The 144,179-nt window shown below is 37.8% G+C and overlaps 6 protein-coding genes, 2 long non-coding RNA genes and 2 pseudogenes across 11 annotated transcripts; 6 read left to right on the top strand and 4 right to left on the bottom strand.

Annotated features, from left to right (window-relative positions):
• Positions 1 to 33,379: 33,379 nt before the first annotated feature.
• Positions 33,380 to 46,743, top strand: LOC143583195 (uncharacterized; annotated as a pseudogene). The gene is made up of 11 exons (XR_013144125.1): positions 33,380 to 33,620; positions 34,520 to 34,748; positions 34,909 to 35,056; positions 35,554 to 35,661; positions 35,957 to 36,114; positions 36,607 to 36,772; positions 36,877 to 37,013; positions 37,585 to 38,262; positions 44,109 to 44,221; positions 44,289 to 44,544; positions 45,486 to 46,743. The product of XR_013144125.1 is annotated as an uncharacterized LOC143583195 (transcript).
• Positions 45,832 to 46,805, bottom strand: LOC143576915 (pathogenesis-related thaumatin-like protein 3.5 pseudogene; annotated as a pseudogene).
• A 7,047-nt stretch (positions 46,806 to 53,852) lies between these two features.
• On the top strand, positions 53,853 to 56,428 carry LOC143580472 (uncharacterized). The gene has a single exon (XM_077063508.1). It carries the CDS (start codon positions 53,862 to 53,864, stop codon positions 56,079 to 56,081), a length of 2,220 nt encoding a protein of 739 aa, XP_076919623.1. The 5' UTR covers positions 53,853 to 53,861; the 3' UTR covers positions 56,082 to 56,428.
• Positions 56,429 to 58,068: 1,640 nt separating this feature from the next.
• Positions 58,069 to 85,498, bottom strand: LOC143583098 (protein RETICULATA-RELATED 1, chloroplastic-like). The gene is made up of 8 exons (XM_077065523.1): positions 85,018 to 85,498; positions 80,752 to 80,916; positions 71,211 to 71,303; positions 71,021 to 71,133; positions 70,800 to 70,901; positions 70,406 to 70,711; positions 58,715 to 58,879; positions 58,069 to 58,636 (listed from the first exon to the last, which is right to left on the bottom strand). The coding sequence occupies exons 1-8, from the start codon at positions 85,342 to 85,344 to the stop codon at positions 58,351 to 58,353; spliced, it is 1,557 nt and encodes a 518-aa protein (XP_076921638.1). The 5' UTR covers positions 85,345 to 85,498; the 3' UTR covers positions 58,069 to 58,350.
• A 3,701-nt stretch (positions 85,499 to 89,199) lies between these two features.
• On the top strand, positions 89,200 to 92,641 carry LOC143576812 (uncharacterized). Its single transcript, XM_077060855.1, has 5 exons — positions 89,200 to 89,701; positions 90,113 to 90,194; positions 90,297 to 90,398; positions 92,125 to 92,278; positions 92,369 to 92,641. The coding sequence occupies exons 3-5, from the start codon at positions 90,373 to 90,375 to the stop codon at positions 92,639 to 92,641; spliced, it is 453 nt and encodes a 150-aa protein (XP_076916970.1). The 5' UTR covers positions 89,200 to 89,701; positions 90,113 to 90,194; positions 90,297 to 90,372.
• A 150-nt stretch (positions 92,642 to 92,791) lies between these two features.
• LOC143580408 (uncharacterized) lies at positions 92,792 to 93,440 on the top strand. The gene is made up of 3 exons (XR_013143655.1): positions 92,792 to 92,869; positions 92,941 to 93,068; positions 93,176 to 93,440. It is a non-coding gene; the product is annotated as an uncharacterized LOC143580408 (long non-coding RNA).
• A 175-nt stretch (positions 93,441 to 93,615) lies between these two features.
• On the top strand, positions 93,616 to 94,995 carry LOC143582966 (uncharacterized). 2 transcript variants are annotated; one of them, XR_013144076.1, is made up of 5 exons: positions 93,616 to 93,788; positions 93,896 to 94,019; positions 94,120 to 94,306; positions 94,426 to 94,497; positions 94,585 to 94,995. XR_013144076.1 is itself a non-coding variant. In XM_077065462.1 (4 exons), exons 1-3 carry the CDS (start codon positions 93,667 to 93,669, stop codon positions 94,294 to 94,296), a joined length of 423 nt encoding a protein of 140 aa, XP_076921577.1. In that variant the 5' UTR covers positions 93,616 to 93,666; the 3' UTR covers positions 94,297 to 94,306; positions 94,426 to 94,995. The 2 variants fall into 2 exon arrangements, 1 of the variants encoding a protein (XP_076921577.1); XM_077065462.1 differs by having other exon boundaries at positions 94,426 to 94,995.
• A 27,610-nt stretch (positions 94,996 to 122,605) lies between these two features.
• LOC143580340 (uncharacterized) lies at positions 122,606 to 123,498 on the top strand. The gene is made up of 3 exons (XR_013143635.1): positions 122,606 to 122,653; positions 122,848 to 123,003; positions 123,429 to 123,498. It is a non-coding gene; the product is annotated as an uncharacterized LOC143580340 (long non-coding RNA).
• A 6,636-nt stretch (positions 123,499 to 130,134) lies between these two features.
• LOC143580186 (uncharacterized) lies at positions 130,135 to 134,498 on the bottom strand. 2 transcript variants are annotated; one of them, XM_077063355.1, is made up of 5 exons: positions 134,240 to 134,498; positions 134,040 to 134,149; positions 133,338 to 133,703; positions 132,207 to 132,732; positions 130,135 to 130,696 (listed from the first exon to the last, which is right to left on the bottom strand). In XM_077063355.1, exons 1-5 carry the CDS (start codon positions 134,466 to 134,468, stop codon positions 130,623 to 130,625), a joined length of 1,305 nt encoding a protein of 434 aa, XP_076919470.1. In that variant the 5' UTR covers positions 134,469 to 134,498; the 3' UTR covers positions 130,135 to 130,622. The 2 variants fall into 2 exon arrangements, with proteins under 2 accessions (XP_076919470.1, XP_076919421.1); XM_077063306.1 differs by having other exon boundaries at positions 130,137 to 130,699.
• An 891-nt stretch (positions 134,499 to 135,389) lies between these two features.
• LOC143580093 (transmembrane emp24 domain-containing protein p24delta3-like) lies at positions 135,390 to 137,116 on the bottom strand. Its single transcript, XM_077063238.1, has 5 exons — positions 136,938 to 137,116; positions 136,514 to 136,528; positions 135,875 to 136,085; positions 135,606 to 135,682; positions 135,390 to 135,501 (listed from the first exon to the last, which is right to left on the bottom strand). Exons 1-5 carry the CDS (start codon positions 137,114 to 137,116, stop codon positions 135,390 to 135,392), a joined length of 594 nt encoding a protein of 197 aa, XP_076919353.1.
• Positions 137,117 to 144,179: the final 7,063 nt, after the last annotated feature.

The raw sequence follows: 144,179 nt of genomic DNA, 5'->3' as shown, positions 1-144,179 counted from the left end.
ACGGTTTATTGCAGTGGCGGATTCAGAAACTTTGCTCAGTGGGGGGGGGGGGGGGGAATCGGTAAAAGTACTGTATATTGTCCTCTTTTACAAAGAAAATGGGGCTAAAACGTCGCTTTTTATATCGATCTTTCTTTCTTTCTGGAAAGTCACAACCATGAAGGAAAATTTTCTAAATCAGCAAAACAAAATTTGAAGAAGGTGCTTTCGTTTCACAAGCCTTTCCATAGCACCAAATATAGAACCCATACGTTGATTTTGAAAGACTCTTTGATAAAATAGGCTTTTAAATTAGCTTTTAGGAGGAAAGAGTAGAGGACTTTTGTGGCTAATGAATAAAACTCAAGGGGGATCTTTAATATTAGATCTACTTTTGCAAGAAATATACACATAAACTCATGAAATATACATAGAAACTTAGGGGGTGTTTGGTAGAGGGATTTGATTGGGGAGAAATGGAATTAGAAATATTTCTTTTGTTTGTTTTCCACTTTTCATTTCTATTTCTCTTTCTATTTCTCTAAAACTAGAGAATTCCATTTCTCTTTAAAACAAAGAGAAATCCATTTCTCAGCAGCCTCCTCATAGCATGTCACCACCCCGTCTCCGGCCACCACCCCGTCTCCGGCCACCACCTCGTCTCCAAGTCTGCAACCGCCACCTCGTCTCCAAGTCTGCAACCACCACCCCGTCTCCGCCGTTCGCAGTGGTGAAAACAGAGATGGTAACCGGTTGTAGGTTGCAGGTGGTACGGGTGAACGGAGATTAGGGTTTCAAGTAGTGGTTCGTGGTAGGTTAGGGTTTTCAGATGGTCGGGTGATTGTGGTCGCAGGTGGGTGACAGTGGTGGTGGAAATCGACGGTGGTCGCAGGTGGCTTCTGATTATCATCATCATCATCGCCACCAGAACCACCACCACAAAATCTCCAAAGAGGCAGTGATGACAGATCTGAGCCTCCTTTTTCTATATCTTATGTTCCAAAAATTTGAATCTTTTTAATTTCTTGTGTACTGTGGTTGAAGAAGGGGATTTGGTGGCGGCAGCCGGTGGTGGTTGGCTGTGGTTGAAGAAAGGGCTGTGGAGGTGGTGCTGGTGGTGTGGGGCTGTGGTGGTGGGGCTGTGGTGGTGGGGCTGGTGGTGGTGGGGCTGCGGTGGTGAGTGGTGTCAGGTTGGGTGGAGGTGGGGTTGGGTATGGTAGAGTTCTCTGTTTATTTTCTCGTGTACCAAACAAGAGAAATGATTCTCATTCTCCATACCAATTCTCTTTCTCTACAATTTCATTTCCATTTCTATTTTCTCTCCTTTTCCATTCTCTGTACCAAACACCCCTAGAGGTTAAGTGGGGGCTAATACCCCCTGACAATAAAGTCAATCCGCTACTGGTTTATTGCTTGTCTGAATATCAAGAAAGAATCATTGGCATAATCACTTAGCACGTGCCTATAACGCTTGAATAAATGTTTTTAAATAAAAATTGATGTGTGTATTAACCTGTTTTCTATTTTAAATCTTTGACTCTCATTTACTCCTTCAAGTCACCAAAAAAAGGAGGGAAGCATGCCTGGTACCGCTAACTCTCTTCTTATGCATTCGTCATCTCCTTTGCCTCAGGTATACACGCATATTGTTTATCATCTCCATCTAAAAATGTGTGCAATACATGTTTCTCATTATGTGAAGACCCAAGCCCTGGTGCGGAAGCGTGAATAGTCGGTTTTAACGGTGTGGAGCTCGGATCTAGGGTTAGGATCGAATCTCACTCGTATTCACTCTTGAAAGATGTTTGGACGGATGAGGTGTATTGGGAGAGAGCCTGATTTGATTAACAATCAATAATATGATGAACAATTGTAATCAAAACACAAAAGATAAAACTGGTAGTATGATAATATTAGTCGAATGATTCTCATAAAGATGAACCACTCATACATACATACATTCATACATACAATCGATTAAGAAATATCAGCCGCCACTAGGAGAGCTCATCCTGGAGGCGGAGACTCTCTCAAAGGGATAAAACCCTAAATCTCACACATACACAATACACTCACTCATCCTAGACAAATGAATAAAAACATCTATTTATACTAGTCTAGCATGACTTGGTCTTCAGGCCATCCACCCTTGGTTGAGACCAAATAATATATTTTTCACTCACAGATTAATTCGATGTGTCGGTCTAAAACATAAGTTCCAACAATCTCCCCCTTAGACCGATGCCATCGAATTTCTTCCATGATCACCTCATAACTCGTTGTCTTCAAATCAAGTGTGGGTGAAGCAATCTTGATCATCCTTATCAAGATTGTAAAAATCTGAAAATAAACATATTCATATGTTGGTTGACACTAAAAGTGATTAAATCCTTAAGCTTGGTCAACACTTGTTCTTGTAAAGCTTTTGATGAATTCGTGAAATTGGATGAGGTTTGAATTCCATAAGCTTGTTGATGATTGGAGAAAAATTACCAAAATACCCCTGGTATATATCTTTCGTAGAGAACATCTTGGTCAAACGGTCAACGGTACCAAAAATCTCAAAAGTTTCTTCAAAACTTTGAAATATTTCACAAACTCTGTTTCCTAGCACACGGTGTGCTTGGGATCACTTTCCTAGCACAAAGTGTGCTTGGGAGCATTTTCCTAGCACAGAGTGTGCTGGGAGCTCTTTCCTAGCACAAAGTGTACTCGGAAGCACTTTCCTAGCACAAAGTGTACCCGGAAAGCAAAACACTTGTGATTTTTCAATTTTCAACTAGCACAAAGTGTACTCGGAAGCACTTTCCTAGCACAAAGTGTACCCGAAAAGCAAAACACTTGTGATTTTTCAATTTTTCCACTAGCACAAAGTGTACTCGGAAGCACTTTCCTAGCACAAAGTGTGCCCGAAAATCAAAAGTGTGCTCGGATTACTTAGTGCTCTGAAACAAAAGTGTGCTCGGACTACTTAGTGCCTTTTCTTTTTCCACCAAACATGCTCGGAAGCAAAAGTATGCTGGGGAGCAAGGGTGTGCTCGACACAAACTTGAGTTTTCTCTTCACAAGCATAATTGTTCAAGACAAAACAAAGTATGCTCGAAAAAGAGTCTGCTCGAATAAATAACAAAGTGTGCTCGAGACTTAAAGAAGATAGTTTTCTTGAGAAGACAAAGGATATGCTCTGGGTTTCACAAAGTGTGCTCGAATTTGATGTGCTCGATATAAAATGTGCTCGAAATAACCTGTGCTTGAGCCAAACAAAGATGTGCTTGGGCAAAACACCTCCTGTGCTCGAAGCAACACTTAGTCCTTTTCCATACCCGAGTTCAGTCTTATATGATCATAGTATGCTCGAGACACCAAAACTTCATTTCTGCATAATCAGTTACTGATTTGCCCTTGCAGAACCTGCTTGAATATTCACTTTGCATCTGCTGCAACAAACCATAATGATATTGCCTCTAGTACATGTTCATTTCTGACTTGTACATTCTCCATACCAGTTTGTACCAGTGGCAATGTTTGTCTACCAAATCATGTATAGTTCGAGCAGCACAAATAACATAAACAACAACGAGCACACATAAACCCTAATTTTCAGATCTGGAAACAGGTATCATAATCTGAAATTAATCATTGTAGCAATATCCACACTATCTCGAAATCAAAGAAACCTATCTTCATATCATAATCAACCTTTTCAGATCTGGAAATCATCAAATGAACAGTGTTGCCCCAAAACGAGCCAAATAACACTGTTACATCAGATCTGGACCGTTCTGACCAAATATACATAAAATTGATGTTGGACCTCCAAACGAGTCATCAACCCAAACATCAATCCACACACTTTTCTCCAAATCATCAAATAATTTCAAAACCCCTAAAAATAATTTCAACGAACTTCATCGTTTAACGTCCATGGTGGATTCAAGAGCGAAATGAATCTGTTCAGCGGTTAGTCTGAACGATTCGGTAACCCCGCTCTGATACCAATTGTGAACACCCAAGCCCCGATGCGGAAGCGTGAATAGTCGGTTTTAACGGTGTGGAGCTCGGATCTAGGGTTAGGATCGAATCTCACTCGTATTCACTCTTGAAAGATGTTTGGACGGATGAGGTGTATTGGGAGAGAGCCTGATTTGATTAACAATCAATAATATGATGAACAATTGTAATCAAAACACAAAAGATAAAACTGGTAGTATGATAATATTAGTCGAATGATTCTCATAAAGATGAACCACTCATACATACATACATACATTCATACATACAATCGATTAAAAAATATCAGCCGCCACTAGGAGAGCTCATCCTAGAGGCGGAGACTCTCTCAAAGGGATAAAACCCTAAATCTCACACATACACAATACACTCACTCATCCTAGACAAATGAATAAAAACATCTATTTATACTAGTCTAGCATAACTTGGTCTTCAAGCCATCCACCCTTGGTTGAGACCAAATAATATATTTTCACCCACAGATTAATTCGATGCGTCGGTCTAAAACATAAGTTCCAACACAATATGAATCATAAATCATTTTATATGCTAACTTCTCCAGCTTTCTTTCCTTCCCTCTTTATTTTCTCTCTTTTCTTTCTTCTTTCTTTCTTCCTTTTCTTTTTCTTCCTTTTTTCTTCCTTTTTTCTTTCGTCTTTCTTTTACGTGAGCTGATGATCCATTATTATTATAATTATTACTACTATTATTATTATTATTACTTTCTTGTTGTGATGCGCCTAACGTTATTATTATTATTGTACTTATAATATCATAATTACCATTTCTAATATTTACACCACCACACTCAACCAAAATCTAGCTCGTTTTGGATAAAGTTCGAACATTTATCGAATTTAAAACCCTGTTTGGCTAGATCTAGAAACGTCAAACGAACCGAACTTACTAACGAGTTGAATAAGTTCATATTTTAACGTCAACTTCATATTTTTATTAACCCTAAGATCCCGATCTAAGGTTCTATCAATTTTCATGGAGAACCAATATCAATGAACGATCTTTAAATGACGTGTACCTTAAACAAATCGAGTCTTGGTTTAGATTTTGCTCGAGTTAAGTTTAATGATCTCTTGTTATTATAGATAATAAACAAACTTGATCTTTCTTTGACATGGTTCGAAATTATGAAGATGGATGGGTGGTTTAGAGAGTGTTTGGCTTAAGTGTGTGTTTTTGAGTGTGCAGGCTATGGTGTTGAGATGGATGTAAATGGAAAGGATTAGGGTTTAAGGGGTATTTATACTCCCTTAAGCCCATGGACCTTAGACTCATCTTTCTTTTTTAGTCTATAATTAATTCCACCTTTAAACCCTACTTAACATTCCATCTTTATTATTTTATTATTTCTTCAACTAACTCAATTAATTCTTCCGACGTAAATAATATATAAATATTATTCATGGAAATTTCGGGATGTTACAATTAAAGACATTGTTTATAAAGTTGTAAAGAATTTAGAGTATTCACCTTTATTATGATATGTGCTTCTTACTATTACCATCCTAATGATTATAAGACGGGTTGCTATGGGGCAACTTCAGGGCTAAAGGCGAACTCCGTTGCGCGCTCAACACCACCAAAGGGCGCCCTCGGAGGTGAGGCGCGGTGTTGCCCGGCGTTCCAACGGTCGACGCATTTGGGATGGTTTTGGTACCCCCTTCAACGGCTATAAAAAAATCACACAAGATTATATATATATAAATATATATCATTCACTCAATCACTACAAACTTAAACATATCCTACACCTCTTCAAAACTTATATAATTTTCTCCAAAAAAATGTTTTCCGAATCATCTTCGACACCCGACTACTACCCCGATGCCGATGTTATTTCAGACTCGGATTCAAGGGATGAAGTGATATTTAGTGCTATTCTAGATGCAACCCAAGTCTTAGTCGAGCATTGCGAAAGCTCACAACCACGAATAAGACATCATCTTCAACGGGATCGTGTAGGTGCTCACGAATGGTTGATGAAAGATTATTTTTCGTCGGAAACGACTTTCGATTTAGAACGATTCCGGCGCCATTTTCGGATGAGTCACCAATTTTTTTATGAATAGTTGGTGATTTAGAACGCGATTATGCGTTTTTTCAACAACGGGATGACACGAGAGGTAGACCAGGTTTTTCTCCATTACAAAAATGCATGGCGGCGATTCGTTAACTCGCGTACGGGACTGCGAGCGACGCCATGGAAGATTATTTACAAATGTAGGAGACGGTGGCTCGTGAAGCCCTTTACACGTTCTGGTAATGTGAGTATCATTATCAATTTAAATATGTATTTATAAATCCTCTTATTTTAAATGCAAAATTTATACTGACCTTAAAAATTTAATATTAGGTATTCCTCAACTATATCATAAAATATATTTGAGGATGCCGACTCAAACCGACATACAGAAAATATACGAGGTGCGTGAAAAGAGACACTGTTCTCCGGGGATGCTTGATATTCTTGATTGTACACATTGGATTGGGAAGCATGCCCAGTTGCTTGGCAATGTCAATATCATCGGGGTGATCATGATGGACCAACAATTATCCTTGAGGCTGTTGCATCATTTGATCTTTGGATATAACATACATTTTTTGGGATGCCCGGTGCAAACAATGATATAGTTGTGATACATGCGTCTCCTATTTTTTACTGTCTCGTAAACAGAGTTGGACCCGACACCTCATTTTCCATGAATGGTGTCAACTACGAATACAGATATTATTTCGTCGATGGCATTTATCCGGATTGGGCCACGTTGGTTCATAGCTTTACGTGCCCGACTGATAATAAACGAAAATATTACAAGAAAAAACACGAGTCGGCTAGAAATGGACATCAAAAGGGCATTCGGGGTATTAAAGAAGCGTTGGTCTATGGTTAGACATCCGGCTCGTATTCAGCAAATGGATAAGTCAATAAATGTAATGTACACTTGTATTATCTTGCAAAATATTGTTAGGTATTAAACAAAGTCGGTACAACGATTACAATACACGACCATGATATATATAGAGAACAAGTAGGTTAAATGACTTAGGGACCAAGAAAACGTCAAATGGGTCATCCTCCATAATTAAACGGGTCGCCCCCTTTTGTCTTCATATTGTCAGCCAATGAACCCGGCCCAAAGGCCTTCACCAATCCTAACAATCTCCCACTTGAAGGCCTTGCGATAAACTCTAGCCCTCCATTCAAGTACAAAGCAACCCAGTCATCAGTACTATCAATAATCTTTATTAACAAGTCTTCCAAGCTTCCAGTTCCCATAAACAAGCTAAGACTTACCACCTAGTTGCAGCAACCCCCTTCAACATCAAGTACTAGAAGGGCCAGTTGAAGCTCCACCGAGCCCCAACTCATCAGTCGAAACTGATCCGTCCTCTAACTCAACTAATACGCACGATCCACCAGATCCAGAGATAACCCGAGAACCACTACCACTCTCCTCTTTCAGCAAGAGTTCCCTATGAGAGATTTTATCAATCGGAATAACGGTCTTCAAAACCCAACGTTGTTTTGTAACTGTTCCCAGAACACAACCCGCTCTCCCACTGTCACCAAACCCCTGACCTGCTCTAGACCTCCGACCCCGCTCAGCATGAATCACCTTGGCACCAGGCTCCACTCTTGCAAATTGAACCTTATTTTACCCCTTCGTCTCAGCGAACCCGACTTTGTTTTGAGGGACGGTCATACTTCCCTCAGTAGGCACTTGTACCATGTATAATGAACCATACTTGTTTCCACGAGCAAGAACCAGACTACCTTTAGTTACCTTCCATTTACCTCCACCAAACTTTACTTCCATGCCTAGTTCATCCAGTTGACTAACATAGATAAGCCTTCTCTTCAACGATGGAATAACCCTAACATTCTTCAAGTTCCAAACGGTTCCCAATGGAGTTACCAAATTAACATCCCCTATGCCCGTAACATTAATAACATCACCATTAGCAATACGTACCTTCCCAAAGTTACCAACCTTAGATTCACCATCGTCTCCCTCTGTGCGTAGCATGAAACGAAGAACCAGAATCCATGACCCAAGAGTCCACCATGCTATCCACACTACAAAATAATGCCTCGTCATCACTGACGCTGTTATTAACCTGTTCAGCAGTGTTCACCTCAGCAGCCTTTCCCTGTAATCTGTTTGGACAATCACTCTTAACATGCCCAACTTCATTACACCTCCAGCACTTCACATTCTTCCGAGCTCTAGACAAACTCCTCCCCCGACTCCCACTGCTCTTGTTATTTCCCTTCCTCTGCCAGCATAAAACATACCAGAAGATGATCCTCCACTCGTGCTTTTCCGGCGAACGTCTTCACCCAACATAATGTCTCGGACCCCCTCAAATGTCAAACCATCGGCCCCCACAGAACTAGTAATGGCCATTACAGTTCCAGACCAACTCTCAGGCAAAGAAGATAACAATATAATAGCTTGAGTCTCATTATCCAACTTCATGCCCACAGAAGCTAACCTTGACATGATCGAGTTGAAATCGTTAATGTGACCCGTGACTGAACTTCCCTCTTGCATCCTTGTCATAATCAATTCCCTCGTCAAAAACAACTTATTGGCTGCAGACGGTTTTTCATACAGATTTGACAGAGCCGTCATCATACCACAATCCGTGGTTTCTTTCATAATATTAAATGCAACGCTCCTCGTCAAAGCCAATGTAATTTTACCTCTAGCCTTCTTGTCCTTTGAGTTCCAAATTGCATCTTCGGCTTTATCCATTTTATCGGGCTTTTCCTCCAATACCATATCCAAATCATGTTCACCAAGTAACGTCTCTATTTGCATTTTCCACCATGCAAAATTAGTCTCGTCAAACTTGTCGATTCGAATCTTCCCGTCTTCAGACATCGCAAACGAGAAAACAGAGAAAAAACCAATAAACAAAACTCTAACCCAAGACCCGAAACCTTTCTTTCACCCCGAAACTCCTTTCAACAAATACCAGAACCACACAATCAAAGCAAACCCGAATAACAATACCCGAACAATAACCCGATACTTAAATCACCCAAACCAAAACAAACAAACCCTAACAAATAGAACTTTAATCAGAAAACGAGAACGAATACACCTGTCTCTTGTCTCTCCTGATGTTGGTTGAAAAAAGGATGTTGCTGAGAACGATTCACTGTGGTGAACAAGCGTCGATACTCGAATAAATGAAATCACCTTGACAATGATGGCGTAATTCCGCGGCAGATTCAAGCGGCAAATTCAAGGTTTGTTAAAACCCTAAAAGCAAGAGACAAAACATACGGCTTCTGTGTTTCTTTCTTGATCATGCGCCACACAGGCCACCCACACAAACAAATAAAACCTAATTTATTTGTGTAAGGCTGCCTCTTTTTTTCTTACTTCCTGGCCACGATAAAGTCAAAAGCACAAAACAAACCCTTTTGACCAGTAAATTAATTTACCTTGAACTCCTTGGAAAACGTGCCACGCCAAGAAAAAAAAGAATTTGCAAGGGTTACGATACTGGAAGACTCGAGTATAGCAATTTGTCAAGACGAGTACCACGATGGGCCGGAGTCGATGACAACACCAAACGAAGATGAGAAATTTGCTAATTTATTAAGAACACGTAAAAAGGAAACGTATTCCAGTCTTCGATCGGATTTGGTTGAACATATTTGGAGAAACAAACAAGAAAACGGTGGCGACGTCTACGACTAAAAATAGTTGATATTTTTAGGTACATGTTTTTAAGTTTAATTTAGTTTGTATTTATTATTAGTGTATTTAATAAAGTTGTTGGTTTTTTGGTTTTATAAAAAAAATTAAAGGGTCTTCGAAGCCCCCTCACCATAGAAGGGCATCTTTGGGGTGGGGCTTTGAAACTCCAGTGCCCACGTGATGCTGATGTGAAACTTGGTTAAAATGAAGTAATACAATAACCCAGTTTTTTGTTTATTCTCGTTTGTTTATTAAATAAACCTACTTCGTGCTGAATGAACGGTTTTGTTCACTGGTCGCTTGGTTTGTTTATTATGCCTTGGTAAGTTTTAATATTTTTGGCTGAATTTTGTGGTAATATTAGTTTTATGTTTGTTTGTGAAGGGACGAGACTGATGACTATTATTTCAATCAAGTTCATGATGCATATCGGGGCACTCTTGATGAAGATGTAATCTTAACTCTTAGTAAACATTTCGATAATCTTGGTTTGATGGAGCGGACTTTGTTCCCACACTTGTTTATTATTTTTTGTGGTGCTTTTCTTTGTTGACATCAGACTTTAGCAAGAGTTTAGCAGTTGATCATGTAGCGGGCCGTTCCCGTAACTTATTTGACCGAGTGACCGACAAAGATGTTTTATATGTTCAGGTGGTTCAACATTTTGTTTGATTTTGTAACTTCAAATGGAGGATTTTAAAGTAAACCTTTAGCTTTAAGTTGATATTTTTGTGTTATACATCATACATATCATATCAACAGAACTACACAACATGAGAAACTAAGTTGTGCTATTATTAGTTATTACTAAACCTTTATATAATTGTGTTTGCAGTAATTTTTAGAGCTCTATGCACAGGTAATTGAGGTTCCGGAATAATTTTCGGATAAAGATGCATGAACTTATTTTAGGTTGGTGTACCGTTGATTCATACGGCCCCGAGTGTATCTTTCATGGAAATCGCATAGATATTGTTAAAACATTAACATGCTTTAGGCTGGTGTTTTTGGTGAATTTTATGGTTTGATGATTAGTGATTTTGTTATAAAACTAGTATTAGAATTTGTACAGTTGGTGTTATCCTGACTGGTATCATTTAGGCTATTATCGAAATTCCAATAATCAGTGAGTTTGTAGAAAGGAAATGTTTCAAATTTGAACATTATGCTTATACATAGTTGAGTAGTCTAAGTCCACCATCTTTTGTTCCGAGAAGTTTTTTATATTTTTTAATGTCACCGACGTCTTTTAGATATAAAGTGACCAAAACTCTATTGGTGATATTAAATCAAGGCTAAATGATTTTGATGTCAGTGAGTGTGCTTTCCGTTTTTATTTATGCAATTTTTTTAGCCTTTTTATGTAATACGATCCAACCATTTGTTCAATGTATTATTCCTTTTCATTTGGTTCTTGTTCCTTGGGGCATTCTCATTTCTGGTTCTTTAGTAAAAACATATTTTTTTTAATAATAAAGTGGACCTGTCGTTATTTCAGAATGTAACGATTCCGACGAAACCAGGTATACCCTAACCGATGGACGTTAGTTACGTCATATGTAATGTCGGGTACATGAGTTACCATGGTAATTATACGAGAATACATGGTTCACTGTATGGATTGTACGTGAATATATAATTCATCGTATTGAATATGCGATCAATCTATCGATAGTTATTGAAACCCGAACGAATCTAGGGTTCAATTATAGACGAGATATATGATATGTAGTGATTTTACGAAGCATTAATGCTTCGGGATAAGTAAAGTACGGCACAGAAAAAGAATTTCGATTTAATGTACGTCGGTACGTTAAACGAAACCTTTAATACCAAACCGAGCAAGAGACGATCGATCAAGCCGAAAAAGATGCGCGATAATTAATAATATGATGTTTCAAGTTAATAAATGTCATGGTTTAAGTTTTTAAAGTTTTAAATCGGTTTTATATAAATTTCATTTTTAAGCCGAAAAAACGACCGTTTTAGCCTCGTTTTAAGCCAAATTAGACATTTAACCGAAAAACGAACTGAACCAGATTATCCAAAACATTATCCAGATTTCGGAAATCGGAATATGTGGCTAGAAATGAAGAGGTGGGTCCCACCCCACCCCTCCCTTTAGTCCGATCGGACCACTCACCCACAAAACACATTTCATTTTCTTTTTTTACAAACACAATCCAACAAACCTTTAATTCTCTCAAGATCTTGAATCAAAAACCGACAATTCTAGCAAGAAAAACCGAGGTAAAATCGTGTTATTTACGTGTTCATATTCGTTTCTTGAGTGTTCTTGCAAGAAGAGGAGGTTTCCAAGTGAAAAAGGGTGAAAACCCGAGATGGAAACCGATTCTTGCATGATCAAGTGATGTATACGGGTTATACAAGGGATCTTGGTCCAAGAAAGGAGTTAAACGAATCAAAAACGAATTTTTACGGTTAAATCTTTGTTTTAGTATCATAACCGTAACCATGAAAGAAATGGCTTGATCGTGAGTGTAACTTGCTTGGTATTGTGGTATGTTGATTGTAGGCTCTGTATTTAGTGGTAGATAAGGCGGAAAGACGAGTTTGTGGCTCGTAGTGGCAGAAAACGAAAGGTATATTCGGTTATGTTCGGTTTTGGGAAATTTGGACAGATTGTTGATGCTTTAGAGTTAGGTCATGAAATTTTACAGAGGTGTTAAAAACATGAAAATATGAGTTCTGTAAATTTTTGGTAATTTTTGGATAAAGGATGAATATTTGATGAATTTAATGCTCGGTTTTGGCCAAAAATGGTGAAAAATAGTTAAATATCATGAAAAATTCTGGAAAAATGCAGATAAGCTTTTCATATCATGTATAAGTCACACACAAAATTTGAGGTCAATTGGAGAAGCCTAAGTAGGCTTTTCGGTTAAACGAGTTCTAGGGATTTCTAGCTCGGTTTTGGTAAAAAGGGGATGTAAAAGAAGATTTTGGTTCTGGAAAAATTACAGGGGACTATGTGGATGGCAGGGGACATCCAGGAAAAATTTGGGATTTTTCTAAGATCGTTTGGTATTTACGACATATTTAGGGTTTAAATGGTGTTTAAAAAATAGATAAATAAATTTTAAATATAAGAATTAATTCTGGAAATATTTTTATAAAATTCCCCACTGTTAAAAAGTGATTTGGGCAAAATTTCAAGATCCGAGAGTAAACGGATAATTAATCATACTAATTATCAAACTTTTAAAGTTAAAACGCGTAAACCGGTAAAGTTCGCATAAGCGAGCTGACTGGTGTATAAAAACCTTAAAAATGGACTATTTTCATATAATTGAGTTAAACAAGTAAAAATGAATCATCCGAAAATAATTCGGATGATTTGGGTATTTTTAACCGATTTAACAGTTTCCGGTACGCCAAAGACGGAAACGGGTCCCGAGGTCAATCGGGGCGTCTAAACCGAGTACTAATTTCACCACTTTAATTAAATTATCAGTCAACAACTATTTTCGGGTCGTGTGTGACCAAACTCATTTTTGAAACATAAAACGGATATTCGTGCTAGGCACGCAAAACGAGAAAACGACTAATAGAAATTGTGACTATGGAACTCTAAACGACATCACAATCTGAGTCCGGAGAAGTATTTCTGGGTTAACATTGCCCCCGGAACAGGTACAGTACTGGGTTAACAGTGTCCCCAGATGTACCGATTGATAAGGTTAAAGATTATATAAACAATAATTGTATAATAACGATCGTAGGGATCATATTACAGATTGGACATATTAATTGATAATGATTGTTGTTACCTGCTTGCATGTGCTAAGGTGAGTTTCACGAGCCCCTTTTTACTGAAATGTTTTTTAAATATTTTCCCGGGGCGAAAGCATGTTTCTATCAAAATGATTAAGTACATGCTGAACGCATGGAAATGAATGTATTTATATAATGTTTATTGTACGGGAATCGTACGGTAATGTATTAAAATGGTAATTGTTTGAGTTGTTAATATTGTAAGGTCCCGCAACAGTGTTCTGGGTTAACAGTGTCCCCAGAGGTTATTGGAAGTTTCTGGGTTAACAGTGTCCCCAGAGGTTAGTGGAAGTGTTCTGGGTTAACAGTGTTCCCAGAGGTTATTGGAAGTTCTGGGTTAACAGTGTCCCCAGAGGTTATTAAATGTATTTATGGGTTAACAGTGTCCCCAGATAATATTATATTATGATATGGATTTATCATGGTTTACTAAAATTGTGAAACTCACCAACTATTCGTAGTTGACCCGTTTTCTCACATGCTTTTCAGGTACAGCTAAGATAAAGTGATTGATTACGTGCTAAGTGCTTGATGTGTGTAAGATTTGCGTGCTGGATGTTAAGATACATTATAATAAATAGAATTTTGTATCGTATTGTATGATGTGTGTATCACCTAGACGAAAATGAAATACAAGTTAATGAAATTTGAAGTATATTAATACATTCAGTTTTCTTTATAAACAATGTGGTTGATATCAGAGGTGTCTGTCGCATCCCGTTTACGTTTCCGCTGCGGTCTCGGGGTGTTACAGAACTTGGTATCAGAGCCATTGGTTATAAAAGAATTAGGATGTGTTTAAAAGATACCTAAAATATAACCAGAAGCTCAAGTATTATAGGATCTGAATATCAACTAATAATATATAGTGACGAGAGCTGGATGAACTTGGATAGACAAGTGAGTTATTATGGTCCGGAACATAATAACAGACTTGTCCGCACGAGGGAATTCAGGAGAAGTCACGGGGTACGTTAATAGGTAAAAATGGCAACATATGTGTAAAGTATATAATATTATTTATACGTGCTAATGTGTATATATATATGTACATATCGTGTGGGTACATCTATTGAGAAATGGGACCCGGATAAGGAACCGGGGAAGGAAATAATAAAAAGTACCAACGATGCTGAAATTTCTAGAGCATCGGTTGATGATAAGTCTGACTTAGTGGGCCATAGTTATGATAGTACCAAGTTAGATCTCCCGTTTGACATTAACCAGAAACATCTAGTAACCATCCCTCCCAACTGAAATTGATGAATTCCTTACCCTGCCAACACCGGTACCGTATATTCTAATAACCCCAGATGTTCACCTGAACCGTCGACCCTCACGTACGGACGGATCCGTACCTGAACCCATTCTTATTCCATTAAGGTAAATAAATAAATAAAATAATAGTAATAATAAATTTGATAATAAATCAGCAAATAAAAATAATATATAGAAATATATATGTATTTCTCACTCTCAAACATATGAGTCATACCACCTCCAGATCGAGAATTACCGATTTCAACGAACCTAGAACGCCTGAGGACATTGACTGAGCAAGTGATAGAGATTCCCATAATAGTAATTAATAATATTTGAAGGCAACCCATGTTGCGCGATTACCTTGAACCTTGCAACTCCCTATGTTATCCTTACATCCGTTAGATGTTTACACCCATGTATGCTCGAATAGAATGATTACCTATACACAAAGAAGTGTTGGAATCATTATAGCATAGTTGGTTGTTTGTTCGTAGGAAGTATACCGTGTATGCCGGATATACAAATAGACACGGATATTATAACTCCGTGGTACGTAATCATTTGGTGCTCACGGTGAGCATGTATCGGTTATGCTGACATGAAGACGGATAGTGAAATCAAGCATATTAAACATTGATCTTTGTTGAGAAGATCTATATGTCAGATGGTGACAAAGGTTATGAACCATATTTAGACGTTAACCGACGTCAGGTTAAGTCTATATGTTATTATATTTGTGGGACATATATACTAGATGCCGGTATGTGTAATATATATGATAATATTTGGTGTGTATGTGTACCTGTTGTTATGATTGAGCTGGTAACGAGTTATATGGTGAGATTAGTATTGATTACTGCGTACGGGATGAGTACGGCAGAATGACATAAAAAGAGTAACTCCAATGATGGAGATTGATATGATTCAGTTGATTGCTCAAAGATAGCAGATGATGATACCGAATGTTGTACCACAGATCACTGCTAGTGTTGATGCAAATGTGACCGCAGACTTATAGATCGAGCAATCACATGATTATGAATATTTCAATTCCTAGTGTTATTACTAAGAGTGATAATGTCCCACCGGATACTATTGTGACTACAAGTATTAGTTATAAACTAAACATGAATAGTAGTCGTAATGAATTAGATCCGGTATGAAGGATATGTTGTTGTTTGTGGTAAGGAAATCATTAATAGTTACTGATGGTAAAGGGAGGAATAGATTAGCGAGTGGATAGAAAAGGTCGAAATGGTTAAGGATATTGGTAAGAGTCAAAAACATTGTGTAGTGAAATATGCTACAGGTATGTTAGTAGATTATGTTGTGTCGTGATGGAACACGATGGTACAAAATTATAGTTAGAAAATTTTTACTCAGATGATATGGTCAGAATTTAAAATTCTTGTGCTAGAGCACTTTTATTCGAGTAATTGAGTTCAGAGTTGGAAACTGAGCTATGGAAGATAGAAATGTTGTGTGCTGATCACTTAGAACACGCTAATCGTTTGAAGGAATTGTCATGTCTGATAACATGGCTAATTACTCCTGAAACTAAGCGAAGTGAGCGCTATATCGGGGACTAACTCCATCGATAATGAGTATAGTCAATCCTGTAAAACATACAACCTGCGGAAGGGTTGTGTCACAAGCCAGCATTGATATATTTGACTCTATGGAAGCGGACTGGAAGGACGTTAGGTGAGACGTCGAGTGTTGAAGAAGAGAAATGATAAAGGTATAGTGCAAGATGGGCTTATGAATAAGAAGAAGAATGTCGAGTGATAGTAGGCCACAGGTGTAGTAAAGATGGACGTAATGCCCCAATTGTAGAACCAATTGAAGCCATGTGAACCGGCGACCCCAACCCATTCGTGTACAACCACTCCGAACCCAACAGCTTCAATAACCATCCATCCAAAGAAATCAAAGGATGCCAAACAGTGGTACTTGCTATGAATGCGGCAATACAGAACGTTTCAAGAGAAATTGCCCAAGGTTGAACCAAGGTGTCGTTGGAAGACGAACCTCATGACAAGCATCAACCTCTGATCAAGCAAGGAGCCGTACTTATGGGAGTAATTCGAATGAAGCACGTCATGATCCCAAGGTGGTATTAAGTATGTTGTAATTTCAAATCAATAGGCACCAGTGATATTTTTACGGTCGTCGATAGTAGTTAATTCCTGTTAATCTCCTGCCCTTTGGAAAGATACCGATTAGTGAAACTATAGAACCCTGTACTGTAGAATCGCTAACGGTAAATCCCTAATGGTTAACTAAATTGTTCGGAATTGCCCTATTATTCTGAATGATTAATCCTTCCTTATCGACCTACGACCAGTAAAGTTAAGAAGTTTGACGTAACAGCTAACATGGATTGGCTAACTCAACATAAAGCTGAAATCAAATATGAAAAGAAGATGATTAGAAGCTCTCCTTCGGACGATGAAGCGATTAGATACAGAGAAAAGTGTATGGTATTATGTTACCACTCTAATCTCATCTTGAGGTGTTATAATATTTACGACAAGAAGACGTGGTATACTTAACAAACGCGATTGCCAAAGTATTTAAAAGAAAACATATAGAAGATATCCCAACGATACGCGAATTCCACAAGTTTTCCCAGAAAAACTTCCTGGATTACCGCCAACCCGACAGGTCGAATTCAGAATCGATTTAATGCCTCAAGCTGGCCCTGTTGCTAAAGCACCCTACCGACTTACACCGTCTGAAATGTAAGAATTGTTGGATAAGATTTTATACGACCTAGTTAGTCACCATGGGGTGCACCAGTTTTAATTGGGAAATGAAGGACGGAAGCGTTAGGTATGTGTTGATTAGGGAGAATTGAATAAAGTGACGATCAAGAATAGGTATTCACTTCTTCGAAGTAAATGATCTGTTTAACCAACTGCAAAGGGGGATTTATCTTTAGAAAATTGATCTTATATATAGTTATCACCAAATGAAAAATCCAAGAGGAGGACGTTGCAGCAACAGCGTTGCGGACTCGCTACGGCCATTATGAATTCTTATTCATGCCGTTCGGTAAATGCGCAGGCAGTATTCATGGAACTCATGAATCGAGTCTGTAAACCTTACTTTGACAAATTCGTCATAGCATTCATTGATGATATTTTGATATATTCGCAACGTAAAGAAGAGCACGAACGACGACTAAGGAAAATTGTGGAAGTGTTAAAACAAGAAGAGCTATACGCGAAGTTTTCAAAATGTGATTTTGAATAAAGAAGGCATAATCCCTTGGTCATGTTGTAAAGCAGCAAAGATTTCACAAAGATCCAAATAAGATAGAAACCATTAAAATTGTGCCAAGCGCCGAATTTAAGTCTCCCCGATGGAGACGATGGTTTTGTCGCGTATTGCGACGAATCGCGTAAAGGGTTAGGATGCGTGTTGACGCAGTATATGAAGGTTAAAGCCTATGCTTCCCAACAGTTAAAAGTACACGAGTAAAATTACACTACTCACGACTTAGAACTGGGAGCGGGTATCTACACACTTAAAATGTGGAGACATTGTCTCTACGATACGAAGTGCACCATTTTCACCGATCATAAAAGTTTGCAGCACATATTTGATCAGAAGGAACTGAATATGAGGCAACGAAGATGGGTCGAGTTGTTAAGCGATTATGACTGTGACATCCGTTATCACCCTGGCAAGGCTAACGTCGTAGCCGATGCCTTGAGTAAGAAAGATCGGGTTAAGCCGTTGCGAGTGCGAGTGTTGGGGATGATAGTCCAGTCGAACCTTCGAACCTGATTCGAGTCGCTCCACGTGAGGCGTTGAAAGAGGAACAATTGGAAAAGAAGGAATCTTACGGCAATGAGGAGAATTTCGAACAGCGCGTGGACTAAATTCTCTACTTCAAAAATCGGGTTTGGATCCCGACCCTCCATGACCTTAGTGAATTAATCCTGGACGAAGCGCATAGATCGAAATATTCCATACATCCCGGATCGGATTGGACTATTGATGTTACGAATATCGGAAAGTATTTTGTTAATGACCGAGAGTGGAGAAAAATATGGTTACGTATGTTGGTGAAAATTTAAGCTATGCAAGAGATAAGGCTGCATACCGAAAACCCTTGGGAACGCCACAACGACAGAAAATTCGCCAATGATAGTGGGAATAAATTACATTGGATTTCGGGACGCAAATCCCCAAGATATATCAAGGGCATGAGGAAAATTGGGTAATCGCGGATCGATTAACCAATCCTCGCATTTCATTCCAATCTATGACGATTACCACAATGAATTCTCGCCCAAATTCCTGATAGTGAAATGGTATCTCGTCGTGGAGTACCATTTTCAATGATATCAGATCGAAATAGTCATCCTACTCCCAATATTGGAAGACGGGGAAGGAAACATCGAGAGCTTGAAGCTTTCTATGGGTAAAGTGATTATCACCAATTTGTTAAATCGAAAATGGGCGTCACTCAAGCCATAATATTTGGATTGATTCGAGAATCAACCAACCGGATTTATAATATTTAAAATAAGTTGAAAGTAGCGCGAGATTGGCAAAGGATTTATGCCAACATTCATAGGAAACCGTTGTCACTGGAAAGAGGTGACAAGGCATTTTTAAGGCGTCACCTTAGAGAGGTGATATGAGGTTTGGTAAAACCGAATATAGCCCTTAATATATTGGACCTCATGAGACTATCTCCATGATAGATCATTTAGTTTATCGATCAAAGTACTCCAGGGACTAAGTACTATACATGATGTTTTGCCATGTATACGGATTAAAAAGTACCTAAACGATGAGGCAACGAAAGTACTAATAATGGAAGTACTCATAGAAGACATATTTGATATCATAAATAATTCCGTTGAGATAGTAGACGGGAAAACTGAACAGTTTGGATATACCAAGCTTTATTAATTAAGATTAAGTGGAATTCACAGCGAGGACCAGATTATACTTGGTAACACGAGGGTGAATTCTGAAGGAAAAACCCCCACCTTTCTCTCGATGGGGGATAGAGGGCGTGTAAAATTTCGAGGACGAAATTTCTTAACGGGGGAGAATGTAACGATTCCGACGAAACCAGGTATACCCTAACCGATGGACGTTAGTTACGTCATATGTAATGTCGGGTACATGAGTTACCATGGTAATTATACGAGAATACATGGTTCACTGTATGGATTGTACGTGAATATATAATTCATCGTATTGAATATGCGATCAATCTATCGATAGTTATTGAAACCCGAACGAATCTAGGGTTCAATTATAGACGAGATATATGATATGTAGTGATTTTACGAAGCATTAATGCTTCGGGATAAGTAAAGTACGACACAGAAAAAGAATTTCGATTTAATGTACGTCGGTACGTTAAACGAAACCTTTAATACCAAACCGAGCAAGAGACGATCGATCAAGCCGAAAAAAATGCGCGATAATTAATAATATGATGTTTCAAGTTAATAAATGTCATGGTTTAAGTTTTTAAAGTTTTAAATCGGTTTTATATAAATTTCATTTTTAAGCCGAAAAAACGACCGTTTTAGCCTCGTTTTAAGCCAAATTAGACATTTAACCGAAAAACGAACTGAACCAGATTATCCAAAACATTATCCAGATTTCGGAAATCGGAATATGTGGCTAGAAATGAAGAGGTGGGTCCCACCCCACCCCTCCCTTTAGTCCGATCGGACCACTCACCCACAAAACACATTTCATTTTCTTTTTTTACAAACACAATCCAACAAACCTTTAATTCTCTCAAGATCTTGAATCAAAAACCGACAATTCTAGCAAGAAAAACCGAGGTAAAATCGTGTTATTTACGTGTTCATATTCGTTTCTTGAGTGTTCTTGCAAGAAAAGGATGTTTCCAAGTGAAAAAGGGTGAAAACCCGAGATGGAAACCGATTCTTGCATGATCAAGTGATGTATACGGGTTATACAAGTGATCTTGGTCCAAGAAAGGAGTTAAACGAATCAAAAACGAATTTTTACGGTTAAATCTTTGTTTTAGTATCATAACCGTAACCATGAAAGAAATGGCTTGATCGTGAGTGTAACTTGCTTGGTATTGTGGTATGTTGATTGTAGGCTCTGTATTTAGTGGTAGATAAGGCGGAAAGACGAGTTTGTGGCTCGTAGTGGCAGAAAACGAAAGGTATATTCGGTTATGTTCGGTTTTGGGAAATTTGGACAGATTGTTGATGCTTTAGAGTTAGGTCATGAAATTTTACAGAGGTGTTAAACACATGAAAATATGAGTTCTGTGAATTTTTGGTAATTTTTGGATAAAGGATGAATATTTGATGAATTTAATGCTCGGTTTTGGCCAAAAATGGTGAAAAATAGTTAAATATCATGAAAAATTCTGGAAAATTGCAGATAAGCTTTTCATATCATGTATAAGTTACACACAAAATTTGAGATCAATTGGAGAAGCCTAAGTAGGCTTTTCGGTTAAACGAGTTTAGGGATTTCTAGCTCGGTTTTGGTAAAAAGGGGATGTAAAAGAAGATTTTGGTTCTGGAAAAATTACAGGGGACTATGTGGATGGCAGGGGACATCCAGGAAAAATTTGGGATTTTCTAAGATCGTTTGGTATTTACGACATATTTAGGGTTTAAATGGTGTTTAAAAAATAGATAAATAAATTTTAAATATAAGAATTAATTCTGGAAATATTTTTATAAAATTCCCCACTGTTAAAAAGTGATTTGGGCAAAATTTCAAGATCCGAGAGTAAACGTATAATTAATCATACTAATTATCAAACTTTTAAAGTTAAAACGCGTAAACCGGTAAAGTTCGCATAAGCGAGCTGACTGGTGTATAAAAACCTTAAAAATGGACTATTTTCATATAATTGAGTTAAACAAGTAAAAATGAATCATCCGAAAATAATTCGGATGATTTGGGTATTTTTAACCGATTTAACAGTTTCCGGTACGCCAAAGACGGAAACGGGTCCCGAGGTCAATCGGGGCGTCTAAACCGAGTACTAATTTCACCACTTTAATTAAATTATCAGTCAACAACTATTTTCGGGTCGTGTGTGACCAAACTCATTTTTGAAACATAAAACGGATATTCGTGCTAGGCACGCAAAACGAGAAAACGACTAATAGAAATTGTGACCATGGAACTCTAAACGACATCACAATCTGAGTCCGGAGAAGTATTTCTGGGTTAACATTGCCCCCGGAACAGGTACAGTACTGGGTTAACAGTGTCCCCAGATGTACCGATTGATAAGGTTAAAGATTATATAAACAATAATTGTATAATAACGATCGTAGGGATCATATTACAGATTGGACGTGTTAATTGATAATGATTGTTGTTACATGCTTGCATGTGCTAAGGTGAGTTTCACGAGCCCCTTTTTACTGAAATGTTTTAAATATTTTCCCGGGGCGGAAAGCATGTTTCTATCAAAATGATTAAGTACATGCTGAACGCATGGAAATGAATGTATTTATATAATGTTTATTGTACGGGAATCGTACGGTAATGTATTAAAATGGTAATTGTTTGAGTTGTTAATATTGTAAGGTCCCGCAACAGTGTTCTGGGTTAACAGTGTCCCCAGAGGTTATTGGAAGTTTCTGGGTTAACAGTGTCCCCAGAGGTTAGTGGAAGTGTTCTGGGTTAATAGTGTTCCCAGAGGTTATTGGAAGTTCTGGGTTAACAGTGTCCCCAGAGGTTATTAAATGTATTTATGGGTTAACAGTGTCCCCAGATAATATTATATTATGATATGGATTTATCATGGTTTACTAAAATTGTGAAACTCACCAACTATTTGTAGTTGACCCGTTTTCTCACATGCTTTTCAGGTACAGCTAAGATAAAGTGATTGATTACGTGCTAAGTGCTTGATGTGTGTAAGATTTGCGTGCTGGATGTTAAGATACATTATAATAAATAGAATTTTGTATCGTATTGTATGATGTGTGTATCACCTAGACGGAAATGAAATACAAGTTAATGAAATTTGAAGTATATTAATGCATTCAGTTTTCTTTATAAACAATGTGGTTGATATCAGAGGTGTCTGTCGCATCCCGTTTACGTTTCCGCTGCGGTCTCGGGGTGTTACACAGAAGCTTTCTAAATCGAATACCGGTACATTACATGTACTGTATCAAACTGATACCGACCTAACACTTTCGGTACTGTCACTCGTCTTTCATGCTTTCGTTTTCAGTACTAGTCGGTAATAGTCTTTTTCAGCACGTTCAATGATACTGATACTGACCGGCACCGCACTGATAATCGATATGATATTCGGTTTATGCTTTAACCTATCTTTTCTGTTGCGATACTTTTTGGTACGATACCAGTATGGTACGCATGTTATCCCTACTCCAAATGACCTTTAGGATTGGTGGTGGTAAAAAAACGTTACTAATTTGTGCTTTGAGTACCAAACTTTAGGTTCAACATGGTTTAGCCGACCCATATGTTAATGTCATTGTTAAATTTTAGTACCCACATATAAAAGAAAGAACATAAAGTGGACAAAACCACGAATAAATTGTTGTTAATCAACAAAGATAATGTAATTTGTATGTTCCCTGATTATTAAGAATTACAATGAAACCCAAGTCCAATTAGAATATCTAAAACCTGAAACGTTTGGAACGGGTAGTAGTGTAATACTCATCTCGTTAGGTAATGAGACAGGTTTCGGATTATTTTTGAAATTTTTCACCGGTTTAGGACGGGTAAGGGATTTGTAATATGTTTGATTACTCGATAACCAAGCCATATTTACCCGCTTATATACCTTAGTAATCCGACATATAGTATACATTAAAAACTATTATTTAAATGAAACTTACCATTTAGTGGGTTACGACGGAAAAAAAAAATCTTTAACAGATTTAAAACTAACTTGCTCATTTGTTAAGAAATTTCATTTTAGGCCGAATGTAACTTTTTTTTCCTAAACGTTGAATGTTTATAGGACCAAATCATTTTTTAAGAAAGTACTAGCAAAATCACAATTTATTTTTAATGAAATTAGGTAAGATTTGTACAAATTTACATAGTGGACACATTAATCATATCCACACTCACCTTATTAATATGGTCCATAAAGAACAATATTGTAAAAGCCGCCAGAACGGCCTTGGAATCGTACTCGGAATCGGAGGAGGTTTTGAAGTGCGTTTACATAACTCAACCTTGGAATCGGTCAACTCGGTCATAAAATCAATCAACTTCCTGTAGAATCGGTAACCCGGGGTGGAATTTGCCTACTCGAAAATTGGTCAACTCGGCACGAAAACGGTCAACTCGGCCTTGGAATCAGTCAACTTGGAACCACCTACATGAATCCTTTTGATTTATATTAATGTAAAATTATAATATTTCACATATATAAAATCTCCCTAAAATTAAAATTATAATTGTTCACCATATCTGAGTATTCCCCCACCTAAGACGAGTACTTGCAACTCCTCTGTCAACCAACATGGGTGTGCTTAGCGACTTTTGCAAACTTGATAAAAAATTATAAAGTTAAAAATATTTTGTATTTGATCCTAAATCCATATGTGTGTGTGTGTGGCTTAAATATATAAACGAAACCTTTAAAAACTCTCTGGTTGCTCACTACATCATCTCAAGCCACTATTTTGTTTTATTTGTAAATGGAGGTTTCTCATGCATTTGACCCGAATTCACGAATATGAGTCTCACCAAACCCGGATAACCCTTAAACGAGTTATAACACCTCATTAAATTAAATATTAATCTCACCAAATATATGATATGAAAATCTTATAAAATAGGATATACCAATAATTAATATTCGCTTTTTTTAAAATACTATTTATAATTAAGAAACAATTTTATAGTAAAATTAATAAGCGGTAGATACATTTTAAACTGGGTTATATCTCATTTACTTATAAAACTATTTTATCATCAAATCCTAAATATATTATTAACTTTTGTACGATAAATAAAATTAAAATCCAAAAATATATATAAATATTAGAAATGAATAATATTTAACAATCCCAAAATATGGAAGATAAAAGCTAGTGTGTATATATAAAATTAATTATTAACAAAAGTAGTATGTATTCACCTTAAAAATATGGTTTATAAAGAAATTTGCACCTATAAAATTGATAGGATATTATGGTTTTATTTTTTTAGCATCTCTTATAGGGAAGAAAAATAATAAACTTAAAGCTTATCGTATCATTTATTTATATTACTTTTTTTTCACAAAAGTATAGTTTTTGTTTTTTATATATAACTAGCATCGCTAAACCTTTTCGTATATAATATCTTATCTTAATCTTAAATATTAAATATTAGATCTTAAATATATATAAACGAAACCTTTCTAAATTATTTCAAGCCATCAAATTGCTTTATTTATAAATGATGGTTTCTCGTGCATTTGGTTTGAATTCACGTGTATGGATTTTACAAACCCAGATAGCCTTTAAAAGGGTTATAACATCTTATTATATTAAAAATTAATCTAATCAAATATTTGATATGAAAATCCTATAAAATATGGATATACTAAAAATCAATATCCATTTTTTTAAAAGATATTTTTTAATTAATAAACAATTTTATAGTAAAAACAAAAAAAACACGGGTCACGAGTCTCACCATACCCAGATAGTTTTTAAATCGGGTTATAACATTTCATTTATTTGTGAAACTCTTTCATTATCAAATCCTAAGTATATTATTAATTTCCTTACAATAAATAAAATTAAAATTCTAAAAAATATATAAATATTAGAAACAACTAATGTGAAACAATCCCGTAATATAGGGGATAAATGCTAATATAATATAATTGTAATTATTAGCTTTCCAAACTAACTGATTTTTCACATGCCAGTTTTTTTTAAAAAAATAAGGAAACTTAATTTGAACATTTATAAAGATTAGCGAATAAAGCCGAACTACCCAGGGCAACTCAATTACAAAAGGCGGTCTCATTAGCCCGGGATCACAGACACCGTTGAATAGTCTACGTCCACCATTTTGTGTTCCAAGGAAAACTCACCGCCCAAAATCCTAGTGCGATAAAATCTGGTAAAAATCATATTCAGACTTAAGATCTTGCGACCTTGCTCATTGGCTTTAAATAATTTAAAATGGTAACGATGTTGAAGAATTAAGTTATCAAAGTGGTCGTTTATTTTAGGGTGCAAGTAAATCAGAAAAAATAAAAAATATATATATATAAAAGAAAAAAAAGTTAATATTTGCTAAAAGAAAAGGACAAAATAAAACGTCACACAATTCACACATGTCTCACTTTCTCTCCTTTTAAAAAGAAGTTGTTATACACACCACATTTTCATTCTCTCTCTCTCTCTCTCTAAAACATATACAATGTATTCCATTTTCTCTCATATAGCCACTAGTCTTCTAGTTCTCATAATCGGCAACACCGCCCAGTCTCCATTGACACCATCGTTGTTGTCACACCCCGACCAAAGGCGGCGGAACATGCTGGGGTGCAACGATTGCTCATAAGCGCATGACACTATTTAAAGTGACAATATTTAACAAACTCATTTCATTTCACAACATCGAATGTCACATAACAATATTCATAAGATAAATACAACAAAATATAGCAAATCAAATATTGTTCATTTTTACTAATATCCTAAAGGTATTTGTGACGTTTTCTTCAAGCTCCATAATCAACTTAGATGCAAACCTGTAACATTTCATAACAAAAAGTTTATCAGCAGAAAGGTTGGTGAGCAATTCATAAGTTTGAGCATATAAGTATATGGTAAGAAAAAGCCACAATCTTGTATACGAAACCATAAATAAAAGCAATAATTTGGATAAATAGATATCGATAACACATTAGCGACACCTAGCTATAAGGGAATGCCAAATAGTCTAAGATTTTATAGTTATCGTTAATTGCATTACGTTAACGACACCTTGCTATAAAGGTATGCCAAATAGTCTAGGATTTATAGATCAACCAACCAAAAGCGGTAAACACGTAAACACATGAACATGTAGCATAGAACACTAAATCGAGCATTTATTTAAGTAAAGTATACAATAACGTTTGTGTTTTAAGACCCAAGTATAAAACATTTAGTTTAGATAAGTATGAAATGTCACCCCCAAAACAAAATATGAAAAACGGGGTATGAAAGTACTCACGTTCAAGTAATAAACTTAAAAGATGCTAATTTGGAGATTTGCCGGAACGATGAGTTTAACGAACAAAGCCTAGATAAAGAAAGTCTTGGATTAAAAGGTTGTCTTGAGATCTTTAAATAAAATAATTATTGAAAAATGTAAACAATTAAAGTTCAAGGTTTAAAATGTAACAATTTTAGAATTTATAATAATAACCCTTTAAAATGTAAGTTTATTCGAAACCGGGTTAAAGTATCTAACCTTAATATTTACTCAACCTACGTTAAGTAATAAGGTGGGTAAAATGCAAGAATGCAAGTCCCTTTGGGATAAAGATACTAAAACGGGTTTTTAACGAGTGTTCGGGTTATTGGTTCGGGTCTTGATAATTGGTCAAACCCCAAAGTCAACTTTCCAAAATAATGAATGTTATGAGATAACTTAATAAAACTTAATAAGACTTAACCAAGTATGTAGTTCTATTGTTTTAGAACTAACAACGCACGTTAAGCGAGTGTTAGGTTTTGTCGGTCCAAACTTTGTTATTAGATCAAGTTGGATCCAACGTTTTCAAGTACTTAAGAAAATAATTATAATAAATTTGTAAACTATTTTTAAAGAAATATACAAATCTTGATAGCTAAAAACACACTTTTGTGTCTTAAGCGAGTGAAAATCGGTTTGGTTCGGTTTCCATCTCACAATAAATTCATAGATGGTTTCCACATGCCAAAATATTAAAGAACTTATATAATAATGTACAAATGAAAATACTTAAGTTTTACAACCAAAAAGTTAACAAGAAAGACTTTAAACAAAAGTTCGGTTTACGGTCTTGAGCTATTTACGGTTAAACCGAAGCATAGACTCTTAGATCCCATAACCATGGAACTTGTAAATGTGACAAACAAAATAAAATGAGCAGAAGTTAAGCAAGATTAATATGTATAAACAAGTTTTATATATATATATATATATATATATATATATATATATATATATATATATATATATATATCAAGGACTCGAAAGTCCTCCAAGAAGCCTTGCCTTACAAGGTCTGAAACCTCACCGACCGGAATCGGAGAAGTAACTACCAAAGGTAACAAGGGGTATTGTATTATATATATGTTGTACCACCATAATCAAGTATTAATAAGATTGCATAAGCTAATTAGAATAAAAGATTAAACTCATTTTGACTTTTGAAAGTCAAACCTTCAAGAACACTCAGAAAACAACCTTAAGATCTTTGTATTTGAGAGAGAATTTGGAGATGTAGCAGGGGAAAATAAAAGGAAATGGGGGTGTATATATAGGGTAATGTTGGTGGTCAAATATGGGTGTGAAACACAAGAGTTTGCATGCAAAAAGGATCAAAACAAAGCATAAAACAACAAACAAACGGGCTGCTGATCTGCAGCCCGTCACGCTACGCGACCCCCATGTGCATCCCCCATCGCGTGGCGCGATGGGGTTGAATATCAGATTTTCCAAAACTTTGAAAAATGGCAGAAACGGCCCCCGAAGTTCGTTTTAAGTGATTTTTACGCATTTTATGGACCGAAAAGGATGTTTCAAGACCCAACAAGTGTAAAACAATATTTTAACATAAAATCTATCATTTTGATTATAACATAAGCTTCGGTTTACAAAATGGGTCGGTTTACATAGTAAAACAAATCCAAAAGTGACCCGAAATCGATCATTTATACAATCGGATTCAGGATCCCACCTAACCAGCCACAAGTGTTTTGGCGCGCATATCTCTATGAAAAAGAAAACGGTTAAGGGTTACGGTTGCGGAAACCAGAGAAAGTCAGGAACCATCGGTTACCTTTTGAATCAAAGTAGCTACGAGCGGAGTATTATGGCTACATGGGGAGAAACAAAGCTTTTAGACAGCTTTGCTTCCTCGTCGCTTCTTTCTAGCGACCATCTTCTCAAGTGGGTGGCTTGGTAACTAAGCTAGCCCCCTTCTAATCCATTCATTTCTGCAAGCAGGGAGGATCCATAGTTAAGCCCCCTCATATTCGGGGTCGGGTGGCCTTGCCCCATAAGCACCCAGCCTTCTTTTTGCTCTTCCTTCGGGTTGCCTCCACGAACACGGCAATAATGATTTTGATGGTCTTTTCTTTCTACAAGAACTTTTCTTAATTCCCTTTTCAAGCCTAAGATAACACACCCAGTACCTATTACCTATGGTTAGGCAACGGTTGGAAACCACTAGAACCGAACCAAAACTGGAAAGGAACCGTAACCGAAAATTATTGAAATATAGAACTGAAACCGGACCTTGTTATATTAAACTTGTTCAGTTCCAGAACTGCTAAAGTCGGTTTTATCCAAGACCTGGTTAGTAATTAATGTTTTAGGTTGTAGATATGATATGAAATTGATAATTTATTAAGTGTATTTGATGTTTTTGTAGCTTGTTCAAACAAGTGGGTTGTATGTAATAATTTGCTGATGCTTTAGGTAGTGTTTTTTTGAATAACAGTTTCTCATTAATGATTTAGATTGTGTATATGATTTGGAATTTGATGATTAACTTATTGTTTTTAATGTTTTTGTTTGTTGTTATTGATTGCGTACTATGTAGTCTTTGTATCTTCTAAAAACTTTTAATGTGATTAATTGAAACTTGTTATAACATAGTCTAATTAGACTAGCTTAATGTTGTTTAGCCTTGATTTGTTTTACCAATATTATTGATGTTATAAGATGATCTTTATGTTTGTGTGTTTTATATAATAGATTCGTACGCTATGAAATTTGATTTGCAAATTTTTTGATTGCGAGTTGTTTATTCTCATTTTATGAATAGCTATGTTCCAACAAAGTTCAATGTGAATATGGTGTTGCAAGTTACAATTATTTGTGTTCTTACTTTAGTTTGCTTTGTTTTAGTGAAATTTAGGTATAGCGAAAAAGCGGATGCATTTATGATGGAGTGGGCATTTTTTCATCTTGGTTGGTTATTATGGCCTTGCTTCCTAAAGAATCTTCTGACATTTTCTTACAAATTTCTGCTATGGTAGTTTCTGGTGGCTGTTTGGTATCCTATTATAGACGAGTGAAAGCCAAGGGCTTTGTTGCAAGGGCTACTTCAGAAAATTGGTCAGATAAAATGTTGAGAACATGTTTAAAGACTATTGGTGTGACTATTTTCACCATCATTGGAAATAATCTTCTTATTATTAAAATAGCATCTACACATGTTACTTTGTATTCGATGGCTGCCTTTATATCTTTACAACAAACGGCTTTGTAGTCCGCTGAATCAATTTATGCAAAATATGCAGTGTGTTTTGGCTGTTTTGTTCAGATTTCATTGGCTCTCACGACCCTAATTACTGACAAGTTTCCCTCTTCAGGCCACTTATGTGGAATCTTGGTTATATCAAGTATTGTTGGTGTTTTGGTTGTGTTTTATACAATTGAATTTACATCATGTCACAAGATGTTAAAGCCATTTCAGAGGCTGAAACAAGTGGTTTAAGGATTGGCTTTTCATACTACAAAACAGAAACATGCCACGTATGAAACAGTAACATGTCTAGTATAGAAGGTTAAAATTAAAGAGCGGTTATATGATTTTTGTAAGTACGAATAGTTTATAAGTGATGTTATCTGATATTTGTTTCTTATCATGTAACGCGATTGGTTGTTGAATTGAACACGGTTAAAATTTTTGGCTATATGGTTTTTGCTGTTACTCTATGTCACACCCCAACCTAAGGCGGAAATGTCGGGGTGTGAGCTGATTGCTCACAACTCTCAAGGTACTATCAGGAAATATTTTAAACGGTAATATCTATTAATCAAATTCAAATAATTCAACAAGTTTCAAATAAACAAAGTACAAATTCCATAAATAAAACAAGTAAAACAAAATCCAAATTTAAATATTGTATCTTCTTTTCTAGCATGCAATCCTAAGTTTTTTCAAATAAATCCTGATAATCATATTATACGGTGACCTGCATATGCATTAAAAATACAATAATTTTGTCAACACTAGGTTGAGTGAGTAAAACACCATATAAGTGAATATAACTGTATTAAGTGAGATAAACAATTTAACCAAATGAGTAAGTAAATATGTTGTCGGTAAGCACGATGCCAAATGAACTGGGCGATGGCTAAATAAGTTGTCGGTAAGCACGATGCTTGATGAACTGAACGATGGCTACTACGACAGTCGTATGATCATACTATTATGAGATTATGACGGACCTCTCCGAAATGTATTCAAATAAAGTATATAAGCATATAACACGTTAGACATAAATTGTTAAATACACATGACTAACAGTTGCAAGTTGAATATTAAATGATAATAAAATATCTAGAAACGCATATGTCCACAAAACAAGAAAATTGAGTTAAAAGAGGGGAGTGTGATACTCACCTCGATGATTAAGCAAGTAAACCGAGAGAATGATTAAACGAGTAAAGTTAACGCGATGAGTGATCTGACCCAAACAGACCTGAGACTTACACATAAGAATATAGAGTCAAAACCGAGAACATAGCTGTTAGAATCAATCCAAATGGATGTATAGAACTCCGATTATGAGATTTTCAGCAAATAAGCGAGCTGCATCTGACCAGAATCCGAACAGCCAACCGGGAGTCGAAATTTGGTCAGTACACACAAAATTAAAAAAAAAACAAAAATGTTTTATGGACTGAAAACTAATTTTAACTAGAAGATAGAGAAATCAAATTGTCAATCTTGTTGACTATTTTGCCCTTAAACATGTCGGAGTCCAATTGACGTAAATCCCCTCAATCATAGAAATTGATTTAGGGCTTTTGTAAAAGAGAGAAAACCTACAATATTGAAGAAGAAAACTTACCAAAACGAGGATTGGAACTAAGAGAAACTCATGGTCAACGAGATATTGAAGCTTGAAAGTCAACAACGGCTTGAAGAACTTGATTAATCTTGAAGAAACCGACAATGGAGAAGATATTTTGGGGGATAGGGGAGGATGGCTGGACTTCATTAGTTTTTAGGGTTTGGAGGTGTGTTATTTATTAAATATCGAGTGTTATAATGCATTTATGAAGAAATCCACTCGATTAGGAAACAAAATAAGCTATAAATGATAAAATCTGGTATAATAACTAACTAAATTCGGTTTGGACAGCAAGAAAACGAATTAGGATGATTTACAACATTAATTTACATATCTTGGAGTTTAAGTTTCGTTAATTTAGTCAAAAATAGAAACTAGTCCATGTACTTATCCAACTGCGATTTTTAGCCGTTTTAAGCGATTGTTTAATGAGTTTGAACGTTATATGAATATAAAATAAGTCTAACAAAGTTAAATACTAATAAATATAAGATTTTAATAATTTGAAAGATCCGAAATATATTCCTGAGTCGGGTAAACGAATACGAATTCAAATACGAAAAACCCGAGTTGTCACACTCTATTTGTCTTTCATTTTTTTATTATTTTTTGTTTGTATTTTTTGATAGTTATTGTGAATGTGGCTTAAAATTCTAGTGATTTTGTATTGTTCGATACTCTTTTTTTACTTTTGATCTTCTTATGTCTAATCTAAACTTGTATTTTGAACTGTGTTGACCCTTAAGCAACCATTTTTGCATTGATTTTGATTTATTTACCTTATATTTTTAAGTTTTTGTAAAGCTTTTACTATGACTATTGTCTACAATAGATAGAGGAGATTAGAAGAGCTTTTACTATAGACTATTGGCTACAATAGTTGGGACCTTATAATATGTAATAACTTTTTTTGATTTAATATGACTTTGTATGATATTGAATGTTGATGATGTACCTTTGTATGGTATAATTTATTTGACCTAATGACTGACCCGACCCATTCTGACCCAAAAACTTTGACGCCGGAAAAGATTCCAAACCCATAGAATAAAAATTTGGCTCCGTCACTGTTAATAAGTGTTACATTCGGTAGATTATTCTTCTAGTTTGTTATGTTCTATCCAATGAGATATTATACCTAATAAGAAGTGTTTGTTTTAGACGTGAAGGTCGTGGATTAGACCAAAACTCCACAATTAGCAAATATAATAGATAAGTTACCCTTTATTACATTTTTAAACAAAGTGTAAGCATTGATTCGACAACTTGCCTCTCAGAGCCTAACTTATACAATATCTAGTCTCTTTCTTTTTCTTGTCATTTTAAGTAACATGCACTCTTGATTAAAGAAAAAAGTGACACTTTGTTTCAACATAAGTAGTTTTTGAAGAATATTGAACAACAAATTAGGTGGGTAAATGCTATCCATGTGAGGAAAGGGAAAAAAGACCCGACCCGTTTCAGAAATGGGTAGTAGATTATGGATCAATCATATAGGAAATTAAAAAAAAAAAAAAGCAAGTTTTCTTCTCTCTGCTGAAGAAATCAAAGGCTTGATTGTTGAACAGTAAAGTTTCAATTTTTAATAATAAAATGCAATCAAATAATTTCCCAAAACCTCTGTTACCCTTTTCCTTAACCCCAAAACACCAACACCAAGCTTTCTGTAAGATTGTTTCATGTGCCAACAATAATAATTCTTCATCTTCAGCAAATAAACATGGGTTTAAGCTTCTGGGTCACTCTCTTGGTGATAACAAATCAAGAATAAATGATTTTGATGGCAGTGAGTATATTTATGTAATTCAATTCAACTTATTGTTCCTGTTGAGCTGCTTCTTGTTTCTTGTTATTAGGATTTTGCTTGTAAATTGAAATTATTCATCACAGGGAATTTGGGGCATAGTAAGTTCAGGCTCTTTTAGTAATATTTTAATACATTTGAGTTGCCCTTATTGATCTTGATCAGAAGCCTTATCTGGATAATTTCAGTTTTGTAAAAATCCGACCTTTAGCTTCAATTCAGGGCTGTTCAAAAAGTATGTGGCTCGCTTGAAGCTCCCTCGTAAATAGCTCGAACATAAACGATCCTGATCGTCTCGGCTGGGCTCGTTGGCTCATCTTTTTTAATCCTAATTTTTAATATATAGTAATAAGTAATAACAATAGTCTACCAAAATAAGAAAAAAATATAATAATACATATATTATGCCACTCGAGCTTTAAAACATTTTACAAAAATAAAACGTATGATGTTATAAATTCTCTAGTTATAAATTTTATATAAATTGTTGTTATAAATTATATTTTTGTCATTTATATATCAATATGTGTAATAAAAATTAACGAGCCCGAATCGAGCTTTAAACGAGCCAAGCTCGAGCTTGATTTTTCAGCTCGATAAAGTTAACGAGCCAAGCTCGAGCCTGCTCAGTTCGAGCTTGAGCCCGAGGTCGCCCTGGTTCTATTTGGTTTAGCTTCAATATGTGGTCCCAAGTGTTATTGTGATTGTTAAGTTTTAGGACCCTTTTGTAAAATTAAGGCCATAACATGGAGTAACCATGAGTAAATTGTTGTTAATCAACCAAAAGATAATCTAATTTGTAGGTTCCCTAAAACTTTTGAATGTATTTGATATAATAAACTTATGCACATACATGGTTGGATGTTTGTATGTTGTTAAAGGTTCGGTGCAAGATGCATTAAACATTTGGGTATCGAAAACGACAAACTTTTTGAATGAAGTGGCTTCTCCACTTGTCAAGAATGTTCACGATAAAAATCACACAATGGGAAATGCGTATGAGCTCGGTGACATGGACGAGTTCTTCATGGCGGAGCAGACTATTGATGGTCGAACGCCTGGTGGCGATCTTTCATTGGCCACTATTGTTTCCATTGAGCAGTTTAGCAGGTGAGCATAAGGTTCTATTCATTAGTATCGATTTCAAAACATTTAAATTAAATTTAATTATGAATAAAGAGTGTTAGTGACTCAACTCCACTTGACCGACCCGCTTTGAAAACAAAAGCCAATGAAAAGTTTCTAACTTTCTGTAGTGCTGAATATGCAGGATGAATGGGTTGACTGGGAAGAAAATGCAAAGAATCTTTAAAGCACTCGTTCCTGCACACGTGTCTAATGATGCCCGTAATTTGGTGGAATATTGTTGCTTTAGGTTCTTGTCTAGAGATAGTTCTGAAATTCATCCTTCCCTTAAGGTTTGTGGGTCCATTTGTTATGTTTCATAATTCAAGTTTTTACGGTCTTTTATGTATTAACACATGTAGAAGTGGCAATTTCAACTCGTTTACATAAAGATGGGTTGATTTTGCTAATGTTTTGTCAGGTCAAACAGGTTAAGCTAAAACTTTGACTAAATGAAATAGGCCAAGTGTATCCAATGTATAAAACTTCCTAAATCACTTTATTAAGAAAGGCACAAATGGTGCATGGATTTTGGGGTCCGTTTGACTAAATTCATTATTTATAACAATTAGAATTTTCTTGTAACTGTTGTAAAAATTGACATTATATGTCAATATTTGTAGCACATGCAACCATTTGAAAGATTTTGGTATTCAATTTGCTACATAATCAATGTCAGTTTTTTATTCCAAAAGCCAACTGTTTGACCACAAAAAAAAAAAAAAAAAAACATGCACCTCTCTTTATGCATTTGGATCATCTATGACTATAATGTTTGTTATTTTGATAGGAGCCGGCATTTCAAAGACTTGTATTTGTAACAATGCTTGCATGGGAGAATCCATACACTAACGAAAAGGAATCCAGGGGTACAATTGGAGAGAAAGCTTCATTTCAGGTTCATTTTTCTGTATGTAATCATCCCTATTGTTCTCCACTAATTATCTTACTTTTCATTCTATAATTAGAGTGAATATATATACATGTTCTTTGTGAAAAGGTGAACTAAAAAATGTGTTTTTTTTACTTTGGTGCCCGTTTTGACCCATGCTTAAAATGGTCCGGTTTGGCCTGATATTTGTTAGGTGCATATTTTGACCTCTGCTTCTCTTCATGTATTAACATTCTGTATATCAAAAGGAGGGTGTCACAAATTATGCCTTGTAAATAATTTATTGTTTTCTTTATTGAAGAGAAAGCTTGTTGGAGAAGAGGCCTTTGTCCGAATTGCCCCTGCTATCTCGGGCCTAGCAGATTGGCCAACGGTACATAACCTTTTCAAAGCTCTTTCTGGTGGTCAGAAAAGCATCTCCTTCCAAGTATGGTCCAAATATATTGATGAACTTCTCAAGTAAGCTTCTCATTAACCGTGTTTCTTATTATTGGTTAAATGACTAACTGCCCCTCAACTATTACAAAAGAAGGTCATTGATATCCATAGGCAAAGCAGTAACTTTGGACTAAAACTTTTTAAAACTGAAAATGCTGTTTATTTCATGTAAAGGTGGCAATTTTAACATCATATGTATGAAACGGGTCAAATCGGGTTGCATTTGTTTGATAACGGATCAAATTAGTTGAAAGGGCATGCATTCAAATTTCATGCTTCAACATCTCAAAACGTTTTATCTAAAGAAAATTATATTGTTACATAGTTTTTGCAGTCATCTAATAAAACTAACTATTTACGATATTCAAAAAGATTGGATGAAAAAATGTTGGGTCGCTACCCGTTTCACCACCTCTTTTTTAAGAAGTCAGTTACTACTTAAAGTTTTAAACAAATAGTTTTCTTGATCTCCAACTGACAATTAGTTCTTTGACCCCTACACCCCATTGGAAGAGTTTATGAAGAAAGGAATTCATACCATGTGAAAGAAATTACTCAAATTTCCGGGGAACGAATCTTATGCCTTGGATCTAGCCGGAAAAGACCCGTTCTTAAATGGGAGAATAACATCGCGTGGCCCGGTAAATTGACGTTGACCGACAGAGCACTTTACTATGAGGTATATGAATATATCGCGTGTCACTTTACATAAAGTTAATATACTTTTATTATCATGATACTTCATAAGCATCTAGTAATGCCCTTGCTCACAAAATGTTGTAGGCGATTGCACTTAAGGGCCAAGTGGATGTTATCAGGATGGATCTTACAAGACCCGGTGCGCGGGTTGAGAAAACACGGGTCGGACCATTCGGGTCTGATCTTTTTGACTCTGCTGTCTCGGTTACCTCCGGTCCAGAGTGAGTAAGCTTCAACAACTCATCTCCTCATTTATTCACCATAGAAAAATCTCAATTGATAAGACTTTGACCCGTTTACTAATGCATTGATCATTTGGGTTATATTTGAAGTCTAATTAGTAGTAAATGAAAAAAGTTAGCTAAAGAGGAAACAAGTCAAACGGGTCATTGAAGTTTAGATTGCTACTGAAGTAATATAGTTATGTAATCTTATTTGACACTAATTTTTCTTTAAAAAAATTCTAAACTTATTCAAAAATGTGTTTGGGCCAAACCAACGCAACCCATATAAAACATGTTTTTAAGTTGTAACCCATTACTCAGCCTCTAAAGTTTTGTAACCTTATCCTACACTCTAATTTTTCTGCAACAAAATGTATACAAAAATATGTTTGGGTCAACCTGACCCAACCCATATTAAAACACCTTTTAAACCATTACCTGACCGCTGTAGTTTTGTAATCTTTTTTAACAAAACAAAGTTCAAAATCTATACAAAGATATGTGTCTGGGTCAAACCCAAACCATACCCGTTTTGACCCATTACTCAATATCATAACCAAATTATCAGGTCTAAACCATGGGTGCTTGAATTTGTGGATTTGGGAGGTGAAATGAGGCGAGACGTATGGCATGCTTTCATCAAAGAAGTCATATCTTTATACCAGTTTATAAGAGATTTTGGACCTGAAGTCGGTGATCCATCTTTAAAACACATTTACGGTGCGCAAAAGGGTTATTCACGAGCCAAAACTTACGCCATTAACGGGATTGCACGACTCCAAGCCCTTCAGTTCAGTAAAAAACTGTTAGATGAACCTACAAAACTTGTCCAGTTTTCATATTTACAAAATGCACCCTATGGAGACATAGTTTGTCAAACACTAACAGTAAATTGTTGGGGTGGACAATTAATCACAAGATTTGAGGAAACCGAGCTTGACGACGATGATGATGATACACGGTCGGATGCTTATAGCGGTCATTGTACGATATTGATGGTGGGGTGTATTTAAGAAAGTGGATGAGACACTCATCATGGAATTCTAGTGCTTCTATTGCTTTTTGGAAGAATAGTTTGATGAAGCATGTGTTTGTTTTGAGTAAGAATCTTGTTGTTGCGGATAAGACGTTGGTTGAAAAGGCAGCGGTTATGTGTCGGCGTAAGTATGCTGAGGTGGAGAAGACACAAGCTACTATAGATGCTGCAATGATTGAAGGGATTCCTAGCAATATTGACCTTTTTAAGGTTGTAATTCAAGCTAATTGGTACTCCTTTTTGGTGTGTACATGAGTTGGTTTTGAAAACCATTCAGTTCCGGTTTTCACAATGGGTTCCGTTCGGTTTCAGTTTTTTTTGGGTATGCCATTTGGCTTAAAATTTTTGGGTTGATAAAAATTGGTCCAAAATAATAAATTTGGGCCTACTTTCTTTTAGTGATTGATTGATTTAGTGTTACGCATTTGGACCAAAAATGTTTAGGCTACACCGTTTACTAATATTTAACAGATTACTTAACATTCAAAAATAAAAATTATTATTCATAAATTTAATAACAAAAGTCAGTATTTTGGTTCTTACCGGTTCGATTCAGTTATAAAAGTGGGTTTGGTTTTTATGAGTTTGGTTCGTTTTTTTAAAAAACATAAAAATCAAAGAGTCGGTCTTGGGCTGAATTCTGTTATATCAGTTATTTCGGTTTTGGGTCGGTGGCACACCCCTAGTCCGTCCGGTGTCCCTTGTCAATTGAAACTTTAACTCCTTTGATCACCTTTTCAGATAAGAACCACATATTTGGTCTGATTTGTCTCCCGGGTAACTTCCATAAAACCCTCAAAAGTTTCAAAATTTTAAACGCCTTTTTTAGCATAAAAAATCAACATTTGTTTCAAACACTATTAAAGGGACAGAGGGAGTTCTGCAATATATGACAAATTAGTCGGCATTGTTGTTATTATCATTATTTTATTTATTTAGAAAAAGGTCTTGTTCAGTTTTGTTAGTTGTATTTAGTTATAATTAGGGTTTTAGCCCATATTGTTGGCTAAAGCCCATGGGCCTTTTATGGGTTGATAGCTAGGGTTTATTTGTGTATAAATAGATGTAGTTGTTTATGTATTTCTCACACCTTCAAGTAATAAACATTACTTCACTACAACCATCTTATTCTTTACATGGTATTAGAGCCAAGGCTCTCGGTACAAACCTGAATCCCGGTTCCCGTCCCGACTTCCGTTCCAAGACCTGTTCAAGTTCAGATCTGTTTGAAGTTCCAAGTCACTGTTTGAGCTGCTGTTCGAAACAATTCTTTTTTCAGCAGACTTTTACAACTCACCGCCGCCGCCGCCATCGTACCCACCACCCTCCGATTTGCCTTCCCTGAAAATCCGACGTCCAACCGCCTCCCACGCGCCACCTCGCCGACGTCACTGCCGCCCACGCGCCGCCGCGTGACGGCGCGTGCTCCATCTTCCGGCCGCCGTATTTTTCTAGGTTACTTATTTTCTGCTTCCGCGCCACCCTGTGTTGTTAGTTTTTCAATCCGTGAACTTTTAGTTTTCAGTCTCAGTTCGCGTGTGTATTCGTTCGGATAAGAAACTTTCAGATCCAATGGCTGATAAAAAGGCTTCAGAAAATCAGATTGCTCCAGGTATTATTAATTATTCAGCTGTTCTTCGCATTCCGATCAAACTTGACTCAAAAAATTGGGGTTCGTGGAGTCTCTTTATCCAAAAGGGTCTTGAAAGTATGGACAAAGACGATCATCTCACTAAACCACCCCCGGACCCGATTACCAAAGAATGGAAAATTGATGATAGCGGAATCCTAATGGCCCTATGGAATGCTATGGATACACAAATCCTTACTATTGCTCAAAACTTTTCCACCATAAAGGAAATGTGGGATCACCTCTCTTCGTCCTTTTTGACTAAGGAGTCTATCTCTCATGCTTATTCTGTGGTTCAAGCCTATGGTCGGGCCGAGCAAGGTGATTCTACATTTACCGACTATTTCACACGATTTTGCAAACTCCGAGATGAGCTTCGCACTATGTTTCCACCCACTACTGATTTGAAGATTCAGGAGGAGCGAAACGCCAAGATGGATGTCATGACCTTCATTTCCGGGATATCACCTAAGTATTCAAGCGCCCGACCCCTACTGTTGAGCAACTCCGCTGCTACATCTTCAGTTGCATCAACCTTTCACCTGTTACGGGAAATGTATGGTCCTGGTGCAACTTCCTACTGATACATCGGCTATGTATACATCTACTGGTCGGGATACTGGTCGAGGTTCTCATATGACCCACAAAAAGGGTATTGGACGGGGCGGTGGTCTTGTTTGTCACTATTGCAAGGAACCAGGTCATACGAAATGGGACTGCCCGAACTGGAAGTCAGCCACCTCCTCGTCCCAAAGCTCGTTTGGCTGCCGCTGGTGAGACTTCAGATCCAACCGCCACTCCCACCTGCACAGTTAGCGAAGAAGACTATTGTCGTCTCCAGCAGCTTCTAGCCTCTCAGACTCCTGCTCCTGCTCCTGCTCCTGCTCCATGTGCCAATACGGCCGATTCAGGTACGCTTCCTAGTCCTTCTTCATCTTGGATTATTGATTCGGGTGCCACTCATCACATGACTGGGAACTCGGGTATTCTGTCCAACCTTAATAAAGTCTCCCACCAACCTGTTCGACTGGCTGATGGGTCTTCCTGTCCTGTACTGGGGGTTGGATCCATTAACACCTCATCCAACTTAAACCTCTCGTCTATTCTATATGTTCCTAAATTTCCCGATAACCTTTGTTCGGTAAGCCGACTTACTAAACAACACAATTGCTCCGCTAAATTTTATCCTACTCACTGTATCTTTCAGGAACTAGGGACGAACCGTCTGATTGGCACAGGTTTTGAATCTGGAGGCCTCTACCGCTTAACCTTCCCATCAGGTCCTACATGTTCTACAGCAAATGCTTCAGTCAAGGAGGACCACTGTCGGTTAGGTCATCCCTCTACAGCGGTTATGAGGAAAATGCGTCCAGATTTACCACTTTCGTCTTTTAATTTTCATTGTGAGTCGTGTCAACTTGGTAAACATACCAGGCGTCCCTATCCCCCTAGAGTGTCTAATCGAGTCAGTTTTTGTTTTGAACTTTTGCATTCTGATGTATGGGGGCCTTGCCCTACCAAATCTACTTTGGGTTTTGAATATTTTGTTAGCTTTATTGATGACTATTCTCGCACTACTTGGATTTATTTCTCGTAGTGAGGTTTTTTCCATATTACAAGAATTTAATGCTTATGTTCAAAACCAATTTAACACCGCCATTAAAACTTTCCGATCCGATAATGCTAAGGAATATTTTTCCACCGATTTTTCTTCGTACTTAAAAAACAACGGCATTATTCATGAATCATCATGTGCATATACATCTCAACAAAATGGTGTGTCCGAACGCAAAAATCGTCACCTATTGGATGTTGCTTGCACACTCATGATCCAATCACGTGTCCTTCATCGTTTTTGGGGAGATGCCGTTCTCACAGCTGCATATCTGATTAACCGTATGCCCACACCCGCTCTTCATGGTAAAACACCGTTTTCTGTACTATGTCCCACCGGTACTCCTTTTCCTCTCGCACCTAAAGTCTTTGGTTGCGTTGCCTATGTTCATGACCATCGTCCAAAAACAATCAAACTTGATCCCCGAGCCCTTCGTTGTATCTTTGTTAGTTACTCACGGGTTCAAAAAGGGTATCGGTGCTATAGCCCATCTCTTCACCGATACTTTACTAGTGCCGATGTCACTTTTAATGAGTCCTGTCCTTACTTTCCTGAGTGTTCCACTCCTGTTTCTGACTCATTTCCTGACCTCGATATACCCACATCTCCCTTCATCCCCACCATTTCTGTGTCAATTCCTTCTACCGATCCAATCTCTACTGATTCTGACCCACCGACAGAATCTCCGCCACTGCTTTTCACATATTCTAGGCGAGGTAGGGGTCAAACATCAGCGACTCTTGATTCACACCCTGGCCACGACCCCGGATTACCCTCCGATACTCCGTCTACATCTAAGCAATCCACACCTCTCACTAGTACATCCTTACCCGATCCAACAACCTCTGATACACCCGTTTATGATTCTCTTGGTGCCCCACTTCCCGATATACCTATTTCCTTTCGCAAGGAACCCCGGAAATGTACTCGTTACCCAATTCAGGACTATGTTGCCTACACCCACCTATCTCCTGAATCTCATGCGTACACCACTACCCTTGATTCCTACCCGATTCCCAAAAATGTGACGAGCGCTCTCGCTCACCCAGGATGGAGACAGGCTATGGAAGATGAAATTGGGGCTCTAAAGTACAATCATACATGGGATCTTGAAACACTTCCTGAAGGGAAGCGTATTGTTGGTTATCGTTGGGTGTTTACGGTTAAACTACACCCGGATGGCTCCTTACACCGCTTAAAGGCTCGGTTGGTTGCAAAAGGGTATTCTCAGGCATATGGCATTGATTACGATGAAACCTTCTCTCCGGTTGCTAAAATTCCATTTGTCCGTATTTGTATCGCTCTTGCTGCCATTAATCATTGGGGGCTCCACCAGCTTGATGTCAAGAACGCCTTTCTTAATGGTGTTCTTGAGGAGGAGGTATATATGGAGCAGCCCCCAGGGTTCGTTGTTGAGGAGGAGGCCTCGAAAGTTTGCAGACTACGTCGTTCTCTATATGGTCTTAAACAGTCTCCCAGGGCATGGTTTGGTCGATTTTCTAGTGTTATGGGACAGTTTGGGATGACTCGGAATGCCTACGATCACTCTGTCTTCTTTAGACACCGGAAAGGAAAGAGGATTATCGTAGTTGTTTATATGGATGACATTATAATCACAGGTGATGACGAGGTCGGGATTACCGAACTCAAGCAGTTTCTTCAGTCTCAGTTTCAGGTCAGCGATTTAGGTCGATTGAGGTATTTCCTTGGCATAGAAGTATCCCGCTCTCCACAAGGAATACTTCTCTCCCAACGAAAGTATGTTCTTGATATGTTAACTGAATATGGCTTACTGGGTTGTAAAACTATTGATACCCCAATGCTTCCTACAAAGAAACTCCTCCCAAAGGAAGGAGATCCAATGAAAGATCCTGAGCGATACAGACGGTTGGTTGGTAAACTTAATTATTTAACCGTCACACGACCGGATATCTCTTTTACTGTCAGTGTTCTGAGCCAATTTATGGCTGCACCATACACCGGTCACTGGGATGCTGCCCTTCGTGTCTTAAGATATCTTAAGACCTCACTTGTCTTGGGTATATTATACTCCGATCAGGGTCATTGTCGTGTAGGTGCCTTCACGGAAGAAGGAGATGGTCGGATATCAGGGTTCTCAGATGCAGATTGGGCAAGTTGTCCGATTTCTCGACGATCTACCACTGGATATTGTGTGTTTGTTGGAGGAAATCTTGTATCATGGAAGAGTAAGAAGCAACACACGGTTTCCCGGTCGCGTGCCGAATCGGAGTATAGAGCCATGGCAGATGTAACATCAGAGATGACATGGGTTCGTCGTCTTCTCAGAGAGATCGGGGTTGTTTCTAATGACTTGATGAGGTTATACTGTGATAGTCAGTCAGCCATTCACATAGCCAAGAATCAAGTATTTCATAAGAGAACAAAACATATTGAGGTCGACTGCCACCTTATCAGAGATCGAGTAGTAGGCACACAAACTGATCCTCCTTCCATTCAACCAGTTCATGTGAAGACAAATTTTCAGCTAGCAGACATTCTAACTAAACCGCTCCGGAAAGCTCAGATAGATTTTATTTGTAACAAGTTGGGCATGATTAACATCTATGCTCCAACTTGAGGAGGAGTGTTAGTTGTATTTAGTTATAATTAGGGTTTTAGCCCATATTGTTGGCTAAAGCCCATGGGCCTTTTATGGGTTGATAGCTAGGGTTTATTTGTGTATAAATAGATGTAGTTGTTTATGTATTTCTCACACCTTCAAGTAATAAACATTACTTCACTACAACCATCTTATTCTTTACAAGTTTTAATGTTGGTTTATTGGTTTAGGAGCTCGTGCTTCCTTTAACAGTCGTTGCCAAAAAATTTGAAAAACTTCGACGTTGGGAGGAGCCTCACTTGACCGTATCTTTTCTTGCATTTGTATACTCACTCATCTACAGGTAAAACGCATAAATGAAGTCTATTTTTTTATATATATTAAAGTTTCATTTTTCTTGCATTTTCCAGGAATTTATTGTCACATGTGTTCCCTGTGACATTAATGGTATTGGCAACCAGCATTTTGGTACTAAAAGGGCTGAAGGAGCAAGGCCGCCTCGGAAGAACTTTTGGCAAAGTTACCATACGTGATCAACCACCGTCCAACACCATTGAGAAAATCATAGCCGTTAAAGAAGCCATGCGTGATGTGGAAAAATATATGCAAAGTATTAACGTTTCGCTTCTTAAAATCCGTACAATTATTCTTGCAGGACAACCACAGGTTAGTTTTACTAAATCTTTGTAGCAGAGTATACATAATTTAAGCTATGTTTTTGACTGTTAGAAGTTATTTATGATGTTTTGTCAGTTGGCAAGGTTCCAATACTTTGTTGTTATAAAGGTTAGCTTGTCATTTGACTAAATTTATCCTACAACTAGGGGTGCAAACGAGCCGAGCCTGAGCTCGCCTAGGCTCGAGTTTGGCTTGTTTCGAGCTCTGTCTAAAGCTCAAGCTGAGCTTGCGAGTAATTTTTCAAGCTCGAGGTTTATTCGTTTATTATTTATTAAGTATTTTATTTATATCCATACATAGCATTTGGTTTTTTTATTATAATCATATATAATACTTATTTTTTATGTAATAATCTATTTATAAAAAAATATTATATTTGTATAACTAACAGGCTCGTTTGAGCTGCGAACCTGGTTAATAAGCTCATGCTCAAACTTGGCTTGTTTTAAGCTCTCTGTCTAAAGCTTGAATTGAGCTTGTAATTAATTTGTCAAGCTTGAAGGTTGACTGGTTTATTAATTATTAATTAATAGTATTATTTAGTTTCTTTTATCATATATATATATATATGTAATACTTGTTTTCATTTAATCATATATTTATTATATATTAAATAAAAAATACGGTATTTAAATGATTAATAGGCTCATTAAAGCACACAAACCTAGTTAAGCTTGGTATATGAAGCTCGAGATTGTTAAGCTCAAAATCTGAAGCTATGCTCGAGCTCATTTAAGCTTGGCTCCATTAGAGATTTTTAGCGAGCCGACCCCAAGTAGCTCATCTCGTTTACACCCCTACCTCCAACCAAATTTTGTAATATTTGATTAAACTTATTCCAGTTTTTCAAAATTGCATAATCTTCTTCAAACAATTGTTTGTAAAATCAACTGTTATCTAAACTTTTGTTTCTTGTTTTTTTTTCTCAGATAACAACAGAAGTTGCCATGGTGCTTTTATTTGGTTCCACTATCCTACTCACAGCGCCTTTCAAATATGTCCTCTCTTTTCTCATACTTGACCTCTTCACACAAGAACTCAAATTCAGGAAAGAAATGGTGATCAAGCTGTTAACTTTCTTAAAAGCCCGTTGGGACACCGTGCCTGCAGCCCCTGTCTCGGTTTTGCCATTTGACTCTAGTCAAACCGAAAGTCAAAAGACAAACGACCAGACAAAATTAGAAAGACCGCGGTACAAATAGTCAGTCAAAATTTTAATCATGTTTATTAAACATTTTCTCAATATTTTGTACATATAGTATAGTTGAAACTATTTCAAGTTATTAGAAATGATATCGCGAAAACCGCCCACACGTAAGTAATTTGCTTCAACCTTCCCGACACGTTACACACGAGCTTGTTATCATGATACGTGCATTGTTCTGTCTGGTTCCTGCATTTTGTCAAAAGCCAAAGTCAAAGTCAAGATTTTTGTAATGAATGCTATAAACAATACCTTGGTGAACAAAATGAGACGACAAAATCTCTAGTGTCACATGTTATGATGCTTGTTGGGTCATCATACGCGTAGCTATACGCTACGGGGCACGCAGTTTTAAATATTATCGAGTAATTCGTTGGCATACACGTGACAGGATTCGAGTACATTCCCTTACAACAATACTCGTCGGAGTCGAAAACGTTGCACGCACTCCGGCAGGCAGCGGGTTTTCCGGATGACCGGAAAGTTAGCTCCGGCGGGCAGTTTGTCCGGAGATCCGTGTCACAACCCGCAACCCTGCAGTCGCCTTTACCTTGAATCGGTGTGACAGTTATCGGCAGGTTAAAGCCATCCACGAGGCTAACATCGTAAAAAGCGGTGTTATCAAGGGTAAATTCGGCAATTGATGCGGGTGGGGTGCCGGGGGTAGAGCACGTTAGTGTGGCCCCGCATGCTCCGGTTTCGCACGAACCGTTCCCGTTTTTGTCGAAATCACACCCGGTCCGGCCCCATATTCTTCCGCCCCACCCGTGTGGGGCGGAGAAGACGGTGGACTCGCCGGGTTTGAGGGTGAAACCAGCGCCAGAGAGGGTGGTGTTGGTGGCGGTGATCCCGGGCCATATGGTTTCATGGCAGTTGTTGACAATGGTGAGGTTGGTGCAGTTTGCCCATGATGCAAGGGTAATTATAAGTATGACAATATGAATGAAAGAATGCATGGTGTGAGTGAGTGTGTGTGTGTGTGTGTATGTGAGTGTGTTTTATATTGCAAAAGGAAGTGGTAAGAAAGAGTGTTAAGGAGTGATGGAATACTTGAAGATTACATTATACCTTGCTTCCATCATTTTTGTATCTTCTTATGTTCCTTGTCACATAAGAATGGTGTACATGCTTTAAAAAACAATATATTTAATTACCAGGATAATCACTTTTTGTAAAATTTATTTTTATTGTAATTAATCTTAAACATCACCAAAGTTTTAAAACAGTCATTTTTTTTTTCTTTTGATCATTTATACTCACGATCTTAAATTATATTTTGATATTAATGTATTTTTTAGATCATTTATACTTATGATCTTAAATAATATTTATTTATTGCTAAAATCAAAATCTACACAACCACCTTATATGTCACTATCACCTTAGATGGAGAAAATGGTTTAAAGAGTTTGTATTGTAATATATATATAAAATAGATATTGGCGAGAGAAAGATAAAATGTTTAAAAATAAGAGATGCACGAGCGTTATTGCACATGTTACCACTCCTCATATTGCATAAGAAATGTTGAATTAATTTGACTATTTACGTCGCTTTCTTATTCTCTAAACCCACAGCCTATTTGAATCAGTTTAGTTTTGTCCTCCTGCTATAAATCTCATGCTATGCTTGTTCATCCATGCTCCCAGATCCTCCATCATCCTAAATCACAAAATCTTTAGGTGGTACAATCGAACGAAAAAGAGGTCTTAGTTTTTTCATACTTGAATGATGAATGAAGAGTTTTCTTTTTCTAATCGACTCAGTTGAAGCCTTATCCTGGATCTATAACCTATTCGGTTTAATTTTATTACCCTTGATCGGTGTTAGTTTGGGGAATCAATAATATGTTTGATATTTTGTACTCTGAAGTTAAGTTTTTAAGTATTAATTTGGAAATCTGGAAATTAGGTAATCTATATTCGATTGTGCTAGCCTTCATTGTTGAAATATGTTTGATATACAGTTTTATTTTATTTTTTTTCATGGTTTTTAAAATATCAATGATTGTTACAGTAGAATCAGCTATAGAATGCACCACCACTCACATGGGCATGTCGAAAACGATGAATCTTGACATCCGGTTAGTCTCTCACTTCTAACCTTGATTATCGTAATATAAATTTTGACACGCTTTTTAATAGAAATATGTGTTTTCAGTTATTTGAGAAGATTTGTTTTGTTTGATTAAAAAATAGTTCTTTTTAGCACAAGATCATCGGTTTCAATAATTGTTTCCGAAAGGAATCAGTACAACCAGGATCGAAAATTGATTAGTTTTGGCTCCAATGGTGGTCACATGTAGATTTTAGATCGGAAAATAGTAACGAAAACATATAGATTGAGGTAAGTCATGGTTCATTATTTCGTGATTTGAATCTGAACCAAAGTCTATTTTCTCTTGAATTAATTGTTCTATGTTTTGATAATTTAACACCATGAAAAAGAAGCTCGATATGTGTTCCTCTAATTATAATCAGTATTGGTTTAATATGAGATTTCGAGTAGCTTATGCGCAGGGAAGATATCTTCTTTGATTTGTTATTGCTTTTGACAAGTTTTTAACTTCAATTCACATGTCTTTTTAAAGTACAAAGAGAAGATTGATTTATGTGATAGTGCAGCTATTACTTTTAATGATTGGAGTATGAATGTGTGAACACCATAGTATCTACACAACATTTACACACATTACGATTTACTTTAAATCATTTTTGCTTCTATCATTACCCTTTTTCAACTTTTTTTAATACCATATACATATATTTTGTTGTAGTGTTTGGTGCACATTTCAACATGTGAAACCTTATTTTCGACTATTATAGGTTCTTGGGAAGTGTCGGCTTAGAGAGGCTGATCAGGAAAAAAAAGGCGGACTGGATTCGATAGGTAATGTTAGAAAGTGTGTGCAAACTACTATTTTCTTGTTTCAAATGAGAATTATAGTATGTGTTTACACACAGGAGCATGGGGCAATGGTAATTGTTTTGATTGGGGTGTACTTTGTTAAGGCAAAACATGATTCTGGTGTTGGAAGAAGCAACCACATCAGTTGACAATGGTATGAACACAATGTTACATGAAACCATTAGACCCATGTTTGATTGTTTGCGACCACATACTAACCATGTTCTTGTTGTTCATTTCAAGCCTTTACATTTCCAAGTGGTTATGGTTAATATAAAGCTGAAAAGGAAGATTATCGGTTGGGGGCAAACTGGTCATGTTCGTGACAAAATTTTAGGTTCGCGTTGAGTTGGGCCTGCGGACATGACCTGTTAGACAGCCCTTTAGAATTTATCCCCCATTTAGTTAATGATATCAGCTACATTTTTATAAAGTTAAGTATCTTTGCCTATGAAAACATATATGTCTGTTTTAAATATTAAGCTATTTCATGTTGTGATATAGGTTGTAATCGGAAGTGCAACTGAGGATTTTTTAGTGTTGACATTAACCTTAGAAGAGAATGCCAAAACACTAATGATAATATCATATTTACCCAAAAAAATAATAATCAAAATATCATATATAATCATTTAACAAATATATGGCATTTGACCCTCAACCTTGGGTTAAGATAGGAGGGTTTGGATAAAAAGGAGAAAGAGAAGGGTATTATGGTCATATGATACATTTTATTTTGTGTAATCAATTAATATGAAATTTTAAACTGTTTACAGTTACATCACATGGGATTCAGAATCTGATTCAGTTGCTGCATGTAATGAAGTTCAAACAGACATATTTGACCCAAAAGATCAATCTTGGTAAGCACGCGTCAGTCAAATCCGGTAGTAAATCTCAAATCTCAACCTCAAAGATTGATCATAATTTTATTAATATATTTTTCATAGATTTTCTATAATAATAGTAATGTATGTATATTTCGTATAATAAATAAAGTTATAAATATAGTAATATTGTAGGTTTGTTAATGTTGGGCTTGAGCTCGTGCTCGTTTATTAAATTAGCTATGATATAATTGCTCGAGCTTGTTTAAGTTCGATTGATTAGATATATTAGGGAGGCGATCTTGAGTAGCTTATGAGTGACTCAATTGTTTAGATCAATAATGGATATGTTTAAAAGTCGTTTACATGCATATTTTTATCTGTTTAAAGAAACCACCGTGGTCTTCGTCATTACTAAGGTCTGTGAGAAAGGGGACAACACGCCAAGACTACGGCCTGTAGGGGTAAGAACGTGGTGTGACCAAGAAGTGATGAGTTGTCTTGGTTCTTATTTAGAATGTGCAGAACTTGTTTGTTATATTTATACTTGTTTTTGGTGTTAATGTAGGATTGTTTAGTTATGAGATTATGAATACTTTGGATTATGATATTATAAATTTTGTGATTTAAAACTCAATGCATATTAATGGTTTTGGTTTAAATGTTTATTAAGTTGTTAAAACTTGTTTCTATGGGACACAAGTTAACTTTTGTTAGGATATTCCTGACATAAGACAAAAAGAACCAAATACGTGATCTTCACAAACACAAGGTTTATATGTACTAGAGGCGAACAAAAAACACGATTCTGGGCACAACCCGGCGCTTCCTACCCTGAATCGGACCTGACCCTACCTTACCCGCAGGTACGGATCGGGCTTTGGGTTTCTCCCGGAACTGTGCTCAAAACCGGAACTGACCCGGACCCAGCTGAACCGGTACCGGTATTACCAGTCAAAACTGACCATATCCTATCCGAAACTCGAAAAAAACCTAGAAACCCCGGTCAAATACCTGACTATAACCTGAACCGGTTCCTACCCGGACCCGGTTTTGACTTTTATTGACCATATCCGGTTCCGGTTCTTGAAAGTACCCGTTTGTGCACCTCTAATATATACAATAAAAAATGTATTTTGCATCTTAATATATACTAGCATATTTATCAAGTAAAATCATTTACAATCCATTCATCGTCTTGGCCATTTCTACATATAAGCTTCCTTCCTTATGACACAAATAGAAAACACGTTGCTGCATCATTAAGGAAGACTTTATACGAGCACATAAAAAATTTTTTTTGAGTTGTTACCCCGTCGCATCGCGCGGGTTCTCTACTAGTGTGTATATATATATATATAGGTTATAATGTTTGTATTTGTCCGGATGATACTTGTTAGTAGTGTTAATCTGATACTCCTAATTCACAAGGAAAAGAACGGATATGTTATAAAACAATTCCTAAATCAAAACAAAAAAAGATATTTATTGGTTGTCAACCATTACAACGTTTTGCTAAAACAATACAATGTTCTCTACAAGGGAGTGTTAGTTTGACAGTTAAAAAGATAAATATTTAGCAAGTTCTAGAAGCTGTCAACTATTGTAAATAATTCGTCACTTGCGGGGTGCCACTAGAAGCTTAATTCCTCGGACCTTGTCACGCTTCTGAAATCATATTAGCCTCAAGCATTTCACGCATTCTAACTCGTATCGATATTTATTTTTATTTTTTTAGTCTTAAATGAATCAAATTGTTTTGATATAACTAAATCACAAACACTATATATCTACGATCTCTCATTACATAAATTTATATAAGTGACTAAAACTAAAAAAATATCAAATTAGGATCATATAATATAATAAAAAAAAAGGTGAAAAGACTTGTTTATTTAAAGGACAGACAAGTTATTAAAATAGTAATTTTTATTTCTTATACTTATAATTTATGGGGTGAGTTAACATACAATATTAGGTATGCAAAAACGTTCAAGGTTAAAACCAATTATGCTCAAGTCAAAAATTGATTCAACTAAAGATTCAGATGTGTTTGTTAAGATGAATTGATAATTATTTGGATCAATTTCAAAGTTTAATTGATCGATTGCTAAAACAAACATATGAACAAAGGGGAGCGACGTTATGCGTTTTTCCGGTGAGTTCGTTGTTGGCGCCGGTGATGCTGACGGAGGAGTGTTGATGGCACCGACGAGTGGTGGAGGTGGAGATGGCTTGAGCGGAGAACATTTTTCGGTGATGGTTCACACGGAGGAGATCGTTGGGCAAGGGAGGGTGATTCAGGGTTTTTTAAAATCCAGGGTGTAAGAAATCGCTTACAATCAATTATTGTATTAGACTCTTTATCTACAAGTTATATTTATATATGTATACTATTTATACTTTAATTTCAAGTTTAAAAAGATTTACAGATTTACTTGAGACATCACCCCAGCCATTTGAGATTACGTTGTTAAAAACTTGAATCACCTTTAATTTGAACGAACTCAAGAGTTGAGACTACCTCAAACTTAAATTAAAGTTTATTTAATAAACAAGTATAAATCCAAGCTTGACTAGACTTGTGAGCATGTAAGCTACTAGTATTGCCATATACTTTTAACATCAGTGGCCGAGTCGTTAAGTTTTAAAAGAATTTGTATCCAACCCCTTATTTTATTTTACGTGAGTGGTGTTTTTATAATTTATAAAGAGTGATTTAGAATGTTGTGACCGAAGAGTTTTTATATTTTAGAAAACACAGTAATTTTTATTTCTGTATATATAAAAAGCTACTGTTTATCCCTTATAATTTTTTAATATGTTTTAAAAGTGGTTGTGAGTGAGGGAAATGAAAAAGATAATGATAAAAATAAACAAATATATTTAATTAAAATGGCGATAGGGGTGGGATGAAAATGCTCTAACAATATGTATACATTCTTAACTTATCGTAAGATGTAAACACAAAGAAGAGCATATTTGGTATGTGGTAATGAAATGAGCGAGCGAATATAGTGGGTGAGAAAATGGAATAGACTTTGTAATAAATCATTGCCATTCGGTTTTTCAGTTTTTTTGATCAATGAGAATGTATTAATCATTATTGTGTGTTGTTTCATATCTATACTATATATAATACACCAAACAAGGGCAAATTAAGACACCCATTTTTAAGTAATTTACAACATTTAAAGCATGAGTTACATGTGTTAGTAAGGGTAAACATGTCTTTTAAACACAAACCATTCAACTTACAAGTTTGGTCCTTCATCTTTAACCATATTATGTTTTTAATTTAACTTGTAACCTAACTTCACACCCATGATTTTTAAACGACTATAGTATTTTCATACGTTAATATTTTTATAAACAAATTACACCATAAAAACGAGCATTTTATTCTCTTTAATTTGGATATGATATTGTTGTAATTTTTTTTTCATTTTAAATAAATTAATACGTTACGCAGGGGTGTTCAGTGTCGGTTTTGATGGTTTTTAAGCTAAACTTGTGAGTCCAACCGTTACAACTGATTTTTTTGTCGTCCAAAACCAAAATCAACCATTGAAAGTTGAAACCGAATCGTTACCAACGGCCTGGTTCTAGTTTGGTTTCACAGTTTAAACTTTAATAATAAATTTAGTTTAAAATAATTTAAAATAATTAATAATTTAAATGTACCATCAATTTTAACTAAAAGCCAACATAATATGATACTTGAGATGATCATAAATAAAAAATGATAATATTAGCCACATAAATGGTAAATATTAATGGAACATCTAGGACGTGAAATAATAACAATAAAGATTACAAAAGGAATCATATTGCAATTGGGTTAATTTACAGTATTTTCTGGTTTCATATGGCCGGTTGCCGATATAAACCGCGAACCAACCGTTCACTACGTTTTGAAAATTTTGAAACCGACCAACAAACCGAAAGTAAAAAAGAAAAATAAAAAAGAAGTCAAACCAATGACCGATTTAAACGATTTCAAGGTTTTAACCAAACCATAAACACTTATATTTGTACGTGATTAAATGTTCAAACACCTGCTGCATCGCGCGGGCACCCGTCTAGTGTAGAAAAAGACGAATTAATAAAATAAAAAAATGTCCGAAAATAAAACTAAAAAATTACCAAAATAAAAAAAAGTCCATCGGTGGTGGAAGCCGCGATGACAGCAATGATGGTGGTGATGGTGTTAGTGATCATGTGCTGGTGTTACAAGTGAGGATCGAACTAACCGAGCCCTTTATCGCTAAGCCCACGAGTGAGATTCTAATGTTAATTCAGTTGCTCCATTGGACTGACAAACTCATCTTCATATTCTTTCTTTCTTTCTGTAGATTCCAACAATCATGAAAACAAGCCTTCGGCCCGTTCTGAAAAACTCTCTCTTCCAGCAAAACACCAGGATAACCCAGCTGGGCAAATCGGGTCGGGTCGAAGAAGCCCGCAACTTATTCGCCCAAATGACTCGACGGAACACCGTCACATTCAACTCCATGGTCTCCGTCTACGCCAAAAACAGAAGAATCAACGATGCGCTGAACCTGTTCGATAAAATGCCTCACCGAAACCTCGTTTCTTGGAACACAATGATTGCAGGCTGTCTTTACAATCACAGACTTGAGAATGCTCGCCAACTGTTCGACCGAATGCCTCAAAGGGATGCTTTCACTTGGACTCTCATGATCACTTGCTACACGCGTAACGGGGAGCTTCAAAAGGCCACGAATTTGCTTAATTTGATGCCGGATAAGACGAACCCGGCTTGTTGGAACGCCATGGTTTCGGGTTACTTGAGTTCTCGAAAAGTTAAGGAAGCCCGGAAGCTGTTCGATGAAATGCCTGTGAGAGATTTGGTGTCTTGGAATACAATGCTTGGAGGGTATACCCAAGCTGGTGAAATGGGTTTGGGTTTGAAGTTTTTTGAGGACATGCCCGTTAAGGATGTGGTTTCTTGGAACTTGATGCTGGATGGCTTTGTTAAGGTTGGTGATTTGGATTCTGCTTTGCGTTTCTTTAACCGGACGCCAGATCCGAATATCGTTTCTTGGGTCACGATGTTATCAGGGCTTGGTAGAAATGGTCAGGTTACAGAGGCTAGGGGGTTATTTGATCAAATGCCGGTTAAAAACGCAGTGTCGTGGAACGCCATGATGGCGGTTTATGTTCAAAACTCCAAGATTGATGAAGCATTGAAGCTGTTTGATGAAATCCCTGAAAGAAATGCGGTGTCATGGACTACCATGATTAACGGTTATGTTCGTGTCGGTAAGCTAGATGAAGCGAGTCGTTTACTCAATCAAATGCCGTATAACAATGTGGGGGCTCAAACCGCAATGATATCAGGATTTGCTCAAAACAAAAAGATTCACGAGGCACGTGAAATTTTCAGTCGTGTAACCAATCGAGATACGGTTTGTTGGAACACAATGATTGCAGGATATGCTCAGAATGGAATCATGGATGAAGCACTTGATCTTTTTAACCAGATGGTGAAAAAAGATATAGTTTCATCGAATATTATGATTGCTGGTTACGCCCAATTAGGTCAAATGGACAAGGCAGTTGCTTTATTTAAGAAAATAAAACATAAGAACATAGTTACTTGGAACTCCTTGATTTCGGGCTTTACCCATAACTGGTTGTACCTGGATGCATTCAAGTATTTCATTTCAATGATACAAAATGATAATAAACCAGATGAATCTACATACTCATCTGTTTTGAGCTCGTGTGCAAATCTAGCAACTTTACAACTAGGTACACAAGTTCATGTGGTGGTTGTAAAGACGGGTTATGAGCAAGACTTATTTGTAGCTAACTCTTTAATTACTTTGTATGCAAAATGTGGTAAAATGGCGAGTGCAGAACGGGTGTTTTCTTACACTCCGCGTGTCGATGTGGTGTCGTGGAACTCTTTGATTAACGGGTATGCTTTAAATGGAAATGGGCTCGAAGCGGTTAGGGTATTGGATGATATGGAGGTTGTGGGAGTGACCCCAGATGAGGTCACGTTTGTTGGCGTTCTATCGGCTTGTAGCCATTCGGGTTTGATTGATCAAGGGTTTAGGTTATTTGAGTTAATGAGTCAAAAGTACTTGATCGAGCCGTTGACCGAGCACTATGCGTGTATGGTTGACTTGCTTGCGAGAGCAGGGCGCCTAGAAGCCGCCTTTGAAATGGTGAAAGAGATGAAAACCGATTCTAATGCAGGTATATGGGGTGCATTGCTTGATGCGTGCCGGGTGCGTAAGGATTTGAAAATGGCTAAATTTGCTGGTGAAAAACTGTCAGAGATTGAGCCTGAAACGGGTTCGAATTATGTGGTGTTGTCGAATATGAATGCGGAAATGGGGTGGTGGGAGGTGGTTGAGGAAGTTAGGGGTTCTTTGAAAGAGAGGTGGGCGGTTAAGCAGCCCGGGTGTAGTTGGATTGAAGTTCAAAACCAGGCTCATGCTTTTGTGTCGGGTGATAGGTGTTGGCTCGAAAATGTGACCTTTTGTGGTCACTTGAGGTCTCTAATGGCTCATATAAGCAACACGAGTGAAACCCTTGTTGATGCCCCATAATGTAGTGCAAAGGGTTTATCTGAGTTGTTTAAAAGATATATTTATGTCATGGTGGTGATGGACTGATGGTATAACCACCTCCGTCTCATATGGCGGTTGCGTGAACCGCCAAAAGAAACACACAACCACCACGTGTCGGCTACAAGGAAGGCGGACCGTGGTGGTGTGATTGAGTCGGAAACATGGCTAGGTAAAATAGGTCACATACAAAGAAGTGTACTAACTAGCTACTTGTTGAAGATTTTATGGATGTTGTGAACTAATTTTGACGATCCGAATTATCCCCAAAGAAAGTGATATAAAGCATGCCTAATAAGTTGTCACGTTAGCAATCCATTTATTTTTCAAAATTGTACATTTCTACTTCAATTTATCAACATTCATTCTCTAGTATCATTACATTTACTTACACATTGTTCCCAACTTTAACCTTTATGTTTCATCATAAAACCTTTCATTGTAATAAACTATTTATTTTTAAAATTCCCGTTATTTAGTGTAAGCCACACATTTTTATTTTTTATTACAGACATGAAAAATTATAGATTCTTGAGAAAAAACGCAACCTACTTATGAAAAAACTATAAGAAAAATTATCATAAGAAAAAATAAAATAAAAAAGCTATTGTCATCGTTACCATCACCATCCCCAACCCCACTTACGCTCTAAGCAATGTAAGATCACGGTTAAACAATCAGGGCATACCGTACAGGTCAAACGGGCCCACCAACATATTATTACTTTAATTTTTTGTTAATGACCAAAAACTTTTGTTGACTATAGCTTGCAAGGAGCTAGAGCAAAATGATACAAGTTACAAATAACAAACATAGATTACCAATCATTTCAACTAGTAATGTTCTCACACGCGAAGTGCGGTAACTCAGCTTCGTACACGAATATCAAAACGCGAGTATAAAAATAGATCATAACGACTATCGCTTCGACATAACAAGAAACAATTCCGGTTCGTCATAGTAGCGGCATGATACCGGCACTCAACGAGAACTCATATACTTGTTATGAAACCAACTTTGTTTTAACGACGCGACATAAATAAAATAACACATCATAACGACATACTCAGAATTTATAAATTATCACGCGTTAAACATTAAAAAAGATTATATAAGTTAAACGAGTATAATAATAATAATAATAATAATAATAATAAACTATATTGCAAAAGAAAAACAACAGGACATAAATCAAAACCATGAAATTCTTTTGCAAGGCTAAGGTTACATATAGAAAAAACTACAGGGTATAACATGACAGCAACCAGATAGCACAAAAACGTGAAATAAAATCCAAAACACATCAAGGGGTCTTAGAGTATTACTAATTTGATTTACTACTACAAAATAAAGGACTAAAACTAAAACTGACTTATACAAATGTGTACGGTAGCAATTCAGTTTGCAATTATTATATATAGTAAAATTTGATAAGTGTATATTCGCCTCTAGAACTTTATCCAATAGTGTATGGTTGTAATTGAAATTTATAATAAGGAAGGAGTTTTGAAGTGCAAGTAAAGTTAATTAGAGGGATATAGATAATTATCAAGTTTGAATTATCTTAATTTTACTTTTTCTCTAAGTCCTAGTTATAGTCTAAGCGGGTTTATGTTTTGCTATATATAATGAGTTATGGATTGTAATCAACAGTTGAGTTATTTTCTTAATTAAAATAATTTATTCTTACATTAATCTTAAAAAAAAACACGTTTATATGAATAATTGAATATCAATTCATTTTGGAAGTAGTTAGGAGTGGCTCCATTGATAATTAGAGGAAGGATTTAACCACGTTTTATATATGATTGCTAAAATATATTAATATATTACTATTATCTATTTTTTTCTAAAAAAAGGCTTCCTACATCTTAAATGTTTTAGTTAAATCTTTTAACTCATGTACATAAGCTGCCAACCCAGGAATGGAATGGCAAAGGTTATTTGATGAATTAACTATCATCAAAAACAGTATTCAGCAGATCCACCACACAATCATAAATTCAAAACAAAGTTGCTTTCCTACCATAAACCAACAATCTTTTATTTCTTCAAAACTCATAGTTACTAAATGAAAAATCTCAACCCAACCGACCCTTAACAAAATTCCACACTTACTTTCTATCATAAACATTCCCAGTATTCAGTCGATTCTTTCGTCAACATAAGGTTTCCCATTGCCACCAGAATCATTACACTAGTCACCCACCAGTATCCCATTCAACTGAGTCGACTCAACCAGACCGTGCACTCAGCTTGTCACCTTTTTCCTCACGATTCTCTTTCTGCGGGCCTTGGGTGGTGGCGCTGATCCTCCATCTGTGGCGGTTTGACTTTGGTCCTGTTTAAACCCTAGGAGCCCGAGACCTGAAGTTACAGGGTTCTTGGATATGAACCATTTTGGAGAAGTGTTGTTGGCGGGTTCAGATGATCGGTTGTATGCTTGTTTCAGTAAGTCATCTGAATGAGCTAACGGGTCCACCTCTACCCCAAGCCACGCTAACCTTGATGTCTCTCCAAGTTGTGCATTAAGAATTCTGTGTATAAACATATGTTTATATAAATATAGATGATCTTAGTATAATATAAATACAAATATAAATACAATAGTATACCTCAAGGCTGTGCTGAAAGCCAATCCCACTCCAATAACATCAAACTGAGTCACCACTGCTCTATCAAATCCGCACAGAAGCTGATAACGTAAATTGGCGTAAATTCCAAGAAATGCTCCATACCCGAGTGCATTAGTACTCACAGATGGAATTGTCACAGATAATCTGATCAACCGGTTTTATAAAGAAAAAAAGTTAGAATATACAATTAAAGTAAAAACCATGGGCACAAATTCAAGCAATCCTGTGTATTAGAGGTGACCAATTTGACCCATTTTCTTACAAAAAGGTCAACTCAAGTCAATTTGTATGAAAATTAGCTAAATATAATCCGGTCAAACAAGTTCAACCGGCCCAAAGTGTAGTTATAGTGACAAAAAGCTCTTAAGTCATTTTGTTCAAAGAAATACATGATCATTGAACTAATGCAACTTTTAATATACATCATGCTAATTGTTTAATTCCTGATAATATACATAAAATTTAATAACATTACCTAAATAATACATACATATTATGTTATATAAAAAGTTTATAATTAAAATGTATATAAAATAACTATGTATATAAATTAATTAATTAACGAGCCAAGTGCTAGCCGTGCTCAAGCTTGAAAAAAAAACTAAGGAGTCTTTCTCGAGCTTTACAAAAAGAGCTCGAAACGAGCCCAGCTTGAGCTTGACTCTGTAAGTTAAATGAGTCGAGCTTGGCTAGTGAAGAGGTAGGTCCCAGCAGGGCCCAGTTGGACCCGCAAGATTCACCTTGAAGAGGGACGTCTGCGCAAAGACCAACTGGTTCCGCAGGACCCACCACGCTCAGAGAGATGAAGACCTTACGCGCAGTACGCCAGCTGTTCCCGCAGGAAAAGCCTCCCAATGGTGAAGTACCCCGCCTGTTCCCGCAGCTGCGGATACAAGCCATCAGGGAAGGCTACCCGCACTAATAGCAAGGCTACACGCACAAGGCACTAACTCTCAATAATTCAGTAGTCACCTGAAGAAGGAATGAGCAAGGCGGGAATACTCCCGCCCAAATGAGCCAGTCCGTACGCTTCTGGAAGATCTTTTGTACTATACCTGCCAAGGTATGGACAAAATAGACAAGATCTGACCAAAGCAGCCCATGAACCAATCACAGGGTGACAGCTCACCGACAATAGTACGAGGAGGAGCACGCTCTAGTACAAAATGTCACTATCAGCCGCTGCCTACTCACCAACCCTTGTTGTGGCACGTACATAGCCTGCAGTTGGTGGAAAAGGAATAGTACACAGCCGGCCATGTCACTATCAGCCGCTGCCTACCCACCAACCACCAGCATGGCACGTGCGTAGCTCACAGTTGGTAGAGAAGGAATAGTATACAGCTGGCTGTACCTGCTTGGAAACCTACCTTCGGCTATAAATACTCCAACACCTTGGAACTGTAGGACTATCTCATACTCACATATCTGCTCTAGCTATTTCTCTTAATATACACTTATATTCAGAGCAATCTAGTCTGATTCTCACGCCGGAGGGTGGTCACAAGGAGGTACCCCCCCCCCCTTCTCAGTGACGAGCTCACGGTGTCTGTTTTGCAGGTCATCAGAAGAATAACCATCTTTGCCGGACCTAACCCTCGTGGGAAACATCTATTTAACCCCCAGATTATCCGTAATCTGCCCGGGGTCACTTAGTGTTTCTTCATTGGCGCCATCCGTGCATAGAAGCTAGAACTAATTCTTCTTCACTTTTTTTCAAAACCTCTGGAAAGATGGTTAAGGTTACTCCGGTGCCAAGGCCAGCGAGTGACCAAGAAACTCCGGTAACCACAACCCCAGCTACTGGGGGGAACACCGGCGAATACACATTTTTTACGAACACTACCCCGGCTACCCAAGCCGGGGCAAGTGCAGTAAACAATCCTTCACTGGGATTCACCGATACCCAGTTGGAGAGACAACAGACGAGGCTCCCCCGCCAAACACTTGATCAAGTTAAAGCGTGGGCGGAAGCACGTCAGAAGGAATTCCAAGCTGAGTTGGATGAACGCTTACGTTCACTCCAACAGGCTGACGAATTCGGAAGCAGTCGACAACAGCTCAACATGAGCAATGAGTGCGAATACTTGGACGATGATTGGGAGGAGTCCGACAGTGACGCAAACCCTCGTCATAGGACGAAAGGGAAGCGTAAGGAAACGGACTTCCAACCAAGAAGGAATTTTGGAGAAACCTTCAAACCAAGGAACGCGGGGGGAAACCCACGTGACTTCTCCAAAACCTTTAGACCAACTGTTGCAAATGCGGGAACGTCCAAGTTTGCAAGGGACATTGCGGAAGCAATCGCCCCGAAGAGTGCCAAACAGATGTCCAACATCGGCACTTATGATGGTATATCCGACCCAGACGATCACTTAAACAGATTCATAGCGGGGGCAACCGTCAGCAACTGGACGGAACCCACGTGGTGTTATATGTTCCAGATGACGCTGGTTGGGGCGGCCAGGGCGTGGTTCGATCGTTTACCGGTCCACCACATCTATGATTGGGCGGATTTCCAACACAAGTTCAGCCAGCACTTCAGTCAACAGAGGAAATATGCTGAAAAGCAGTGGACGATCCTCAACTGCGTTAGAGAGGAGGATGAATCTTTACTAGACTTCATCACTCGCTTCAACTCGAAGAAGCTGAGTCTGGGCACCATAAGCGAAGATCTTGTTCGCGCCGCTTTCATCCAGGGCGCCGAATACCCAGAGCTTATCCGCACGTTGACGGGTAAAGACGGCATGCCATCCACATGGGATGCCATCATGACAGCAGCTAAACGTTTCGCGGAAACGGAAAAGCAACTGGGTAGAGATCTTCCCCAGAACACAAACCTCTACACGCAGAGGACTAGAGAAAACAATGTCCGGACCGCCCGGCACAACAAAAAGAGGAAGCTAGGTATTTGGCAGTCAAGGGTAAACTTTGACACCTCATCCAGCTCTCGCCCTCTAGTAGGCGGAAGGGATAACACGCACCCATCAAGCCGAAAACCCCGGTGGACGCCACTCACCAAAAGCGTCACGGAGATATTTGCCACCGAAAAACTCCCATGGCCAAAAGCTCCAATGATCCGGCAGCGACATAACGCGGATCAGAGCAAATCCTGTAACTTCCACGGGACAAAGGGTCACACCACTGAGGAGTGTACATCCTTGAAGGATATTGTTGAAACATTCGTCAAGGATGGAAGACTTACACACCTTGTGGCATCAATCAAGAATGGAGGGAGGAATGATAACCGATACAAAGGCAACGGACGAAAGCCCGTTGACATCAGCATCCACATGGTTCATAGTAACGTCCGAGGAAGAAAAAGACAAACGACATAACCATGCGCGTGGAAGGAAGCTGAGGTGCGCTTCCCGCGAGTGCCAGGAGGACCCAGCAAAGAAGGCCCTATCGTCATCAAAAGCCAACTGGGGCACTACATCACTTCCCGCACTCTTGCTGACAACGGCGCCTCGTCAACGGTTATGTACAGGCAGTTCTTCGACAAGCTAGACGACGAATACAATGAACGCCTGGAAACGGTCTACGCCTCGATGGAAGGGTTCGACGGCAGCACAAACACCCCCCTGGGTATCCTATCTTTCCCCGTCATTCTCACAGACGGGAAACACTCCCGCACAGAAGACGTGGACTTTGTCGTAATGAGGAAGCCACACCACACATACGACATTCTCTTCGGGAGAGACGGGATGGCAAGATTCAATGCCGTGGTATCTTCAGTCCATGGCATGATGGGATGGCCAACAGCTGAGGGTGTAGCGATGATCACCGGAATTGCCCAGGTATGCATCGCATCTGTCTCATCTGAACCCAAACCAAAGATGGCTAAACCAACCATCACCGAACCAGAAGAATGGGCCTTCAATGGCAAATACCCCAACCAGGCTGTTACCATTGGCCCAACAATCACCGATCCTACGCGCACCTTACTCAAACGCTTACTACAGAAAAACACTGACATCTTCGCGTGGACACCAGCTGACATGACTGGTGTACCTCGAAGTAAGGCAGAGCATAAGCTCAAGTGTGACCCGGTTTTTACGCCAGTCGTACAAAAGCGCAGAGTAATGGGGGCGGAACAAGCTAACGCGTGTAGAACCCAAGTCAAGGAACTCCTTGACGCGGGCATCGTACGCGTTAGCAGATATCAAACATAGGTTGCAAATCCCATCATGGTACCGAAATCTAACAAACAATGGCGCATGTGCATAGATTTCAAAGACTTAAACAAAGCATGCCCCAAAGATTGTTATCCGTTACCCGAAATTGACCTTAAGGTAGATTCGTTAGCACCTTTTCGCCTTAAATGCTTCCTTGATGCGTATAAGGGGTACCATCAAATCCACATGGCCGCTGACGATCAGGACAAAACCGCATTTCGGACGCCCGCTGGCACATTTTGTTATCAAATGATGCCATTCGGACTTAAGAATGCCGGGTCCACATACCAACGCCTGATGGACAAAGAGTTTCATGCCCAAATTGGGAGGAACTTGGAAGTCTACATGGATGACTTGGTCATCAAAAGCCCTGAGCCAGAAGCGATGTTGAAAGACATCGAAGAAACTTTCAACACGCTCAGAAAGATAAACATGAAGCTCAATCCGAGCAAGTGTTCCTTTGGGATGGAAGAAGGGAAGTTCTTAGGAGTCATTGTTACTAAAGATGGCTTCATAGCGAACCCTGAAAAGGTCGAAGCCATTATCAAAATGGAATCACCTACTACCATCAAGCAAGCTCAGACACTGAATGGACGACTAGTCGCACTTAACCGCTTTTTGGCAAACCATGCGGATAGGTCGTTCCCATTCGTGTCAACATTGAGAAACTGTTTAAAGAAAACGCACTTCCGCTGGACACCAGAAGCGGAAGCAGCTTTTCAGGAAATTCGGTCACGCTTGATCGAACTCCCAACGCTCACAGCACCAGAAGCAGGGGAGGAATTAATCCTATACCTTTCCGCCACAGAAAGAGCAACCGGGGCAGTCCTGCTAGTAGAGCGGAAAGGCATCCAGATGCCAATCTACTATGTTATCCGTGTCCTAACAGACGTGGAAACCCGGTACTCTACCCTGGAAAAATTAGTCTTAGCACTTGTACAGGCTTCACGCAGGCTAAGACGATATTTCCAAGGTCACCCAATCACCATTCTCACCAACTTCAAACTTGCAAACGTTCTAGGCAAACCCGAGTTGTCGGGACGCCTAGCCAAATGGGCAATTGAGTTGGGGGAATAAGCGATAAACTACAAGCCAAGACTAGCCATAAAAGGCCAGGTCTTGGCCGACTTTATTGCAGAAGTCCCCGCTTCGCGGGAGAAAGAGTGCCAGGAGGAGGCTCAACCCTCTCCAGCACAAGACATCGATGATGTCTGGCGACTCTACACTGATGGAGCAACCAACAACGAGGGTTCAGGCGCAGGGTTGAAACTAACCAACCCAGCAGGCCAAGAATACACTTACGCTATTCGACTGGATTTTCCAAGTACGAATAACGAAGCGGAGTATGAAGCATTCTTGGCCGGGCTGAGAATTGCGCGTAAGATGGGAGTGAAAAACTTGGAAGCCCACGTGGATTCCATTTTAGTAGCCAACCAAATAAACGGGACGTACACGGCCGTGAACGACACAATGGCCCTATACCTCGTACAAGCAAAAACCCTTATGCGTGATTTTAACGATTGTAAAGTCATACACGTCAAGCATAGCGAAAACAAATCTGCGGATGCGTTAAGCAAGCTTGCATCGTTAGCCTTCACCCACTTGGGAAAGGACATCCGCATTGAACTCCTTGGAGCACCATCAATCCCGCACAAGGAAATCTGTGTCATCCAAACCGGCACAGAAACGTGGATGACACCAATAATAAATTACCTTGAGGCGGGTATACTACCAGAGTCAAAAACACAGGCAAGAAAAATACGCTGTAAAGCACTGAACTATCAACTCATCGATGACATCCTTTACAGACGTAACTTTCTTGGCCCACTCCTAAGATACGTGGACATCCAAGATGCTGGCTACCTCTTAAGGGAAGTGCACGAGGGCATCTGTGGAGTACACGCAGGTCCACGCGCTGTTGTAGCTAAGCTAAACAACGCGGGATACTTTTGGCCGGGGATGCATACGGATGCGCTGGCATACATCAGAAAGTGTAGGTCTTGCCAACTCTACGCACCCAACACGCATCGCCCGAAGAATGAACTTGTTCCAGTCACCTCTTCATGGCCATTTCAGAAGTGGGCCATCGATGTGACAGGTCCATTTCCCACAGCAGCAGGGAACGTTCAGTTTCTAGTGGTAGCCATCGACTACTTCACCAAGTGGATAGAAGCAAAACCTTTAGCCCAAACAACCGCAAAACATATAAAAAAATTTATTTGGGAATTTATTATTTGTCGTTTTGGACTTCCACAGAATTTGTTGAGCGATAACGGCACCAACTTTGCTGACAAGAAGCTACAAAAGTGGCTGGAAGAACTTCAAATCACCCACACCTTTACCTCAGTGGCGCACCCGCAGGGTAATGGTGAGGTGGAAAGAGCAAATAAGAGCATCGTCGACGGCATAAAGAAAAGACTCTTGGAACACAGATCCGGCTGGGTAGACGAAGTTCCACACGTCCTTTGGGCAAACAGAACGCTGAAAAAGGCCAGTACGGGAGAAACCCCGTTCAGCCTCACTTATGGCACTAAAGCCATGGTCCCGGTCGAAATTGGTTTACCCTCTCCAAGGGTCTTGATTCAGCCAGAAGACAATGATGCGGAAAGACGGTTAAACCTTATGCTAACCGAAGAACGCAGAGACTTAGCCGCAGCGCGTGAAGAGAACTACAAGCGACAAATGCAAAAGTACTACAACACGCGGGTAAAACTCTGCAACTTCAATGTCGGAGACTACATACTGCGTAACAACGAGGCTTCGAACCAAGAACGCCCAGGAAAGCTGGCCCCGGTCTGGGAAGGGCCATACATTATCAAAGAAGTTTTGGGAAAAGGCGCATACCGGCTCGAAAGGCTCGATGGCACCCCCATCCCAAGAACATGGAATGGAGCTCAATTACGCAAATGTTACTTGTAGATCAATTCCAAACTTGTAAAGAAAAGGCCTAGAGCCACTTCTAATGGAAATGATTCTCCTTTATCACATTGTGTTGATAGCCTTACCTTTATACTTATGAACTTTCCACACTGATATGCCGGTATTCACCGCATAAATAAGTGTGAAAAGAAGTAAGTCGTTGCGTGTGGAAGGCGGCAAAACCCGCATAAACACAAAAAACGGCAAAAATTTCTAAGAAAAAGATGAGGAAAACCTTCACGCAGGTAAGTTATAAGTGAAGTTTGGTCATCCCACTAAATGAAAGTGACGGTCCTACCCGCACAATCATGATAGAGAAAACTGAACATCAATCTATTGACAACCGCGCGTCGAAAGGTTAACTTATTTAAAACACTTAGAAAATTTCTAAGGAAAAGATAAGGAAAACCTTCACGCAGGTCAGATATAGGTAAGATTTAGCCACCTAAGTGAAAGTGACGGTCTTACCCGCACAATCACGAAAGAGGAAGAAAAACTTTAACCTATTATCTGCCACGTTGAGAAGTTAACTTATCCAAAGTAATCAAGAAATTGCTAAGTTAAACCAAAATATGCGTAAAACAAAACATATAAGGTTTACAAGGCAAGGCATTAACAAATAATATATATTCCATCAAAATTCAAATATTACAAGAATTGCTGGGCACATACCCGCATGCAAAAATATAAATCTATTCTAACAGTGGGAAGGGATCTAAAGGTTCAAACTTCAGGACCACTCCCTCCAAACCCACTTGAACCCGCACCATCAGTTGGCTGTGGCGGTTCAAGGAAAGTCTTGAGAATAGTTAGCCCATCATCAGCAGCAGCAATTTCGTTCACCTTCTCCATCACCGGATGCGGGAAGGCAGCATACTGGTTCACTGCTTGGTCGTAAGCAGCTTCAGTGTCCACGTCATAAAGAGGGAAGTTGGAAGGCGGGATGCCCTTCTCAACAAACCCCACACCAAGCAGGAAACCAGCCTTTTCCCCATCATCATGGGAAGCGTTGAGGGCTGCGCTCATGGCATCGTCATAGGATGTGTTTGTGACGACCCGATGCACAACCTACAAAAAATATGTATCAAAAACTTTTCTTAGTATAAAGAAAAGCGTAAAGATATTATGAAGCTACGCATACCTGCGACAACGCTTCTCGTAGAAGCCATTCCTTGGTGATCAGAGCTTCCTGGAGGGCAACTTGAGCTTGGTCACGGGCGCGTTCGGCTTCATTTTGGTTAAGGTTGGCAAGCAACACTTCTTTAGCTGCAGCCTCTTCAACGCCCTTCAGCTTACGCTCAGTGTGGTCAAGCATACCCCTCTGGTCCAAGATCTCTTGGAGCTTCTTGGCGTCTTCCATGGCCAAGGCATCATGAGCCTGCTGGAGCCTCTCTAGTTTGGCTTTAAGCTCCTGATTCTCGACGCGCAGAGGCTCAGCAATGGCTTCAGCTTTGGTGGCCCTCTCGGTCGCGTTCCGCGCAGTTTCCTTAGCCAACCTAAGCTGTTCGTTAACAGCTTGGGTAGCCTTGGAACGGGCCTCGAGCCGGGCCTGAACTTCAACCTCGAGGCCTTGAAGGCCTTTTCCTTATCCGCAACAATGGCGACAAGTCTCCTGTTCTCCTCCCGGATAACCCGCGCCTGAGCCACTTCCTGGCTACGCGCCGTCTTTAACTTGTCGTTTTCACGACAAAGCAACTCGACGCGTGGCTGCATCCGGGCAAGGAGAATCCGAAGCTCATTCGTCAGCCTACCCTCCTGGTAGCTAGACATGGCTTCCCCCAACGCACCACTTGGGGCTGCGTGACGCGCCCACTCGACGCAGTCCACAGCTGTTCGAAGGGTTGTTCCCCGGCGGATGTTCCACCGTGGAACATACACCTCATTGGAATCCGAAACTGTAAAAACAAAAAACAGTTAGGAAAAGATGATAAAAAAATAATAATAATAAGCCAAAATAACCATACGCACCTGTAGGGTCGACAACAGGCCGGTAGCCGCCAAACCCATCACCCGAACCTAAGGGATATCCATCCAAGAGGTCAGTGAGATGGGAAGGAGGCAAAGATTGGCTAGAAGCCCCAACCCTGAACGTACCTGAGGGATCGGCCGTAGTCTCCGGCGCTGGAGGAGGCATTGTAGAGGCCCCTGCGGTAGAAACCAACGGAGGTGAACTCACTGGAGGTGAACTCACAACCGTGGCCGTAGCTGCGGAAGAACCCGCAGGATAAACCACCGCCGGCTCAGTAAAGGATTCCGTGAAGATGGCACTGACAGCCGGCGGGGATGATGTTACAGTTGGAACAGTTGCCTCAACGGGATGAGCAACTGAATCAATGCTGCAAACAAGCGCAACCGCCTGGGTCACCGCCTCGGGTAGGTTGACCAAACCTACCGTCATGGGTCCAGAGACGCTCCTTCCCACTCCACTCGGGAATGCGGTTGCATCCACGCCTGCACGAAGACGATATATAAGTATGATGGCGGAAAGATATGCAGTTAAGCTGAATATAATTTATACTTACGAGTTTTCTTGAGCTTGAAGGTTCTGACAGGCGGGGACGAACCCGATGGAGCCGGCCTCTTCATGTCGGTCATCGTCGTCGTACTGGGCTGCCCGGAGGTGACAGCTGTCTCAACCTCCGGAACATTGGTCTCACCACCCCCAGGGTTCCCCGCCGCCTCCTCGCTTTCAGTCTCGGAGTCAGACTGATTTCCTAGGTCGAGGGCGGAGGTAACCTTCGCCTTGCCCTTCGCGCCAGTAGCCTTCTTCTTCCTCACGAAGAAAGGACCATCTGCGGATTCCTCATCAGAAGATGACAAAATTAGAGGAATTCCAGCAGAGGTTTGAGCTTTGAGAGGGCGAGGGTTAAAGAGTCCCTTACCTGGCCGCGTGGCGCTCAGAATCTCGTGGCCCGGCGGGTAGACCTCCACAAACCGATCCGCCGTTTGCTCCAGGATGGGCAACTCGTTCTCGTCAAGATCACGAGTACCCAACCGAGCGGGACCACCGCTCCCCCGCGGCTGCAAAAGAGACTGCAAGTTGTTTCCCTCTGAAAATAAAAAGAAAGAAATGGTTAGAACAAAAACCCTAAATTAGCAAATAATATGAAGCATATCGTAAAGGATAGAGTTCAAACCGTATTCGAGGACGATGGGAATCTGTGGCGCCTCTGCCCCAGCATCTTTCCACACCCGGCTCATACCGAGCATCACCATCCCAGACTCCGCAAAGCGGTAAACCGGAGTCTGGATCTGGGAGATCTTGGTGAACCATTCCGCCTCTTGGTAATTGGAGGCGTGAAGGCTAGGGAGCGCCCTCCCGTTCTTGAACGTCATCGCAATGGGAACGACGCGAGCGGAGATGTAGAAAAACTCCCGCTTCCAAGACCGAAGACTGCGCTCGGTAGCGCAGATCTTCAAACCCTTGATCCGAGTGACCAAGGTATACCAGCCCTGGATGCACCTCCAGGAGTAGAAGGTTATCAGGCGGTCGACGCGGGGCTCAACGCCCAGAATATGGCACACCCATTCAAAGTGGTGAACCTTAGCGATCGCCATCGGGTGCACCTCCGTCAAATGTACACCGTGTCTTTCCAGAACACGGTATACGAACTTCGTTAATGGGAATCTGAGATTCCCATATATGAAGAATGAGGCATAAACCCCTATCTTGCCCTTGGGGGCATCGTACACCGTCTGGTGAGGCTCAGGAAACTCAGGCTCGAAAGGCTCGAGCATGAACTTCTTGATGATGTACTGGTACAGGTCGACGGTAAGAGCACACTGGCACTAGCCAGCAGTACTCTTATCGTCCTTATCAGACGCGGACATTGGGTTCTCGGTGTACACCTCAGACTCCTCGGCAGTAGCCTCAGGATCATGAATGGAAGACATGTTTTGGATGTAAAGAACGATTTCAGGAGAATGCTCGACGGAAAAGTTAGAGTATTCGCCGGAAATCGTTTAGAAGAAGAGTGAAGTGAAGGTGTGGATTAAGATGCACCCTCTCCCCCTTTATATACTCATCGCAATGAATGCGATGAATTTAATGCGGAGGAGAGAGAAAGCGCAGGTGCAATGAAACTATGACACGTGGAAAGAGCAAGCTGGCAACAGCTGTTGAAAGGACGCGTGCAGTAAAATTCGCGCCCACGCGCCCGAAAACTCGCGCCCACGCGCCTGAAAAAGCGTCTGGAATGACCATATACCGTCACGGTAGGACTATCTCATACTCCAACACCTTGGAACGGTAGGACTATCTCATACTCACATATCTGCTCTAGCTATTTCTCTTAATATACACTTATATTCAGAGCAATCTAGTCTGATTCTCACGCCGGAGGGTGGTCACAAGGAGGTACCCCCCCTCTTCTCAGTGACGAGCTCACGGTGTCTGTTTTGCAGGTCATCAGAAGAATAACCATCTTTGCCGGACCTAACCCTCGTGGGAAACATCTATTTAACCCCCAGATTATCCGTAATCTGCCCGGGGTCACTTAGTTTTTCTTCAGCTAGGCTCAACTACACCCTACCCGTGTTGCACAAAAGAAAGAATAAGTGATTCACTGCATACCTGCCCTCTTTTTTCCGGGCAACAAGGTTTGTCAAGGCCCCTTGTGCAGCCCCCGCAGTTAACCCCACCATACACAACTCTACGGCTTTATAAAAAAACGACTGTATTCTCTTTTGCATGTCAAATTCCCTCATCGGGTAGCTTTTTTCAAACACATTATTTGGCAGCTTTTGTAACGTGTTTTGCAAATCAAACCGGAAAGTATTTCCATACGAACGGCAGGGAGCAAGAGACCAAACAACAACCGCATTGCATGCTGTTACAGTCAGCACATTAATCAGAGCAAGATCCCATTCCTCTTTTATCCTATATAACATTAACAAAAAATTAATAATAAACAAATTAAATTATGAGATAAAGAATCCAATTCATTAATAGTTATATAATAAAGTACCTTTCTTTACGGTTTTTAACCTCCCACAAAACCGAGGAACCGATTGTAGCAGCCTGCTCTAAGAGAAACCGGTATAAAAATGCAGGATCTGCTACCATCCTGGTTAAATAAATTCAAAGATTAAACAGAATGTATCGGTTCATGTTTATAGGCATATGGAGTAACACAAATGTTAAGTAGATTATAACAATATTAGACTATTATCTTTTATAGAATTCCTGCCAATGAATCCCCTAGACAACCCTTGAGGAAGTGCACATGATATGAACCGTGCAGTTGTTGGCCTTGCATTCATTGCTATATATTTTACCAGTTGAGCTGAGCTAACCAGTCCCTAATCACCATTACATTTTTAATATTATTATAAACTTTTCCCACATCTAATAAATACTAATTAAGAAAATTATTTACCATTTCATACGCTTGGCGGAGTCCTGACGGCAAATCCATCATTGTCTTTTGCCACTCGTTCAATATAGCCTCGAGAAACTTCCGATCAAATAACTGCCAAAATGTACATAAAGAAACATTAATATTCACCATCTATGGAATATAACTTAATGAAGAGGTAGGTCCCAGCAGAGCCCAGTTGGACCCGCAGGACTCACCTTAAACAGGGACGTCTGCGCAGAGACCAACTGGATCCACAGGACCAACCATGCTCAGAGAAGTGACGTCCTTACGCGCAGTATGCAAGCTGGTCCCGCAGGAAATGCCTCCCATGGTGAAGGACTCCGCCTGTTCCCGCAGCCTCGGATACAAGCCATGAGGGAAGGCCACCCGCGCAGCATGGCTACACGCACTAGGTACTTAGCTCTCGATCCTTCAGTGTCACCTGAAGGAATGAGCAAAGCCGGGAGCAATCCCGCACAGAGGCGGGAGGGGGAATACTCCCGCCCAAATAAGCCAGTCTATACCGAAGGACCTTTCACTGTACCTGACGAGGTATGGGCGAAAGATCTGATCAGGGATACGACAGCTCACTGATACAGTATGGCGAGCAGCATGCTCCTGTACTGTATCACTATTAAGCCGCTGCCTACTCACCAACTACTGTCATACCACGTGCGTAGCCGGCAGTTGGTGGAAAGGGAATAGTATACAGCAGGCCTGGTCGCTATCAGCCGCTGCCTACCCACCAACTACCAGCAGGGCACGTGCGTAGGCTACTGTTGATGAACAGGAACACTGTTGCAGCCGGCCATACCTCCTTGGAAACCTACCTTCGGCTATAAATACCCCAAATGGTATGATCATCCATATACAACATATCTTACTACATTATCATCATATTATACCTGATATCTGCTCTAGCAATCTCTTAATATACTTTTATATTTAAAGAGCAATCTAGTCTGATTCTCACGCCGGAGGGTGGTCACAAGGAGGAACCCCCCCCCCCCCTTCCCAGTGACGAGCTCACGGTGTCTGTTTTGCAGGTTATCAGAAGAACCATCTTCCAAGGGTCTAACCCCTCGTGGGAAACAGCTATCCAACCCCCAGGTTACCAGTAATCTGCCCGGGGTCCGGTTAGTGTTTCTTCATTGGCGCCATCCGTGGGAAAAGCTAGAACTTTATTTTTCTCCAGTTTTTTCAAACTTCTACAAAGATGGTTAGAGAAATTCCGGTAACCATAACTCCTGCTACTAGGGGGAATACTGGTAACACAGTTTTTACGAACACTACCCCGGCTACCGAAGCCGGGGCAAGTGAAGTAAATTTTACGAACACTACCCCACTTACCAAAGCTGGGGCAAGTGCAGTAAATGATCGCCTACTGGGATCCACTGATACCCAGGTTGAGAAACGAAGACTCCCCCGCCAAACTCTCGATGAAGTTAAGGCATGGGCGGAGGCACGACAAAAGGAATTCCAGGCTGAGTTGGACGAACGCTTGCGTTCCGTGCAACAGGCCGACGAATTCGAATACTGGGAGGATGACTCGGAGGAATCCGACTCCGACGCGAACCCTCGCCATAGGGCAAAAGGGAAGCATAAGGAAACGGAATCCCAACCGAAAAGGCATTTTGGACAAGCCTTCAAACCAAAAAGCACAGGTGGAAGTCCACGAGACTTCTCTAAAACGTTCAGACCAAACGTTGCAAATGCAGGAACGTCCAAATTTGCAAGGGACATTGCTGAAGCAATCGCCCCAAAGAGTGCCAAACAAATGCCCAACATAGGCACATATGACGGTATATCTGATCCAGACGATCATTTGAACAGGTTCATAGCAGGGGCAACCGTCAGCAATTGGACGGAACCCACGTGGTGTTACATGTTCCAAATGACGCTGGTTGGGGCTGCTAGAGCATGGTTCGATCGTCTACCGGTCAACCACATCTACGACTGGGCAGACTTCCAACAAAAGTTTAGCCAACACTTCAGCCAGCAACGGAAGTATACCGAGGAGCAATGGACAATCCTCAAATGCATACGAGAGGAAGACGAATCTCTGCCAAACTTCATCACTCGCTTCAACTCAAAGAAGCTAAGTTTGTGCAATATCAGTGAAGATCTTGTTCGCGCTGCCTTCATCCAGGGCGCACATGACCCAGAGCTCATCCGCACCCTAACGGGTAAAGATGGCATGCCATCCACATGGGATGGCATCATGACAGCAGCAAAACGCTATGCGGAAACAGAGAAGCAACTGGGTAGAGATCTCCCACAGAGCACAAACCTTTACACCCAGAGGACGAGAGAAGACAACGTCCTCACCGCCCGATTAAATAAAAAACGAAAGCTAGGCATCTGGCAGTCAAGGGTAAACTTTGACACCTCATCCGGCTTGCAAAATCGGTTGGGCGGAAGGGATAATGTACAGTCGCACCGGAACTCCAGATGGACGCCACTCACCAAAAGCGTCACTGAGATATTCGCCACTGAAGGGCTCCCATGGCCAAAACCGCCAATAATCCGACATCGTCACGATGCAGATCGGAGCAAATACTGTGACTTTCACAAGACAAAGGGCCACAACACTGAAGAATGCATAGATGTAAAAGATATGGTCGAAGCATTTGTCAGAGATGGGACGCTCGCGCACCTCGTGGCGTAATAAAGGCTGAGCAGGCGGGTGCGTATAGAACCCCAGCTGGGGAAAACACGAATCAATTCCAGCTTCAAAATCGAGACTACATGCTGCGTAAAGAACGAGATCCCGAACCAGGTGCGTATCGGCTCGATGGCACTCCCATCCCAACAAGGGAGCTCATTTACACAGTTTGCATGTAAATCAATTCCAATTTGTAAAGAAATGGCCAAGAGCCACTTCTAATGGAAATGATTCTCTTTTAAGAATATCGAAGCTGATGATTTTACATTTATACTTTTCTGGACACTAATATGCCGGTTTTCACCGCATAATTACGTGAAGTCATTGCATGGGAAGGCGGTCCTACCCGCACGAACCCAATAACGTGACAAACCTTCACGCAGGTCAGTTGAAGGGGAAAAAGTTCAGCACCCAAAAATGAAAGTGCCGGTCTATCCGCATGAATCATTAACGAAACTGAATAAAAACCTATCAACAACCGCGCGTCGAACGGTTAAAACTATCCAACACTGGTGACGGCATTCACATTACGTGAAGTCGTTGCGTGGGAAGGCGGTCTTACCCGCACGAACCCAATAACGTGGCAAACCTTCACGCAGGTCAGTTGAAGGAGAAGAGTTCAATTATTCCATTAAATGAAAGTGCCGGTCTATCCGCATGAATCATGAAAGGAAAATGAACACTAACCTATCGACAACCGCGCGTCGAACGGTTCAAAACAAAATTCTTAAAAAGGTAAGAAAAACCTACACGCAGGTCAGGTATGGGTAAGGTTTTGCCATCCTACTAAGTGCAAGTGACGGTTCTACCCGCACAATCACGAAAGAGGAAGCAAAACTTCACACCTATTATCAACCACGTTCAAAGGTTAACTTATCCTCAAAAGGTAAGAAAAACCTACACGCAGGTCAGGTATGGGTAAGGTTTTGCCATCCTACTAAGTGCAAGTGACGGTTCTACCCGCACAATCACGAAAGAGGAAGCAAAACTTCACACCTATTATCAACCACGTTCAAAGGTTAACTTATCCTCAAAAGGTAAGAAGAACCTACACGCAGGTCAGGTATGGGTAAGGTTTTGCCATCCTACTAAGTGCAAGTGACGGTTCTACCCGCACAATCACGAAAGAGGAAGCAAAACTTCACACCTATTATCAACCACGTTCAAAGGTTAACTTATCCTCAAAAAGTAAGAAAAACCTACACGCAGGTTAGATAAAAGTTAAAAGTTTAGCCATCCTACCAAGTGCAAGTGACGGTTCTGCCCGCACAATCACGAAGGAGGAAGCGAAACTTTAACCCACTATCAACCACGTTCAAAGGTTCTTATTCTAAACACTTGGAAAATTGCTAATTTAAACTAAGTATGCAAGTCATAAGTTTATAAAGCAAGGAATCCAAAGAAGGAAATAACAATCTTATACGCAAAAAGATTAATATTTCAGGAGTATATTACAAGAATGGCCGGGTAACTACCCGCCTAAAAGAAAAAATAAAAAACTATACAAGTCTTAGCAATGGGAAGGGATCTTCAGGATCAAGCCTCAGGGCCGCTTCCACTTGGACCCGCTCCGTCAGAAGAACGGGGTGGTTCGAGGAACGCTTTGAGGACAGCTAACCCATCATCAGCAGCAGCTACTTCGTCCACCTTCTCCACCACTGGATGCGGGGAGGCGGCGTATTGGTTCAATGCTTGGTCATAAATGGCTTCAGTATCCACATTGAACAAAGGGAAGTTGGAAGGCGGGACGCCTTTCTCAACAAACCCTAGACCAAGCATGAAGCCGGCCTTTTCCCCATCATCATGAGAAGCGTTGAGGGCTGCGGTCATAGCATCATCGTAAGAGGTCTCTGAAAAGACCCGACGCACAACCTACAAAGAAAACACAAGTATTAGAACCTTTTCTTACAAAAGAAATGCGTGAAGATAAATCTAAACATACCTGAGGCAACGCTTCTCGAAGAAGCCATCGGAGGGCAGCTTGAGCTTCGGTATGGGCGCGTTCGGCTTCGCTCTTGTTAAGGTTGGCAAGTAAAACTTCCTTAGCGGCAGCCTCTTCGACGCCCTTAAGCTTCCGCTGGGTCTGGTCAAGCACCCCCCTTTGGTCCAGGATTTCCTGGAGTTTCTTGGCATCTTCCATTGCCAAGGCATCATGAGCGCGTTGGAGAGCCTCTAATTTGGCCTTGAGCTCCTCATTCTCCACACGCAAAGGCTCAGCAACGGCTTCAGCCTTGGCAGCCCTCTCGGTTGCGTTTCGCGCAGTCTCCCTGGCCAACCGAAGCTGTTCATTCACAGCTTGGGCAGCCTTGGAGCGGGCCTCGAGTCGCGCCTGAACTTCAACCTCGAGGGCCTTGAAGGCCTTCTCCTTGTCGGCGGCAGCTGCCGCCAGCTGTTGGTTCTCCTCCCGAAGAGCACGCGCCTCAGATATGTCCTTGGCGTGAGCTGCTTTCAACTTGTCGTTTTCACGACAAAGCAGCTCGACGCGCGGCTGCATCCGGGCCTGGAGAACCCGAAGCTCATTAGTTAGCCTACCCTCCTGGTAGCTAACCATGGCTTCCCCCAACGCGCCCGGAGGAGCAGCGTGGCGAGCCCAGTCCACGCACTCCACGGGTGTGCGAAGGGTTGTTCCTCGGCGTATGTTCCATCGAGGAACATACACTTCATTGGAATCCGACACTGCAAAAGAAACAAAAGCAGTAAGGAAAAGATGATGAAAAACATTAAGGGAAAAAGAAAGGAACCCTACGCACCTGTAGGGTCAATGACAGGCCGATAGCCGCCAAACCCATCACCTGAACCTAAAGGAAATCCATCCAACAGGTCAGGCAGACGGGAAGGTGGCAAAGATCGGCGTGAAGCCCTGCGCGTACCTGATGGTCCGGCCATTGGTGCCGGTGGCGCGGGCATGGTGGCAGCCGCCGTGGTCGCCGTCGTTGTCTCCGCCGCGGTCGCCGCCTCCTTAAAAGCAGCAGTAACCGCCGGTTCCGTGAAGGATGCTGTAAAAATCGCACTCACGGCCGGCGGTGACGTCATCTCGGCCGGAACAGTTGGCTCGACGGAACGACCAACTGGACCAGCGGATGCAGGCGCAGGCGACTGGGTCGACGCCTCAGGAAGGCTGACCGAGCCTACCATCATTGGCGAGGAAGTACTCCCCTGCGTTTCACCCAGGATTGCGTCAACATCCACGCCTGCACAAAGAAGAAAGTGTTAAAAGAAAATTAAGAAGTGACAAATCTACAAAGGCATTATGATTATACTTACGGGTTTTCTTGACCCTGAACGTACGGACGGGCGGGGAGGAACCCGATGGAGCCGGCCTCTTGGTACCGGTCACCGTCGTCTTCGTTGGTTCTCCGGAGGTAACGGTCGTAGCCTCCGGAGCAGTGGTCTTCTCACCACCGGGCTTCCCCGCCACCTCTTCACTATCTGACGCCGTGTCAGATAGAACCACTGGATCAGCTGTGGCCTTCTCCTTCCCCTTCACGCCGGCAGCAGTCTTCTTCTTCCGCACAAGGGGAGGACCATCTGCGGATTCCTCAGAAGACAGGACGTAAGGATTTTCAGCAACGGGTACAGCATTGAGGGGTTCAGGATAGAATATCTCCTTACCTGGCCGCCGGTGGCTCAGGATCTCTTGGCCTGGCGGATAGACCTCCACAAACCTATCCGCCGTTTGCTCCAGGATGGGCAACTCATTGTCATCCAGAGCACGAGTGCCCACCCGCACAGGACTGTCAGCTTCCCGCGGGAACAGGAGCGACTCCAAATTATTCCCCTCTGAAAGAAAAAGAAACAGTTAGAAAATTAACTAATATCAGCAAGAAAGACAAGACATACCATAAGGAATAGAGTTCAAACCATATTCAAGAAGGATGGGAAACCGGGACGCATCCTTCCATACCCGGCTCATCCCCAGCAGCACCATCCCGGACTCCGCAAACCGGTAAACCGGAGATTGGACCCGGGATATCTTCGCGAACCATTCCGCCTCCTGGTAGCTGGAAGCGTGAAGGCTCGGAAGCGCTTGACCCTTCTTGAACTTCATAGCAATGGGGATGGCGCGGGCAGAGATGTAGAAGAACTCCCGCTTCCACGATCGGAGACTGCGCTCGGTCACGCAGATCTTCAAACCCTTAATACGGGTTGTTAGGGTGTATCACCCCTGGACGCACCTCCAAGTATAGAAGGTCATCAGGCGGTCCACGTAGGGCTCAATACCCAGAATCCGGCACACCCACTCGAAGTGCCGGACCTTGGCAATCGCCATCGGATGCACCTCGGTCAGGTGCACACCGTGCCTCTCCAGGACACGATACATAAACTTTGTCAATGGAAACCTAAGGTTCCCATAAACAAAGAATGCAGCATATACCCCGATCTTGCCACTGGGGGCATCGTACACAGTCTGGTGGGATTCAGGAAACTCAGGCTCGAGAGACTCGAGCATGAACTTCCTGACTATGTACTGGTACTGATCCAGAGGTAGAGCACACTGGCACTCGCCAGCAGTACTCCTATCGTCGGCTACAGCTTCAGCATCATGAGAAGACATTTTTGCAGAAAGAAGTGATTTCGGGAAAATGCTTGCCTGAAAAAGGGAAGTATTTGCCGGAAATCACTAAGAAGAAGAAGAGAGGTGAAAGTGTGGATTACAAAGGGGCCTCTCCCCCTTTATATACTAATCGCAATTAATGCGGTGAATTTAATGCGGAGGAGAGAGAAATCGAAGGTGCAATGAAACTATGACACGTGGCAAAAAGCAGGCTGGCAACAGCTGTTGACAGGACGCGTGCCAGTAATTTCGCGGCCACGCGCCCGAAAAATCGTGCCCACGCGCCAGGAAAAGCGTCTGGAATGACCATGTTCTGTCACGTCACCATAACTTCCTGCACGTCCTGACACAGTCAGAAGAAACCGTCGCACGACGTTTCAGAGGTTTGGACTGTTCTTATCTTTCCACCAACTCTTCGAATTTCAAAATTCAAAATTTAAAAATATTAAAAAGTAAGCGGGAAAATACCCCTTACCCCTTGGCAAACAAGTAACCGTTAGACGGATGCGGGTACAGTGTAAAGGCAAAACCCTTCACATACCTAGCACCCGCAGGGAATTGAAGCCAAGTAAACCTTGGCGAACAAGTAACCGTTAGACGGATGCGGGTACAGTGTAAAGGCAAAACCCTTCACATACCTAGCACCCGCAGGGAATTGAAGCCAAGTAAACCTTGGCAAACAAGTAACCGTTAGACGGATGCGGGTACAGTGTAAAGGCAAAACCCTTCACATACCTAGCACCCGCAGGGAATTGAAGCCAAATATTCCTCGGCAACCAAGTAACTATAAGACAGGCGCGGATACAGTGTAAAAGCAAAACCCTTCACGTACCTAGCACCTGCAGGGAATTGACGCTAGGAATACCTTGGAAGTAAAATAACCGTAAGACGAGCGCTGGTACAGTGTTAAGGCAAAACCCTTCACATACCTAGCGCTCCGCTGGGAATTGAAACCAGGAAGGATCTTCTGGGCAATGCTTGCGGAAACGGAAATAACATCCCCGCATAGCGGGAACGTTGAGAACTACGTTGTTTGAAGCTCCAGGATGGAATTGGTGGTTTTAACATAATTGATCACTATGTTCAAAACTACCAAAACCTCATGGAGAATCCACACAACTGGGACTCAATGCTCCTGACTTGCGAGGAGGTTACAGACCTACCCGCATCATACCCAAAGACCAAGCAGGAAACTCGGGCATTTCTGCAAGTGACAAGGACTTCCCATGGAAAACCTTACAAAACCCTTTTCAAAACCCTTTGCTTAAGTCCAAAAGTTCACCTCACTTTATTAAACACGCATGAGAAGAACATTGGACTGGGGGGACTTGAAGAGGTAGGTCCCAGCAGAGCCCAGTTGGACCCGCAGGACTCACCTTAAACAGGGACGTCTGCGCAGAGACCAACTGGATCCGCAGGACCAACCATGCTCAGAGAAGTGACGTCCTTACGCGCAGTATGCAAGCTGGTCCCGCAGGAAATGCCTCCCATGGTGAAGGACTCCGCCTGTTCCCGCAGCCTCGGATACAAGCCATGAGGGAAGGCCACCCGCGCAGCATGGCTACACGCACTAGGTACTTAGCTCTCGATCCTTCAGTGTCACCTGAAGGAATGAGCAAAGCCGGGAGCAATCCCGCACAGAGGCGGGAGGGGGAATACTCCCACCCAAATAAGCCAGTCTATACTGAAGGACCTTTCACTGTACCTGACGAGGTATGGGCGAAAGATCTGATCAGGGATACGACAGCTCACTGATACAGTATGGCGAGCAGCATGCTCCTGTACTGTATCACTATTAAGCCGCTGCCTACTCACCAACTACTGTCATACCACGTGCGTAGCCGGCAGTTGGTGGAAAGGGAATAGTATACAGCAGGCCTGGTCGCTATCAGCCGCTGCCTACCCACCAACTACCAGCAGGGCACGTGCGTAGGCTACTGTTGATGAACAGGAACACTGTTGCAGCCGGCCATACCTCCTTGGAAACCTACCTTCGGCTATAAATACCCCAAATGGTATGATCATCCATATACAACATATCTTACTACATTATCATCATATTATACCTGATATCTGCTCTAGCAATCTCTTAATATACTTTTATATTTAAAGAGCAATCTAGTCTGATTCTCACGCCGGAGGGTGGTCACAAGGAGGAACCCCCCCCCCCTTCCCAGTGACGAGCTCACGGTGTCTGTTTTGCAGGTTATCAGAAGAACCATCTTCCAAGGGTCTAACCCCTCGTGGGAAACAGCTATCCAACCCCCAGGTTACCAGTAATCTGCCCGGGGTCCGGTTAGTGTTTCTTCACTTAAAAAGCAAAATATTTGACCAACAACCTCTGGGAAAATAATCCGCTTCCTGAAGAGTCCACCATCATCCCCTTCATCACCATCATCAAATTCATCAAAGTAATCATCGTCATCACCATCATCATCACCACCATCACCGCCACCAAAGTTTATGCTCTTCCCGATATTGCCACCACCACCTCCGATTGCCAGCTGTAAAAAAAACAAAGGTGTATCATAAACGAGCCTAGTATTCGTATAATTGTTATTTAATATATATTTTTATAATAATTATTAATATATGAAATCTTATGATGAAAATAACAAACAATTTATATTATGTTATATATAAAAATTAAAATTAAAGTATACAAAAAAATTACATATAAATATCATAGTTGTCAATAGCGCCCGCTATAGCGTATAACATAGCAGCAGGCTAGCACTAACTGATCTATAATGACATAATATCGTGAAAATAGCGACCATCTGCGTTTTTTTAAACTTTAATAGCTATTTTGGTGGTATTTATTAATTATTATAATCGCTATTTTGGTGGAGTGGTTTAATGTAAAACTTTCTTAAACCTTATCGCTAAACATCAAATAGCGCATCGCTATCGTTAAGTAGTGTATAGGTAGGTTTTCGCTATTGACAACTATGATAATCAATCAATCAATCAATCATGCCCAGTAAAATCCCACCGACAGCAAAGCTATAAGTAGGGTCTGGGGAGGGTGGGATGTAGGCACACCGTACCTCTATCCAAAGGAATAAAGAGGTGGCTTCCAGAGAGACCCTCGGCTCTTAGTACATGTGTATGAAGCAAAATAAAGGAAATCAAAGTTTAACAGTTATATAAACACTACTACTAATTATAATAATATTAATATTAATAATAAGATCACAGTTTAACAGCTATATAAAAGCTAATAATAATTATAATAATAATAATAATAATAATATATGTAAAGGAAATACCATTATGGTATGTGACCTAAATAAGTTAAGTCTAAGCCCTAAGGTATTCAATTCTCTTTAAAAATCCTTAACTTTAATTATACTTCTCCACGAATTCCTATCCTCAACCATGTCCTCGGAGAGGTTTAGGTCTATCAAATCATGCCTAATCCTCTCATCCCAAGTCAATTTCGGTCGTCCTCTACCCCTCCTCCCCTCTATAATAATGTTTTCTACGGATCTAACAGGATTCGTCGTCTGTCTTCTCTTTACATGTCCAAACCATCTCAATCTCCACTCTCTTATCTTGTCTGCTATGTTCGCCACCCCTAATCTCTCGCGAAACACAACGTTTCTTATTCGGTCTAGCCTTGTGTGCTCACACATCCAACATAGCATTCTCATTTCTGCTACCTCCATCTTCCGCACTTGTGCCTTCTTGATGGCCCAACAATCTGTTCCATATAGCATTGCAGGTCTAACTGCCACCCTATAGAATTTTCCCTTTAGTTTAGTCGGGAAACTCTTGTCGCACAATATACCTGTGGCTGCTTTCCATCTACACCATCCTACCTGAACTCGGTGGGTCACATCACTGTCTAATTCCCCATCGCTCTGTACAAATGATCCTAAATACTTGAACTTCGTTACCTGCGGGACCACCTGCCCTTCAATTGTGATCTGTGCGTCTTCATTGTCGTTTATCCCACCAAAATCACAGTGGAGGTACTCCGTCTTAGATCGGCTAATCTTTAAACCTTTTGTCTCTAAGGTTGTTCGCCACTCCTCAAGCCTCATGTTTAGATCTTGTTTTTTCTCAGCAAGTAACACAATATCGTCTGCGAACATCATGCACCACGGGAGAGTCCCCTGAATCGACTTTGACAACTCATCCAAGACTACTGCAAAAAGAAACGGGCTCAACGCTGACCCCTGGTGAAGACCTACCTCTACAGGAAAGAAATCAGTATCCCCCACTGGCGCACGGACACTTGTTTCACTCCTGGTATACATATCTATAATTATCTCTATGTATTTCCTGGGCACTCTTCTACCCTCCAAGCACTCCCAGAGCACCTGTCGTGGCACACTGTCGTAGGCCTTTTCTAGGTCAATAAACACCATATGTAGATCACGCTTCTTCACCCTATACTTTTCCATTAATCTTCTTATAAGGTGTATTGCCTCTGTGGTGGAACGCCCCGGCATGAAGCCAAATTGGTTGACCGTAACCTGAGTTTCTCGTCTAAGTCTACCCTCAATCACTCTTTCCCATAGCTTCATAGTATGACTTAGTAGTTTGATTCCTCGGTAGTTACCACAACATTGGGCGTCTCCTTTGTTCTTATAGATAGGAACTACAACGCTGCTCCTCCACTGGTCTGGCATCTTACCTGATTTGAGAATACTATTGAACAGAGTAGTTAACCACATGACTCCTTCCTCCCCCAGACACTTCCACACCTCGATGGGTATGTTGTCTGGGCCAACCGCCTTAGACCTTCCCATCCTCCTAAGTGCATCCTTCACCTCTTTTCGTGTGATCCGTCGGCAGTAGCAGTTATTCGATTGTTATCGTTGAAAGTTTGTGTTGTCATGTTCTTCTTGGTAAGCTCTCCCATTGTTAAAAAGATTGTGGAAGTAGGTTTGCCATCTTAGCTTGATGTCCTGCTCCTTGACCAGTACATGCCCATCTGTATCCTTTATGAACTTCACCGGTCCTAGATCTTGCCTTCTACGCTCCCTGGCTTTGGCAATCTTAAACATAGCATGTTCCCCCTCTTTTGTTTCTAGACTTTCATACATCCGTTTAAAGGCCGCCTTCTTTGCTTCCGCCACTGCCTTCTTCGCCTCTATCTTGGCCGTTTTGTAGTTGTCCCTCAATTCCACTCGCTCCTCCTCGTTCGTGCACCTCATCAGCTCCCTAAAACATCCTTGTTTGTCCCTTATCTTGTCTTGGACTGCGTCATTCCACCACCAAGACTCCTTATGCCCACTTGTCTTTCCTGTTGTGACCCCGAGAGTCTCCTTTGCTACTTGGATGATCTTTGTCTCCATAGCTTCCCATATATGAGTTGAGTCCCCATTTAGTCGAGCCCGCGTATGCAGTATGAGTTTATCCTTAAACAGTAGGAGATTTTCGTCCTTCAAATTTCCCCATCGAATTCTCGGTGTACCTTTTTTCTCTCGAACAGTCAGCTTATTTCTGAAGGCTATATCTGTCACTAGTAGTCGATGTTGAGTCACAACTGCCTCCCCAGGTATGACTTTGCAGTCCTTCCACCAACGTCGGTCTCCTTGCCTCATCAAAAGGTAGTCAATTTGCGTGTCGCGTCCGCCACTGCTAAAAGTGATTAAATGAGAATCTTGTTTCCTAAAATAAGAATTTATAATACCTAGGTCATGTGTCACCGCAAACTCTAGAAGATCTGTTCCGGTCTCATTCCTATCACCAAAACCGAAACCCCCATGTACGGCTTGAAAACCATCGTTAGCCTTACCAATGTGTCCATTAAAATCACCTCCTATGCAAATCCTCTCCCCCCTAGGTATGCCCCCTACCACTGCGTCTAGGCAATCCCAAAATTCTCTCTTTTCCTGATCCCCTAGGCCTACATGAGGCGCGTAGGCGGAGACTACTGCCACTACTTCCTCTCCTAGTACTAATTTCAACACCATAATCCTGTCATTATGTCTTATCACCTCCACCACACTAGTGTGTATTTCCTTAGCCACTAGAAACCCCACTCCATTCCTAGCTCCATCACACCCCGAATACCACAACTTATACCCATTACACTCAGCCCCTCTATGTCCTTTCCACTTAGTCTCCTGGAGGCATGCTATCTGAACCCTACGTCTTTTAAGCACATCTACCAATTCTAGCAACTTACCATTTAATGTTCCTACATTCCAAGAAGCCAAACGCAATATACGCTCCCTATCTTTACTCTTTCCTACACCCCTCGTTAAATATACGCTCCCTATCTTTACTCTTTCCTACACCCCTCTTTCCTACAACTATGATAAATATAAGTAAAATAGGTAAGTAATAGTAGACGAGTTGAGCCCAAGCTTTAGAAATAAAGCTCGAAACAAACTGAGCTTGGCTCCTAGTGATTATGTAGCAAAACATGCAATTGATGTAAAATTCGTTCATATGATGGTTTCTTACTGAATTCTATATTCATTTGTAACAAATTCACTAGTAGAAACAATATGAATATCCATGTGAACAATTAAATTAATGAAAACTATGCAAATTACATGAATAATCTAATCCTGTATATTGATAATTAGGGATCAAATGACAACAAATCCTAAATAATTAATAATAATAATAATAATAGCAACCTCAGGAGTGGATTTGGTCTGCTTCTGCGTCATATCCAGTTTCGATTTCTCCAAAGTGACCGCACCAAAGGCGCCGTACTGTCCTTTCATCACCGGTCCATGAGCCGGAGACTCCATCCGGAAACAGCGTTCGAGTCCGGCGACGGCATCTCCGTCAACAACCGCCGAGGAGTTCCTGAGCACCAATAGCTTCCGGCAGGGCGAGGGAAGCTTCCGGGCAGGATTGATGGGAGATGATAATGATGATAAGGTTTTGACGTTAGGTATGAGGTGAGTGTTTATTGGTGTGATTTGAGGTGTTTGGAAGACGACTGTGTGATGAGACATGAATGAATTAGGGTTTTCGATTGGGGATTAATAATAATAATATTATTCAGCTCTGTGTTTCTTTTCTCTCTGGGGTTTGTAGAGAGAGAGAGAGGGTTGTGATGCGACTCACTGGTTTCGATAAGGAGGAGGATTGATGGCTGGCTGCGTACCAGCTCAGCTCAGCTCAGCTCAGCTCAACTCAACTCAACTCAACTCAACTCGCTGAGTTTCGTAACTGAGTTAGTTACTTCAACTCGGTCGACGATTGTCAGCCTCTAATTTCTACAATCAACCAAAGGCTAAAAAAAACTAAAAAGTAAAAGGTGTCAAATATGTAGTTTTATTTTCTCGTTATTTCATTTAACAATATTATTTAATGATTGGTAGGGCTTTATATGACTTGATCTTAAAATTAAATAAGGCAGCTCGGCTTACTTTGAACATGACCTAGAAGTTATGCGAGCTTAGGATCAAGCCAACGAGCCGAGCTAAGCTTTAACGGTGATTATCACGACATGTTCAAGGGCGGACCAACATGGAGTGGGTCGGGGCCTTCATACCTCAATCTTTTTTAAAAATTTAGTAGTTAAGGATATAAAAATTTGCAAGCATCCCATAAGAATAATTAGTTTGATCCTATAGTCTAAAGAGTAAGCTTGGTGTAGTACGTGGTAAATCATTTGTTTTTCCATATAGAGGTCATAGGATCTTAACTATTAGAGACAATACGTTTATTGGTTTCTTTCTTTTTTATTTTTAAATTCAAATGAAAACTATGTGGCTTTTGGTTTCTTGTTTATTTGAATAATTTAGTGATGTATAATTGTTTTGACTTAACTTCTTTATTCTAATAGATGAGTAAAGAAGTTTAGGAATTGTATGTTGATTTTGTCTCCCTCACATAAATTTTTTCGTTAAATGTTTTATTGTGTTTTGTATGAAATTCAATTTTAATTTGGAGTTTATGACTGGTTAAACTTGTCATGGGTTGAACTAACTAATTTGTATGAAATTTCCACTTTGCTTTTAATGAACAAACATTCTTCATCACGTATGTTCAACCTTCTATAGTTTGTTTAAGTGTTTCTCGTATTTTAAAAAATTGATCGTCTATATTCAGTTTGACCCGAAGTTTCTAGCCATAGTTAATGTCACCTTTATATGCATTTTTGTTCAGTGGCGAACCCAGGATTTTCATTCAATGGGGTCCCTTTTTTTCGGTGTACATTCTTCACTACCCAACATTAGAATTTTTGAGGCAATCGTCATTCCGGTCGGTCGAGGCGAGTATTGTTTAAAAAATATAAAGACTCAAACTTTCTTTCTAAGTTATCTAAGTTTTCCTTAAATAGTTTTGTTGATTTCTATAACATTATCTTTGAAGAATTGTTATTAAACCAAATAAAACCTTAATATTAAATTAGAATTTAATAAAAAATAAAAAAAAAATTGTTTTTAAACCAAATAAAACCCTAAGTTTTAATTATATAAATACTCAATAAAAATATCGTAAAACGCAAAAAAGCTTTGCTTGTAAACCAATAAACCACTATGTTTTAATTAAAAATTAGAAAACAAAATAAAAAAGTTGAAACCACTCTTAAAAACACTATGTTTTAGTTAAAAATTATAAAAACAAAATAAAAATGTTGAAACCACGCTTAGTGAGGCTTGAACTTGTGATCTTTGGGTTGGAAGAGAAAGGATACCACTACACCACAGAAAGTTTTGATACAATGGATTTCACCTAAGTACTTTTATGGGGTCATTCAAAAAAATTAACCTATCGTCTCTTCTATACTTTTAAAAAAGATTGGTGTTCCGGGACCCCGATCCCACTAAGGTGGGTATGCCCATGCTTTTGTTGTCATTGTGTTCTTTATGGTTAATAGAGAAAAGTTTAGTTTGAAATAAATTTGTGTTTGTTCAAATGGCGGCAAATATTCTTTATGTATACTTTGTGTGCGATGAATTTGAATTTAGAATTTGTGACCTAATTTCTAAAAACTTTAATTTTAGGGCTAATATGCCAGGACCGTTTAAAATAAAGCTAAAACTTGAATTCTACTAATTTAGAATTTGTAACATGCTTTCTTAAAACTTGAATAGTCGAGTATGATTATATATTTTGTTATGATATTGTATTTTATAATGTTTTCATCGTCCCGTCCTGACCCGACCTGAACGACGACTGACTCAAAAAATTTAACGTTTTGTTGTGTAAAATTTAAAAACTGAAAAATGGAACCTTATTGGTAAAAAAAATTTGGGTTCGCCACTAGACATGTTGGAGCTTATTGAAGCCAAGAAATGAGAATAGACAGGCATGGACCAATTGCATAAAGGAGGAGATGATAATAAGTACTTTTCTTTGAGTCACAAGTAGCCATAGGTGAAAGTTAAAAGGGAATAGAATTCTCTTCTATTTTATGCCTAATTTGTTTGAATTAGGTGAAAGTTTTGGATCATACATTTAGAGGGTGTCATCTTGCTTCAAAGATTTGGATGCTATCAGTTGTTGATAGGAGGTGGTTTTTTCCGGATGATAAAGGGCCTATAAGTATTTTAGAATTTGGATTTGTCAGGATGGATGAAAAAGAAAAAAAAGATGTTATTGATGCGATTATCTATACGTCATAGTGAACTATTTGGAGAGCTCGAAATGAAATTATTTTTGGTCAATCCAATGACATCAAGGACACTATTTAATTCGATCGTCTCAGTTTTATATTTGTGGTTATCATCTCGTAATTGTAAGTTTTATTTGAACTGGGTGGCGTGGCTCAAAAAGCCGTTACTTAGCATGTAATTTTTGTTTTGTCTCGGTTAGGTTTTCCTTTCCGAATGTGGTTTTTATTTCAAGCTTGTCTTTAAAAAAAAATGGAATAAACTTTGTTACTGGGTGGCTTGCTCAAAAACCCGTTACTTAGCATGTAATTTTTGTTTTATGCCTGGTTAGGTTTTTCTTCCGGATGTGGTTTTTATTTCAAGCTTGCCTTTAAAAAAGGGAATAAACTTTGTAACTTGGTGTATGGATGAGCTCGGGATGATACCAGTACCGATCCCGAAAATCCCGATCTCGAAAATTCTGATCTCGAAAATCCCAAATATTTGGTACCGGTACCGAAATGTTCAGTTCGGTATTGGTACCGGTTCAATACCGGTATTTCATTCAAATTTCGGGAAATACCGGTACCGAAAACTAAAAACTTGATACCGATACTAGTAAAAAACGGTCATCCCTAACACCCATAGGTGTGATTTTTCATTTTCAAAATATGTAAAGGGGGAGCTTTGGTTGTACCTTGCTAGTCTATAATATTTTGGTGTTTTAATAAAAGTTGCTCGCTTAAAAAAGAAAAAAAAATAAAATTTTTGTTGAACCATTAGCTACTATTGCTTTGGAAAATGACAAATCAAAATGGCTGGGTGCCAAGGGTTGGGTGAGTCAAACAAACAAACAGGTTTTACCAATTTAAGGGTTTGAACAAATTTTTTCTTTAAATTCAGTATCATTAGCTAGTATTAGAGATTTGGAAATGATAAAGAATGTTTGTGAATGTACGAATAATTGTGCTTTTCGAAAGAGCAAATCTATATATAATAATAATAATATATATAAACAAAAACAAAAAAAGCTTTTTAACAAATCCAAATACACTTTAAATGGGTCAATTCAATAAAAGCCCAAGTTACACCGGAGTGTCACCGGCAAAGATGAACCGGAGAGACGACCATTCCCCAAGTTACATCGGAGTGCAACTGAGTATCAACATCTTAATGTTCATTGTCGATATATTAAGGTGAGACTCTCTGACCAAATCTAGACTTGTGATTAAACCCATAAACCATAAATCACAGAACCCTTAAACTTTAATCCTCTCTCTGGTACGAAACCCTCCCAGATTGCTCGATTTCAATGGAATATTGGGTTTGGTAAGAATAACTGAAACTGTGATACAGATCCGATGGCCACCAGATTGCTCGCTTTTGAATGCTAAACTCTCTAATTTCTACTCTTTTTCAACAGTCAATTATACAGTTTTTAATCGGTTTTGTGAAGTTAATTGTTTATATGTTGGTTAATTGTAATTATTATGATTTTAGGTTTAACTTATCTCAGATCTTATATATGTGATATGGCTGATGAGGTTAATGTTTGTTTATCATGGTATTTGTGTCCATTCAAACATGTACAAGTTGCAGCTGCTAGAGGTAACCGGGGTGCTGTTGAGATGCTTTCATGCTTTTACCTTTATCATCTCAAGTGGAAAGCTTTGCGAATCTTCAGAAACCGCAAGTTGAGCTTGACGGTAAGGCTGCAGCGGTTGGACAAAACGGTCTTATGGCACTTTACAACACATTGTTCAGTCAGGTTCGATTTATTTCTTTATTTTCATTTAATTCATGTCACCACGTCTTTAACTTTTGTTTAAATGAGACACTTAATATTGTGTTTGCAGCTGGATGTGATATCAGCTCAGTTTTTCGTGACTGATAACGACTTTCGAAGTCTAGAGTCTAGAAAACAACTCACTGAAACGGTGGATTCTTGATTGTCTTATAAGGTTATTCCCGTATTTAATGAGAACGATGTGGTTAGTACTTGCCGCTCTCCATATGAGGTATGCGCTTTATAGACGTGTCTCTGATATATCGTTTATTATACTCTATGTATGCAATTTTATCCTCGATTTATATGTATACAAGTTGCCTAAAATTGAATTAGGTTTCACCTATTTGACTTGAAAGATGTAGGAATTAATCAGTTTTGTAAAATTTGCAGCTTCCAAATGGCTGAAGATAATACAAAAATCGAGTATCCTATAGGCTTATTGAACGATTTCCGATTAAGGGTTTAGGAAGAGGTTAGTTACACTTGATTTGATGATTGTGTAATTATATATAGTTTTTCGTGTAGTAATAAGAACTATACTAAAAGTATGTATGCATGTATGCCTCATATATAGGATAATAAAGTTGTTGCTACGCCTGCACCAATGGAACGAAGGAAGACCTCACTTTGTGAGTTTATGCATAGCGAGTATGCTAGACACTTTCCGTCTCATGAGGTTTGCTGCTGCTTTTTACACTTGATCATGAATTTATATAAACAAAAATTAGTTTGTATACTTTAGGCAATCTGAAGGTTCCAAAGAACATGTAAGATCTTATATATGTGATGTTATTAATTAAGTATATATCAAAAAATGCTTTTTGGTTTAACTTATCTAAGATCTTATATATGTGATGTTATTTATTAAGTCAAAGTCAAATATTATCAAAGTCATTGCAAAAGTCAACATTGAATATTAGTCAACAACATGGATTCTGCTTAGTTATAAAATGTCAACTGATCACTTGTGAAATTGATTAAATTAACACTATGTCTAAGGCATAACTTAAATTTGGGTTCGTTTAAGGTTGTCAAAAAAACATTATAAACCACCATTGGCTCCACTCTTTTACAAACCAAGCATTCGAGTTGGCTTTTTTCAAGTAAGCTTCGAGAAAGCGTCAAGCCAGGAGCTTTTTAGACAACTCTTTGATTGATTAGTTGAATGCATTTAATATAAATAGAATGACCAAAATATATTTAGTCATCAATATATTTTTAGAATAATAAAGAATTAATAAATATTTTTACTTGGATGGTTTGGTCTTTTAGTAATCCAAGTCCAAGTCCAGTCATGACCTCATATTATAAACAAGACAAATATTAATATTAATAACAAATATTAGTATACAAAACTAATAAAACGTTTGTTATTGAATTGTAAATATGCTTAACATAATTTTAACACTAAATCTTGAAATATAGAAAAACATCATTTATATATCATGTTCTGATTTATAAATAGTTTCACGTTTTTTCTTAATAATAATTAAATTCAAATCCCTATTTAATGTAGGGTATATCTTTACCTATTATAGATATAATACAACTCATATGTAAATCATTATAAATATACATATCATCGTTGCCTTTGTTTCTTCAACATCCACCAATATAAGTTGCAAGTTCCAAGCAAATCGTTCAATCCAGCTGCATACGGTATGTTTACATTAGGTGTTATAACTAAAAGAGATTGGTTAATCTATATGACCATGAATCAATTTTTTCAATTCGGTTGGTTTCTTCAGTTTCTGTTTGTAGCAAATCTGAGACAGAACCAAAATTTTTAAAAAAAAAAAACAAAAACAATTGACTAATATTTTTTTTTCCACTAATTCTGATGTTAGGCTTCTTCCTTACTTCACTTCTGATCAATCACCTATAGTTCTCTATTGTCTCTTGATTAATAGGAATAATTGAAAAAATCTTACCCTTCTTGGTAGTTTTTTTTTTTTAAATTACATAACTTTATATTTTATTAGTGTCAACAACCTGGTTGTAATAATATGGTGACATGTGTGATTGAGGGTATTGCATAAAAGCACTTGTGAGCTTATGGCGTTTCTGATGACTCAGCTCAATATTTTTTTTTTCACTAATTCTGATGTAGTTCTCATGTCCGTAAAAAGTTTCACCTTTTGTATTGTGGTACAACTGCGTATTGTTCACTGTTGTTACTTTTCAATTAACGGTTTCAATGTCCATAAACAGTTTACTTCTCATCATTTTTTGTCGGTATCAATTCGGTTTGTTAAGGTACCGACATTTATCATGGTGACCCATATAAATTAACTTTGATTACCAATAAAGTAGTGAACTTTAAATATAAAATAAATAAGCAACTATACATAACCACCAAATTATTTTTGTTTGAACGATTTCTTATACATGATTATTTGCAGAATGGATACCAAAAAGTTTACGATGTTAAATGATCTTGGAGATGCTAATGAGAAATCAGTCCTGCTGGTAAGGGTCTTAAGGAAGTGGATAAACCATGTACTTGACAAACCCCTTTTCATTATTTCTTTGGATTTAATATTACAAGACGAAGAGGTACGACTTAATTATAATTATAATAGTTACTTTACGTTTCGTATCAAAAAAATGATAATATGTATTTTTTTCTTATTTTTGTTCCTTAAGGGAAATAAAGTACATGCTTCTATTCCAAAGAAGTTTATAAGCTACTTTGATAATAAGATAAAAGAAACTTGCTGGTATAAAATTTCAAAAGCAAGTTTTGAAGCTTATGCTGATAGGTTCAAGTATGTGGAAAACTCGCATAGAGTAAATCTGTCCAAGACGACTGATGTAAGACTATGTGATGATTTTGTTGCCGACATTCACATATTCAAATTTACAGACATTGACATGTTGCTTGCTAGAGCAATTGTTGCCGATACATGCACTGGTTAGTATATTTAACTACTAAGTTTTAACGTTAGATTTTTATTGACAAACTATAGCTTTTGATTTTGTTTGATATCTTTTGTCTTATCACTTAACACATTTAATAACCATGGTTTTCTTTATATTGTCAATAGATGTTATTGGAATTATTAAAGATAATGTATATGCTAGAGAGATCACAAAGAAAAGCGGTACCACTGCCAAATTGTTAGAAATCGACTTATATGGAAGCAAGTAAGTATTTTAATAATAAAAGAGTTATGCATTGAGCATTTGTTACTAACAATTTTATATATTTATTTTAGTGGCAATAAAATCGGTGTCAGTTTATGGAATTCGTATGCAACACAGATTTTATCTTACATTGAGCAGAATCCACAAGAGGCTCCGGTGGTTGTTATTTTACACTTTGCTGTATACAAACCTTTTAATGGTTAGTTAATAAGAATTATATTTTATTATTAACATGTTAATTTATATTAAAAACATTTTTAACAGTTTTGATTACCTATTCATCTCAATGTTGTAATCGTTTTTCAGGAATACCTTGTATCTCTAACGCAAACGGCGTTACGAGTTAATCATTAATCAAGAAATCCCAGAGATTGTAGATTTTAAGAAGAGGTTAAACAGTTTTAAATAACTTTTAAAATAACATCGATATTTTTATTGCATGCATATGCTATTTAGCTAACACTTTAATGTTATTGTTAGCTTGGTTCAAATGATTGCCTCTCAAACGTCTTCAAGCGCTTTGCTAAGTCCACCAACTATACGGAATCGGTTTCTTGATGAATTTGTTAATGACACGGAGTTCAGTCATATCGGAGAAGTTGAAGCTATGACAACAATATTGTTTAACTATTATCTTTATATATATTAATGTCATTTTTTTATAACTTAATTAAATTATAAATTCCGTTTATTTGTTTAAGGCAAAAAAGGTTGTCGTCTGTGGAAGCATAATCCCAACATCTAACTACAGCCGTTGGTACTACATTGCCTGTAAAGTGTGTGCTACAACACTTACAATGGAAAAAAAGGAAAGCCATGAAGGGGAGATCGACGGGGAGACATCTTTGAATCAATTCAAAGGAAAGTATAAATGCAGAAGCATGAAATGCAAAGGTGCTATTGTCAATGCAGTTGCTAGGTTTGTGAAAAATAACATTTGATAATAGACATAATTACTGTTTGTGCTTAAAATAAGATAGCATATAATTATTGTCTATAACAATGTTAATCACCATTAATGTGCAGGTACCTGGCTCCTTTTGATGTTCAAGACTCAACTGGATCGATCCTGGCGTTAACTTTATGGGAAGGACAAGCGCTACCCATTTTCAAGATTACTGCTATGGATCTGTTTAAGAGATTGGTGGAGGTAAGTTTGGTTATACTACAAAAATGCATTTTAAGTTTAAGTTTACAATTAAATGATAATCACACTTCATGGTTAATAAATATTTTTTATTTCTGCACAGAGTGGTGCTAATCCTGATGAAATTCTTCCTAAAGAGATCCACGATATTGAGGGTCAAATTTTTTCTTTTAAGATCAACATTCAACAATACAATATAAATAAAGAAGGGTCTTCCTACAATATTTATAGACTTACCAAAGATCAAAACATAATAGACGAGCTGCAAAAAAAAGCATGAATTGAATCTGGTAAGATATTTTATAGTTAAGTTATTGTTTTTGGGTTTATACATGTTTAATTTTTCTTATATTTACTGCATACCGTATTTGATAACATTAAGAATTTGATTGTTTTTTTTGTTTAAAAGCCTCAGGAACCAACCTCCGATTCAAGTAATGAAGATTTCGTTACACATCCTGATATAAACATGTCTGATAAGGTATGAAGTATAGATTAATTTCGCTACAACAAATATAAGTATACCCATAATTTATGAACTTTATGAAACTTTAAATTTCGTTATTAGGATTCTGTTAATATTGAAGATGATGATGTCACGACTTTGGTAACAAACACATCAAAGGCATCGGCTGTCAACAAACAAAGCAAGAACCAGAATGCTGAAACCGTAAAGAGGAAGCTCCAAGATGTGTATGATGTCGACAGCGCACCGCAACAGTCAACTTCAAAACCAAAAAGATCATCAAAAGTTCAAGATGTTGGCAAGAACAATCTCTTAACACCTAAAAAGGAGAAATAAATAATCGTCTTAATTTTTTTTTAATAACGATGCAAACTTTTGGATTGGTTTTTATTTGCTTATTTGGAGCTTCTTTAAAATACTTTTTATTTTTCGTTGATGAACAATTTTGAATTGCAATTGACTTGAAATTATTTGCTATATGTCTTGTAGAAATTAGTACCCAAAGAATATTCAACACTCAGACTTGTAATTCTACTAATGGTTGTAATTCTACTAATGGTAATGCATTTCAACATCAACAATAAGAATATTAACAATGTTTTATATTTTTCTCTTTATATGAACATACATTTTAATATTATCTTAGGAACTCAAATAAAGAAGATGCTCTCAAAACATAATCGTTTTAAAAGGAAGTTCCTTTTGGATGCAAAAAGAGGAAAAGTTAACTCAACCAATGTAGCAAAAGTAAATCGTATGAGAAGAAAATTAATTTTGGATAGTAGGAGAGGAAATCATGTTTCAATACCCGATATAGCCACATCATCAAATTCAAACGCCATGACTACTAACCGAGCTTCTATGATTACTCATTCAAACATAGGTGTCGTAAACATTAAATTTTATAGGCTTTTGTTGATTCGCTACTAACACGTTTTTCACATACATTTTAGTCATTCAAACAGACGGCTCTGCGTCTAAACAGAAACGTATAAGTAGGAAAGAAAACATGCATCGTAAGGGAAGAGGAGATTGTCGTGTGCCTGAGAATAACGGACTTAATGGAATTTCAAAAGGTCGGTTCACTTATGCGATGTTTTTACCTTAATTTACATATATTTAAAAATTCATGGAACATATCTATTATCATTTTTAATTTTTAATAACTACAGATTACTTGGATCATGGAGACAAATCTGTTGTGTGTGAGATGTGTCATGCTAAACTCTGGAACGACGAGGCTACAAGAGGCAAACGGAAAGAAACAAAAGTGACTTATAGTTTGTGTTGTCATAATGGCGCTGTTGAGTTACCACCACCAGTTAGACCGAACCCTGAGTATGAAGAACTATTTAAATCAAATACCGCCAAAAGCAAGTTCTACCTGAAAAACATTCGCCGTTACAACTCCATGTTCTCTTTTACTCTATGGGAGGAAAGGTTGACGCGTCAATTAATAAAGGAAAAGCTCCTTATGTGTTCAGAATGAGCGGTCAAAACTACCATGCTATTGGAAGTCTGTTACCCAAGGATGGGGCGAAGCCAAAATTCTCACAGCTTTACATATATGATACAGAAAACAAAATTCAAAACAGACAAACCATTTTCAGGTGCACATTTATTTACAATTTTAAATCAAATCAACCACTACGTTTATATTTTTTTATCCATACTAATACTAATAGATGTAATTTCTTCAGAGACACCGATAGCATCAGCTGCCAAAAAGATTATGGATACTGAGATTATTATATGGTTGAAAGAGATGTTTGATCGCCAAAATGTTTTAGTAAAAACTTACAGAATGGCAAGAGATGTTTACAACCAACAGCCTACTACTGACCTGAAGCTACGTCTTATATGTAACAGACAACAAGATGGCAGAACATACAACCTTCCAACAACTTCAGAAGTTGCAACACTAATTGTAGGAGATATCAAGGAGTCGTTCGAGCCGCGTGATATTGTTGTCAACAAAGTAGTAGGAAAATTAGAATATATGAATGAGCTACATCCTTCGTACGTGCCACTTCAGTACCCGCTGCTACATCCTAATGGTGAAGATGGTTACCGAACTAAAATCAAGCATAGAGGAGTTGAAGACGATGACGGTAACAAGCGACCTTATACTACAATGAGAGAATGGTTTGCATATATGATTCAAGACAGGGTTGGCGAGTTCTCAAAAACTCTATACTCAAGACGGCTATTACAGCAATTACTGGTAGACGGTTACACGATGATTGAAAGCGTAAGGCTTTGTTTTATAAGAAGTAAGCAAAAAGAACTGAGGTCCGTAACATTTGAGAACCTTAGATCTCTAAAGGAACAGGGACGTTCGGATGTCACAAACGTAGGACAACGCATCATATTGCCCTCTTCGTTTACAGGAGGTGCTCGGTACATGATGCAAAATTATTTAGATGCCATGACCCTCTGTAAATGGTATGGATACCCAGACTTCTTCATCACAATAACATGCAATCCTAAATGGCCTGAAGTATAAAGATTCCTTCAAGACAAAAATCTGAACGCAGATGACAGACCGGACATATTGTGCAGGTTGTTTAAAATAAAACTTGACTCCTTGATAAAAGACCTGAAGCATGGAGATATTCTTGGAAAACTTCAAGCAGGTAGATATACTATACATATATAATGTAATAAAATAAAGATTTTATTTGATAATAACCCGTAAAACAAGTTTTACAAAATTTTCACACATCTAAACTTTTAAAGTTATAAGTTGTCTCATTACTCACTTTTACGAGACAACTTTAGTGTCTAAAAAATATTAATAAAACTTATTTATTTTAGTAGAAGAAATATAAGGTGAAAAAACAACGACACCTTCTAATATAAGTTAAAACATGTTACTTAAAACAAAGTGGTAAAACAAGTCCAAGAAAGACTTTGTTGGTGGTATTAATATATGCAAGTATATTAAACAAATATTAATATACAAACTAAAAATTTAGATGTATTAAACAAATATTAATATACAAAGTAAAAGTTATTTAGATGAATATAGTGGAATTTAATCTCGATAATGAATAAATAAAGCTCCCAATGTATTAGTCTTATCATCAATCAATCAATCAATCATGCCCAGTAAAATCCCACCGACAGCAAAGCTATAAGTAGGGTATGGGGAGGGTGGGATGTAGGCACACCGTACCTCCATCCAAATGAATGAAGAGGTGGCTTCCAGAGAGACCCTCGGCTCTAAGTACATGTATTAGTCTTATCATAAATATTATAAATATTTTATGATAAGTCATATTTTAATAATTATGTTAAAAATTAGCATATTTAACTTGCGTGTCCCATACTATTCATTTAATCTCTTATTTGTATTACTACAGCTGTTTATACAGTGGAGTTTCAAAAACGCGGTTTGTCTCACGCCCACATTTGCCTATTTATGCAAAAAGAAGACAAACTCTCAAACGTCGAGCATGTCGATCCGTACATCAGTGCCGAGATTTCTGATAAGAACGAAGATCCCGAATTATACAACCTTGTGGCTGAGTTGATGATGCATGGTCCTTGCGCACACTATAACAAACCATGCTCATGCGTTATAGACAACAAGTGTTCCAAAAACTTTCCAAAGAAGTTTCAAGATGAAACGTCAATAGATACAGATGGCTTTCCTTTATACAGAAGGCGCGATTCAGGCGCAGTTGTCGAAAAATCAGACGTCAAACTTGATAACCGAAGCGTCGTGCCATACAACAAGAAACTCTTGAAACGATACCAGGCTCACATAAACGTCGAGTGGTGCAATCAGGGGTCGTCTATCAAGTACCTATTCAAATACATAAACAAAGGCCCTGATCGCGCGACCGTGTACTTCTCTAACAGTGGAGACGGTGAAAAGAAAACGGATCGTAATGTTGACGAGATTAAAGAGTTCTATGACTGTCGATATCTGTCGGCATGTGAGGCGTCATGCCGTATATTCGGATTCGATGTCCATTACAGAATGCCTGCGGTTATGAGACTGCCTTTCCACCTCCTGGTAAACAACACAACAGGTGATTTACGGTACCGAGGACGATATTGATAATGTGCTGGAAAAACAGACAGCTTTGCATATTCAATGTTCGAATTGTGGATGAAATGCAACAGCGTTAATAAGGAAGCACAAAAACTAACTTATTCAGAGTTCCCAACAAAATTCGTTTGGCACGTCAAACCGCGAGGCTGGCAACGAAGGAAGAAAGGATTTGCTATTGGTAGAATCCATGCAATATCTCCAGCTCTTGGAGAAGCGTACTTTTTACGAGTTCTCTTAAACAGGGTGAAAGGACCAAAAACATTTGAAGATATACGTACCGTTAACGGTCATATATACCCTACTTTCAGAGATGCATGCTATTCCCTTGGATATTAGACGATGACACTGAATACATCGAGGGAATTGAAGAGGCAAGCGTTGTCGGAACAGGTGCTCACCTACGTTCATTGTTTGCTACAATGTTGTCTACCGACAGCCTCTCTAGGCCCGAACACGTATGGAACAGTACGTGGAAACTCCTGTCTAACGACATCCTACACAGGCAAAGAAAGCTATTAAAATCACCAGGTATATGTTACTTTTTACCATATGATGTTTTATTTGCCTATCCAGAATATTAAGACCCTCCCACATCTTACTATACTAATAAAAGAAAATGTTGAAGCTTATGTGTCAAGCCTAAATTACTTCTAATTCCTAATCTCCAATCTCATTCATTCTAGCTATCCATGGGTCATGGGTCAAAATCATTTTGTCAAGTGGGTTATAACATAGTGTGGATTTATTAATTATTGAATTAAATATCATTTTCATACATGAGGTTTGACAAACTACGCAACTTTAGTATTTTTTTTAATTTCTGGCAAATTAACACATGGCGTTTCCATTTAAATATGCTATTTTAGTACTTTTCGTTAACCCATTTGTTTTTCCCATTAAATTTAATTTAAACTAAGTTATAAGTATTTTGAGAATCACAACTGAAATAACAGACCTTATTTATTTTTATTATTTGAAAAATATCGTATAATATACGGGTTCAAAAGCTAGTACAAATAATAAACAACTAAAATATCGCATTATTTTAAACAAGTTTCAATGATAAATAATTCCATATTATCACGTTTGATAGTTAATATCATATTTTTTTCTCTTTGGTTTTACATGTAACAGTATTATTTATTTTGACAGGACTAAAAACTGATTTTGATCACCTCAATCTCCGAAGTCTTAAAAGAAGTTATTTACTGATGGCATTATTTTAGTTTACATATATATTTGAGTTAGCAACAATTTCCAATGAATTGTTACTATGTTGCCATAATACTATAACAAAATCATGGTTTGTTTTTATACGATATATGTAGCAAACTTTTAATAGGAAATTTAGTTGTTTCTAATAGTGACACTTGTCCTATTTGCTTATTTACGAATAGTTCATTATGTTTTTCTTTTCTGTACGTTTATAACTATTTAAATATTCATTCAAATTTATTTAATACTTATATTATATTATACCGTGATGACCCAATAGGCATCACATGTATTCATTGAATCTTCATCCATATATCTTAATAATTCATCATCATAAATATTTTAGCAGATTTACAGCTGACAGAAGACCAAAACAAGAACCTTACGTTACTTGAAATCCAGAAAATCCTACAAGAAAACAACTCGAGTTTAACATAGTATGAGACAATGCCTTTCCCTGATGAAGAGTCCTTATCAGTTGTTAATAATTGCCTTATTCTAGACAAGCAATCATACGATCAACAAACTGAGGAGCAGAATTTGAAAAGTTGTTTAGATCAATAACCTCAGAGCAGAAAAATATTTTTGACATAATAACAAAAGCCGTACAACAGAATAAAGGTGGTGTCTTTTTTGTTTACGGTCACGGCGGGACAGGAAAAACATATTTGTGAAAGACATTGTCTTCAGCCATACGATCCAAAGGTAATATTGTTTTAAACGTTGCATCAAGCGGAATCGCATCATTATTGTTATCCGGAGGTAGGATAGCACATTCAAGATTTCATATTCCGATTAACCTAAACGAGGACTCATCTTGTGTAATGGAACGAGGCTCAGATGAGGCTGAATTGCTAGAAAAAACAAAACTAATAATTTGGGATGAAGCACCAATGACCCACAAACACGCATTTCAGGCTCCTGACAAGTCTTGCAAAGACGTCTTAAAGTCAAAATCGCTATTAGGAGGAAAGGTTGTTGTTTTTGGAGGCGATTTCAGACAGATTTTGCCGGTAATACAGAAAGGAAGCATGCAACAAATAGTAAACACAACTCTGTGTTCGTCCTATATTTGGCATCATTGTCAGGTACTTAGATTAACAAAAAACCTAAGGTTAACAGTTGGTCAACAATCGGCTGACATAGAAGAAACCAAAAAATTCTCAAAATGGCTACTAGACATAGGTGAAAGTAAAGTCGGAGGAACTAATGACGGTACGGCAAAAATAGATATACCGGATGATTTACTTATTGAGCAATAGCTAATACAGTTTGTATATCCTAACATTCTAAACAACAGCCAAGACCCTACATACTTTCAACAGAGGGGGTTGCTTGCACCAACAAATGAGGTTGTTCATGATATTAATGATCGTCTGCTTGAATTATTTCATGGTGACCTGGTCGAGTACTTAAGCTCAGATTCTGTATCTAAGTCCGACTACATAGATGTAAATGTCGATCCAACTTTATACTCCACTGAGATACTTAATGGTCTTAAAATATCGGGGCTGCCAAACCACAAGCTTATACTAAAAGTCGGCGTACCCGTTATGCTTTTGAAAAATATCGATAAAAAAAGGGCTTATGCAACGGCACAAGGCTTCAGGTTGTTTCTTTGGGTACGCATGTAATCGAAGTGAAAATTCTTTCAGGGACTAATACTGGTGAGAGGATCTCTATTCCAAGAATCGCCCTGACACCTTCTGATAAGAGCATCGCATTCACGTTTACAAGACGACAATATCCCTTATCAGTTTGTTTCGCTATGACAATAAACAAAAGTCAAGGACAGTCATTATCTAGGGTGGGTTTGTACTTAAAGAACAATGTCTTCTCACACGGACAATTGTATGTCGCACTATCAAGAGTTACAAGTAAAAAGGGTCTGAAGATACTGATTCTAGACAAAAACGACAAGCAGGCTAAGAAAACGACAAATGTCGTTTTCAAGGAAATTTTCTCTTATTTGAAATAAATTATTTTCTTATCACTTACAATATTATTAATTCTTGATTTAGTACTATTTTATAAATTTATGATGTACAACGACAATAATTTATGAAATAAGTAGAATTAAATTCAATCATCATGTATACTAACAAACATAGTATAAGTTATCCGGTCAAACTGGCCTAAATCAATAATTAAAAAACACTTATAAGTAACCTGCGTGACACGCGGGCTAAAAGCTAGTATTAAATAAACAAATAAGGTTTAAAAACATATTCTATTTACATAAACGTGTAAGAATAATATATAATAACTAGTTTTTGTCCCCCGTATTATGGGGGTTGTTTTATATTAATTGTTTTTAATATTTATTTATTTTTTGAATTTTTTTATTGTATGAAAGTTAATAATATACTTATGGTTTGATGTTAAATTGTTTCACAAATAAATGAAATGTTATAACCCGGTTTAAAAGCTATATGGGTTTGATCGAGACTCAAGACCCGTTTATTTTTTTACTATAAAATTGGTTTTTTAATTATAAATAATATATATATATATATATATATATATATATATATATATATATCTTTTTTTTTAAATAAATCATATATTAATTTTTAGTATATCATACTTTATAGGATTTTTAAATCAAATATTTGGTGAGATTGATTTTTAATTTAATGAGATGTTATAACCCGTTTAAGAAATATCTGGGTTTGATGAGACCCATACCCATGAATTCGGATCAAATGCATGAGAAGCCCCCATTTAAAAATCAAGCAAATCTGGTGACTCTAAAAATAGGAGAGCAACCACATCGCGACACATAAGATTTTTTATGTTTCGTTTATATATATTATAGATTTATATATTTATATATGGCCATTATAATCATTTTTATTAGGAAAATTGGATTTTAATAATCCCAATTTAATACAGTTGGCCGATAATAATCCCAACTTTGAAAATAGCTGTCACTGGTCCCAACTTTCACACTATTTGTTTTCATTGAACCTCCGTTAAAATTTTTTTAACGACGTTAACTTTTTCTCAAATTTCAAATTGATGTTTTAGGGCTTTTGATCGGAATGAGAATACGAATCAATTGTTGTAAAACTTAACTCGAAATGACGCTTCAAACAACTTGATTTTTGTTAATTAGAAGTTTAAACACCAGAATTGAAGCATCCTTTGGTCGTTTGGACCACCTTTTAGAGGTAAGTTTTACATCAATCGACTCGTATTCTCATTCCGATCAAAAGCCCTAAAATATCTGTTTGAAATTTGGAAAAAACTTAACGTCGTTAAATTTTTTTTAACGGAGGTCTAATGAAAACAAATAGTATGAAAGTTAGGACCAGTGACAGCTATTTTCAAAGTTGGGATTATTATCGGCCAACTGCGTTAAGTTGGGATTATTAAAATCCAATTTTCCTTTTTATTATAATAGATCAAAATATTAACTATACCTTATTATACATTAGTTTCGTAATTGTTGATGAGTCACATCTACCTATTTTAATAAAGTAAAATAATTGTGGACATGTGTCACTTTGTGGTTAATCCTCATAATGTTTTTCCCTCCAAAAGTAATATATGTAAATGATCATCAATTATTTACTTTCCTTTTACATTTCATTTATATTATATACATAACATGATTAAATTATTAATTTTCCTTTAAACTCTATTTATATTATATATATTAATTTTTATAAAAATAGATATTTACATATTATACTAATATATGTTGTTAGAATATATTTCACAACATTCTTGGTGAAATCCTAAAAACTTGGTAAAATTCAAAAATCAACAACAAAGCGTGTTTGTTAAAGAATAAAGATTGAAAAGAATATAATTTTAAATGTTATCGTCAACATATTGTGTTATGTATATTGTAGAAGATTGTAAATAAAAAAAACTATAATATGCTTTTATTTTACGAAACAATTTTTTTAATTGTTCAATCTTAAATATATATTAACGAAACCTTTAAAAACTCTCTGGTTGCTCCTTATATATTCTATCAAGCTACCAAATTGTTTTATTTGTAAATTGAGTTTTCTCATGCATTTTACCCGAATTCACGGGTATGAGTCTCACCATACCCAGATATCCCCTAAACGAGTTATAACATCTAATTAAATTAAAAATTAATCTCACCAAATATTTGATATGAAAATCATATAGAATAAGAATATATTAAAAATTAACATCTAATATTTTTAAAGTAGATATTATTAATAAATTTACAAACAATTTAGCAATAAAAAATAAGCGGGTCAATGGTCTCACCAAACCTAGATAACTTTTAAACCGGGTTATAATGTCTAATTTATTTGTGAAAATTTTTATCATCAACTCCGAAGTATGTTATTAACTTCCTTACAATAAATAAATAAAATCCAAAGTAATATATAAATTTTAGAAACGAATAATGTAAAACAACCCCGTAATACGGGGGGACTAAAACTAGTTACCTATAATTAACTAATAAAGGGTTTCCCCTTGGGTGTATAAATAGAGAGATAAATATTAACATCATAACCTAATCACACATAACAATTTTGTGTGTCTCCTCTCTTCTAAACCGGGTTTCTCTCAAGAACCCTAACACCATCCTTAACTATACATCATAAAGGGGAACTCGACCAAACTGACAACCATGTTATCTACATCCTTCTCTGTTGCGGTTACTACTCTCACTGCTGAAACATGTTCATAGGTTTAATATTTATCATGTTTTCCATTGCTTACATGAAGAATTGATCAACGTGTGGCATTATAGTGATGTTAATTAATCAGTTTTTTATGTTTTCCCTAAATCTGGATCTAAATAAGATGACTTGGAATAAAAACCTGATATACCCTATTTTTTCATGTTATGTTTTTTTTTATGTTCATAAAGTTCATAATTTTTATCTTAATTTTGATGATAAATCAAATAATTTGGTGATTGATTAAGTTTTAATTAAGTTTCGTTAGATTTTAAGAATTATCAATATGGTGATTTGTTTTCTATAACTAAAACTATTAATATTATTATTATAATAATTTTGTCGATAGAGTAACTAAAGTCTTAAATTTGAACTGTATTATTGTTATTATTGTTATTATTATTATTATTATTATCATTGGAGATTCATTATAATTAAAAATTTGAACACAACTCTTATTTGTTGTTTATGGATTAAATATATATGGATTAGTCTATGGGTTTCCAAGTCAGTGTATGGGTTTCTAACTAGTTACCGACCATAACCCATAGACCTCAGAAACCAGTAAACCCATTAAGATTCTCGGAAACTCAAAATTTCTGGAAACTCAATTTTCCAAGAACTAAATATTTCGAGAACTCTAATGATTTGCTATTAACTAAATAGTTTTGTAAGTTGTTAAATATTATAGTTTTTTTTACAAAGCTAAAAAGGCTTAACTTGAATGAACTATTGATGTATCACTTCTGCCCAAAGGTGATTTGTTACATTTACCATATTATTTAAGTCTAATTAAAAGCTTTTGTTAGTTTTTGCCTAAGATGATACAAATGTTTCACTTCTGCCAAAATGTGATGTGTTGTATTTTTATCCAGCAAAACTAGCATGTGTATAATTAAAATAATTGTCTCACTTCTAACCAAAGATGATGTGTTACAATTGTTTTGCACACATACTTGAATAAAATTTAATTCTGTCCAAAGGTGATTTATTTTTTGTTTAAGTAGAAGTTTTAATTATAGTCTATTAGTTTGATGTTAATAATAGACATATCACATCTTCAATAAAATATAATGATCTTCACATTAATGATCATTCATTAATCTGGTGATCATAAATTTAATCTGTATTATTTAATATCCCATAACATTACTCACTATAATTTTCTTTTATAAATAACTATCTCATCCAAATCATCCACTCTAATATTAAAACATAATATAAGTTTTACATCATAAAGAGTTCCAATAATATTTAGCTCTTCTCAGTTTTAATTATCTATTAAGACATGATAGACTATCCTACTGCTCTTTCTAATAAAAATCATTCTACTAAATATTAGAGCGTAACAAATGGGATGCGTCAATCATAGTGTCTTTTATGATAATGATAATCAAGAACTTATTTAAATAAATGTTATCACTATAGTTATTCTAGATTTAGTTTTTCCTAAGACCAATCAAAATAACTCCTAAGATGCATGCATACCTTCTAAATTCTAACTACAAGGTTAAATGATATCGTTGAATACATTATAATGTACAAAACCATGACCTATAAAATTTAGGGCTTACACATGGAAATAACGACACTTTTTTTTGGTACATTACATACTAAAATTTTCAGTATTACAATTTGGTGCCTTAAGAATCAGCTATAACACTCAGAAGTACCAAAGGAAAATGAGTGTGTTGATCAGCAACATATGTACAAGAAAAGAAACGTTCGGTACTGGAAATAAGATGTTATTCAAGTTACTACCACTAAAACCTAAAAGAGGATAATTATAAGGTTCATAGACAAAATACAAGTATTACTTCCAGCTTTAAGTTTCTTAAGGAGAAGTCCCATTGAAAAAATATGCCATTAGATTAGGCATATGTATTACAAGACTATCCCATAATTCAAAAGAACAAAGGGCTAAGATAGTTGTTTAAATGATATTTAAGTCCGCTAATCTTAGTATTCCAATCAACACATGATTGGTTGAGTCTAGTTCTATATGTTTACCCGAAATCAACAAATAACTAACATGAGTGTAAGTGACAAATTTAAATGTTAAGGTTGTTAGAACCACGATAAATTGTCTTTTAATTACACTTTATGATACCTTAAATATTCTGAAGATTAATCAGAATTTAGTATCAATACTTAAGTTACATTATGACAGATATGAGGTTTGCATAGCCAACATAAAGTCATTCTTACCTTAAACTCTCATTTTATTTGTTATTAATATTTGGATTGAAACATTTATAAAATAGAAATAGATGATACTATATACTTTCATAACTTTTGTTATCATGCAAATAAAAATTTAACAAAAGACAAATGAGACCTATAAAATTCATCCACTAAAACCAAATTTCATGAGAAATCATGACATGGTTGATGAGGGTGAATTTTCAAAATGTCATTTCAAGTGATTTTAAATCATGTGTTAGATGACCTAAATATTACTTGGCATAAGAAATAAGTATGGGTCCACCATAAGTTAAATTTCACTTACATTCGTGGAAATTGTTCAAAAGGAATATTCAGGTATAATTCTTTTATCATTTAAAAGACTATTTACTTGTACCTAATATGTCTTCTATGGTCCACGGTCTTAAAGAGATCCATTCATATATACTTATACGATTTTTTCTAAATGTGTCCTTTAAGTTTATTATGACATCTAAAGGTTAATGGAATCAAATCAAGTCTAATATATATATATATATATATATGACAGATTCTCACGTCATGTACATCATTGAAACTTCTCTTGTATTTTTCCTAGAGATATTAAAGATCAGTGGGAGCCTTAAGTGTCTCAATCATAACTTACAAGATTTGCAAGAGATGGTGGAGTGAAAACTTGATAATATATCCATTACACCTCTTTTACAAGACACTTCTCCATCATAACATTATTCCATCAAAACGTGTCTCTTTAGAATTTACTGCTACTCTTACAAAGTTTCATTGTTGTTTAAACGTGGGCAACTTCAGATTTCTTACTAAATTAATCCTCACCAAGAGAAACTGCAACAACTTATATTATTAACTTGTTTCTCTGTTAGAATCTATTGGTCTTTAAATATTGACCCTAAGCATGCTAATTTTCTAAAGGTTTCTAAGGTCAGTGGGAGCAGAAAGTCTTTATAATGACTAAACAAAAGCACAAGAGGCGGCGGGGGGGGGGGGGGGGAGTCATTAAATTTTACTCCAAATTTAACTCCAATTACACCTCTTGTACGCCATACTGTACCAACTCTTACACATTTAGAATCCTGAAAATGATAGCAACCTAACCAATAGCTATTTCATAAAACTGAAACTTCAGATAAACCCAATAATCAACTCAGGAGGTCATCTAGGTTTTAAAACCTACTAACTTTGATGATTATGTAACCTCCATAACTAAAGTTGAAATGGATGTTGGAAAGTTTAATGATCCTACCCCTTATAATTAAACCATTAGCATCAATCATAATTGACTCCATAAGTTAGGTTAACGTTTTGAGATTTGGTTGAATTATCTAAAGGTGTTCATAACTAAACTAAATCCTAACACAAACGTTAAGACACTAAGAAGCATAATTGATTATTAAAGGTTAGATTCAAGAGGGAATAAATCATCAAAGAATCATATAACCTATATTATAAAACATTTCTTTAAGGACCATCACTCTTCAAGTAGCTTATAATAGTTAAAGAGCTACGTTAGAAGAACATTAAAACAACTTTTCCTAATAACTGACTTACATATTTACATCCTCGTAAAACAACCTGAAAATTCTAAACTGAAGGTTAAAGAACACTTAGTCTGTAAGTCAATAAAATTCATGTATGGGTTAATGCAGATATCATAATATGATGAAATATTATTACAATTATTTTCATCAAAAACCAAGTGGATTAATGTACCTACCTCAAGATGAGTGGGAGCAAATAAAAACAAACTTGTCCTTATATAGATGACATTCTACTGACAAATATATGTTACATAAGTCAAAGCATTGTTCACACACTTTGATATTATAGATCTCAGAGATATTCCTTACACATGTAACAAACAATATTGCTCTACTTTAGAGGATAATATGAATACATAGATTATCTCCTTATGCTTCATTAAGTTGAAGCCTCATGTAGGTTCAAGTATATACTCGTTCAGATATTACTCAAATTGCAACACACTAGATATGTCTAGGTTAATGTGAAGCATCTAAAAGTGTATTAAAATATCTTTAAAGGAACGAGAGACTATAATTTAAAATGAAGAAGTGAGAACTCAAACGATTGATTACCCTAAACTTTGTTATATTCAAAGATAACATGATGTAATTTTCAGGATATATTCTTATGTCGGTAGATAAATTTATCTCTTGGAGGAGTAATAATAATCTGACAACAAAAATCTAAGTTATAATGACATAATATGTTGATTAATCATAACGCAATTAGCAATAAATGTTGTTGAAAATTTATCAGTGGACTTATAAGTTTATTAACTCCATATAAATTATATATTGAAGACATACTGTGATAAAGTCAGCTACCATGTTTTCTCAAACGGTAACAGTTCGAGAGGTGCTGCATTAAATTTCGATATGAAACTTGTTGGGCCAAGTTTATATGGTTTGTACTTAATAGAGTGTTAATGGGCTTGAGTGCGGATTATATGTAAACCGAGAACAAACTAGTGTTCTCGGTGGGCTTTTTGTTTGTTTTGGGCCAGTGTTGGTTCCCCTATATATAGATCATATGGTGTGTAGGGTTAAGGTTGTTGTTTCATAGTATTTGTGATCAAGTATTGTAAGTGCTTAAGCACCCGACGTATTTATCAATATACATGTGTTTTGAAGCAACTTGGTGTTAGTTTACTTTGTCAAACTCGTGTTCTTGAATCACCGAGTATAGGTATTCTGCACCTATACTTGTTGTGTTGATATCATATTGTAGTGATCCAGATTCGGGACTTACAATTGGTATCAAAGCCTTAGACCTTTTCAGGATAGTTATTGTGATATCAACGATTTGAGAATATCATCCTTGGTGGTTATAAACTTTTTCTGGTGAAACAGTGACCGGAGAAGAATAAGAAAGTATTTTTGTGAAGAGATTGATTCTAGTTTGGAAACTAATCAAAAGTCCACTTTTCTCGAAAGTTTGTTACAAGTTAGTTGATATTTTCTTTGATGTTCGGCCACTGGTAGTTTTCGGCATTCATCTGTTCTCGGCTCATTCTGGTTTCGGTGGGTTTCTTGTTCCCGGCCAAGATTAGTTCTCGGCCAAAGAGTGGTTCTAGGTAAATATTTGGTCAACACCAGAGTTCTCGGTCAAAGCTCATCAACATCTTGAGTTTTCTGTTAATTTTTGATCATTACCAGTGTTCTCGGTCAAACCAATTCAAAATATACTCAGCCCAGTCTGTTGGTTTGGGCTTGTTTTCTTTGGACTTGGTTTATTGGACTTAATCTTAATTGGACCTAAAAATCAATCAATGATCAAATTGAAATGGCACAATTAACTAATGGCAACAGTTCCATCAACTCGTCTCTTCACCAAGAACTTGATTCCATCATGGGCACTGCTACTTGTATACCCCGGTTATTGTCTCATGAGGGGTTCAGTGAATGGAAATTTCATTTCGAACACTATGCGAAGATGAAAGAATCAAAAATTTGGAAAAGCATTGTGAGGGGACCTCAAAGGATCACCTATCAAAGGGATGGTTCAACCGAGGTTCTTGTGAAACCAGTTGCTCTATATGATGATGATGACTTTGCAAAAGTTGAAGAAGATGAGAAAGCTCTTTCCACTCTAACTATGGCACTCTCACCCGAGATTGCCCTTCAGTTTAGAGAACTCCAATCAGCTAAGGAGTTGTAGGCCGCACTGATAGAAGTTTATGAGGGAAATGAGGATATGAAGAGAAGTCGCCAAGATCTGCTGCGATAAAAGTTTAATATGTTTAATCATGTTTTGGGAGAGACATTGGAATCCCAACTTCAAAGGTTTATATCTCTTGTAACTGAAATGAGAACTGCTGGAATCTTTCTACAAACCTCAGAAATTAACAACAAGTTGGTGAATTCTCTGCCGAAAAATTGGGACATGAATGTTGCAGTTATCAAGAAGACCAAAGACCTTAACTGAATGAGCATGACTGAAATGATTGCCACTATTAAAGCCTGTGATATGGATGATAAACAACGGGCAACAAATCATGCTAGTTCTTATAGTGCTGCTGGATATAACATTGCTTCTAACAGTGCTCTTATGTCTCAAGATAACCTCTCACTGTTCAAGCCCACTCAACAACCACCACAGGGAAACTTCCAGATGTTTTCATCCACCCTCGGTCAATCATCATCATCCAATTCACCTAATCCAGCTCCAGCATTTTTCACCAAATCTGGTCAGTCTACAAATGATTCTGGTAAAACAACTCCCAGTCTAAACTCCAGCCAGATTCCCACCATACCTAAAGAAACTTAAGAAAATATCGCTCTAATGGCGGGATTTATGAATTGTTATCATGCTTTTGTGCCCGGAGACTTGGTTTAACCGGTGGTTACTGCTGAACTAGTTCAGATTCATCCCGATGATGTTGAAGAAATGGACATCTCGTGGCAAATTGTCATGGCAGTTTTTCGTGTAAAGAAGTTTACTAAGAGGACGGGTAGAAATAATTGGAACATGCCTAATAACCAAAAGGTGGGTTTTAACAAAGAGACCCTCAGATGCTACAACTGTCATGAGCCGGGTCATTTTGCTCGTGAATGCACTAATCCAGCTAAGGATGGAAATACGGAAAGGGCATTGGTTCCAGTTGGGAATGCTCGGGGTGAAGTTGGAGGCAGTTCGGGAAATGGTGAAAGAGGTATGGTTGCTCAAACGTTCACGTGGGAAGGTCAGATGGCTGCGCTTAACATTGGAAATCAAATTGCAAATTTTGCAACAGTTGAAGACTCTGAAGAGGAAAACACTCTTGAGGAGAAGGTCAAGGAGCTCAAGTTTGCATACATGGCGTTCACTTCTCCGGATTCATCTAAGGTACGTTTTCAACCATGTTCTTTAAATTGTGGTGAAAAAATAGAAATGTATAAACTTCATAATGACAGTCTAAGCAGAGATACGGAAAGAATAAAATCAGAGAATTTTAAACTTAAGAAAAATGAAAAGGGTTTTCTAGACAAAATAGAATCTCTTAAGAAAGACATTAAAAAACTTAAGTCTGATTTTAGCATAAAGAGCTGTCACCATCTTGATGCTAAACAAGAAATCACTAAGTTGACTGCTAAATTAGAGGCCTCTAAGTCAGAAATTTTAAATCTAACTAGGAAGTTTGAAAAGGCTGAATTTGATTTTAAGAAATTCGACGGGTCCAGTAAAGTTGTCAACTCAATGATTGAAAATCAACTGTGGTGGAAAGAAAATGAAGGTGAGGGGATAGGATTCAGTCAAGTTCCCCCACCATACAACCACAATTATGTCCCTACTCCTGTCACCAAAGAACAAGAAGAAAAGATAAAGGACTTGAAGTGTGGTACACAAGATAAGGGTAAGGGGACCGAATCTGCGAATGCCGGTCCATCTACTTCAAGTATGAACGATTCTAACGTGTCTACTTCATGTGTAGAAAGAGTAATTGTGAAGGAGTGGACTGATGAGGGTGACGACCCTAGCTTTGATTTTGATAATAATTTTGTTTCTAATGTTTCTTTAGAACTTCCTGTTTTGAATTATGTTTTTCTGATTGTTTGTGTGGGATCTGTTTTAAAGAGCAAGGATACTTGTGTGGTTGATTCGGTTGAAACTTTTAACTCTAATAATGTGGTTTCTAATAAGATCAAAATTTCAAAAAATTCAAAAACATCAGAAAAATATGTTGCACCTAAGTTTGTCAAGGAGGGATGCTCTAATGACAAACAAGGTGATAAGTTCAAAAGGGGCGACATGAATTCTCGCAAATCTAAGCAAACTGGTCCACACAACCAGTCCAGACAAGGAGTTGCCCATAATGAATTTTTCATAAAACATCAGACATGTTTTAACTGTGGCACTCCTGGTCATATTGCCAGAAACTGTCCATATCATCCGTACATTCCCTACTACGGATTTTATCAAAGGAATATGCCATACGTGCCTCGTAATGCGTACAGACAAGGATTCAGGCATTATCTTGCTAGTTCCTTTGACGATGATTGGAATCGAAACAAATCTGGCATGTTTGGTCCTCATCAGACCAAACCGAATAGGTCCAAAAGAATGGTCAGAAAAGATGTCTCAAATTCAAACTCTAATATAAATACTAAGGCTAAGCCCAAACAGGAGAAAAAGGCGGATTCGTCTCCTCCCACGTCCAAATCATCGGAGGTTACGACAACCATTCGTACATATAACTCCAAATCACACAGACATAGATGGTTGCCTAAATCTCCGGCGAAAGACTCAACAAAATCTATTTTTGATGATCAAAAGGATATGTCATGGCAATCCGTGACAACTGTAGAGGAATCAGGGTCACCCAGTGTCAGTATGGACTGGGTACCAAAAACTAACTAATCCCGCGTTTCGTGCAAGGACAGCTATGGAGGAATATCATCAGACCTTGGTATGTTGATAGTTGCTGTTCCAGGCACATGACAGGAGACATTACCCAGCTACACGACATTCAAACATTTAATAGTGGGTACGTGTCTTTTGCGGGAGGAGAGAAAGGAAAGATCACTCAAAAGGGTACTGTAAGTAACGGTGTTTTGAAATTTGAAAATGTTAATTTTGTTCCATAATTGAAGCATAGTCTTTTGAGTGTGTCACAGATTTGTGACAAAGATTTTTCAACTTATTTTACTAAAAAGGAGTGCTTAATTCTGAAACCTGGTATTATCATACCAGAAGACTGGATTCTTGTTCGATCACAACGAAAAGATAATGCGTATGTGATTGACATGAACAAAAATGTTCCTGACGAAATAACTTGCCTATTTTCAAAAGTGTCAGAACATAGTGCAATGCTTTGCATATTCGACTTGGTCATGCTAATACTAGAAAAACCTGAATCATCTTGCTAAAAACAATTTAGTGCGTGGTTTACCAATCAAGGAGTTTGTGACTGTTGAAAAATGTTTCGCCTGTGCTTTGGGTAAACATCATCGAAAATCTCATAAGCCTAAATTAATTAATACCATCTCGTCAGTTTTTCAGTTACTTCATATGGACCTCTTTGGGCCGGTTCATGTTTTAAGTTTGTCTCGTAGCTTTTATTGTCTTGTTATTACTGATGATTACTAATTTTTTACATGGGTGTTATTCTTGTCAAATAAGAGTGAAACTGCAGATCTGATCAAGAAGTTTGTGGTGTTAATGGAGAATCAACTGAACCTAAAGCTGAAAGGAATCCGTTGTGATAATGGAACGGAATTCAAGACCGCAGTTTTGAATCAATTTTGCTCAGAAAAGGGGGTGCTTCGTCAGTACAGCGCTCCACAGACACCTCAAAAAAATGGTGTCGCTGAAAGAAGAAACAGAACTCTAATCGAGGCAGCAAGAACAATGTTATGCGACTCTAAACTGCCACTGTTTTTCTGGGTAGAAGCTATTAATACGGCATGTTATGTTCAAAATCGGGTGATAATCAACAAGTCCAAGATGAAGACTCCGTATGAAATTGTTTATGGTCATAAATCCACTGTCGCACATTTCAGGTCTTTCGGGTGTCCGTGTACCTTACTAAATCTAGAAACCACTCCAAAGTTTGGAGCCGCGGCAGATGAGTGTTACTTCGTTGGGTATCGGGAAATACAGCATATAGGGTCTACAACAAGTCAACCAAGAAGATTCTAGAGTCCTATGAAGTTCGTTGGTTAGAAGAAAATGAGACTGACGCCTGTGTTGGTCCCGATTGGTTATTCGACTATAATGAACTCTTCAAGCCCTTCAATGTATTTCTGGTCATCAACACCGACTCTCAAGGTGGTCCCAAAGTGGAAGTTACACAAGACAGTTCTCAGTCGCTGTCTCATATCTCTCCGTTACTGGATGATGATGTTGCTGAGCCAAGCAGTGTTTCGACCACAACTGATAATCAGCCTAAACAATCTTCAGAGACCGATTGTTCACCAATGTCGTCTGAGGATACTACAAATTTTGAGGGGGAGAGTTCCGTCCGTCAGATATTTGGAAGCACACTGTTTCTAGACGAATACGTTGCCGGCACTTCGTACTCTCACAGTACGGCGACGTCTGGCTGGAAGAACTCTCTTACTGATTCCAGGGAGAACGTAACAAATCTTCAACCCGACAGTGATGTTTCCGATCATTTAATTCCATCAAGATTCCAAAAGAATCATCCGATTGAAAACATCATAGGTCCCATTGAAGCAGGTGTGTCCACCATAAGTCTGACCGGACACATAAACAGTTGTATGTATTCCTGTTTCATATCTCAAATCGAGCCAAAGAATGTTGAGATGGCCCTTCAAGAACCTAGTTGGGTTGATGCTATGCATGAAGAACTGAATCAGTTTGATAAGTTAAAGGTATGGAGATTGGTTAAACTGCCGGAAGGAAAGAAAGCTCTTGATACAAGATGGGTTTTTAGAAACAAGCAAGATGACACTGGGGTTATTGTTCGAAACAAGGCACGTCTGGTAGTTCCCGGGTTTCGTCAGGTTGAAGGGTTAGCCTACACAGAAGTCTATGCTCCAGTAGCTAGACTTGAGGCAATTAGAATCTTTCTGGCCTATGCATCTTACATGGGGTTCACTGTATATCAGATGGATGTCAAAACCACATTTTTGTACGGTGAGGTCAAAGAGGAGATTTATGTTGATCAGCCACCGGGTTACGTTGATTCTAAGAAACCAAATCATGTCTAAGTTAGACAAGGCCTTGAACGGGCTACATCAGGCTCCACGACGTGGTATGCTACACTGACCACGCACCTTCTTGATCATGGCTACAAGCGTGGAACGATTGATCAAACCTTGTTCCGGAAAACTGTCGGTAAAGATTTGATTCTGGTCCAGATCTATGTTGATGACATCATCTTCGGATCCACCAGTGCTGATTTGTGCAAAGAATTTGAGGTTGTAATGAAGAAAAGATTTGAAATGAGCTCGTTGGGTGAAATGACAACATTTCTGGGTTTACAGGTTCGCCAAAGTCCGACGGGAATTTTGTTGCATCAAGGAAAGTATGTTGAAGATATGCTGGCTAAGTTTGAACTTCAAGACTCCAAGAGTGCTAATACTCCAATGGCAGAGAGACCGCTGTTGTCATCTGATCCTGAAGGGAGTCCTGTAGATGAAACGTACTATCGATCGATGATCGGGTATCTGATGTATCTCACATCTAGCCGTCCTGACATCATGTTTGCAGTCTGTCAATGTGCTCGCTTCCAGGCTAATCCTAAACTCTCTCATTTAATTGCTGTTAAACGTATTTTAAAATATCTGAAGGGACAACCGAAGTTAGGTCTTTGGTATCCCAAACAATCAGAATTTGATCTTTATGCTTTTGCTGATAGCAATTATGATGGAGATGATTGACAGGTAAGGGTGGCAAACCCAACCCAAATGGATTGTTTTGGATCAAGATGGATAAACTTTAAAAGTAAGATGGGTTAGGATGGATCATAAAAATTCTTCAAGTGGGTCAGGATGGGTTGAAAATATACAAGTGAGTTTCATTTATAGGTTAAAATGGGTCAAAACAGAATATCCAAGTTTTCCAAAATTTATCTAATTCAAAATACCCAAACTATCACGTGCGAAACAAAACTCATCTGAAACCCAAAAACGATCTAAACGAAACAAAAACCCCGAACTGACTAAAACGAAACTGAACCGAAATAGAACAACGACCAAAACGAAACAAAAAAAAAACGGGAATGAAACCGAAAAAGTGACCAAAACGAAACAAAAAAAGTGAAATGCAACCGAAAAGCTAATCAAAACTAAACTAAAACACCGAATCGACCAAATCGAAACAAAACTTATCCGAAATAGAAAAACGACCAAAACGAAACAAAAAAAACGGGAAAGAAGCCGAAACACTAACCAAAACGAAACAAAAAAAGTGAAATGCAACCGAAAAGCTAACAAAAACTAAACAAAAACACCGAATCGACCAAACCGAAACAAAACTAAATCGAAATAGATAAACGACCAAAACGAAAAAAAACCCGAAATGAAACCGAAAAGTTGACCAAATCGAGACAAAAAAAAAGCGAAATGCAACTGAAAAGCGGACCAAAACGAAACAAAAACACCGAACCGACCAAAACGAAACAAAAACACCGAATCGACCGAAACAAAACATAAAAAACCAAAACGAAACTGAACCAAAATAGAAAAACGACCAAAACAAAACAAAAAAAAAGAAATGCAACTGAAACCTGACCAAAACAAAACAAAAACACTAAACCGACCAAAGCGAAACAAAAAAACCGAAACGAAACTGAACCGATATAGAAAATCGACCGAAACGAAACAAAAAAACCGAATTGAAACTAAAAAACTGACCAAAAGGAAACATAAAAAAAAGCTAAATGCAATTTAAAAACCGGACCAAAATGAATCAACAACACCGAACCGACCAAACGAAACAAAAAAATTGAAACGAAACTAAACTGAAATACAAAACGACCAAAACGATACAAAAAACCTATATGAAACTGAAAAACTTACCGAAACGAAAAAAAAAAAAAAAGAAATGCAATAAAAAAGCTTACCAAAACGAAACAAAAAAACTGAAACGTAGCCGACTAAAATAAAACAAATGTTACGAAACGAAACAAAAAAAACGAAATGAAACCGAAAAAACTGACTAAAACAAACAACACTGAAACCGAAAAAACCGAAATCATTGAAACCGAGGAAATACCGAAACCAACCGAAATGTAAAAAAGCAAAACGAACCGAAAAAAACCACGAAAAACTCGAACCTGAACCGGTACAAAAAGTTTTTTTTTATGAACGAGGGTAATGGGAGAAACATTTTAATTATTTTACATTTTGCGTTTTTTATTTATATTTTGAGTTATAATTTTTTCAATAATTTTTATGAATAATATTTTGAGGGGTTTTTAAAACTCTTTGTATGTCAACCTTCACTTGGGTCAAGATGGGTTAAACTAACCGATCTTGACCCATATCCATCCTAACCCTCTATTTTAATAATCCATCCTAACCCATATTCATCCTAACCCATATCCATCCTGACCAATACCCATCCTGACCCATCACCCAAATCCAACCCAACCCACTCCCATTGCCATCTCTATTGACAGGAAATCCACGTCAGCGGGTTGCCAGTTTCTCGGAGATCGCCTCATCTCATGGCAGTGTAAGAAACAACAAAAAGTGTCCACCTCGACCACCGAAGCAGAGTATGTCGCCGCATCGCTTGCTGCTATCAGGTTATCTGGATGCAAAACCAACTGATGGATTACGGTTTAGAATTTCTTGACACTCCTATTTTCTATGATAATGATGCGGCCATTGCTATTGTGAAAAACCCTGTCCAACATTCTAAAACCAAGCACATCGATATTAAAATTCATTTTATTCATGATTGTTTCGATCGGAAATTGATTCATCTTGAACAAGTCCACACCGACAACAACGTGGCGGATTTATTTACAAAACCGGTCGGAACAGCAAAATTTAATGTGCTTGTGAGTTTTCTTAAAATGCTTCGTTTCGAGGATTGAGTCTTTTTGGGGGATAAATTTGTACATATTTTATATTTGCACAAATTTAGGGGGAGAAAAATCAAAAGGACAAAAATACTGTGTGCGCGTTGTCTTTATAATTTTAATTTTTTTTTGAGCTTTTCCAGATTCATTTTCGCTTAAAATTATGTCGGTTGTTTAAGTTTGAAGGACATATACTTGTATATGGTTAGTCCGGTGTCCTACTTGTAGTTTCACAGGATAGCCATTTACCTAACGACTGAAAGCACCCGGGGTGATTATGATGTGTTTTGTGCTTCGCATTCTTTCACTTAAAATTATGTCGGTAACTCTGAGTTGGAAGGACATGTGTTTTCATGCATGTTTGGTCCAGTTAACCACCTGTGGTTATAATGGGTAGCCATTTACCTGAAGGCTTAAAGTGACCGGGGTGGCTGAATTCTTAACACGTGTGTTTTACTCTACTCCCTGGGAAGTGACATTACTATTCAGCTAACAGCATTTTAGAAGCTTTAAAATATTTCTAAATGAAAATTGATCCAACCTTTGAAAAGTGATAGATAAATTGTTTCGGTGTGCCTAACGGGTGAAGTTATTTAGCTTAAAGGGCTTTAGAACAGTCATTGATTTGTATGGTAGCTTTCCATGATGCGTAAAAATTAAAGTGATATAAACTAAATTTGCTAAACTTAATGTGGAGAGTCATTTTGAAGACATGTGCATGTCTCCAGATACAACTCTCCGAATGATAGGCAGAAAAGCAATTACCCAGTCATACACGACCCCGTTAGTGTCTTGATCACCAAAACTATTGTACTGTCAAGCTATTATTACTATTGTTATTGAAGCAAAAAAAAAAATTGTGGTTGCACTTCTTCCTATTAAAGTTATTAAAGTCGTTTCATAATCAAGGCTTAAAGGGTCAAACTAGAACTACAGAGATGGGGGCACACAAAAAAGTCATGTCATGTCTCGAATGAAAGGCTTGTCAGTTTACTGGCACTAAGTCCAACGTTCAACCTTAAAACTAAGCCTGTTTTTATATATAATCTTTTGATCAAGCACTAGGGTGTTGGAGTCAAATTGGGGTGATATGGGGAAAGCCAAATACGCTTTGAAAAGAGATAGGAGGCATCACAGGTCCATGAGTGATGTCCATCTAAGCTTTATGCCGAACTGAACCTTAATCATATCACTGATGCAATGAAAATCATGCTAAGTTTGGTATACCTGCTATCAACCTGTCTCTTATGTCATAATAACGCTGAACATGAATCCTTGTGACAGCCTCTTAAACAATATGATTCCATGTTCGGATCTTTTCATAAAAAGGCGGCAGTTTTACTAAGAACTGAAGTTTGATCCCGACTCTATAAATTAAAAGGAGTTGTCTTACATATTTGTGTGGATTTATTTTTCTTGTGTTTAGTTTTATTTTATTTTATTTTGTTTTGTCTTGCCTAAATTTTATTTTTTCCTCAAAATTACTCTCCTCGAAACGTTCGTGTAAATTAAGTTTTCTTAATTTTGGTCTTGGAAAGATTTGGGTCATTCTATTGTTGGGTCATGACTCTAATTGGGCTCGGCCTGCCTTGAGCCTATTAAGGGTTTTCGGCCTAATTGATTTTGGTATAAAGTATCTCAAAGTTATTGATATCATTATTGTCATCATCCGATTAAAGAAACACTAATCTCCTCTCTCGCAAAGTGCTCTGCTCTAGCCGAAATCAAATCATCCCTTGTTACTAATCATTTTTAGTGTGTTCCTAGTTGCTAAGCAGGTAATCAACAAGATCATAAGGAACCTGTGTGCCAACAGAGGCATATTTAATGATTGCCATGAACTGATTTCATGGATGGATTGGTGAATTAGGATTGGATTTATGAATAAAAGGGAGTTTTGATAGACTTATTAGTGGTTAATTAAGGGTTTTCGGTTGATTATTTGTGGGTTGTTGCAGGTTTTATGGAGGTTTTAGGGATCTTGGTGGGTTGAAGACGATTACACGTTTCCCGAGGTGGAATCCAAGGGGGTTCTCTGTCCCCAGCTGTCAAGGAGTTCTCGGTTGACCGAGAACCCTCTATCTTGACAGATAACTGCGTTCTCGGTCGAATCTTGACCGAGAACCCCTGTTTTCGGTAAATGTTGACCGAGAACCTCAGTTATCGGTTAAATGTTGACCGAGAACCTCAGTTCTCGGCCAACTTTCATTGACTTTTGTTGACCGATAACAAAGCTGTTGACCAAGAACTCACCTGTTTGACCGAGATCCCTCCGGCTGGGATTAATACACATTGACTGGGCCCAAACCTACACAGTATTGTGTATTTGGGCCAATTAATGTATTTTTGGGCCGTCACATGTGTTTTTCTTTGGGCCTGTCTCATCTTAATAAGTCAAGTTCTTTACTAATTATGGACAAATTGTTAAATACTATCAAGTTAATCTATTTTATATCTAACTTGATACGTTTGGTGCAGATATGGCTGATCAAAACCCGTTAAAGTTTGTTGATACTCATAACATAGCTGGCCACTTGAATGATCCACCAATGGCTCACAAGGAGTTCAAGTCGATGATAGTCGGACTCAATACTTGCAGGATCTCTCATGCTCTTTGGGAGAACCCTGTCATTTGCAAGAAGATGGTTACCGATTTTTGGAACAATGCAAAGATTATTTCACAAGGGCTAGATGGAGTCATTTCAATCAACTCCAAAGTATAGAAGAAGTCGGTCATTATTATTGAGGCCATCATCAGAGAGGTGCTCTTGTTTGGGATCAACCCGACCACCCAACAGAGTACTATGCTACTCAAGTTACTGAAGTTCTCACAAGAATGGGTTATGAAGGTACTATCCTCCAGCAATCAAGAAGCTGTTTCACCCATACTGGATATACCTATTGCACACGTTCTTTACATGTATATCGGGAAGAAATGGAGGATCGTTGCTGCTCTGATCATGGATTGGAATTACAGTTATTCCAAATTCGTTTTCAATGAAATGATGAGCAACCTAAGGGCAAAGAAGAAGGAGATGTTCCTGATGTATCCAAGGTTCTTGCAGATGATTTTTGATTCTCACTACACCGACCTGGTTAAATCTGTTGAGACCTTGGACATGAAGTCTATGGGACCCAATTCCTTTGGGTTAATGAAGCAGTCAAGGAAGAGAGCCAAAGTGGTTTATAGGGGCTTAAGACCTCTAGTAAAATTTGGTCGTTTTGCTGAGACCGAAGCTGAGCCTGTTGTAGCTCAGGTTGCTGACGAGCACGTGGCGCCCGCTAAACCACGTATTGCAACATTTGAAATTTCTGATGATGAGGATGAAGAAGAGGAAACAGAGCACCATCAAAAGGTCGCTTCTCCAAGTGCTGAGAAGCTGAGTGATATTGAAATCGTCAAAGCGTTATTACAATCAAAAGCTCGGAAGCCTCCTCCGACAATTGCTGAAGACGTGGATGATGATTTGGTTGAAGAACCAGCTGCTGATCTCATCCATCGTAAACGAAAAAGGGATGATTTGAGATCTAGCGAGTTGGATAGTGAAGTCGAATCAACCACTGTTACTACAACAACATCACCAACACCAACACCAACACCAACACCAACACCCACACCTGCACCAGAATCAACCACCAGCCCACAACAGCACACTGATCAACCAGAATCGTATGCTCAAGAAACGCAAGCTGAACCAAATACACCTACTGCTGAACCATCCTTCCAGGAGTTGCTGTCTAGTGATTTTGTTAGTGATTATGACTTTGAGACAGAAATTCCATTCTCAAACCCTTCAGATATTCCCTCTGGTTCGTCCGGTCCATCTGTTCAGGGTCAATCAAGCTCAGGTGTTTCAGATAAGGTTGCCCAAATCCTTGCTATGCAGGAGAACTATTTTCAGAACAAGGGAAAATGTGTGGTTCTTGAGAACGCTCCTGTAGATGTTCAGGCACTGCAACGACGAGTCTTTGAACTCGAGCAGGATTCGGTGATTAAAGATGTCCGTATTCAGGAACTTGAGGCTAGCAACTCAGACAAAGACTCTAAGGGGGTGTTTGGTAGAGGGAATTGAGGGGTGAGAAATATAATTGGAAAGAATTCTCTTGTTTGTTTATGAAAGAAAGAGGTGAGAAATGGAAATAAACCATTTCCATTTCTCTGATTCTGTTTCGCTACAAAAGCCAGAGAATTGGATTTCCAGGGTTTCATTTCTCAGCCTCACTCTCTCACGCCTCTCCCTGCTCGATCGACTTGCAGCCTGTAATCACCCACAAATCATCTCCAATCCAAGAACCGATCTCAGTTATCATCATCATAATAATAATAACCCGAAACCCTCATTCGTTCTTCATCTTCACCGTACAACACACACACACACACACACCATCACCGTAACACACATCCGCCACGTCACCACGCAGATAACCGTCAATTGAATCGAATGCTTCACACTTAATATTATTATTATTATTATTAATTATTATTAGGTTTCTCAATTCCATTCACGAAAAAACCCTAAGGTACGTTTAATTTCTCTTATTTCTGTATATTACCATCACTGCTAACGATTCAATCGTTATAATAACGAAATTGTTAATAGTTATTGGATAATGCTGTGTATTGCTAGTGTAATTCGATTGGAATGTATTTATTATTATTATTTAGGTTTGGATGTTGATTTGTATATTTTTTTTATAATTTTTGGTTGGTGTAGGATTGTGTGTTGGTGAGAGGAATGAAATCATTTGACAGGATTGTGAAAGATTATTGTTTTTGGTAGAATGAGAAATGTTGTGAGTGGTATAATTATTAAGAGATATGGCACAGCAACAATCTTCTCGCCTCCAACGGTTGCTGACTTTACTCGAGAGTATCTTTTTATTGCAATCTTTCTTTTCTAGGCTTATTGTTGTTATTATCATTATTATATTGTAAATGCATATTTTGTGGGAAAACGGATGAGTTTTTAGCAATAAGTTTATAGTTTGGTTTCATAACCGACTTGCCTTTGAATTGTTTAAAAAGTGATTAGGTGCCATGCATGTATGCCTAATCATGCAATATGGGAGTTTAGTTGAAAAATCATTAATATATATAGTTTAGATGGATTTAGAGTGGTGATACTATCTGATGCAGCAGATTGACATAATAACTTGAATGTCACAATTTGGATTTGGTATGAGAGAAGCAGCTTAATCTAGAGTTAGGTTAATATTAGCTTGAAATAAGGTAGAGTGAAAATGTGTACTTTTTCATGTTCATGCTGGCTGCTTGTATTTCTTGACCGTTGTTAAGCTGGCTCGACACAAGCCACACGATTCACTGCAGCTCGCCAGATAGGGGAGATTGCAAAATTACATCCTCAAGATTTAGGCTCTTTGCTACGTAAGGTATGTATTACTGCATTGATTTATTTTAGTATTGTTTTTTAGTTTGGGACATATTATGGCGGTTGTGCATTCAAATTGGTTTGATTATTGCTTAATGCATTTTTCAGGTATCACAATATCTTCATAGCAAAAACTGGGATACCAGAGTTGAGGCGGCTCATGCCATTGGAGCAATTGCTGGATGTTTCAAGCATTTATCTATGACTGATCTCTTTAATCTTGTTGAGACAAAGATGAAGGAGGCTTGCATAAACTGTTTTGTTGAAGAGGTTGTTTTTTGGCCAACATCTCTCCCCAAAATAAGTGCTAGCACTTCATTCCAGAGGTTTTTCTTGGTCCCTTACGTACGCCCATTTTTTGCTCTGTTTCAGCTATTGATCTGACATTTTTTATTGACAGCTTTGAACTCTCTAAAGTGTTGGGACATGGGGCTCTTTTGGCTTCCAGAGGACAGGTACTGTATTTTTTTGAACTTTTAGCTTAGAGTCTTGTGGATATAGTTAATCTTGATATATTGATTATTCTGTTTTAGGAGTATGACCTTGCAAGTGATTCTGGCAGCAACTCGAAAGAAAGACTAGCCAAACAAAGGCAAAACCTAAAGCGGCGGATGGGTGAGTTGTGAATGTGCTATTACCCTTGGCTATATTTGCATCGTGAAATAATTTCTTTATTGAATTGCTTTAAACTTGTATGTCTGATAGCAGGTTTGGATGTGTGTGAGCTGTTTACGGATGTACAAGGTTTGATTGGAGATGAAGATCTTGTGATGCATAAACCTAATCCCGCTGGAAGCAGTGTACCATCTGATTTTTACCTACAAAGATCGGGGCGTAATGTCCAGCAGTTTGTTGTAGATGTGGTTCCTGGTTACAGATCAGAGGGGGAAAGTGCTCGTCAAAGAAACTCCTCAAAACGTAAGTGTTTGGAATGAATACGTGAAGGTATATTCTAAAAAATATATACCGATGGTTCAATGGGATAGTTGTGTTGTATACCGATGGTTCAATGGGATAGTTGTGTATGGTTGAAGTATGTTTTGTATGTGAATTGGTTTTAACTATGGTTGATGTTTTTGCTTAAAAACTATGTTTTGTATGTGAATTGGTTTGATCAATGCATATTTTGGTTGGAATTTATGAATCTTTTTATATGTTTTTTATTTTTAATAAATATTTGTTATGAAAAAAATACTTATGCTAATGATAAAGTTGATATAAATTCTCTGTTTATTTTCTATGTACCAAACAAGAGAAATGATTCTCAGCTATATTTCTCTACTGAAATCTCTGTACTACCAAACAGAATAGTCAATTCTCATTCTCCAGACCAATTCCCTTTCTCTGCAATTCCATTTCTCTACAATTCCATTCTCTGTACCAAACACCCCCTAAGATTAAAGAGTTGCAGTCTTGCATGGGAGGTTTAACATCAATGTATCTCGATCTCCAACAAAAGCTATTTCAGAAATTTGGAGATGAGTTCAAGAGCAATGAAGATGTATTATATCAACCTCACACTGCTGATCAAGATAAAGACTCCACTGTTCGTCCGGTCGACAACACCGATATTAGCAGACAAGAGGAATCAGAGTCTTTAAATCAATACATGGAAGCACCACCAGTCACCAAAGAGAAATCATGCAGAATTCAGAAGAAACTACTTGAAAAAGGAAAGAAGAAACTGCTGGTGATGAAGAATTCTGATCAGAATGTTGTATCATCGGATCACCCAGACAGGTTTGTTGTCACTCTTGAAAAGGGATTTTCTGACAGATATGGTGATCGATCTGGAGTTCTATCTTGGGGTTTTGATGCAGACAAGAATATGTGGTGGGTTAAGAGAAAGTCAGGAAAAACTTAATACTATAAGAAGATGTAAAACTTTGGTTCCTGGACAAAAGTGGATTTGAGTGACTTAATAAATGCTCCATTTACCAATCCATCCAATGACAAAAGAGGAACAGATTTCTGGAATTTTCTAAAGCGTCAAGTTGATAAAGGTTTTCCAAACATAACTACCGCCGAATCTTTCCTGAAGAAATCCAAAGGTGTCCTAGATCCAAGGACTGAGAAAACAATGGTGAATGTGATGTGGCCTCCCACAAAGAAAGCTACTTACATTCCTGTACCAGATGCCATTCCTGATGGTACATTGGAGAACATGAGATTCTGGTTCTATGACTCTGTTAATGCCACGGTCGTTGTCAGACTACAAAAGGGAAAAGGTCAAATTCGATTCGTTGATCCTAAGGATTTGTTGAAATTTGGAGAAAGGGACATCAAGACTCTCAACATGTTTCAGATTACAGCTGATCCACTTTTTGAAGCAGCCGCCAAAGAATACACGAGCATGGCTGCGTCTATCATCAACAACAAATTTTGGGCTGGAGCGCTGAAGGACGCTGATGTAGACTACATGGAGCACGAATAATGATAAAGCTACAAACCAAGGAGGAGATTGTTGGGCCAAGTTTATATGGTTTGTACTTAATAGAGTGTTAATGGGCTTGGGTGCGGATTATATGTAAACCGAGAACAAACTTGTGTTCTCGGTTAACTTTTTGTTTGTTTTGGGCCAGTGTTGGTTCCCCTATATATAGATCATATGGTGTATAGGGTTAAGGTTGTTGTTTCCTAGTATTTGTGATCAAGTATTGTAAGTGCTTAAGCACCCGACGTATTTATCAATATACGTGTGTTTTGAAGCAACTTGGTGTTAGTTTACTTTGTCAAACTCGTGTTCTTGAATCACCGAGTATAGGTATTACGCACCTATACTTGTTGTGTTGATATCATATTGTAGTGATCCAGATTCGGGACTTACAATTATTCGTTTATGAACAAATTGAGGAATCTAAATTTTCGTATCGAATACATTCATGATATGCTTAAGGATCTGATAACTAAAAGTCTCACCCATAAATATTATGAAGCGCTTATAATAATGACGGATTATTGATGACTATGCGCAACTGCATATCATACTATGAATGATTAACTATTAAATTTCCTTATCAGTTTTGATTTTGTACGTCTCTTAATATATCCCGCATGCATAATGACATATAGACGAATTAATATACAAATCAAACGTTCAGAAGGGCTTACTTGAAAATTTTGATCATAACTACTTAGGTTTATATAAGGACTGCAGTATAATTAATGGGAGTCTTGAGCTGATGTTCAATTCAATGATTGTATTTCTTTGCTCCAGTTTAAGTTTAAAGCTAAAATGAGTGTTAACTCCTGATCAGGCTTATCTAATACTCATAATAAATTATTACTCGGCCAAGTGGGAGAATGTAAGAATAATATATATTTATATATGGCCATTATAATCATTTTTATTATAATAGATCAAAATATTAACTATACCTTATTATACATTAGTTTCGTAATTGTTGATGGGCCATATTACATATAATTAACTAATTAAGGGTTTCCCATTGGGTGTATAAAAAGAGAGATAAATATTAAAATCATAACCTAATCACACATACACATAACAATTTTGTGTGCCTCCTCTCTCCTAAACCAGGTTCCTCTCAAGAACCCTAACACCATCCTTAACTATACATCCTAAAGGGGAACTCGACCAAGCTGACAACCATGTCGTCTACGTCCTTCTCTGTTGCGGTTACTACTCTCACTGCTGAAACAAATTCATAGGTTTAATATTTATCATGTTTTCCATTGCTTACATATAGAACTGATCAACAAAACTGTTTCAAGTTTCAACCATCAACTAAAATGCTAAACTTACAAATAATTTAGAGTCGAATCACATGAATCTCAAATCATGTATTCAATCTTTGAGTTTCCTTTAGATTAAAAATAGGTCAACTTCAAGTCTATGTTTTGAAGGGCGTGATGTAATTGTTTGATTTAGTTTTGTTTATTTGGGACTCTAATGTCTTATTAGTTTTTCTTATTTTTTTTTCAAATAAAAGTTGTCATATAAAAAAAATCATGTATTTAGTTCTCTTTTCTAAGTGAATAAAGTATTATTTATTAAAGTTGCATGAAGTATTTGATCCGAAAAATGTTATCATGGGATAATCATGCCACAAAACTTGGGAGTATATGAAAAAAAAATAATTCTTGAAATGTTATTTTCAAACATGTGATTAATAGAATATTATATTTTGTTAGAATTAATCTATAATATATATAAACGAAAACATAAAAATCATATGTGTCGTGATGTGGTCGATCCTCCTTTTTTTGGAGTCACCAGATTTACTTGATTTTTAAATGAAGGCTTCTCATGCATTTGACCCGAATTATTGGGTATGAGTCTTACCAAACCCAGATATTTCTTAAATGGGGTTATAACATCTCATTAAATAAAAAATTATTCTCATTAAATTATTGATGTTAAAATCCTACAAAATAGGATATACTAAAAATTATTATCTTATTTATTTTAAAAAAGATATATATATCATTTAAATTAGAAAAACCAATTTTATAATAAAAAAAATGGGTATTGGGTCTCATCAAACCATAAGTATATTATTAACATTCATAAATATTATTTATAATTAAAAAAAAACCAATTTTATAGTAAAAAAAATAAACGGGTCTTAGGTCCATCAAAACCATATAGCTTTTAAACCGGGTTACAACATCTCATTTATTTGTGAAACAATTTATCATCAAACCATAAGTATATTATTAACTTTCATACAATAAAAAAATATAAATTAAAAAAAAATATTAGAACAAACAATATAAAACAACCCCCGTAATACGGAGGATAAAAACTAGTATATTATAAAAGTTTAATAGCAGAAGAAACTCACGCTTTCATAAACAAAACATCACATGACAAAAAAGTAATTTTTAGGACAAATTGTTTTTAAGATACTTTTACGAAAAATTAATTATGCATACAAAATTGTGTAAGTATATTAGAATTTGAGTGTTTACAGTGAGATTTTGGTTAGTTTTGCTATAGTATGATCATGTAATTTGTTTAAGCACAATGTCATCATCATATCTAACTTTTGTAAAGTTGGGATAAAACAAATTAAATAACATATTAATATGGACAAGGTACAGCTGCTCAAAAAAAGAAAAATATAATGAAACAAAGGGGAAAATCTTGTGTACGTTTCAGTCTAGCCCTCCAATTGATAATATTGAGAGAGTAATTAGATTGATAAGGTTTATACGCGCTATTAAACCCACATACCTCGAGTTAGATTTCTGTACGGTTTGTTTTCTGCTTTCTTGTTTTCTATCTGTCAAGGGTTACCCCCCATCGTAAATTTACAATTAAGATAGAAGTTATATTTTGACTTCATCAAATGACAACGATAGAAGTAGAGGTGTACAAAAAAACCAACCGGTATTTATATTTGGTTTAGCAAGAACCTGTTAGGAAATGATCTGAATTGACAGTTTGTAATCAGTCTATAAGCCTATGCATTGAAACCGACCAAAGTAGATCTGAGTCGGTTCCAAACTGATATTTCCCCCTCAAAAACTGCTTTGACCAAAACTAACCCAAACCGAAACTAGTGCTTCTCATTTGTCGGTTAATCATATCTTTCTTAGTGCACCAAGCATCTCGAGACCACCCATCTACTTTTATTCGTGATATGGTTTTGGCTTGATCTCTCGCACTTTGTTATGTTCCTAGCAGCGAGAATTTTACGAGTCATACCCACCAAACCCATTGAACCGTACCGGATTCAATATAATGTCCCAGCTAGCTATTTTAAACATTTGCATGTAAATTGTTCCCGATTCGTGTCTGGTTAAAAAACCCAACATTGACTTTAAAAAAACCCAGAACCTTACTTAAATAAATAATTACAAAAAGAAAAAAAAAACTAGATTTTTAGGCCAAATGGGCGTAGTACGTGTACATAGTGGGGCCGTGTGTAATGACATTGTGAAATAGGTGTGCACCCCAACCAAGTCAGAAAAATTAGTGCGGAACCCCGCAACTGTGTGAGCACGATGGGGTGCAGAGAAGGGAGGGAAAAGCAGTCGTGAGGGCCAAATGGTTTTTCTTTTAAATGGTAAATTATATATAATCCAATCAATTATCCCCGCCTTACTCTATAACCACATGTTTATAGTGTGAAATGTGACACCACTGTCTATAACCACAATCAATTATCTCCGCCTTACTCTATAACCACATATTTCACCCAACCATAACACATGTTTATAGTATATGGTCATTTCACATCTCACATTTTACACCTCCTATAACATATGTATTTAGTTTTTGTCCACTGATCAAAGATCGGCAAGTGGGTGGGTAGACTTGAATGTAAAGCCTGGTGGAATCTTGAATGTGGCTCTGCATTTTCATCTTCCATACAAACATACTTTAGCCAAGTTTTTTTTTTCAATATTCATAATTGTTGATATTGTACATATTGTTTTGTGTGTGCTTATGAGGAACGGGTCATACCCGCCAACCCATCCCACCATACCCGTACCAAGCCATGCACTCTTAATTCAGTTTCGGGTTTGGGATTACTTGTATGCATCCCTCATCAAAAGGTTATCTTCTCTACACTATTTACCTACGTTATAACTTATATCCAAGCTACATGCGTCATTTTTGTTATGTTTTGTGTTTGTTGATCCACCCTGCTTGTTAGGCTTTTGTTAAGATATAAAGAGCCAAAAATCTCTAGATTTGTTTTCGTTCAAGAAACCTATACATTTACCACATATATCCTCGTAGTTATCTGAAGACGATTTAAACATTTGGATGTGCTGAGAAGATCCTAAATCAGCCAAGTAATTAAACATTTGATGATGATAAAAGGGTTGACTGTTTGTTTTGTACTAAGCATGCAGATGCTCAAAAAGAACCATAATATTTCATTACATTTAACTAAATAGTTAGTTGGATCTCCTTGATAATTCTTACTACTGCATACATGGAGGACACATTGTCTTTGTCACCAGGCCCGCCACCTTATGGCTTTGACCTGCAACTCTCCTGCTTTCTTTGTGTGTGTGTCGTTATATATATATATATATATATATATATATAGTTGAAGTTGATTGTATATGCATAGCTTGATGCTAATAGCAAAACTGTAAGCCACCATATCCGCATGCTATTATATGATATGGAGAGTGATTAGGATGAACAACACTGGACAGAGTATACGCCATAAATCACCACTTCCTGAAGCTGCTGCAAAACCATGACGGATATCAACATTAGTATTCATAGGTATCATTACAAGTTTCATATTCTTTCATTCATGATCCAGTATCGTTAAAGAAAATGATTTACAAGGTTTTGCGCATTAAAAAGATAATATAATTTTGACAACTTTCGAGCCATTTCCTTTTATTTGGTTAGGTATATATATATATATATATATATATATGATATTTTCAAACTTTGTAGTGACATATATGAAATTAACTGGGGTGATTATTTTGGTTGGGTAAATATATGATGTTTTCAAACTTTGTAGCGGCACATATGAAATTAATCCCAACTTTTTTATTACCCGTTTTAGCACATTAGATACTTTAAGCCCATTTATGAGTCAATGAGTCATTTAATCACCAATACTTATATTATTCAATAGGATTCTTCGCAAGTACATGATATCCAGATCACTAGCCACATCTAGATATATGGTGACTGGTGAGGATAATTACCGAAACACTAAATCATTGTGAGAACAAAAGAACAAATATAAAAATAAGTCGTTAATTTTTTTTGGGAACAATCGCATATCTCCCCCTCTAAACCATTCTTAACTGCATATCACCTGGCCAAAATTTTTAATGGCATATTTCCCCAATTTTATTAATTTTTAGGATATGATAAGATTGCCCTTTAATAATTAAAAAAAAGCCTAATACCTAAAAAAAATTCCATCCTACAATCAAATGCAATTCATGCTCCTTCCACGAGAGACCATCGAAATTTCCCTCCTTCCATCGCTCTGCCGCTCGCTTCGTGTCAATGATCAGGTGAAGATAGTTCTCTTCTTCGTAGACACGATAGATCTGGACGATGTTAGGGTTTCCACCAAGGATGTGGAGGATTTTGGGTTCTTTTGGGGGGAAATCGTGGTCAATGGGACCGGAGAGCAGACGTTTATCGATGGATATGCAGGCAAAGGAGTCACTGGGGATGTCGAAGTAACGCCGATAGATGATCCGGAGGTGAAAGTGTTTTTGCCTTTTTGGTTTGTGATGGGAAAATTGTATGTAAACATTGCATTGGACGTTGTACATTGCTTGTTGCAGGATTGTAGCTTTGGATTTTGCTATTATTTCGTACCAATGATGAATTAAAATACTAATAAAAATATATTTTGGTTGTCAATATCAGTTTAAGAAATGCATGTATATCAGTATATGTTTTATTGTATTATAAATGTGCTAGACTTATGATTTATTAGTTTTCAGCGAAATAAAAAAACTTAGTAAAAGCGTAAGAAACAAATAAAAACTCATCAAAAAGTAAATTAAATGTGTAGTAAAAGTAAGGGTAAATTAGTCATTGTATAAACTATTTTAATAAATAAATAAAACTATTTATTGGGTATTTAATGAAGTTTAGAGGGGGAAATAATTTGTATTCTGCATAGATCCCTTCCCAATATAATAAATTTGCAAATAATTTGTATTCTGCGTAGATCCCTTCCCAATGTAATAGGAGAGAGAGAGTGACTTACAAGAGGATGGTAAAACAGAGTGAGGTGAAGGTGCCAAACCGTTCCGACGCCCATTTTCTTGGTGAGGACTAGATCCATAAGACACATCAGGTAAAGGAGAAATACTTGGGGGCCCATGAGATGGAAGCGCATGATAACCTGGACGTGGGGACCCACCACAAGACGGCTCCATTGCAGGCAATGGAGAACTAGAAGGAGATAAAGACCGGTAATGCCTCCCGTCAGGAGATGGGGAGATAGCGGGGCCCATTTGATCAGGTGACGGGGCAGGAGAAGGCGTAGGTGTAGGTGCAGGCGCATCCAGAGTATGATAGAGATAAGATGATAAACTGATTTCCTTAACTTTACCAAACAAAGTATGATCCAGTCCAAGATTCATTGCAGGTGAAGATCCCGTAATTTCCCGAGCTAATTCATTCAGTCTTTCAGGTTCCAGACTCCCCAGGGTGGAAGCAATCGATGCCTGGACTGTAACTGGCGGATGATTTGTTGATCCATCTTTGTTTGTCAGTTGCAGGTATACGCTCTGTGCACAAGAACTGTGTTATTCATAAATATTTCCAAAATATAAGTTAAGGGTGTGCATGAAACCGAAATAACCGACCCACAACCCAAACAACCAACATAACCAAACGCAACCCAAAACCAACGGTCTGGTTTTATGATTTCTCAAAAACCAAATTTCCAGAAAAAAACAAACCAGAACTGAACCCATAAAACACACCAAAAAAAATCGACACTTATTATTGAATTTGTGGATTGTAATTTTTGTTTTCGAATGTTCGGTAATTTATAAACAAATATATAGTGGTGCCCAAATATTTAGGCCCGGATGTCAATAATCATTAATAACAAAAGTTTTAGGCCCAAATTCGAAACATTGGTCCTTGTTTTGGCCAAAACATTTCAAGCCCAAATGGTAAAAACTGAAACCAAACACACTGTAAAAACAAAAACTGAACAGGCTTTCAAAAACCAAATTATCAGTTTCTGGTTCAGTATGAGCCCAAAATAGATCTATGCACACCCATAACATATATTAACGCTCTATCTATCTATCTATCAAAAAGAAAAATGAAACAAGTGTTCATTAGTATATAATTATAACAAACACTCAAGCAAAACACGTACCTCATAAGACATTAGCCGCAACCCTGATTTTAGTTGTTTTTCTAACTGAAGATAATTTCCCTCAATCTCATATAGAGAATTATGAAGAGTAAAGTTAAATAGAACTTGCGGTGGCATCCAAGAAGATAGCTTTGGAATAATTGTGATCCCACCCGGAAACTTGAGGATTTGAAAAGAAGATGGTGCTCCAAATATTGATTCTGTTAGTCTCAAATTGGAACTTTGAGTAAAAAGGTCAACTAATGAAAATCTTAAAATGCTTAAAGACACGGAGTATATAGGAGAATGCATAGGTTTAGAAAGAACACCAAACACCACATCGGTTGAGTTAGATAAACCCGATTCATGCATAGATAAGATAGCAACCTGGCAAATATAACAAAGATTTAGGATGCTTTTTCAAGTCAAAACCTTTGCAACCAATTTAGTTTAAACGAGCGAGTTCGGTTTATGGTTTATCACTAACGTGCAGGGATGAAAACAAGCTCTATTTCTAGAGCACAAGCTCGTCTAGGCTCGTTTCAAACTCTATTTCTAAAGCTGGAGCTCAGCTCATGAGTAGTTTTTGAAGTTCGGGTTCGGCATGTTTATTATTTATTAATGAACTTATATACATGCATTTATAATTAGTTTTTATATAAACTTAAATTACAAATTGTGTATATAACATAACATAATATATATGTTATTGTTGTAAGAAACCTGTGTAGCAGGGACGCCTATTTCATCATTGATAACATACTCTAGTCTTGCAATTTGAGGGATAAGAAAGGAAAGGGGCTTTTCCAGTTGGAAGTATGCCTGCACTGTAGCTGAAATAATACTATCACATATTAGTAAACCCTAATTCAACTCTGAAAATAAAGAAAACCATAAAATCAAAGCAATCAACCAATACATACCGGCGTGCTTGATTGAGTCAGGGGCGTCAAAGCCTGAGTGTCGGTGGTGAAATCGGAAGACGGAGAAGACGGCTGAGAGTGAAACGGCAACGGTGAGAAGCAAAACGACAACGCACTTGAAAGTGAAGAGTCGGGTGGAGAATTGAACGAACAACGACGGCTGATGGTGGTTGTTTTGTGGGTGGTGGTGGTGGTTGTTAATTGGCAACTGGGGTTCTAATTTCCCCATTTGCAGTTGCAGAGCATCTGTAAATACCACTCAAACCAATATGTCAACAACAACAACAACAACAACAATTGTGGCTGAGATTTCTAACAACTGCTTAATGAATCAAGGAAGAGGAGGAAGCATCTGCTGTTTTCTACCACTACCACGTTATTTATTTATTTATTTATTTTTTTTTTGTCTTTTTCCACATTTTAAAATCTCTCTTATTATTATTAAAAACATAATAATAATAATAATAATAGTTAATTAACTAGATCACACACCACGCACCACATATAGGTCAAGTTCAGTTTGTTCATTTCCATCTTGCGTTAGTTCAAGGTACTGTTCGGGTGCTAGGTTAGTCCCAACAGTACATACTACTTCGGCTGTTGTATCCTCCAAGATAGACGGGTATCACATATTGTTTCAATGGAAATTTAAGATCAGCTGTTGTACTTTAATTTTGTGAATGGTGGTTTTACACGATCGATATCATAATTAGCCAAACCTTTTTTTTGTCAGTTTTACTTAATGTGGTATCACATATCATTCCAAACTTGCTTAAATAGACAAGTGGATAGAAAAACATCGATTACTCTTTTACTTATGTAAACGGCCCATGGTAGGTTTGTTAATATACGTTTAAAACCATCTCTAACGCGAGGGGCCACATGCACCATTGATCACCCATGCGCATGTCTTCTCTCTCCTTTGTTAGCACGGATCTCTCTCTCTCTCTCTCTCTCTCTCTCACATACACATACACATACACATACATACATACATACATACAATCTATAATATGGTATCAAAATCTTGAATCCACAATATCAACAAAAAGTAAAAAAAAAACCAATTCTATGACTTAAGTCCCCATCTCGCAACATAACACTAGCGAGTTGAAAATCTAGATCAGTTTCTTCTTTTAGAAGAAACTAGTCAAGTACCATAGTTGTGCACCGAAGCCAAAATGCAGATACCCAACGATGAGAGACTGTACCATGTCACCCGAGAATTCGTAGTCTCACTCACTTCCCTCATGTTTGCCTCTCTGCATAACCAGCCATATAAACAAAAACAACAAAACTTATGATTTTATTATTAAGAAACTCGTATACAACGTTTACATATTAACACAATTGCAGTGGTATTTACCTGCTCTTGCGGTATACCAGATTATCACGAATGGCCTCTACATGTCCTTTAAGCTTTCTCAACTCGAGTTCAACGCCCTGCAAAGAAATTCAACCAAAATTGCCACGCTTAACTCGACACATGAGTATTATCAATACCATCAGATAATTAGAAATGCCTTACTGTAACTAACAATGTATATATGTAGAATAAACCCAAGATCATCATTTTAACAATATAATTTTTTAATTAATTATAAAAGTTTAATTAACTGTAATAAAAAAGTTAACACTCATTTCAATTTTTTCTTTTTTAGCAACTGAATCCCAATCCTTTGCAGAGGCTCTTATCTTCCAGTCAATATTAACAGCAAATTTCCCACCTGTATCAGGGTTATCAGGCAAGAAACATGTAAGATACGACCCAGACTCAGTTGAGGTGAATGCAAATTCATCTTCTGTTACATTCTCCTTATGGTAAATAAGATTCCCATGAGGTGACCTAACCTGCAAATGTAACGAGATCCATAATTAGACTTCATTTGTTTCTTAAACGTTAATAGGAGGATATATGACATGAATATTGTTTATTATCACTTGTAATTTTCGAAACCTATCTTTCCAAAATCCAAACAATTGAAACTATTAATCAAATTATGTAAATATTTCACCGATTAAACTATAGGTGCAAACGGGCCAACCCTTTTACGAGCCCGAGCTTGACCCTTGTATCGAAAGCTCATTTAGGTTGGTTGAGCACTCGGGCCTTAACAAGCCTTGTGTATATTTAAGTTTTGCCTATTTTGGATTCCCATGCATTGATTTCACACTTAAAGGCCGAGCTCGACCCAAGTTTTGGCTCATTTAACATAGTACACGAGCTTGAACTGAGCTTAGTGTCACAGGCCAAATATTCGAAGGTCTGATTACTTGTTTTTGCTTGAACTGAGCTTACTGGCTAGTCCTGGACTTCATTGGGCACGACCTCAGTGGGACAAGGTGTTTTAAGTGTCGGGATGCTTGCACATCCGACGTTGCAACTCACCTGATCATGAGTCCAAGGCAGGACGAAATCAAAGAACCCTTATCATCAGCGGGAAGGATTGGCTCGCCTTCGGGCATCGAAAGATTGCTCCGTCACGTTAGGCTTAATTAATGTTTTCTCAAAGTATAAAAGAATAATTAAAAACATAAACAAATAATAAACGAGTGGGACCTGAACTCAAGAAAATGACTCATAAGTCAAAACAAGCCTCGGGCTCGTTTACATCCCTAAATTTAAATTCATCATCTAGGTGATGAAATCCAAATAGCTTTGGATTCTTACAAACGGGCGAATTAAGGAGGTGATTACCGAGATGGAGCCGGTTGGATTGCAAGAACAAGACCTTCAAAGATAACGACGTTGTACTCGCCCACAACGACGACATTGTTGTGCAGTTCCTCCATCACGCATTTGTAACCCGATTTCGGTAAATTTAACCATACGGATTTACCATTTTGAATGAGGAGTAACATCATTAACAACAACATCGACACCAGTAATCTAGCCATCTTCACTCTATATGTAAACCTGTGATTCTTTTGGCTGCATGGGGGTATGTATAAATGAATATAAGGTTACTTTTATGAATAAAAATATAATTTGTGGGTTTTAAAGTCAAATTAATGTGATACCCAGTTGAGAGAAATGCGTTAATTATGTTTTAATTTTTTAAGAAACTGAAATAATAATTATCAAGTTTTTTAATTAGAAATGAAATAGTTCATGAGTAACCGACTAATTGTGTTGTTTTGCTTATTAATAAGTCAACTTAAAGAGTGTAGATACATTAAATAAATTCTAGTTAGCTTAGGGAGGCGAGGCTGTCTCGGATAAACTCAATATGGTGCCTCGGGTATTCCATAGCCGCCCTTAGGGTTGTAAAATCGGGTTATAATAGATAGAGAGACGTTTGAGTATGCTGGGCGGGAGCACCACCACATGGGGGTTGGATGTTTGATGGGGTTTTTTGGCAATTTGCGATGAGCTATTGAACGTTGCTTACATGTTTTCCAGGTTCTTGCGCCTCCCTTATGCAATTTCAGTTAGGCTATTAGACTAACATATGTAAATGTAAATATATAAGTGTTTGTATATGTTAGATTATATGTTTATCAACTTTATCAGCATAAACATATATGTGATTATTAATTATTATAGGTTTGGCTCAAATACAAATTAAATTAACGTGTTAACTGTTCGAATCAAGTAGTGTAAGTATATATACAACATAGTGTAATTATTACACTACTTAATTCACATAATTAACATGTTTTTTTTATAATTTGTATGCTAACTTTCCCCTAGTTATGGATTTTATTTTTTGTCAATCCCCTAAGTCATAAAACGTTGTAAGGTAAAACATTTATATAAAATATAAAATATTAGTTTTGTATCAAAAATGGTAAGCGATAATAATTGAGGAGCCTTTGCGACATTTTTGCTAATCATTTGTGCTTGAAATACAAGGAAAAAAGAGTTTGACCTCGGTCAAAATGGAAAAAAAAAAACAGAAACAACGAGAGAGAGGGGAAATAGAGGTAGAGAAATTGTTACTAGTCTTACAAAGGAAGTCAAGGAGATTGAACCTCTAGTCAAATTGTATAAAATTGGAGATTTAAACATCATAGATAGGTGACTATGATAGTTAAGATATTAAAAAACCACCAGTAAGTCATCTTTGATCAGTTTGATAGCTTATAGTAGATTAGAAATGTTTCTCTTTATTTTGGACCTTTTGATTATCAATACTTGGATATGCATATAGTATAAATTGGTTGAAATAAGCTAAGAACATCATGAGGATTTTAGAATCTAGAAAATTGGTGCACAAGATATCAACTTATTGATTAATTGTTTATATATTTTATCATGAAAGTGTTTTGAGGATTGGAATCTTTATTTTTAGAAGAAGAGGTGATATCTTATCTTACTCTTCTAATAAACTAATAAAGTAAACTATCGTGTCATTCTTATATTCATTGTTGGTGGTGTTTTCCTGCTCAAACCTATACCATACCAAAAAAACGCACGAATCTCCTGTTGACCCATACCTGATTTCTATCATATGCTCCAGCTTTGAACATCTAAACCCTAATCTGACCCTTTTCATTTTCTTTCGATTGAAACCCTAATGTAATTGATTCCGTCTCGACTGTGTAACTATAATCCTCCACTAGTCTAATTCTGATGATTGCTCGCGTCATCCTCTCATAGCAAAACTCGAATTGACAAGGTGTGGTTTTTGTATCAATCGATTTCATTGTATAAATATGATCAAATACTCTTGAATTGATTAATATGATCCAAGGTTTGATATCAATTTAAAGCTTCTAATGCTGCAAGGGTTCTTAACGAATTCTGCAAATTAGACGTATCAAAATAGTGGTTCTACTTTACTTCTCTAAATTCCCCAAATCCCCTTAATGATTATCATTCTTTGGTGTTATTATTCTTATTCTTTTCGTAGCCTTATTACATAATATCAAACTCAATCAAAGACCACAACCAATGCAAAAGTTACATGAATCATTCAGAAAAGAGTCATTGGCTCTTTAAGTTGAGTTCAATGGGTTGCCTTCCGGCCATGCTTTAGGGTTTCTTTAACAATGGCAGGCTTACATCATAAGCATTTTAGTCATTTTTGGACATAGTTTTCTAGATCGTCAAGCACGGATGTTGCGGACTACTGACATGAACCGGTTAAACGCATCATTTTGTGGAACTCGAAGCTATTTAGAATGCTATACTTTTGAATAATCAGAGAGACACAGTTGTCAACTCAAGGTTCTAACATTGATACTTTATTCACCTTGAAATATAACATGCGGGCTCAAATTCTGATTAGTGAATTCTCGGGCAATGCAGCTTGGTGCCTACAAACCAATTTTCCAGGAAAGAAGCAGTTTAGAGGGAGGCGGCCTGACCCATATTCTAGGTAGGGGTGTCAATCTTGTCGGGTTGGTGGATTAACGGGTTGATGGGTTTTGGGTTGACGGGTTAATGTGTCGAGATTCTTTAACCCTAACCCAACCCATATTGTTATTCGTGTCGTGTTCGGGTTGTGTTTCGGGTCAACCCGTTTTACGTTCAAATACAAATATGAGTAATATCTATTGGCTTAGTAATAAATTAAAAAATTAATTACTCTTATTTATATAAAATTTATTAATAATTTTTTGTTAAATCTAATTGTTTTGTGTATTTATCCCTCATATAAAATGGATGGTCGTTAATGTAAAGGAGAAAAAACGAGTAACTTTTTCATTTAAAGGACAAAAGGTGAAAGTAAACTTTTTAAAGGACTTAATCCATAAATCAGCTATGGGATAAAACTTGTAATTCTGTCTTGAAATTTTGAATGGAAGCATATTTTTTTTAACAACTGAACACAAGAGAGAGAGAGAGAGAGATGATTAAAGAGATGATGTAGTTAGTGATTTAAATCTATGGAAGTTGTAGAAAATGTTGATCAGTTAGATAGATTTGAGTTAATGTCTCATGAATAAACTAGCCTTTTATAGTTGAATTCTAGAATTCAAGTGTTTGAATCTTGCTTATTGAGCTCTGTTATCCGATTTGTCCAAACAAATGCTACCGTATGGTCATTTAGTGCAAGTATCATGTGTGTATTAATCGCTGGTTTTGTTTATGAGATTAATCATTTGGTTTTGTTATTTGTGGTTTATTCTCAATTTTGACCCGTGAGCGTGGGATTTCTTAACTAGAAGATGTGTATATTAATTTCATATATGAAAAGTATCTAGAGATTTGTAAATTATACTGTTTTTACTATTCAACCAGCGTAAGACTAAGACACGTGTTTTTAACATAGAGTTAAAAGTAGAGATGGGCTCTGTTTTGGTCAAAAATCTATTAAGGATAATGTAACCAAATTCGTTTGGTGAGGATTAGTGCTATTTTGTTAAGAACGATAATAAATCAGTTGCAAACACAAACACAAGGATTTGTTGCGAGGAAAAACCCTTGATCTTGTTCGGATTGCCAGCACAAAAACCCAGGGTGATAACAAATCGTCTATCACCACTTTATTAATGTAAAAATCGGGTTACAAGGGTGGAGATTATGATCAAAGATTACAAAGTAGCTAAGTGTGTGTGAACTGCTTAGAGAGAGTTCTCAGAGAGTGTTTATAAACGTGAGTAGGAAATGAGTATGTGTATGTGACCTAATTTGATCATAACTCAATATAAAACCAAAATAACAACTAACAAATTGTCCTAAAAATCCGCCACTATCCCACTAACTCCTTCAACACCTTTGACCACGTGCTAGAAGAGTCCAGAAGCGAGATATAAGGTAGACTTGGTCCTCCAGCCGTTATACCTATCAAATATTAACCTACACATGAGAAACAATCCTTAGTAATACCAATTACTGAGGATCCTTGATCCCGACAGGATCTGAAACACATGCTATGGATAACTGATCCAGACATATGCCAGGATAACGTATCCACAGTGTCAAATTTCTGTGCCTAACAATTACCCCCCAAAATGGCGATTGTGATAAGATCACAGCTGTCATTTTGCCTTTGTATTCAAGCTTCCTGCAAAAACAGATGAGATTTGACAAGCTAGATATAATTATCATATATCTATACATTTTCCTTGAGAACTTTCCTTCAAGCTATATATCCAAAACCTCTTATTCACCTTGCAAATCATGAGCAACTAGTAACACCTGCTTAACCCGGGTGGATGGTTCATCTTTTGAATGGTGAATCCGGGTTAAGGATTTTGGGTAAGTATAGGTGACTTATGATTAATAATAATTTAAAACTTTTGACTATTTGCTTGTTATTTGTTATTTTGAAAGGAAGTTTGATATAGCTTTAGTCTTGTTGTAAGGTTTTAAGAAACACTCTTGAGTAAAAAGTTTTAGGATAGAATATCTTTGCAAAAATAAATTAAGGATCTTAAATCCTTATATAATAGAGTTTTTAAAGATCTTTGTCAAACAAATGTAAATTGATAAGTAGATATCATACGATAAGGTCTAATTAGACCTAAGTTACCATAGGTGTTGATCCTTTCACGATCCTTGTAAAAAAAATAAATTAAAGATCTTGGATCCATAAATGTTAATCCTTCTGTGATCCTTATAGCTGAACTTAGGATACTTGATGCAAATAACTTATGATATTAATTGGGATTAAACCCAACAAGCTGGGGACAAGCCCATAAAATAAACTGGGGATAAGCCTTTGCAACTAGGGACAAGCCCAAATAAACTGGTGTTAAACTGGGGACAAGCCCAAACTGGGGACTAGCCCAAATATACGGATGTCAACTGGGGATTTTCCCAAACATGAGTGACGTGAAAACGCCAAAACCTTAGCTAACATGAAAATGTTAGAAACATTTGTCTTGAGATAACATGAAAATGTTATAAACCGGTGGTTTGATACGTCTACCATAAATCGTAGGATCCTCCATATAGCCGAAGACAACGAAATTGTCAGCCATTAAGATTGAACTGGTCTTGCTGCCCCGGACTATACGTTGGATAACGTGCGCTCCAGGCGAGAGTGTAGAAACTCTAATGTAACATCCTAAAATTTATAATGTTGAATAAAGAAAGTTATGTTAGTGATTTCGCGTTTTTAATTATTAATATCGGGTAGGAGCGGATCAGGGACTTGGATTAATTGAGATGGGTTAAATGAGAATGGGATTTAAGGGATATAAATATCCCCTAAACCCAAAAATATCTTCATTTACATCTATTCCTTCACACTTCCAAAACACACACACCCCATACACAAGCCGACCGGCGGCCGAGATCCGAGGAGAGAGAGAGAGGCCGAGAGCCGTAGAGAGAGAGACCAAGATCCGAGAGAGAAGAGAGAGCGGTTGGTTGTGATTAAGCAAGGAAACAAGATCCAACAAGCTCAAAAAGGTAAGATTCTTGAACTTTGAAGTTTAAAGATCCAAGCTTTTTAGTGTTAAGTGACCGGAAATGGTCGGGAAGCGTAGTGGGTGATATTGAACCATAGCGGGGGTGTTAAAATCGCTCGAAATGTTGGACAGAAACCAAACAGCAGGCTGTCTGGGCAACTTCGCCTTCATCTGGGCAACTTCGCCTTCAAGCGATGAACTTCGCCTGCAAGCTAAGTTCGCCTGATGAACTTCGCCTGCAAGCTAAGTTCGCCTGATGACAAGTTCGCCTGAGGTTTAAGTTCGCCTGATGACAAGTTCGCCTGAGGTTTAAGTTCGCCTGATGACAAGTTCGCCTGAGGTTTAAGTTCGCCTGATGACAAGTTCGCCTGAGGTTTAACTTCGCCTGATGACAAGTTCGCCTGAGGTTTAACTTCGCCTAAAGCCAAGTTCGTTTAGAAAATAAATTAAAAATCTAATGAAAAATGTGTTAAGACAGTTAATGGAAATAAAATTTTTCCAAGCTGACCTGGCAGCTCGACCCCAGCCAGGGGCTCTGCCCCTTGGACCCTGCTAGGGGCTGCCGCCCCGCTGCCAGGGGCGCTGCCCCCGGACTTCCGTTCGTTGTGGGTAGTAATTAAGACTAGAAAGATGTTATAAGTAGTGATAGTTAAATTGATATGTATACTTGTTATACAGTCAGCCGTGCTCAACTGAAGAAAGGGATTACGATCAACGGAGAACGTAACCGTGTTCAGGTGAGTTTCTAGCCCCATTTATGTGTTACGTTTTCGGGGCTGTGTGCATACTCAATATGTTTGTTAATACACTTATCCTAAGAGATAAGTGTATGCCTTATGTGGATAATGTGAAATGTATGAATGATTGCTTGATAGTACGTGAACGATCTTCGGATATTGCACGTACTGTCAGGTTGTAACGCTATGTATAAGGTAAGTATGTTATGTATGTTTATGTGTATGAATATGATAGAGATAATAGAAGAAAGAAATGATAATGTATGGTTACGAAAAGGGTACCGAGCCCTAATAATACTCGAGGTATGATGTATGGTTGTATGGTTACAAAAAGGGTACCGAGCCCTACTAATACTCGAGGTATGATGTATGGTTGTATGGTAACGAAGAGGGAATCGAACCCTTCTAATATTCGAAAACTAGGGACCAGACCCTTATAATATCTGTGATGATAGGGACCAGACCCTTATAATATCTGTGATGTTAGGGAATCGAACCCTTCTAATATTCGAAAACTAGGGACCAGACCCTTATAATATCTGTGATGATAGGGACCAGACCCTTATAATATCTGTGATGTTAGGGAATCGAACCCTTCTAATATTCGAAAACTAGGGACCAGACCCTTATAATATCTGTGAGGTTATAGGGCGAAAGGCTCTTTAAAAAGTATGATTTTGTATGTAGGGAAAGCATGAAGGTAAAAATGAACGTATGATTAGGAATGCAAAGAAAGTATGAAAGTAAAAATGAAAGTAAAAGCACTTAAGTGTGTATGAAAGAAAGTTAAGAGGTTAAGTATGAAGTGTAAAGAATGTATTGTATGATTATGTGATTAACTAGAACTCACTCAGCGTAGCTGACTTTTAGTATGCACGCAGGTGAGTAGGATGAGA

The sequence above is a fragment of the Bidens hawaiensis genome, unplaced genomic scaffold (genome assembly GCF_021521415.1).
Source record: "Bidens hawaiensis isolate Kalapana, Puna unplaced genomic scaffold, B.hawaiensis_p1.1 tig00000142_1, whole genome shotgun sequence".
Lineage (NCBI taxonomy): Eukaryota > Viridiplantae > Streptophyta > Magnoliopsida > Asterales > Asteraceae > Bidens > Bidens hawaiensis.
Note: the sequence above shows the minus strand (reverse complement) of the source record. Positions and strands in the feature narration are given on the sequence as shown.

What these genes read in the sequence shown, in the direction of transcription:
- LOC143582966 (XM_077065462.1), top strand. Translation starts at nt 93,667, where the DNA reads ATGGAAAAAAAGGAAAGCCATGAAGGGGAGATCGACGGGGAGACATCT. An exon ending in ATTGTCAATGCAGTTGCTAG is followed by an intron (nt 93,789 to 93,895) that starts GTTTGTGAAAAA and finishes ATTAATGTGCAG; the next exon opens with GTACCTGGCTCCTTTTGATG. An exon ending in TGTTTAAGAGATTGGTGGAG is followed by an intron (nt 94,020 to 94,119) that starts GTAAGTTTGGTT and finishes ATTTCTGCACAG; the next exon opens with AGTGGTGCTAATCCTGATGA.
- LOC143580186 (XM_077063306.1), bottom strand. Translation starts at nt 134,468, where the DNA reads ATGGGGAAATTAGAACCCCAGTTGCCAATTAACAACCACCACCACCAC. An exon ending in TGACTCAATCAAGCACGCCG is followed by an intron (nt 134,150 to 134,239) that starts GTATGTATTGGT and finishes GTATTATTTCAG; the next exon opens with CTACAGTGCAGGCATACTTC. An exon ending in TGCGGCTAATGTCTTATGAG is followed by an intron (nt 132,733 to 133,337) that starts GTACGTGTTTTG and finishes TCTTGTGCACAG; the next exon opens with AGCGTATACCTGCAACTGAC.
- LOC143580472 (XM_077063508.1), top strand. Translation starts at nt 53,862, where the DNA reads ATGAAAACAAGCCTTCGGCCCGTTCTGAAAAACTCTCTCTTCCAGCAA.
- LOC143580093 (XM_077063238.1), bottom strand. Translation starts at nt 137,116, where the DNA reads ATGTTGTTGTTAATGATGTTACTCCTCATTCAAAATGGTAAATCCGTA. An exon ending in AAGAAAAAATTGAAATGAGT is followed by an intron (nt 135,683 to 135,874) that starts GTTAACTTTTTT and finishes ATTTCTTTGCAG; the next exon opens with GGCGTTGAACTCGAGTTGAG. An exon ending in CTGGTATACCGCAAGAGCAG is followed by an intron (nt 135,502 to 135,605) that starts GTAAATACCACT and finishes CTGGTTATGCAG; the next exon opens with AGAGGCAAACATGAGGGAAG.
- LOC143583098 (XM_077065523.1), bottom strand. Translation starts at nt 85,344, where the DNA reads ATGTCTCATCACACAGTCGTCTTCCAAACACCTCAAATCACACCAATA. An exon ending in GCCCGGAAAAAAGAGGGCAG is followed by an intron (nt 58,880 to 70,405) that starts GTATGCAGTGAA and finishes CCGGTTGATCAG; the next exon opens with ATTATCTGTGACAATTCCAT. An exon ending in GCTTTCAGCACAGCCTTGAG is followed by an intron (nt 58,637 to 58,714) that starts GTATACTATTGT and finishes GTTTATACACAG; the next exon opens with AATTCTTAATGCACAACTTG.
- LOC143576812 (XM_077060855.1), top strand. Translation starts at nt 90,373, where the DNA reads ATGCTAGACACTTTCCGTCTCATGAG. An exon ending in GACACTTTCCGTCTCATGAG is followed by an intron (nt 90,399 to 92,124) that starts GTTTGCTGCTGC and finishes GATTATTTGCAG; the next exon opens with AATGGATACCAAAAAGTTTA. An exon ending in TAATATTACAAGACGAAGAG is followed by an intron (nt 92,279 to 92,368) that starts GTACGACTTAAT and finishes TTGTTCCTTAAG; the next exon opens with GGAAATAAAGTACATGCTTC.